This window comes from Oncorhynchus masou, chromosome 12, assembly GCF_036934945.1.
Source record: "Oncorhynchus masou masou isolate Uvic2021 chromosome 12, UVic_Omas_1.1, whole genome shotgun sequence".
Classification (NCBI taxonomy): Eukaryota; Metazoa; Chordata; class Actinopteri; order Salmoniformes; family Salmonidae; genus Oncorhynchus; species Oncorhynchus masou.
The window spans coordinates 42,992,583-43,136,761 of record NC_088223.1 but is presented as its reverse complement, the minus strand read 5'-3'; the positions used below and the strand labels follow the sequence as shown (position 1 = coordinate 43,136,761).

The window sequence follows — 144,179 nt, the reverse complement described above, 5'->3', positions numbered from 1 at the left end:
GATGACAGTGACTTTAATAAAAACTGAAAGGAATTTAAAAATGCCTTCATGGAAATTGAACAGAGCCTGGTTTCCCAAAAGCATCCTAAGGCTTCATTCATCGTTAGAAACTTAGTAGGAGCATCATTAGATCCCCGAGCCGTTTCCCATTACTGAAATTGCTCCTGAAAACGCTTGATATTTAAATGGAATTTTAACCTGGGGAAATCTGGGCTTGTTTTCATCATGGGGGGTGGGGGGACGAAATCTGTAAAGAAATGTAGACCTTCTTTGTGGCATGTTGGGAAGGCTCTGTGATACTGATCGTAAATATGGTTGTCCTTGTTCGATAGAGCCATTGGATGTCTTTCAGCGGATTCATTGCTAAATATTAGTGATGCACTGATGACATTTTTCTGATACCCAATATTTTCCTTGACCAAAAAAACGATACTAATACACTTTTTTGTGCCTTTTTAAGAATTCTAGTACAGTTAAATATTTCACACACACACATCCTACTCCCTCAGCTGTCAAAGGCACTGCATCTCCGTGCAAGCGGGATCACTACAGTCCCTGGTTTGAATCCAGGCTGTATCACATCCGGCCATAGGGCAGCACACAATTGGCCCAGCGTCATCCGGGTTTGGCCGGGGTAGGCTGCCATTGTAAATAAGAATTTGTTCTTTAACTGATTTGCCTAGTTAAATAAAGGTTACACACACACCACACTGACCAAAAGGTTTGTTGGCATTTACGCATGTCCGCATTACCAGTAAAACATAATCAAGACTTATTTCTTTCACTTACTTGTGATGTGTTGTTTCGTTATTCAGTCATTTCATTATCAACCAGGATTTCATCATTACATGTCAAGCAGTGAAGTTTCAGCTTTGTTTGTCCGTGGCCTCTCTTCCTTGGTGCCCACTGTCACTGTGTCCGTTTCCATCTTGTCCAGCTGTGTATGTAACATTTCACCTAAACCCTCTTTCTTGTCTGCATCGAGGTAGCGGTCCTTGTAAATGGCATCGAGCATGGTGGCGACACAGTATATGTCACTTTATACACTGAATAACTGGGTCCAAGATGTTTACCTGTTTCTGTGACCGTGACTACAAATACAAAGGAGCCCATTTCTTTGCATAGCAGGCGACGGATATGAAGATGCTTCAAATGAAAACTGAGATGACTGTATTAAAAGATAAATGCAGGTTACATAGACCCTATATAAATGAACTCAGCAAAAAAAGAAACATCCCTTTTTCAGGACCCTGTCTTTCAAAGATAATTCGTAAACATCCAAATAACTAAACCAATCTTCATTGTGAAGGGTTTAAACACAGTTTCCCATGCTTGTTCAAAGAAATATAAACAATTAATGAACATGCACCTGTGGACTGGTCGTTAAGACACTAACAGCTTCCAGATGGTAGGCAATTATGGTCACAGTTATGACAACTTAGGACACTAAAGAGGCCTTTCTACTGATTCTGAAAAACCCCAAAAGAAAGATGCCCAGGGTCCCTGCTCATCTGCATGAACGTGCCTTAGGCATGCTGCAAGGAGGCATGAGGACTGCAGATGTGGCCAGGGCAATAAATTGCAATGTCCGTACTGTGAGACCCATAAGACAGCGCTACAGGGAGACAGGACGGACAGCTAATCGTTCTTGCAGTGGCAGACCACGTGTAACAACACCTGCACAGGATCGGTACATCCAAACAACGCACCTGGGGGACAGGTACAGGATGGTAACAACTGCTCAAGTTACACCAGGAACGCACAATCCCTCCATCAGTGCTGAGACTATCCGCAATAGGCTGAGAGAGGCTTGACTGAGGGCTTGTAGGCCTGTTGCCTGGTGAGGACTTGCCTTACATCACCGGCAACAACGTCGCCTATGGGCACAAACCCACCATCGCTGAACCAGACAGGACTGGCAAAAAGTGCTCTTCACTGATGAGTCGCGGTTTTGTCTCACCAGGGGTGATGGTCGGATTTGCATTTATCATCAAAGGCATGAGCGTTACACAGAGGCCTGTACTGTGGAGCGGGATCGATTTGGAGGTGGAGGGTCCGTCATGGTCTGGGGCGGTGTGTCACAGCATCATCAGACTGAGCTTGTTGTCATTGCAGGCAATCTCAATGCTGTGCATTACAGGAAGAGATCCTCCTCCCTCACTCCCTCATGTGGTACCCTTCCTGCAGGCTCATCCTGTCACGACCCTCCAGCATGACAATGCCACCAGCCATACTGCTTGTTCTGTGTGTGATTTCCTGCAAGGAAGGAATGTCAGTGTTCTGCTATGGCCAGTGAAGAGCCAAGATCTCAATCCTATTGAGCACATCTGGGACCTGTTGGATCGGAGGGTGAGGACTAGGGCCGTTCCCCCCAGAAATGTCTGGGAACTTGCAGGTTCACAGCAAAAACAGGAAAATCTGGTGCAGTCCATGAGGAGGAGATGCATTGCAGTACTTAATGCAGCTGGTGGCCACACCAGATATTGACTGTTACTTTTGATTTTGACCCCCCCCCTACCCCTTTGTTCAGGGACACATTATTCAATTTCTGTTAGTTACATGTCTGCGGAACTTGTTCCGTTTACGTCTGTTGTTGAATTATATTATGTTCGTACAGATATTTACACATGTTTGTTGAAAATAAACACAGTTGAGTGGGAAGGGATGTTTTAGTTTTTTTGCTGAGTTTACATAAAACTAATCAGTTGGAGTCGGAAGTTTACATACACTTAGGTGGAGTCATTAACTCGTTTTTCAACCACTCAACAAATTTCTTGTTAACAAACTATAGTTTTGGCAAGTCAGTTAATGATGGGTTTGGTTGTGTGTGCCAAAGGTCAAAGATTAAAGCATGCAACTATCCCAAGACTCTTCCTACAAACAGACTTTTTCTGCAAAAATAATGAGATTACAAAGCCTGTTGCCAGCATTTATCAAAATGAACACTATCTTGTCATAAATCCTAAAGGTATAGGCCTAGTCAAGAAGAGTACTAAGAATCATGAATCAAAGATCTCACCAACCTTGGACTGATACATTCTCTTGTGTTCTTAGCTTGATTGACAGCTGTGCAAATTCTTTGATACCTTACTTTTATTTCAGCACAGTTCTTATGGAATTACATTTGTGCCTTTTTTATATCAAGCAACCCTTTTTGAATTAGAGAACAATGTTTTTATTATGGCAAATAAAAATGATGATATTGAAAGCCAAACATTAACTCATGTTTTGAGTGCAAAATAAATAATATTGCAAGGAAATCATTTTTAATTAATTAACAAGTTAATTGTAAATAAATGCAAATATTTTTTTTCCAGTGAAACATTTTAAATCATAACACGATTGCGATGAAACGGTTCCATCTTTGGCAGTGGTGTAAAGTACGTAAGTAAAAAAAATACTTGAAAGTACTACTTAAATAGTTTTGGGGTGGTATCTGTACTCTACTATTTATATTTTTTACAGCTTTTACTTTACTGTATTCCTAAAATGTATACATACATTTCCCCTGACACCCAAAATTACAAATTACATTTTGAATGCTTAGCAGGACAGGAAAATGGTCAAATCCAATTTTATTTGTCACATACACATGGTTAGCAGATGTTAATGTGAGTGTAGCGAAATGCTTGTGCTTCTAGTTCCGACAATGCAGTAATAACCAACAATTAATCTAGCTAACAATTCCAAAACTACTGTCTTATACACACAAGTGTAGGGGGATAAAGAATATGTACATAAAGATATATGAATGCGTGATGGTACAGAGCGGCATAGGCAAGATACAGTAGATGGTATCGAGTACAGTATATACATATGAGATGAGTATGTAAACAAAGTGGCATAGTTAAAGTGGCTAGTGATACATGTATTACATAAAGATGCAGTAGATGATATAGAGTACAGTATATACGGATACATATGAGATGAATAATGTAGGGTATGTAAACATTATATTAGGTAGCATTGTTTAAAGTGGCTCGTGATATATTTTACATCAATTCCCATTATTAAAGTGGCTGGAGTTGAGTCAGTGTGTTGGCAGCAGCCACTCAATGTTAGTGGTTGCTGTTTAACAGTCTGATGGCCTTGAAATAGAAGCTGTTTTTCAGTCTCTCAGTTTCAGCTTTGATGCACCTGTACTGACCTCGCCTTCTGGATGGTAGCGGGGTGAACAGGCAGTGGCTCGGGTGGTTGTTGTCCTTGATGATCTTTATGGCCTTCCTGTAACATCGGGTGGTGTAGGTGTCCTGGAGGGCGGGTAGTTTGCCCCCGGTGATGCGTTGTGCAGACCTCACTACCCTCTGGAGAGCCTTACGGTTGTGGGCGGAACAGTTGCCGTACCAGGCGGTGATTGTGCATCTGTAGAAGTTTGTGAGTGCTTTTGGTGACAAGCCGAATTTCTTCAGCCTCCTGAGGTTGAAGAGGCGCTGCTGCGCCTTCTTCACGATGCTGTCTGTGTGGGTGGACCAATTCAGTTTGTCTGTGATGTGTATGCCGTGGAACTTAAAACTTGCTACCCTCTCCACTACTGTTCCATCGATGTGGATAGGGGGGTGTTCCCTCTGCTGTTTCCTGAAGTCCACAATCATCTCCTTAGTTTTGTTGAGTGTGAGGTTATTTTCCTGACACCACACTCCGAGGGCCCTCACCTCCTCCCTGTCGGCCGTCTCGTTGTTGTTGGTAATCAAGCCTACCACTGTTGTGTCGTCCGCAAACTTGATGATTGAGTTGGAGGCGTGCGTGGGTGAACAGGGAGTACAGGAGAGGGCTCAGAACGCAACCTTGTGAGGCCCCAGTGTTGAGGATCAGCGGGGTGGAGATGTTGTTGCCTACCCTCACCACCTGGGGGGCGGCCCGTCAGGAAGTCCAGTACCCAGTTGCACAGGGCGGGGTCGAGACCCAGGGTCTCGAGCTTTGAGGGTACTGGAGGGTACTATCGTGTTAAATGCCGAGCTGTAGTCGATGAACAGCATTAGGAATACCAGCATAGGTATTCCTCTTGTCCAGATGGCTTAGGGCAGTGTGGTTGAGATCATCGTCTGTGGACCTATTTGGGCGGTAAGCAAATTGGAGTGGGTCTAGGGTGTCAGGTAGGGTGGAGGTGATATGGTCCTTGACTAGTCTCTCAAAGCACTTCATGATGACGGAAGTGAGTGCTACGGGGCAGTAGTCGTTTAGCTCAGTTACCTTAGCTTTCTTGGGAACAGGAACAATGGTGGCCCTCTTGAAGCATGTGGGAACAGCAGACTGGGATAGGGATTGATTGAATATGTCCGTAAACACACCAGCCAGCTGGTCTGCGCATGCTCTGAGGGCGCGGCTGGGGATGCCATCTGGGCCTTGCAGCCTTGCGCGAGGGTTAACACATTTAAATGTTTTTTAGTCACCTCGGCTGCAGTGAAGGAGAGGCCGCATGTTTTGGTTGCAGGCCGTGTCAGTGGCACTGTATTGTCCTCAAAGCGGGCAAAAAAGTTATTTAGTCTGCCTGGGAGCAAGACATCCTGGTCCGTGATGGGGCTTGTTTTCTTTTTGTAATCCGTGATTGACTGTAGACCCTGCCACATGCCTCTTGTGTCTGAGCCGTTGAATTGAGATTCTACTTTGTCTCTATACTGACGCTTAGTTTGTTTGATAGCCTTGCGGAGGGAATAGCTACACTGTTTGTATTCGGTCATGTTTCCGGTCACCTTGCCCTGATTAAAAGCAGTGGTTCGCGCTTTCAGTTTCACGCGAATGCTGCCATCAATCCACGGTTTCTGGTTAGGGAATGTTTTAATCGTTGCTATGGGAATGACATCTTCAACGAACGTTCTAATGAACTCGCACACCGAATCAGCGTATTAGTCAATGTTGTTGTCTGACGCAATACGAAACATATCCCAGTCCACGTGATGGAAGCATTCTTGGTGTGGAATCAGATTGGACAGACCTCAGCGTGGGAGCTTCTTGTTTTAGTTTCTGTCTGTAGGCAGGGATCAACAAAATGGAGTCGTGGTCAGCTTTCCCGAAAGGAGGGCGGGGCAGGGCCTTATATGCGTCGCAGAAGTTAGAATAGCAATGATCCAAGGTTTTGCCAGCCCTGGTTGCGCAATCGATATGCTGATACAATTTAGGGAGTCTTGTTTTCAGATTAGCCTTGTTAAAATCCCCAGCTACAATGAATGCAGCCTCAGGATGTATGGATTCCAGTTTGCAAAGAGTCAAATAAAGTTCGTTCAGAGCCATCGATGTGTCTGCTTGGGGGGGAATATATACGGCTGTGATTATAATCGAAGATAATTCCCTTGGTAGATAATGCGGTCGACATTTGATTGTGAGGAATTCTAAATCAGGTGAACAGAAGGACTTGAGTTCCTGTATGCTTTTGTGACCACACCACGTCTCGTTAGCCATAAGACATACGCCCCCGCCCCTCTTCTTACCAGAAAGATGTTTGTTTCTGTCGGCGCGATGCGTGGAGAAACCAGCTGGCTGCACTGACTTTGATAGCGTCTCTCCAGTGAGCCATGTTTCCGTGAAGCAAAGAACGTTAGTCTCTGATGTCCCTCTGGAATGCTACCCTTGCTCGGATTTCATCAACCTTGTTGTCAAGAGACTGGACATTGGCAAGAAGTATACTGGGGAGTGGTGCACGATGTGCCCGTCTCCGGAGTCTGACCAGAAGACCGCTTCGTTTCCCTCTTTTACGAAGTCGTTTTTTTGTGTCGCCGGCTGGGATCCATTCCGTTGTCCTGGGTGAAAGGCAGAACACAGGATCTGCTTCGAAAGTCATTTTCTTGGTCGTACTGATGGTGAGTTGACGCTGCTCTTATATTCAGTAGTTCTTCTAGACTGTATGTAATGAAACCTAAGATGACCTCGGGTACTAATGTAAGAAATAACACTTAAAAAAAACAAACTGCATAGTTTCCTAGGAACGCGAAGCGAGGCGGCCATCTCTGTCGGCGCCTGAAGTAGGGTAAAGTACATCCCTGGTCATCCCTACAGCCTCTGATCTGTGGAGTCACTAAACACGTGCTTCGTGTGTAAATGATGTCGGAGTGTGCCCCTGGCTATCCCTAAATAAAAGGTGGAAAAAAAGAAATTGATGCCGTTGCTTAATATAATATTTTTTAAATGATTTTTACTTTGAATACTTGAGTAATTTTACTCGTAGTATTTTACGAGGTGATTCACTTTTACTTTTACTTCATTTTCTATTTGTTTGCATGATTCCATATGTGTTATTTCATGGTTTTGATGTCTTCACTATTATTCTACAATGTAGAAAATGGTTAAAATAAAGAAAAACCCTGGAATGAGTAAGTGTGTCCAAACTTTTGACTGGTACTGTGTATGTTTTTGGGGGGTTGTATAAAAGCAAAATTCTCCTTTTCAATCTCCTGCATTTAATCTGTCAAAGCTAATATGATGTGGTTATCCAGAAATAAAAGATTTGGTTTATATGTATCTTCTCTCTCTTAGTTTTCAGGTATGGCCTGGAGAGCTGTGTTCACAGCCCTGGAGGCAGTGTGCGAGGAAAACATCACAGCTCTGTCTGGGCCTACCGACTTGCTGTGCGGTAACGCTTCCGGACGCTTGTTGACCTGCATGAGAAAGATTCAGGACCATGGCCGTGCACTCGAACCTGTGGTTGCTGGTTTTACTGCAGTCTACCACCACTATGACTTTGACGCAAATACCCCTGGGAATGGGTATCGCACACTGGTAAAGGTAAGCTATAATAACAACTTTTCTACTAACCTCACTGCTCAGAATGTCAGTAGTCTAGAAGAAGTATCACGCAGTGTGATTGTCAAGAGACTGAGACAATCACACAGTCAAAAGACTGCACAAGCTAGCAACAGAGGGACAATCTTGGATTATTAATATAATGCAAAACTAGAAATATATTCATTTTTATTCGCAATACCAGCTGACAACAAAGCATCCCATCTCATCTCTCAGGTGCTGCAGTCTTGCCTTTTGCACATTATCCACAAGGGCCGCTACATTGCCTCTAACTGCCACAGGGCCTTCTTTAGGGCCAACCACAATGCCTCAGAGATGGAAGCCTACTCCAGTGCCCTGTGTCAGCTGCGGGCCCTCCTCTACCTTGCTCAGCGTCTGCTCCACGACAACGGTCATGGGCAACTGTACTCCCTGCAGGATGGAGAGCTGAGCAGGAGGTTTATGAGGGAGTACACCTCCATGCACAAGGCCTGCTTCTATGGCCGCTGCCTGGGCTTTCAGGTCAGTCATCACCACTTGTTGACTTTGTGGGAGGAGTGGCACATTGATTTCAATATAATGTTGGTAAGATATAATTTAGCAATTGGTCATTGGGAATGCTAAGCTTTTCATGACTTGGGAATATACTGAGGGTGGATATACTGTAGCCTCGGCGAGAACTAGGCTTCACTGACGGCATTTTTGGAGGTATGGCTACGTGAGACCAATGATACTGAAATCCAAATTTTCCCTCCGTCTCCCCAGTTCTCGCCTACCCTTCGTCCATTCCTGCAGACAGTTGTCATAAGCATGGTCTCATTCGGAGAGAGCTACGGAAAACAACAGTCTGGGTTAGGTCAGTCTCTATAAATGTCTGAATTCTTTGGGCTGTAAGAACGTGTAAAAACAATATATATTAATTTAATGGAGTACAGGCTTAACTGAATAAACAACACAGACTGAATGCAATGACATTTTATTAAGTAGTTTGAGGAATGGTCTCGTCTCTGAGGGAAGGTCCTCGGAGCCAGATGATGTGATGGTAAGGTAGTCCTATGCACGACTGCTGGCATCAAACCCCTTTTTCTATAATACAGTAAGTAAGAGAGCGTGGCTACGTTTGTCACAAATGTAACCCAAGATTTACGCCTATTGGCTGAGAGAGAGAGGAAGGTGATAATTGCAAAAGTGAGCCCAGCCCATCGGTTAAACAGCAAGCGTGAGGCATATGCATTATTGTGCCGTGCTTATAAGCTACAAGGTAAATGGGTGAATGACCTTCCACACATGGGAAATAGGAAAAAGGAGGAGAAACCAGATGCTAATCTGATGATGATACGTTTGTATTCATTCCCACTATGCCTGTAGAATAGGAAACAAAAGTGAATTAATGTTATGGATGAAGTTAAACATTCAGACCAGCCTTCCTGATTTGAACTTTCATAATAGTACTTGCCGCAATAAACCTGAGTGACTATCTACTTCTTAGGGCCTCTTGTAAGATTTGTGGTTATCCTTTGACATTTTAAAAGTTAATTGCATAGTATGCACTGCCCTACAGACTTTGCATACACTCTCCATTTCCTTAAGGCATGGCAGCTTTCTCCTTCCTTACCTCTGCGAAGTATGTCATTGATCCAGAGCTGAGGGGAGCAGAGTTTGAGCGGATCACCCAGAATCTGGACATGAAGTTCTGGAAGTCTTTCTGGAACCTCACAGAATCAGAGCTTCTATCGGTGAGGGCAGAAGGGAGTCGACTAGTAATATGATATTGTATGCAAATAAAGATGTCTTGAATCTCGCAGTCTCTCTTAGGTCTCTGTTTCCCTTACTTACTCACTCTTTTCTTGCTCTTCCAAACCTTCTGTTGGTTTGATTGCTTTTAAGACCCTTTCTCCCACAGGGCTTGGCCAGTGTAGCCTCTAACCTAGTGCAGCTGAACCTCACTCTGACCATACCTCCTGAACCACTGCGCCTCCCCCTGGCCTCAGACCCCCGTCTCTTTGCCTCTGTGTCCCCTCCGGTGGCCCACTGGGGCCCTGGACCTGTTAATGTGCGGCTCATCTCCTATGAACTTCGAGAAGGGCAGGTGAGCTCTCAGCTGTAACCTCGGTGGTTACTATGTGATGTTTTTATCAAAGTTCTGCACAGTTTAATCATGTTAGTGTAAAAAGGGTTACGTTATGACACAAACATCTAGTTCTCTCTCTTCCTTCAGGACAGTAACGAGCTGCTGGCTTTCTCTCGTACAGAAGCTACCCCCATCTCTGTGTCTTTGGTACCGTTTGGTGCTCAGAAGCACCCTCACTCCCCCTGGTTGCTGATCCACTTCCATGGAGGAGGCTTCGTGGCCCAGACCTCGAAATCCCATGAGGTATGGTCGGCCAGGCATTGTGATGTGAAGCCTGCAATTACTTAATCTAATCAGTCACCTCAGTCTCTCAGTATTCAAGTTAAGTGGGGCTCAGCACTTACCTTGAAGTCTACTTTCCTCTCTTTTAACAGTTATGTCTAATTTTCCTGTCAATTCTCCCATTTTCTCATCACTCCATTTGTCCTCCATCCTCCTTTTATTTCCCAGAACTATCTGAAGAGCTGGTCCAAGGATCTAAATGTCCCCATTCTGTCTGTGGACTACTCCCTTGCCCCTGAGGCCCCATTTCCCAGAGCCCTGGAGGAGTGCTTCTATGCCTACTGTTGGGCCCTCAAGAACTGCCATCTTCTGGGTCTGTGTTGTTACTAATGTGTTAGAGTTTAGAACCAAAGAAATTATTGCAGAATTATAACAACCTCCTGTATCAGACCAGCTGGTACTGATTGCTCTGTCCCTCTGCCCCAGGCTCCACGGCTGAGCGTGTGTGTCTGGCTGGGGACAGTGCTGGGGGGAACCTCTGCATCACAGTGTCTATGAGGGCCATAGCCTGCGATGTGCGTGTCCCAGATGGTATAATGGCTGCCTATCCAGCTACCCTGCTCACCATTGACGCCTCGCCCTCCCGTCTGCTCACCCTCATTGACCCACTACTACCATTAGGAGTGCTCTCCAAGTGCCTCAATGCCTACGCAGGTAAGGAAGGAAGGAAGGATGTGAAATGAATGAGGGTATTAGTCAAAGCTTATGGAAATGAGTTAAAGAGGGGCAAAGAGTGTCTCAGCATTAATAGTGATGCTTTTGTGTGTAGGTATTAAATAACTGTATTGTTTTGCCCCCCCACAATTACCTCATCTTCCTATTTTCTTTTCTCTCCAGGTGTAGACTCTCAGGCAGTACAGCCCACAGAGGGGACCAGCACATTGAGTGCTTTAGGTAGAGACACAGCCTTGCTGATCAGTGACCTCACACACGGGGCATCCAATTGGATCCAGTCATTCCTTCCTGCAGAGGTCCTAGGGTCACTGTCATCGTCACACCAGCAGTCCCTCGACAACGAGGCCCACTACAGATCAACGTCACCCAGTTCCTCCTCATCCAACTCCTCCTCAGGTCCTAGGGATTACCCAGAAGGTTTTGAGCCCCTGCGCTCTGAGCGCCTCGCTGTGATCCAGATGCCTAGCTGTCCCATCGTCAAGAACCCGTTTGTGTCACCACTTCTATCCCCTGATGACCTACTGAGAGGACTACCACCTGTACACTTGGTGGTGAGAGGGGGGGGGATGTGAAGGGGTGGTTGTGGTGAAGTCAATGCATTTGGAAAAATTGGTGTGGAGGATGGAACAGCCAAGAAAGTAAAAGAGTAGCAGACCTGCCAACATGTACACATTTTGTGTACCATGCACGCAATTTGAGGTCAAAGTACGCTGGTATGAAAAACTAGCCTAAAATACGCAGAAATAGGCTTCTAGTTGTGGAACATTGTGGTTTCAACCGTCTGAAGTTGGAGCTGAGCCAATCAGAGGACTTGGGCGATGAGAGAGAATCTTTAGCTCTTCGCTCCAGCCTAGTCGTAATACTGTTTTCCTCCCTCGAGCTGGATGGCAGCTCTCCACGTCATCCTTTGATGACACTGATGTGTGTGGAAAAAGGATAAGAAAATGGAGAACAAACTGTTTGTCAAATACATTTTCCAAAATGTTATGTGTTAGTTAAGCACACAACCACTTATTTCGTAGTTAGCTCCTTGACGAATGTAGTTGGCTACTGCGTCTAGTGAACTAGATTTAAGCCAGAACACTTTCTTGCCCACACATGCTTTAGATCTCCAATGGTAGTAGGCGCGAGCACATTGACGGGCAAGGAAACGTGTGGTGTTGCAGTAGTTCAGAGCGCATAACTGTGTGAATGTAAACAGACACGGCAGAGAGAGCTGTTTCGCTAATACCCTCCTTCACAGAAACTGTTATAGATTAGTAGGCCTATGGTAGTTAATCAGTTCTTGATCCTACTTCTTGATATGTCAACAAACAGTAGGCTGCTAATGATAATAATAGTCAGTTCACCATTGACAAGGCACGTTGAATGAATGCTAGCCTAGTAGTCAGACCCAACTTGATGGATTAGGTCAGAGATGGAGATCTGAAACAAGTTCCTATAGGCCTAGTTCACTTGTTTCATATTCCAAATAGCCTACAGTAAGCTAGACTACTACATTGGATCCAGTAATTGAATTATTCAGCATTTTCTCCCCAAACAAAATTTGAAAAGTCAGTTTACATTTTCACGAGACTATTCACATCAAGACTAGAGGTGGACCTATTATGATTTTAATGCGATACGGATTATTGGAGGACCAAAAAGCCGATACCGATTAATCGGCCGATTTTAAAATTAAAATAAATTAAGAAAATGGGGGAGAAAAAAAAAGAAAATATATATAATTGACGACATGTTTTTTTATTTGTAATAATGACAATTACAACAATACTGAATTAACTTAATATAATACAGTTGATAGGCTTGAAGTCATAAACAGCGCAATGCTTGACGCACAGCGAAGAGCTTCTGGCAAAACGCACAACAGTGCTGTATAAATGAATGTTTATGCGCTTGCTTCTGCCTACCACCGCTCAGTCAGATACTTAGATACTTGTATGCTTGTATGCTCAGTCAGATTACATGCAACACAGAACACGCTAGATAATATCTAGTAATATCATCAACCATGTGTAGTTAAACTAGTGATTATGATTGAATGTTTTTTAGAAGATAAGTATAATGCTAGCTAGCAACTTACCTTGGCTTACTGCATTTGCATAACAGGCAGTCTCCTTGTGGAGTGCAACGAGAGAGAGGCAGGTCATTATTGCGTTGGACTAGTTAACTGTAAGCTTGCAAGATTAGATCCCCCGAGCTGACAAGGTAAAAATCTGTCTTTCTGCCCCTGAACGAGGCAGTTAACCCACCATTCCTAGGCTGTCATTGAAAATAAGAATGTGTTCTTAACTGGCTTGCCTAGTTAAATAAAGATTAAATAAAGGTGTAAAAAAAATACATTAAAAATAATAATAATACATTTAAAAATCGGCAAATCGGCATCCAAAAATACCGATTTCCGATTGTTATGAAAACTTGAAATTGGCCCTAATCGGTCGACCTCTAATCAAGGCACCTATGTATTAGAATAATAATTACCCCCTAAATGATTAGTGTCATTGAGACCATCTACATTTTTATTTAGGATCAAACACAAGACTTCAGTGTTGGCTTACTTGGCTACAGTGATGTAACATCACTAACACACAGAAAAAAAGAGTGACAGGACTTCATCTAGTCAAATCACTAAACACATACTCTTCCATAGAATAGAACCAATAGAGAAATAGAATAGAACCAGGAGAAAAAACAATATAAATGAGAAACCAACCGTTCAGAAAAATATAAGAAAAGCAAATTAAGAACGCGAGTTGCTTTAGGTTTCAGGAAATGGCAGTTACAGGTTGAAAAAAAGCAAAATGCCACCCACAATCAACACCACCTTATCAGAAAATCCGAGGAAGAGCCCTGGGCAATGTTCCCTCTAAGCTGCGCACAATAAACTTTCCCCGTTATTTTGCACTATCAACGTTTCCCTCTACTGTGGGAATTATGATCAAATCAGCATAATATTAGTCAAGTTCAATGTAACATACCGAAACAAATCTAACTAAACAAGATTTATCAGTAGTCTGATTTTGTTTTTGGCAGAGCGCATCGGAGGAGGACTCCTTTGCAATGACAGGCACGAGTGGTCAAGAGTAGATGTGTGTGCGCACATTTGTTCATATTCTTTGCTAGTTAGTGAGTTATCAGCCCAATTATAGCAAATGTCTGGTCAACAATTGGGCAGTGATTGCTTCCTACAAGAGCACAAAATGTGTAGGCCTACATTAGGGGCAGTGTTGTATTTTGAGACAGGTTTGATTAAGCTAAGAAGCCAATAGGCAGAGGGTAGCATACATTTGACTGATTCTCTAAATAATAATAGTATGGGGATGAAAATAATCATTTTGTATCAAACAACATAATACAACTGCATTGTCAGTCACCTCCTTGTCTGAAGGACAAGTGGCTAAAGGGGTTATATCAAGCCCTGCATAATGTTTTTAGAAGTCTACATTGAACTGTGGTGTTGGCTGCTTCTGTAGGCAGTATCATAGTATAGCTATTTTATTAGCTATTTCCATATTAAAATGTTATGGGATGTTTTTTAATGGTAGGCCATTAAAACTATAACTTAAAGCTGGTGTTCACAGTAAACAGTGTGCGCACTTAACGTGTGCTGGAAGTTGCACAGATTTTTCACAACTTTCAAGTTTGCACTTGGCAGACCTGAAATTTACTCAGTGATGAAAACAATTCGAGAACATTGGCCCTGGGGTGTATTTATTTTGCCGCTCTGTTGCAAAACATTTCTTAAACGGAACAAAATGGGAAGGGACTTACCTGAATTTGTCCAATAGAAACTCTGGTCTTTCCACTTTAAGGGCCAATCGGGAGTTCAAACAATAACAAAGTGAACACCCCGCCACTTGTTTTGGTAAAAATAGCTGAGGGATGGTGCTTGAGAAATATACGTATAACCACCGAGCTATAGATGCAAAGACTGACCATCTTGAGATCAAAATGATAGTTGTAACTATGTTTTGAAGCTATTCAGAGTTTGTTTCTAAGCATTGGCATAAAACAAGCTTGTATTATTGGTTCAGAGGGGTATACTACAAAAAACACATATCGAAGTTTATTTTTCTTAATTAACCAAAAAAAATCAAGTTATTTGTGGTTGTTTATCCAAGTTAACTGGCTAACTCATTGGTCCTGATTTGTAGCATACCCCTCTGATGTGGTATGATAGTTGAACTAAGCAGTTATAGGTTATATTCTTTAAGAATTAACGGCTATAAAGTACCACAGTATGAGGCATAATGCCCAAAAAAACCTAGCGATAAAATAGTAAAATGGTCCCAATCATTTTTCACATTTTAGAAACACTTAAAATAAAGGCTGTGTGTCATGTAGGCTTACTCTGGCGTGATGTTTTGATAATCCCCCCCCCCATGAAATGCTAATTAGTAGCTAATGTGAACATCATAAAGAACTACTATTTAAAAAATGTATATGCAAGTCGGTTAGGAACAAATTCTTATTGACAATGACAGGCAAACCTGGACGCTTGGCCAATTGTGCGCCGCCCTATGGGACTCCCAATCACAGCCGGTTGTGATAGAGCATGGAATCAAACCAGGGTCTGTAGTGACGCCTTTAGCACTGAGATGCAGTGCCTTAAACGGCTGCGCCACTTGGGAGCCCCAGATTCAAATCTGGACGACACTGCCAAATCGAGGCAGAGGTAAGAATGTCTGGAGTAACTATGTTAGCTAAATGTAGTACAATAAGTTTGCTACATTTCTTTAAATGGACAATTCTGTGAACTGTCTTGTGCAAATTTTAAATTGACACAATACCTGTTAGCAAAGGTGTCAGCTAGAGATGATGTGCAGGAGCTTGCAGGGTTTTGTAATTTTGCATGATGTCTACTTTGATGCTAATTAGCACTTTTGAATCTAAGAGTAAATAGAGGCAAATATATAAAAGCCACCTTGTCCGAGAGAGATTTACATGGTTATCAAAATTTTACACCAGGGTAAGTCTACATGAAACACAGATGTTATTTTCAGTGATTCTAAAATCCCCAATGGGAAAAATGAATGGTGGAAAAATGATTGGAACCATTTCCCTGTTTGACCGCTAGATTTTACGAGTATTATGACACTTCCACGGCAGGACTCAATACACCCCTTTCTGTTCTTGCGAACATTGCTGCAGGAGGACAATGCACGCCATATTGGTTACATAACACGGGGGAGTTCTCATTAACCGCCAGCAAAACAAGCCTCCATTTACATGTTGCTTATGAGTGCTTTTCACTCTACTTTTGGATTATCATTTGGATTTTAAGGATGTATGAATGTCCTGCTTAATATACTGGTTGTCATCTTTGCAAATCAACTCACTGCATTATACTTAAACACTTTTGGCTTCTATCAACTTCTATCAACTGCTGCATCCAAAATAAGTATTTAGCAAAGATCACAACCAAATATAATCTTAGCAACTGTTCAAGCAATGATCAAAACAACATTGTCAGCGTACCCCAAAAAGTGTTTTTGTTTAGAAGTAATAACAGAAATGCAACTATGTTGAATGGGCACAGATGGTGGTCAATCTGCCTCCTAAAATGGCTCGTGCATTCCGTGCCTGACGTCAGTGTGTCGTGTACTGAAAAGGGGCCTACATATTAATTAAACAGTCCAAAAATGGAGGAAGAATCTCCAGATTGGCCCTGTAATTCTTACTCCCCTGTCTGTCCCCACAGGCCTCTGCACTGGATGCCTTGTTGGATGACTCTGTGATGTTCGCCAAGAAACTGCGGGATATGGGCCAACCAGTGACCCTGAGAGTGGTGGAGGACCTCCCACATGGCTTCCTCAGCCTATTGGGGCTCGCTAAGGAGACACAGGTGGCCTCAGACATCTGCGTAGCGCGAATCAGAGAGGTCTTCCAGCAGCAAACCCCGCCTCCCTGTACTAACAAGCAACCAAAGTTGGAAAGGACCAATCATGGCCCATCAAATTGAGTGGCTGACCAGCTGCCTAATAAAATGGAGGGGAAAGTGTAGTTGTTAGAGTTTGTAGGGAACTGAGGAGTCATGCATGTACAATTTATAAAATGGTGAAGAGGGGGGGAAATAAACTATGGATGGAAGAAAAAGGGAGGACAGGCCCCTTGAGGGGCTTTCCAGATTATTTTACTCAATGGTAGTCTGGGGGGAAAGGCAGTCCTCAAATCGACTGACAGCACAATACAATCATCCAAAGCACACTGGGGGAAAAGTGTGAAATGTAGTGGCCTTTTTAACATTGCAGAAACATAACACAGGGTATATGAAGAAAACCAATGACCAGCGTTGAAAGAAATGCCTTTCCTGGTTGCTATTCTGTCCTTTTGCTTGAACCAACCCCTTTGTGATTGTTTTGGCTAAAGCAGAAACAAAATCGCAACCGGCTGCTTAGAAATATAAGTAATAATCTCTGAATAGACAGATTTGTGCCTTTAACTCCAAAACTGTACTGTACAAACGAATCTCATTATTTTACCTTGCCTGTATCATCGGGTTGAACAACTAATAGGACCTAATACATGCATACAGTGCCTTCAGAAAGTATTTAGACCCCTTGACTTTTTCAACATTTTATTAGGTTTCCCTCATCAATCTACAGACAATGCTCAATAAAGACAAAGAAAAACAGGTTTTTAGAAATGTTACCTAATTTATTTATTTTTAAATGATCTAATTTACATAAGTATTCAGACCTTTTACTGAGTACTTTGTTGAAGCACATTTGGCAGCGATTACAGCCTTGAGTCTTTTGGGGAATTACGCTACAAGCTTGGCACACCTGTATTTAGGGAATTTATCCCATTTGTTCTCTGTAGATCCTCAAGCTCTGTCAGGTTGGATGGGGAGCATTGCTGCACAGCTATTTTCAGGTCTCTCCAGAGATGTTCAAGTCCGGGCTCTGGCTGGGCCACTCAATGATATTCAGAGACTTGTCCCAAAGCCACTTGTTCGTTGTCTTGGCTGTTTGCTTAGGGTCGTTGTCCTGTTGGAAGGTGAACCTTTGCCCCCAGTCTGAGGTCCTGAGTGCTCTGGAGCAGGTTTTCATCAGGGATCTCTCTCTAATTTGCTCCGTTCATCTTTGCCTCGATCGTAACTAGTCGCCCAGTCCCTGCCACTGGAAAACATCCCCACAGCATGAAGCTGCCACCACCATGCTTCACCGTAGGGATGGTGCCAGGTTTCCTCCAGAATGTGATGCTTGGCATTCAGGCCAAATAGTTCAATCTTGGTTTCATCAGACCGGAGAATCTTGTTTCTCATCGTCTGAGAGTCTTTAGGTGCCTTTTGCCAAACTCCAAGCAGGCTGTAATGTGCCTTTTACTAAGGAGTGGCTTCTGTTTGGCCACTGTACCATAAAGGCCTGATTTGGTGGAGTGCTGCAGAGATGGTTGTCCTTCTGGAAGGTTCTCCCATCTCCACAGAGAGACTCTAGAGCTCTCTGTGACCATCGGATTCATGGTCACCTCCCTGATAAGGCCCTTCTACCCAGATTGCTCCATTTTGCTGGGCGGCCAGCTCTAGGAAGAGTCTTGGTGGTTCCAAACTTCTTCCATTTAAGAATGATGGAGGCTACTGTGTTCTTGGGGACCTTCAATGCTGCAGAAATGTTTTGGTACCCTTCCCCAGATCTGTGCCTGGACACAATCATGTCTCGGAGCTCTACGTACCATGGCTCATGGCTTGATTTTTGCTCTGACTTGCACTGTCATCTGTGTGACCTTATGTATACAGGTGTGTGCCTTTCCAAATCATGTCGTTTCAATTGTATTTACCCCAAGTGGACTCCAAGTTATTTACACATCAAGATGTTTCTACATGAAATATTCTTATTCATGTCACTGAGGGAGAGGTGAATGTAAAGCGTTTACATTCTGTCAGAATATATTGTTAGACATCAGGGATCCTATGGAAGGACAAGGTCCACAGTCTGGTACAAGTCAACAGGACAGCTGTGAGGTGGGGAGGAGTGAGGAATTTGGGCAGAGGTCAGATGAAGTGAGGAAGAACAGATATCACAAAAATTATGTCTTGCAAGGGCCTCCTGAGTGGCGCAGTGGTCTAAGGCAGGATCTCTAGCTGTGGCACTACAGATCCTAGTTCCAGGCTCTGTCGCAGCCGGCCGAGACTCTAGCGACTCCTGTGGCGGGCCGGGCGCAATGAACGCTGACACAATCGCCAGGTGTACGGTGTTTCCTCTGACACATTGGTGCGGCTGGCTTCTGGGTTAAGCGGGCGTTGTGTCAAGAAGCAGTGCAGCTTGGCTGGGTTGTGTTTTGGGGGACGCACGGCTCTCGACCTTCGCCTCTCCCGAGTCCATACAGGAGTTGCAGCGATGGAACAGGACTGTAACTATGTTAATGGGATTTATATGTTTAAATTAATTTGAATTTTCCACCCTGAACCATATGATTGTATGAAATTGATTAGAATCATGAGATTATTCTAATGATGTGAGGTTTTAGTCTGTAGAATTATATATCCGTGAGTGTAGTTTTTAGTCAGAATTAGGGTATAACAATATATCTGTACAATATGTCTATTATAGTATCTTAAAAAAAGACTGTCTGAGCACGATTCGGTGCAGACCTTGGCTGGGGGCCACAGAGTACTTCCCAGGATCTCCCTATCTTGAGGGAGGACGGGGAGTGATTCTCATGGACTCCCCTAATCATTGTCGGCTGGGTAGCAGGACCTAATGTAGGATACCTAATGTTTGTGTGTGAAAGTATGTGCGTAAGAAGCCAGTATAAAATGAATGGTTTTGTACAACAGGCCAGCACTCTCATGAATAAACCTTTTTGACTATTTTAGCTGGGCCTCCGTCTCTTTCATTTCAACCTGTACCTTACAAATTCTGGTTTGCAGACTGAGTAGTATAATTGAATTGGGTTATGAACCTTGAGAACATAATTCTCGTAACAAACTACCAATTGGATACCACAAAAAGGGAGGGAAAATAAAGCAACAGGTGTGTTGGCTGTTCATAGATGTAAGGAGGAGACACCAACATAGAAGGAAGGGTTAAATACTTGTGCTTGTGTGAATATGTCTTGGTCTTATGCAGCCGTGTGACCCAGTGGGTGAATAAACTTGGTTTGAGCTTTACTAATCGCCCGTGAGGTTGTATTCTTTATTTAGAACCTAACAATTGGCGCTGCGAACTTCAGAGTCCGAATCAGTGAAACAGGAGCCTGCACCAGAAATAAGGTAGTTCCTACACCTGTTACCAGTCATTATTTAGTACTTAACAATCTCAAGAATGATCAATGGAAACAGGATGCACCTGAGCTCAATTTCAAGTCTCGTAGCAAAGGGTCTGAATACTTATGTAAATAAGGTATTTCTGCTACGTATAAATTAGAAACATTTCTAAAAACCTGTTTTCGCTTTGTCATGGGGTATTGTGTGTAGATTGCTGAGGAACTTGTTTTATTTAATCCATTCTAGAATAAGGCTGTAATGTAACAATGTGTAAAAGGTCAATGGGTCTGAATACTTCCGAAGTCACTGTAGGTACTTTGTGTGTGTGTGGTGAAGCTTGTTTATGTATTTACAAGATAGAACTACATTATTGTACTGACAAGGTGATGTTGACCAGCAGCAGATGAGTGTGGAAATGACTTGGTTGAACATGGACATGTTTTTGTTAGGGTTACTGTCTTGAAAAAATATGTTGTATTTAAGGCTAGATGTCAAATGTACTTACTACTTACAGAACACAAAAATGATTATCTATTACCTTTCATGACTGACAAACTTTGGAACACCAGTCATCTTTTTTGGCTTGGGGATGACTAATACAGACAGAAGCATGTCTGTTCTATGAAATATATTCTCAAATAAATGTTTTCTAAAATATTTTATTTTCTCTGTTACTCTGTGTGCACTGAACTGACATGCATGAGTATTGATGACACTCTGATGTTCAGATTAAGGGAATGAAGTAGTCTATAATACGCACCACACAGTGCTCAAATCTGTGTGTAGCCTACTGTAGCTGCTGGGAAAATGTATTCAAAGCCTATATTTTATCACTCTGGATGTAACTTTTCAGTGCTACTATTTTTCTATTGTTATTGTTATATTAATGAAACAAAACCAAACAACCCCATAGTAGAATAGTTGACCGATTTACCTAGTCAGCTTGTGTGTTCATTCTCGAGGCTCATTGAAATTGCTAGAGCCATAGGAGGGACAGATGTATTCTGACAAGCAGTCAATGCACAACAATGTTTAATGCAATCGCAGGAAAACTTTTGAAAGCCGTTTTGGCCTTTGTTAAAAGAAAGAGGGGATCCCAGTTTTACATTACTACCACGTTCATAGTAGAGTCCAATGGGGTAAATGCAGATAGCCACTACGCTTCATCAGTTGGTCCACAGGTGATAATTCTTATTGCCGATAGCACATCTGATAATATAGAGTGTGCATAGGCTGGTACAATGTTAAAATATATTTTTTACCTAAATGTTATTAGACCCATTTCTGGAGGTTTTATCAAATGCAGACAGATAATTGGTTCGTTCAACATAGTTAATTTTACAGACAAAAAAAAAACGTGAATGGCAGTGAAAACATATGCGCAATTTAAAAAAATATAATAACCATCAAGTAAAGTAAACTTGAATCACGCGATGATATGGTATGTGGTGCTCCCACTGCGACTCGGGAAACCATACAGTTTATTAGGCTACAGATTAAATAAATTATGAACTTCACAGAGTGGTGAAAATGCACAGTGATCTTGATGCTCCTTTCCATTAAATATCGAGGGTCTTATTCTGGTGACATGATGATCAGTGCTTGACTGCCATTTAAGAAATACAAATATTCTTGCTTTTATCCATAATAATAATCTCATCATGTAGACTAGCCTACCTGCACAGTATCTGCCAGCTGTTGGCTAGTGCACACGTGCCAAGACCAGAGTAGGCACTGTCGTGTCTTTATGATTAACTGAAGACTTATAGTTTTTATCAAAGATTCTCTGTAATTAAGTATTACGCGATTAGACTGATTGATTAATCATGTAACCGTAATTACTAAAAAGTCGGGGCACCAAGGAAAAATATTCAGATTATAAAGTTATCATTTCCTTAAAATAACTTTTCAGATATTTTATCTGATCAATTAGTCTTCGAATGAATGAATTATTTACTTTACCTCACGTTAATCTCATTCCAAATGTCGTAAATTGTTGGTTATCTGCACGAACCCAGTCTTCACTATGATTCATCCATACATCAATTGTCTTAAATAATTTATTTATTCTAAGTAATTCACAGAAATGCATAAACAAACAAACAAACAAACAAGGTAAATGTGGTTACATGAAATGATAGAATGTTCCCTAGTGGGCTAAACCGGCATGGCGGTTTGTTAGACAAATGGGGAAGTGGGGGTCGACTAAGAAGTCACTACAAAGTGATAATTATAACAATTGAAATGCTAATCCTTTGCACATGAACACTTACTCATTCTGGAACAATTGCAATCAATATATATATTTACGCTCAGTGTGTCGTCTTGATCGCTGGTGAAAAGTTAATTTATTTTGTAGAATTGTCCGTCTCTCTATCTCGCTCTCTCTCTCTCTCGGTTGTGGTTAGATGGGATTCAGAATGACATTTGTTATAGAATGGGCGGTTGTTGTTCTTCGCGTTCAATGATACCAAATTCCTAGCTGCAGACTAGTAATTAATATCAAAGACTTGTTCTTATTCTGTCGGTATCAATAGTCTAAGAGTTTAACCACGTGGTATGGTTAAAATATTCAGCAATGGTCTACAACCTTTGTCCTCCTAATGGAGAAAAACATGGTCTGCAACCTTTAGCCATCTCGTAATTGAGGTAATGTCGGCCTGCTGATCGAAAACCCGAGTGGGGGTTTTATTCGGAAGGGCCGAAGAGGGCTGTCCCAGGATGTCTGACCCTAACTGGGCTCAGGGGCGTCCTCTGATTTAGTTAAAATCAAAAGGGAATTGTATTTTTCTTCATTAAACAGTCCAAAATCATATTATACAAACAGTATCATACTCACTCATTCATCTTATACAACAATTAGATGTAAACCTCATATCTGAGGCTATTATATAAACAGCATTATGGTAATGTGGCCACACCGTCTCCCATGAGTTCCGCAAGTTGTGACAAACGGACCAGTTCGTAGCTGGATTCTTCACCGATCTTTTATACTTTCTCCGGAACATGAAATTTGTTCGTACCTCAAGTTCTGGAATGAAGGTGGAAGGAATTCCTTTGTTCTCCATGAAAATCTACTCTCTCTATACTGTGTGTCCATGAGGAGATTCTCAGGAATTTACGATGTCTCTCTGACCACAGCAACCTAGTTGAAGGAGGAAAGGGTGAGGCAGGGAGAGGGGGATGGGCTTGCTATACCCAAAGAGGCCAAAGTCATGACAGCACATTTGCTATTTAACGCAACAGTGTTTGTGACAAGTGACAACTATCGGTAGAGTTAAATGCGATGGAAACACATTGAACTTTAGATTTTTATTTGGTACATGAAAACTTAAGCAAAAAAGTACATTTTGTGTGCGCTATGTCACCATGCACTGATTTTTATCCGAAACAAGTCTGTTTGTTGGAAATGCACCACTGGTGGACCACTGGTGCACCACTGTATATTTTCTTTATCTGGATGGAAGGAAACCTAGCTACTGTCAACATTGACACAAGCTAACCATTTATTGAAGTTATGTATTTTTATCTGGATTGTAATAATAATTAATTTAAAGACATGCTCTGTTACTTTGGTGACTAAAAGTATTTTTTAAACCTCCAGCTTTGTGCTGGATGTGTCAATGTGTAGTTCATATATGCATAATCTGAGCATAATTACTGTTTTACCTTGATTAGCCACAGAATCCCTTGTTTGAAAGTGACTTTTTCTTGAAGCTGTGCCTAGCCATTTTCCATACATTTCCCCCAACGTGGGCGAACTCCCTAGTAATTTGAGTTCTAACCAATGAGCTTCAGCCCCTCACATTTGAGTGACAGCTAGTGTCCTGCCCAGCATAGGTGGCTGGTGTCACCTTAATTAGGGAGGACGGGCTCACAGTAATGGCTGGAATGTAATCAATGGAATTGTATTGAACACAAACACGTTTTCCATGTATATTATACCATTCCATTCACTCCATTCCATCCTGTGAAGCCCAGCGTTATCCAATGAGGTCGCAGGGCGGGCCCAACGGCTCAGTGTGGACACAGCAGAGAGGGAGAGGGCGCGTTTGGGTGGTAAGGCTAAAGCAACCAAATAGACGAAAGTCTAGGAGTGAAGTCCGGGGAGGTGCAACTGTGACAGCCGGAAGTCGGGCAATAATGTGATTTTCCGACAGCAGGGCTCAGATCAACATGGCAGTGTTGCCATTGTTAATCAATTTATTTTTTTAGGGAGTAGATCCGCTTCAATATTGCGGATAGATTGTGGATTCCATCAATGTCATTATCTGCATCTATTCCAATCCCCAATATATTTTGGGGTAAATATACACGCAACATGTAAAGTGTTGGTCCCATGTTTCATGAGCTCAAATTTAAGATCCCTGAAATGTTCCAAATGCACAAAAAGCATATTGCTCTCAGATTTTGTGCACAAATTTATTTACATCCATCTTAGTGAGCATTTCTCATTTGCCAAGATAATCAATCCACCTGACAGGTGTGGCATCTCAATAAGCTGATTAAACAGCATGATAATTACACAGGTGCACCTTGTGCTGGGGACAATAAAAGGCCTCTCTAAAATGTGCAGATATCTCAGGTTTTGAGGGAGTGTGCAATTGGCATACTGACAGCAGGAATATTCACCAGAGCTGTTGCCGGATCATTTAATTTTAATTTCTCTAAGCTGCCTCCAACCTCGTTTTAGAAAATTTGGCAGTACGTCCAACCGGCCTCACAACCGCGGACCACTTGTATGGCGGGTCACAGTTCTGGTTAGCTTTTACGTTTTTAAATCGGAAATGGTCTTGATCTGTGATGCCCCAAGGCTATTCCGATTCTCTGGCAGTATTGCCAGCCGCTTTGGCACAAAATTTAGAGGGTTCCATACCCCCCCCAAAGGAAGTAAGTTAATTCAGTATGTAGACGACCTCTTACTGTGTTCTGAAACTCTAAAAGCATGCGAAGTCGACACCAGAGCTCTGTTAATGTTCTTAGCTGAGAATGGCCACAAAGTCTCAAAATAGGGACCTTGGACATGATGTCACTTCTAAAGGTGAGACAGTTGAATGCTGAAAGAATTCAATTTATTTTGGCTATACCGTTGCATGTTACTAAGCAGCATATGTACACCCTTACTGGGGGAGCAGGGTACTGCATGGGTACTGCATGGCATGGTACTGAATATGCTCAAGTAGTACAACCACTTGCTGATCTCATCTACGGCCACAAGATGGTGGCGGATGACCTCATTAAGTGGACTTAATGTTGTCTTCTGACTAGGTTGAAACAGATTCTTATCTCAAATCAAAACAGTTTATTTGTCACGTGCGCCAAATACAACAGGTATTACAGTGAAATGCTTACTTACCGGCTGTAACCAATAGTGCAAAAAAGGTGTTAGGGAGCAATAGGCAAGTAAAGAAATAAAACAACAGTAAAAAGACAGACTATATACAGTAGCGAGGCTACATACAGACACCGGCTAGTCAGGCTGATTGATGTAGTATGTACATGTAGATATGGTTAAAGTGACTATACATATATGATGAACAGAGAGAAGCAGTAGCGTAAAAGAGAGGGTGGCGGGACACAATGTAGATAGCCTGGTTAGCCAATGTGCGGGAGCACTGGTTGGTCGGCCCAATTGAGGTAGTATGTACATGAATGTATAGTTAAAGTGACTATGCATATATGATAAACAGAGAGTAGCAGCAGCATAAAAAGAGGGGTTGGGGGGGGGGGTACCCGTTCAGGATTCTTATGGCTTTGGGGGTAAAACTGTTGAGAAGCCTTTTTGTCCTCGACTTGGCACTCCGGTACCGCTTGCCATGCGGAAGTAGAGAGATCAGTCTATGACTGCGGTGGCTGGTGTCTTTGACAATCTTTAGGGCCTTCCTCTGACACCGCCTGGTGTTGAGGTCCTGGATGGCAGGCAGCTTAGTCCCAGTGATGTACTGGGCCGTATGTACTACCCTCTGTAGTGCCTTGCGGTTTGAGGCCGAGCAATTGCCGTACCAGCAGTGATGCAACCAGCCATGCTCTCGATGTTGCAGCTGTAGAACTTTTTGAGGATGTAGGGACCCATGACAAATCTTTTTAGTTTCCTGAGGGGGAATAGGCTTTGTCGTGCCCTCTTCACGACTGTCTTGGTGTGTTTGGACCATTCTAGTTTGTTGTTGATGTGGACACCAAGGAACTTGAAGCATGCACCCCTGTGGAGCTCCAGTGTTGAGGATCAGCGTGGCAGATGTGTTGCTTCCTACCTTCCAAAGAGCCTGTGGTTGTGGAGGTGGCGTATGATGGTGCTTTTTTAAATCTGGTGACCCCAAGACGCCACCAATGCCTGCAATTCTTTCACAGTGATTCTTGGGGATTTTGTTGCTTTTCTCACGATCCCCCTCCCTATCCTGGGGGGCAAAATGCATTTGCGTCTTCTACCCGTGAGGTTTTAACTGTTCCATATCTTTTGAATTTTTTAATAATTGCCCAGACAGTGCTCAGTGGTATATTCAATCGTTTGTGGATCTTCTTGTAGCCATTACCAGATTTATGAAGGTCTACAACAATCTGTCCCTTTTGAACTGACAGTTCTTTTATTTTTTTCATGGTGTTGGATGACAAAGGGATATTGCATGCGTGTTACCTTATTTTTATACCCTAGTACAAAAGGAAGTGAAGTAATGGCTCAATTTAGTTCCTGAACACTTAGATTCACTTAAATAAGTGGAATTTTAAAGTGTCCTTTTATTGTTGGTAGCACAAAGGTGCACCTGTGTAATGATCATGCTGTTTAGTCAGCTTCTTGATATGCCACAACTGTCAGGTGGATGGATTATCTTGGCAAAGGAGAAATGCTCAGTAACAAGGATGTAAACACATTTGTGCACTAAATTTGAGCGAAATAAGCTTTTTGTGCTTATGGAATATTTCTGGGATCTTTTATTTCAGTTTATGAAACATGGGACAAAAACATTACATGGTGTGTTTATATATATTTTTTCAGTGTTTATACACGATACTTCGAGCAATACTAACATTTTACCAACTGCTCAAAACAGTAGTAGTTCGGTGGAAGCAGAATGCTGTGAACCTTTTACCTGGAAATCCTTTTATGATGTTGTGCAGGTTTTTATTTTTAGTATTTTTTAATTTTTAATGTTATTATTAACAACAAATCCATACAGGAAGTACATGTGGGAACACAATTATATGTGAATAATATACAATGGACAATCGGGGCTAGGGGCGGGACTAGGGGTTACAATATCACATTACACAAGGACCTTAATTAAGGGTTATGCATTCATTATTCTAACAGCTTTTTTGTTAGTAGAGTATTTAATTGTCTTAAAATACAGTTCAATTTATTTTTGTAAGGTAAGAAAATGTGATTTTTTTGTTTGTAAATCTACATTTGTGAATATGAAATTTGGCAAAAATAATAATGAAATTAATTACATAAAAATGTTTCAGCTTATTTCTATCGTAGGTAAAGAATCCAAGCAGTACATCTCTCCACAATTGTGTAAGATCTTCATAAATTATAAATCTACTGATGTCTTGCCACAGTTTTCTTACATGAATACAATGACAAAAAAGATGCAACACTGTTTCTGGGTGGTCATTACAAAAGGAGCAATTTGAGTTGATGTTTTCCTTAAACTTCTTCATATAGTGAGTGGTTGGCAGGATAAAATGTATGAATAATGATAAGAAAACTTCCTTAATTTGTTATCAACGAGGTATGTGTGTGGCAACATCCACACTTTTTACCAACAGATATGATCAATAAATCCATTCCAATAAGGCATGACATAAGGTATAGATAGATACAACATCCCCCTGAAACAAGGTTCGTATTGCTCTGTTGTTGAATGGACCAAAAGAGAAACACATCTTTCCTACTGATGAGTCAACAGGGTCAACGGAAGGTAGGCGTATTCACATTCCTGAATTTTAAAAAAAGCAACACCTGAGGGAATGGCATCTAAAACAATTGCAAAATCTTTAGGTGTTACAGGGACCTTGTAAAGTGATAAGAATTCCTTATAACTGAGTAAAATACCCTCTGCATTTACCAGTTGGCTCACCAATAGGATATTATTTCGGAACCAATATTCTAAAAACAAAGAAGTATTTTTATACAATATATCCCGAATATTCCATATATAATATCTGTGTGGAGATGATGCTGTGTAGGTATCGTATTGCAATAGTAGATGGCAGCATCGTTTTGAAACGGCATGTGATTTCAATCGGAGAGGACGAAGAAGAATGCGACCATGTTGAATTAGCAAGAACTAACACAATAGAGACGGTTTATTTGGAGTGAATGTAATCTAACGATAAAGTGTTGATCTGCCGCAAAAAAATGTGATATATAACATCAGAGGGAGAGTAAGGTGAATGTTTCGGTCTTTCATGTACAATTTGCATTCGCTATAAATATTTCAAATGAGTCGACTTTCGCTAGGCAAGCTAGCTAATCCTGTCAGACATTGAAAACGACTGCCCGGTAGCCATCCAAATTGACGAAACTGGCTAGATAGCGAGCTAGCTGGCTAATGGCAATTAACTATAACGTTAACCTGGCATTATATAAATAAATCATATATAACCACTTTCATCTGTGATGTAATGCTGGCTAAATAAATGAGTATTTACAGTACTGTTATGTAGCTACGTTAGCCAACTTGCATGTTTTCGTCAAAGCTGACGTGGCTAACGTAACGTCAGTAGCTAGCTAACGCTAGCAAGATGGTAAAGTTAACTGGCTAACTAAATATCTTCCTCTAAAGTTGGCAATATGAGTGGCCTTTGTCGCACTAAATCAAATCGCGCCCGAAGCTAACTGTTACTGACTGGAACATTAGCTGACTTCCTATCTTTATTGGCCTAGAAGGGCACCCCTGTTGTTCGATCAGTTTTCTAGCTATAAAATTAGCTAACTTGCATTGAATGTCAGTGCTAGCATAGCTACTAACGTTATTTGGCTAGCTAGGTAGGTCGCATCTAACTATTCATTTTCGTAGCTAACGTTATGCCAGTTACTTGTTTTAAATTAAATTGTCCATACATTTGGACTTAACTTTCATTTAAATGCAGATGCTTCTAATATCTTCAAAGTAATTTCAAACTTTGCACGTTATAACGTTTCGATGGGTCCCACATTCTGTTGACGTTATAGCCTGAAGTTTCGCACGTCTATGATCTGGTCCCTAACTGTATGCGCTTGTTGTGTAGGCAACTCTTGTCATCTGTGGTCATGCCCTACACGAGTTGACTGGAATACACTACAGACTGATCCACCGAGCCAACACGCCTGCCAGCCAAATACTTGAACAAAATGTTTGGGCATCTATTCTACATTGTATTAAGTTTTAAAGCAAAGTCTAGGGCTTGGCCTATATAGTGTTCATCCTGACTACTAAATCAATTGTTCCTTCTTCCTGTCAGGTGACACAGGCTTGAGCTGAATACCGCCTGACTCGCACACAAAGCTACACACTTTGACAGAAGACCTGTGGTGTCAACAAGAGAGGAGGGAGACCCAGCTGAAACAAACAGGACAGACAGAGGGGATCATAAAGCTGTTTTGCGTTTTGGTCTACAATTACCCTTTATTTGATTTTCAACATCAGGAAACTACTTTCACATGTGGATGGACATGTATATACACACAGAGTGGAAAACAAATATTGAACAATAAGGACCATATCATTTTGGATAAATATTTGTACAAAGGTTTGAAAAACCATTTACAAGGACATCGATGTTGCGCAATTCAAAGGGACTCGACGCAAAGCAAGGAAATGTTTAATCAAAGAAAGAGATTTAACTTTTGAACAAAGATTATATTACTGATACTATTCTCTCGGTTCAAATTGTCTTAGCAGTTCTATTGCAGGACTTGTTTACATACCATTTTTAAAATATTGTGTGCAGGTATAAAATATTTATGCATTTGAATGCATATAGCTCTTCATTTGGAAGAGCTCTTGTGTTAAGACTTTTCATACGTCAGTAAACTCTGAAGGGGACTTATCTGCACGTGTGTGTATGAAAGAACTACAAATATACTTCTGTTGTAAAAGCTTTGGACTAAAAATAATGGAGAATATTGTTGAATGCTTTTTTTAGACATCTACTTTCGAAGAGGCTTTTTAAGAAAAGGAAGAAAAAGCTAAGGGAGGGTAAGACGTAAATCTTTGAGAGTAAAAACAAAGGAACGACATGGCATCCGCAAGAACGGAGAACCTTGGCCCTATCGGCATGGGACTGAACAAGCAGAACGGTCAGCTTAGGGGGGTGCCTAAACCGGCCTCTCCTCAATCAGGAGCCCTCGTCCTGGGCTCTCTGTTAAGCAAGGCTGTAGGTGTACCCCAGAAAGCAGGTGCTTCCCTGGAGGGAACTGGCATTAGGTACACATTTCTCTTACACACCTGTTTCACCCCAATTGTGTGCTGCACTTATAGTATATTTTACTTTCATACCAAGTGATTACCTAGTAGAGTTTTAGTTTTTTTTTACATCAGCAGTGAGTGTGTTCAGGTGTTTTCTTAATGTTCTCTTAGAAGACCTGCATGGTTCTGGTACCGGTTACGACCAACATTTTCACTTATAAATTGCTCTGTGGATACCATGGATCAAAATGGCTTGCGTTGAGCAATAGCCCTGGTTCCCACGGACACTGTTGTTTTCTGAGCCTGTTTGATGCAGGATGTGACATCTGAAACCACTTGAAGCTGGGATGTCTCTTCTACCATTTAATTCGCTCTTCTGACTGTCCATTAACTTCTGGTTGAACCCTACATCACACATGCCTGCAGTCATTACGTCGTAGTGCAGCAGGACTGAGTGGTTTCATCACGGTAGCACATTCAGAGATCGATTTGTAGCCATTCATCTACATTTCAGATTTTAGAGATCTGAGGTCTTCACAGCGATGGGGGCAGACATTCTGATCAAGAGGGACCTTTAGAAAATATACACATCTATATATTCCCCACTAAACATACAAATATGTATTTTAGTTAGTCAGGTCCATAAGCATTTGGACTGACACTGCATAATTTTGGCTCTGTACGCCGCCACAATGGTTTTGAAAGGAAACAATCAACATGTGCTTTAAGTGTAGACTTCGTTTTTAATTGAAGGGTTTTGTCAATTATTGTATGAACCGTGTAGAAATTACTTTTTTATATATATACATAGCCCCCCAATTTTAGGGGCTCAAAAGTAATTGGACAAACGAACAATCATAAATTAAATTGTGAGTTTTAATACTTGGTTGCAAATCCTTTGTATTCAATGATTGCCTGAAGTCTGGAACCCATAGACATTACTAGATTCTGGGTTTCTTCCCTGGTGATGCTCTGCCAGGCCTTTACTGCAGCTGTCTTCAGTTCCTGCTTGTTCTTGGGGCGTTTTGCCTTCAAGTGAAATGGATGCTAAATTGGATTCAGGTGATTGACTTGGCCATTACGGAACATACCACTTATTTTCCTTAAAGTATTGGGTTGCTTTCACAGAATGCCTCGGGTCATTGTCCATCTGCACTACCTCCACCACCGTCCAATGAGTTATGAAGCATTTGGCTGAATCTGAGCAGATACTTTAGCCCTAAACACTTCAGAATTCATCCTGCTGCTTTGTCAGCAGTCACGTCAATAAATACAAGGGAACCAATTCCATTGGCAGTCATACATGCCCACGCCATAACACTACCTCCACCGTGCGTCACAGATGAGATGGTATGCTTCGGATCATGGGCAGTACCTTCTCCTCTCCATACTCTTCCCATCATTCTGGTACAAATTGATCTTTGTCCATAGGATGATGTTCCAGAAATGTACATGTATTTATTTTATTTTTGAATGTTTTTTGGCAAACTCTAATCTGCTATTCTTTTTTTTTAGGCTTACCAATGGTTTACACCTTTTGGTAAACCTTCTGTATTTACTCTGGTGAAGTCTTCTCTTGATTGTTGACTGACACAGATACGCCTGAGGGTATTCTTGATCTGGCCAACTTTTGTGAAGGGTTTTTTCTTCACCAGGGAAATAATTATTCTGTCATCCACCACTGTTTTCTGTGATCTTCCAGACCTTTTGGTGTTCCTGAGCTCACCAGTGCGTTCTTTCTTTTTAAGAATGTACCAAATAGTTGACTTGGCCACGCTTAATGTTTTTGCTGTCTCTCTGATTGGTTTGTTTTGATTTCAGCCTAATGATGGCTTGCGTCACTGGCAGTGATGACTCTTTGGACTTCATATTGAGGGTAAACGGCAACAGATTGCAGATGCCATACTTGAAATCAACTCGAGACTTTTTTAAAAATCTGCTTACTTGTAAATTAACTAATGAGGGAATAACACACACCTGGCCATGGAACAGCTGAGCAGCCAATTGTCCAATTACTTTTGGTCCCTTAAAAAGGGGACAACCACGTATAAAAAGTGCTGTAATTCCAACACTGTTCACCCGATTTTGGATGTAAGTACCCTCAAATTAAATCTGAAAGTCTGCACTTTCAACTCATATTCATTATTTAATTTCAACTCCAATATGCTGTGGTAGACAGCTAAATAATAGTAACTTGGTCAATGTCCAAATATTTATGGACCCGACTGTATAAGGAAGATTAAATCTTATAGATGCTGGTTTTATAATTTGATAATACTATATTTAGAAACATGTCATTTCAAGCCTTATTAATACAGTTTTGAATAGGAAATACATCACATTTCATTTTTATCATATTTGTACTTTAGCTTGTGTCCTCAAGTGACAACTTTTTTGTTGTCACTTGAGGTCCCACATTTTTTGGGATTACATAGATGACATTTTCGGGTGCATTTAACTGGTTAATTGCACTCTTCTCATTGGTGCCCTTCATCAGATTTGGAGATGACTGGAAAAAGAGCCTACAGCTCCCTCCCAAAGACACTAGAGTCAGAACCTCTGTAAGTCATGGTACAATGCAGCATGCATTGTTTCACAAACTCACAGGATTTTCCCAGTGTAATTTTAATCAAATCTGGTACTTCTGATGTCTAACCTCTTCTTTGCTGTGTCCCAGGATGTAACATCCACTAAGGGAAATGAGTTTGAGGACTACTGTCTGAAACGGGAGCTCCTGATGGGCATTTTTGAGATGGGCTGGGAGAAGCCCTCCCCTATCCAGGTACGACACTCACTGGGAGCTTCTCTGCCCACCAATCACCTTTGAAACTGGGGGATTCCCTTGCTGTAAATTGGCTCCTGTTTCTGATGCCTATAACTTTTATATAGCTACTTTAATGTGATGCGCCTGAACTTTTGTATCATTTCAGCCAATAGTTTTGAGTGGTGCTCACGAGCCATAACAGGTCCCCGTTTTTGTGTACTACATCATCCATTTCATATGACATGTTAAGAATTTGTTGAACTTAAGATCCTGGACTTTAAAGTCTTTAAAGTTCTGCATAACTGAAGTCTTGACTTTTGGTAGTTTGTCATAGTGATAATGTTAAAAATTTTGACAATAGCCATGTTTTTTTTTTGTGCTACAATATGTTAAACCAGAGTTTGTCTCCTTTCAGGAGGAGAGCATTCCCATAGCCTTGTCAGGACGAGACATCCTGGCCCGAGCCAAGAATGGAACAGGGAAGAGTGGGGCCTACCTCATCCCCATGCTGGAGAGAATAGACCTGAAGAAGGATTATATACAGGGTGAGATGAGGCGCTTCACATTACTCTTTCCCTCTTTTTTTTTACTCTACTTATCTCTACTACTCACGGCTCCAGGCTAACATTTTCCCCTGGTACTTAGGGCTGTGGCGGTCATAAAGACAACCGGTCTCACAGTAATGGACTTTTAATTAACATAAACACATTTAGCATCTCCTGGCCTCCGCATACAAAAGCTGCCTTATGTTTTAAAAAGTAATACATCAATTTGATATACACCATCACAATACATCCATTATTTTAGGCGGGTCTAAAGAAACATGATATAAAGAAAATGTATTTCAGAAGAACAGAATGAGTTGGCCTACTGTATGTTATCTGGCTATGCACCATGCCATAGGCCAGGGATGGGCAACTTTTGTAGACCTGTGGACCAATTTCACAGAATAGCATGAATTTAGTTATAAATTATAGCTCATTTTTGGTCAGCAATGAAAGTCCAGGAAAAGTCATGGTATGTGCATCATCTGCGTGTGCCAGTAAGCTGTTGCGAGATAAATTACATTTGCTCAGCATGGGCAATTGATATGTTACAAACTAATAGTGTAGTTTGGCTGGTTCTTGCTAGTTAACTATTTAGCTATTAGCATGTATTAATATCATTGTCATGTCCTAAAATAACTTTCCACCGCCACTCGTGTATAATCACAAATGGCCGACATGCAGTTGGTAGGGGCGCACAGTTGATGAAACCAATGCTGCATACTCCAGTTATGAAAGTCTCTCAAGCGCTGAAATTGGCTAGGATTTTCCTCTATTCAATACTGGCTATGTAATTCTGACAAAGTTACAAAAATATTCCTAGAATAGCCTAATTGACAAGTAACTGTTATGCTTTCAAGATCTCCCCTGAACACTGAATATTTTAACCTTTACAAATAGATAAACAGCTTAGACAGCTACCTCGTCCACCTTAGCCATCTGATCCCTAGTTCATTGAGGGAATTATTTTTTATAAAGACATGGAAAGTATTTGGTTGTAATTAGTGATGCACCGATATGACATTTTTGGCCGATTCAGATATTTTCCTTGCCAAAAAAAAAACTGATACCGATATATAAAGTTTGTGGCATTTTTAAGCATTCTAGTACAGTGAAATTGTTCACACACACATGGATGCAGCGGTCTAAGGCACTGCATCTCAGTGCAAGAGGCGTCACTACAGTCCCTGGTTTGAATCTAGGCTGTATCACATGATTGGGAGTCCCATAGGACGGCTTCGCAATTGGCCCAGCGTCATCCAGGTTTGGCCGGGGTAGGCTGTCATTGTAAATAAGAATTTGTTCTTAACTGACTTGCCTAGTTAAATAAAGGTTACACACACACCACACTGACCAAAAAGTTATTTTGTTGGCATTTACGTATGTCCCCATTACCAGAAAACATAATCAAAACTTATTTCTTTCACTTGCTGTGCTGTTTTGTTGTTCAGTCATTTCATTCTCAAGCAGGATTTCATCATACATGTCAAGTGGTGAAGTTTCAGCTCTGTCTGTCCGTGGCGCCTCTTCCTCGGTGCGCATGGTTACTGTGTCCGTTTCCATCTTATCCAGCTGGGTCTGTAACATTTCACGTAAAGCCTGTTCCTTGTCTGCATCAAAGTAGCCATCCTTGTACATAGCATCGAGCATGGTGGTGGCACAGTAAAGAGAATGCCACTGAATTGCTTGTTCACAGTCTGTGACGGCAGTTTTGTTCAGCAGGCGTTTCAATGCCATGACAGAGGGTATCACATCTGCTGCAGGCGCAGTTGATGAGCTTATTTCTCTAGTCAGTTGTTCGAATGGAGCTAGATAGTGTGTTCATGTTTCAAACATGTTCTCAAATGCCATTGAAATGGCAGCAACGCTATGACAACCAGCACATTCATGGGCATGAAATACAACTTTCCTCAGTACAAAATCCTTGAAAACCCACTGTGCTGTCAGACTCGGAATGCTCATGGGGCTAATATCACTGGTCCAAATGTCAGTCGTGAAGTTAATAGCAGTGACACGATTACTGTTTAACTCCGGTAGGACAACATCTGAAAAATAGAGCACTTGGTATTGTGTACCAGTGCTCGACCAGTTGGCGAAAGCCAACATCACCCACGACAGAGAATAGTTGATTGTCAAGGGTAATGAATTCCATTACCTTGGCTTTAATGGATTAAGCCTTTGAGTTCTCTCGCTGAAAATTTCTTACTGTTTCAAATGGCTGCTCGACTTGTTGACTGCTCGATCTACACAGCATACATTGTGGGCTAGGTTGTGTTGCACGTGGAGCGCAAAATTTGTGGCGTCATTACGTCATGTACTTACGTTATATAGGTATGCACGGTTTGACATCGTTTTGCACATTGGGCAGTTAACTAGACATCGGGCCGATGTTGGCAGTTTTACCTATCCGATTACGATATCTTCAACGATATATTGTGCATCCCTAGTTGTAATGTTGCAGGGTGACCAACCATCCTCCAGGAGAGCTACTGGGTGTGCAGGCCTAGCCTTACTCAAGGCCACAATACCAGTGATAATAATGAATGTTATTTCCTGAAGAGGTTCCTTGCATCATACAACACAATTTTCAGTCACCTTTTTGGCCAATGGTGTTAGACCTTTTGTTGTGGGGGGGGTGTGACTTGAGCTTTCCGACAAGTTAAAAGCAAAAAGTTGCATGTCTTGCCCTGCATAGGCTATTGATTTGAGAAAGGTTGCAAACACTGTTCTCTCATCAAGTGATCATATTTTCACCCATCTGACTATTCTCAATTTAATCTTTACTAATATGTCAAATTGGTTTCGATTTAGAATGGCCCATTATCAAATTGGCAGGGGAAAAAAATAAGTAATCCATATGCACTCGAAAAGCGGTTGGAGGCCGCTTTCCCTCCGGTTTGTTTTTCAAGCCACCCGGGTAGGCTACTATAGTTATTTCATACCACGCACCTGGGTTAGAGGGACAATAGAGCCCTGACTACCAGGCCATTAGCGACGTGATGATCGTTAGCAAGTTGTTTTACCAATGCATGTCCAGTGTGCGTAAGAAGAGAGAACCATGACTCAGAGGTCACATGGAATTTTACTGCCGTCATGACTGCCAGTGTGGAAGTAATACGTCACCGCAGCAGCCCTACTGGTGCCATTAACTTTTTCATTTGGTGGCAGCGGGCCATGACTTGGTCGCACCAATCTTTCATCCCGCAATATCATTTTTGGGTTGTCTTTCGCAGTGCTTTATTGAAGTGTTAAATACCATCTCAGTAGTCTAAGTTATACGTTTTTATCATGTGTTCCTGTTTAAGCAGGAATGCATGATTCAAGATATTGATGTACAACCTAATCCAGTGATAGTCATGAATTCTTAGTTGACAATTAGGTTTTACTGTTAAAATAGTACTCCAGTTTTTTTGTTCAATAGATATTAATTTGCCTACATGTTTATGTGCACTAATATAGGCTGTTTGGGGCTAACATGCTGACCACACCGCTCGCATGTGTGAGCGACGCAAAATGACATTTACACATTATTTAATCATTGCACTGCTCGTGAGCGTCTGTGTAGCTCGGCACTAAACTCAAACTTGATATTATTTGTGACGCTTGATGCGCTGCAAGTCCTGCCTCTCCCATCTCCTCATTGGTTTTTAGGAGCATATACCCACGTAGTGATTGAAAGATGAACTGAGGTCCACACTCCAGTCCAGTTGGTGGTATGCACCTTTTAAAGTTGCTTGCTAACCGCCATAGAAAGTCCAAAGAAGAGCACTGAAGGAGGAGAGATTACTAGAAACTAACTAAATTTACCTTGTGCATTTCAGGTAAATTAACAACCCAATGTTTATATTCCAGGACAAATCATCTAGCAACCGCAAGCTAGGTAGCTAAATTGCCATACATGTTTACTTTTTGACCTGTCCCCAAATTTATGTCGTTGGTTCAGAGTTCATTTTGATATTTTAACCTGTGTTTCCTGATCGCATGCGAGCTGTCTTGTCAGCATGTAATTCACCACTTAAGTGGAAACTCAAAACACATTAGCTAGATTGCTAACTTAAATGTAATACCCACTGGTAATAGCCATATTAATCTGACTGTAAATGTAATGCCCTAAATAAACTTAGCTGTCGTAGCCATGCACTCGCAATGGCCAATGTGCTCTCCGTATCTCAAACCATATCAAATATTTTGCTATAGAGATCAAAATTCAGTTGAGAAATAAAACATCTACATACAGAAATCTGAGAACCTCTCCAGTTGTAACAACAAGTATTACAGAGGATAACAATTTTTCCCAAAATGTGGATTTTGACATTTATGCAATCCAGGATGCATTTATTTATTTATTTTCCCCTGGAGCAAAGTGGGAGAGACGACTAGGAGAGTGTCAGGGCAAACACTTTCATTACAAGAATCATGAGGATAATGCACTCTACAGTCCCGCTCCTTGAAAGCGGCAGCTCTACCCTTTAGCTCAGTGCGAATGTTGCCTGTATTCATGGCTTCTGGTTGGGGTGTGTACGTACAGTCACTGTGGGGACGACGTCATCGAGAACTGCCCAGTGACACAAGCCTACCAGATAAGCTAAATTACTTTTATGTTCGCTTCAAGGCAAGTAACACTGAAACATGCATGAGAGCATCAGCTGTCCCGGAGGACTATGTGATCACGCTCTCTGCAGACGATGTGAGTAAGACCTTCAAACAGGTCACAAAGGCTGTAGGGCCAGACGGCTTACCAGGATGTGTACTCCGAACATGCGCTGGCAAGTGTTTTCACTGACATTTTCAACCTCTCCCTGAGTCTGTAATACCAACATGTTTCAAGCAGACCACCATAGTCTCTGTGCCCAAGAACACTAAGGTAACATGCCTATATGACTACCTACCCATATCACTCACATCTGTAGCCATGAAATGTGTTGAAAGGCTGGTCATGCCTCACATAAACACCATTATCCCAGAAACCCTAGACCCGCTCAAATTTGCATACTGCCCCAACAGATTCACAGATGATGCAATCTCTATTGCACTCAACACTTCCCTTTCACACCTGGACAAAAGGAACACCTATGTGAGAATGCTATTCATTGACTACAGCACAGCATTCAACACCATAGTGCCCTCAAAGCTCATCACTAAGCTAAGGACCCTGGGACTAAATACATCCCTCTGCAACTGGATCCTGGACTAACAAGACATCTGCCACACTGATCCTCAACACGGGGGCCCCTCTGGTGCGTGCTCAGTCCCTCCCTGTACTCCGTGTTCAATCCCGATGAGATGGCCTATAGGGAGGAAGTCAGGTTGAGAGCTTCAAGTTCCTATGCGTCCATATCACCAACAGACTACCGTGGTCCAAGCACATCAAGATAATGGTGAAGGGGGCACGACAAAACCTATTCCCCCTCAGGAGACTGAAAAGATTTGGCATGGGTCCTCAGATCATCAAAAGGTTGTACAGCTGCCCAATTGAGAGCATCCTGATGGCAGTGATGCAACCCTAGTACGGCAACTGCTTGGCCTCCGACCGCAAGGCACTACAGAGGGTAGTGCGTACGGCCCAGTACATCACTGGGGCCAAGCTTTCTGCCATCCAGGACTTCTATACCAGGCAGTGTCAGAAGAAGGCCCTAAAAATTGTCAGACTCCAGCCACCCTAGTCTGTAAACTATATAAACCCTATAAACTGTTCTCTCTGCAACCGCATGGCAAGCGATACCAGAGCGCCAATTCTAGGTCCAAGAGGTTTCTAAACAGCTTCTTCCCACAAGCCGTAAGATTCCTGAACATCTATCAAATGGCTACCCAGACTATTTGCATTGCCCCCCCTTCTAAACTGCTGCTGCTCTGTTATTATCTAGTCACTTTAACGCATGCATAGTCACTTTAATAACTCTACCTACATGTACATATTACTTTGACACCGGCTCCCCCTACACGCGGACTCTGTATCGGTATCCCCTGTATATAGCCCCGCTATTGTTATTTACTGCTTCTCTTACTTTTTAAAGTTTTTTTCTTAAGGTCTGCACCTGTTGTATTCGGCGCATGTGACAAATAACATTTTATTTGAATTTGCCATTTCACCTTTTAGCAAAACACTTGGGTGAACCTTTGGAATCATGGAAATAGAAGATTCTTCTAATTCCGTTGTTAGAATATAATAGTGGGCACTTTGAATACAGTGTTTGACTTGACAATAAATGAAAATGCCAGGGAGCAGTTATTGTGACAGAGTAGAAACCAAAATGTCTGTTTCCTAGGGGATGCTATAATCTTTGGCTACACTGAATGTGAATGTTTTCTCTTAGCTACTTCATGTAGCTAACATATTCTTGCTTCATGTATTCCTCTCTGATTTATTCCTAAACTGGGGTACGCACAATGCCGTCGGGGGTACGTAAATTAAAATGTGATTCACATTTCATATTTATAAAAAAATAAAATAAATAAATACAAATTCTCTCACATTTTTAAACAGTCCATTTATTTCTTCCAACGGGGCTATACATTTGGGTGAGGATTTTCTTTTTCTCACCCGAGTATCCTCGTTTCACTGCCAGAAATAAAATTGAACCATCTAGTGTTCAACGAAATAACACCACAATGTCAAATACAGGTAGCTTAGTCAAATAATTTAACATCCAATCACATTAACCATTACTCTCTCGCGGGAATACCACTAATGGTCCGTATGGAGCCAAACGTAGCTCCTGCTTATGTTGGTATCTGTACTGATGGCGCGAAAGCCATGACAGGGAGACACAGTGGAGTGGTAACGAGCGTGCAAGCAGTTGCTCCCAATGCCACTTGGGTACACTGCAGCATCCACTGAGAGGCTCTTGCTGCCAAAGGAATGCCTGACAGCTTGAAAGACGTTTTAGACAATACAGTGAAAAATGGCTAACTTTGTAAAAGCAAGGCCCCTGAACTCGAGTGTATTTTCTGCACTATGCAATGATATGGGCAGCGACCATGTAACGCTTTTACAACATTTTATTTAACTAGGCAAGTCAGTTAACATTTTTATTTACAATGACAGCCACCCCGGCCAAACCCGGACGACGCTGGGCCAATTGTGCGTCGCCCTATGGGGCTCCCAATCAAGGCCGGTTGTGATACAGCCTGGAATCGAACCAGGGTGTCTGTAGTGACGCCTCTAACACTGAGATGCAGTGCTTTGGATGGCTGCGCCACTTGGGAGCCTAGAGAAGAGTGCTGGTTATCATGGGGCAAAGTATTGACACATTTTCTTTAATTGAGAGCTTAAAGTTCTTGACTGACCATAACTTTCACTTGTCTGAACACTTGCACGATGACGAGTTTCTCACACGACTGGCCTATCTGAGTGATCTGAATCTAGGATTACAGGGACCCTCCAGGGACTATATATTCAATGTGCGGGACCAAATTGAGACGCTGATTTAAGAAGTTGCAGCTCTTTTTTGTTGTTGTCTGCATTAACAAGGACAGCACACAGGTCTCATCTCTGTATGATATTTTGTGTGAAAATTAACTCAAGCTTACGGACTATGTCAAATGTGATATAGCGACGCACCTGAATGAGCTGGGTGTGCAGTTAAATAAAATCAAATTTTATTTGTCACACACACATGGTTAGCAGATGTTAATGCGAGTGTAGCGAAAAGCTTGTGCTTCTAGTTCCGACAATGCAGTAATAACCAACAAGTAATCTAGCTAACAATTACAAAACTACTACCTTATAGACACAAGTGTAAGGGGATAAAGAATATGTACATAAAGATATATGAATGAGTGATGGTACAGAGCGGCATAGGCAAGATACAGTAGATGGTATTGAGTACAGTATATACATATGAGATGAGTATGTAAACAAAGTGGCATAGTTAAAGTGGCTAGTGATACATGTATTACATAAGATGCAGTAGATATAGAGTACAGTATATACCCTACATTATTCATCTTATATGTATACGTATGTAAACATTATATTAGGTAGCATTGTTGGCTAGTGATATATTTTACATAATTTCCCATCAATTCCCATTATTAAAGTGCCTGGAGTTGAGTCAGTGTGTTGGCAGTAGCCACTCAATGTTAGTGGTTGCTGTTTAACAGTCTGATGGCCTTGAGATAGAAACTGTTTTTCAGTCTCTCGGTCCCAGCTTTGATGCACCTGTACTGACCTCGCCTTCTGGATGATAGCGGGGTGAACAGGCAGTGGCTCGGGTGGTTGTTGTCCTTGATGATCTTTATGGCCTTCCTGTAACATCAGGTGGTGTAGGTGTCCTGGAGGGCAGGTAGTTTGCCCCCGGTGATGCGTTGTGCAGACCTCACTACGCTCTGGAGAGCCTTACGGTTGTGGGCGGAGCAGTTGCCGTACCAGGCGGTGATACAGCCCGACAGGATGCTGTCGATTTTGCATCTGTAGAAGTTTGAGTGCTTTTGGTGACAAGCCGAATTTCTTCAGCCTCCTGAGGTTGAAGAGGCGCTGCTGCGCCTTCTTCACGATGCTGTCTGTGTGGGTGGACCAATTCAGTTTGTCTGTGATGTGTACGCCGAGGAACTTAAAACTTACTAGCCTCTCCAGTACTGTTCCATCGATGTGGATAGGGGGGGGGTGTTCCCTCTGCGCTTTCCTGAAGTCCAGAATCATCTCCTTAGTTTTGTTGACGTTGAGTGTGAGGTTATTTTCCTGACACCACACTCCGAGGGCCCTCACCTCCTCCCTGTAGGCCGGTCTCGTCGTTGTTGGTAATCCAGCCTACCACTGTTGTCGTCCGCAAACTTGATGATTGAGTTGGAGGCGTGCGTGGCCACACAGTCGTGGGTGAACAGGGAGTACAGGAGAGGGCTCAGAACGCACCCTTGTGGGGCCCCAGTGTTGAGGATCAGCAGGGGGTGGAGATGTTGTTGCCTACCCTCACCACCTGGGTTGCGGCCCGTCAGGTACTTTCCAGAAATGGACGACACAAACAACTGGATTCGTTATCCCTTTCATGTCCTGCCTCCAGTCCACTTGCCCTTATCTGAACAAGAGAGCCTCATTGAAATTGCAACAAGCGGTTCTGTGAAAATGTAATTTAATCAGAAGCCACTGACAGATTTCCAGATAGGGCTGCGCTCAGAGTATTCTGCCTTGGCAAATCATGCTGTTAAGACATTTATGCCATTTGCAACCACGTACCTTATGTGAGTGGATTCTCGGCCCTCACTAGCATGAAAACTAAATACAGGTGCAGACTGTGTGGAAAATGACTCTCTCTCACCAAATACAACCCAACATTGCAGAATTATGTGCATCCTTTCAGGCACACCCTTCATTACCCTGTGGTGAGTTATTCACACTTTTGTATAAACAAATAAGGTTTTATATCTAAGATGGTTAAAGAGCAAAATGATTGATTATTTGTGTCCTGGTCCTATAAGAGCTCTTTGTCACTTCCCATAAGCTGGGTTGTGACAAACTCACATTTATTAAAAATAAGAATATCGTATAGTGTGTGGGGCAGGCTTTCAATGATGTCAAAAATCAACATTTGAGAGTGCGCTGACCCTGGTGCTGGAGGGGGTACGCAGCTGGAGGTTGAATGTTTGAAGGGATACTGGACTATAAAAAGTTTGGGAACCACTGATTTTAGAAGATACTGTTGCACAAACAACATTCTGATTTTGGTCTAAACCATCACTGGCATTATCAGGCTGTATAGCTAATTAAATTTGCTCTGACACAGTTCATTTAATTAGCTAGCGATTCACATTAGCGGCTAACAATATTTGGCCCAACTTGCTAAGAAAATACAAACTAGCTGTTTGCAGATGTAAGAAACAAACTAATGGTGTAATTATAGACCGTTAGTGGATTTACATTAAGAAGCAAAGTGAAAACGGCATTGTTGTCATCAAAATTGTTGCATGTGGTGCATTGACCATGCAGACTGAAAGGAAGTTTATAGTGGTTAAGGATCAACGGTGCGCTCCTTGGGTGATGGGGCAGGGCTAGGTCTGTTTGGAAGGAGGAATGGAGGGAGAGAGCACAGAGAGGGGTGACTCAAGTAACGAAGTAAACTATAAAAATGGACATTGCGCACAGCATGTCATTTTAACAAACCAATTATGCAAATACCATTTATAGAAGGTAAAGTAAAAACCCAAACCGGGCCCTGCATCAATACCGGTATATCGTAAAATACAGTATACCGCCCAGCCTTACTGCGCCCCTCTTCCTACTTTTCCCTCCCTCTCTGTCAAACCTCATTGTCTTGCACATTTGCTATCTATACCTCTTATACTTACCCATATCCACTTCGTCCTCTCTCCCAAGCTATTGTGATGGTGCCCACTCGTGAGCTGGCCCTGCAGGTGAGCCAGATCAGTATCCAGATCAGCAAGCACCTTGGCGGAGTGAAAGTCATGGCCACCACGGGTGGTACCAACCTGCGAGATGACATCATGCGCCTGGACGAGACTGGTAAAGACCCAACAGCATCACATTGTCACTTCATACCAAGAGTAGTGTCTTGCGACGTACACAGTTGAAGTCGGATGTTTACATACACTTAGGTCATTAAAACTATTTTTTCAACCACTCCACACATTTTTTTGTTAACAAACTATAGTTGTGGCAAGTCGGTTAGGACATCTACTTCGTGCATGACACAATCTTTCCAACAATTGTTTACAGACAGATTATTTCACTTATAATTCACTGTATTACAATTCCAGTGGGTCAGAATTCAAACAACAGAAATCTCGTAATTAAAATTCCTCAAACATACAAGTATTATACACCATTTTAAAGATAAACTTGTTGTTAATCCCACCACAGTGTCTGATTTCAAAAAGGCTTTAAGACGAAAGCATACCATGCGACTATGTTAGGTCAGCACCTAGTCACAGAAAAAAACGCCATTTTTTCCAGCCAAAGAGAGGAGTCACAAAAAGCAGAAATAGAGAGAAAATGAATTACCTTATCTTCATCAGATGACACTCATAGGACTTCATGTTACACAATACATGTATGTTTTGTTTGAAAAAGTTCATATTTATATCCAAAAATCTGTTTACATTGGTGCGTTTTTTGCAGAGAGCCACATCAATTTACAGAAATACTCATCATAAATGTTGATAAAAATACAAGTGTTATACATGGAATTAAAGATATACTTCTCCTTAATGCAACCGCTGTGTCAGATTTCAAAAAAGCTTTATGGAAAAAGCACACCATGCAATAATCTGAGTACAGCGCTCAAAGACCAAACTATATATATATATATATATATATATATATATATATATACAGTGCCTTGCGAAAGTATTCGGCCCCCTTGAACTTTGCGACCTTTTGCCACATTTCAGGCTTCAAACATAAAGATATAAAACTGTATTTTTTTGTGAAGAATCAACAAGTGGGACACAATCGTGAAGTTGAACGACATTTATTGGATATTTCAAACTTTTTTAACAAATCAAAAACTGAAAAATTGGGCGTGCAAAATTATTCAGCCCCCTGAAGTTAATTTATTTTTGTAGCGCCACCTTTTGCTGCGATTACAGCTGTAAGTCGCTTGGGGTATGTCTCTATCAGTTTTGCACATCGAGAGACTGAAATTTCTTCCCATTCCTCCTTGCTAAACAGCTCGAGCTCAGTGAGGTTGGATGAAGAGCATTTGTGAACAGCAGTTTTCAGTTCTTTCCACAGATTCTCGATTGGATTCAGGTCTGGACTTTGACATGGCCATTCTAACACCTGGATATGTTTATTTTTGAACCATTCCATTGTAGATTTTGCTTTATGTTTTGGATCATTGTCTTGTTGGAAGACAAATCTCCGTCCCAGTCTCAGGTCTTTTGCAGACTCCATCAGGTTTTCTTCCAGAATGGTCCTGTATTTGGCTCCATCCATCTTCCCATCAATTTTAACCATCTTCCCTGTCCCTGCTGAAGAAAAGCAGGCCCAAACCATGATGCTGCCACCACCATGTTTGACAGTGGGGATGGTGTGTTCAGCGTGATGAGCTGTGTTGCTTTTACGCCAAACATAACGTTTTGCATTGTTGCCAAAAAGTTCAATTTTGGTTTCTTCTGACCAGAGCACCTTCTTCCACATGTTTGGTGTGTCTCCCAGGTGGCTTGTGGCAAACTTTAAACGACACTTTTTATGGATATCTTTAAGAAATAGCTTTCTTCTTGCCACTCTTCCATAAAGGCCAGATTTGTGCAATATACGACTGACTGTTGTCCTATGGACAGAGTCTCCCACCTCAGCTGTAGATCTCTGCAGTTCATCCAGAGTGATCATGGGCCTCTTGGCTGCATCTCTGATCAGTCTTCTCCTTGTATGAGCTGAAAGTTTAGAGGGACGGCCAGGTCTTGGTAGATTTGCAGTGGTCTGATACTCCTTCCATTTCAATATTATCGCTTGCACAGTGCTCCTTGGGATGTTTAAAGCTTGGGAAATCTTTTTGTATCCAAATCCGGCGTTAAACTTCTTCACAACAGTATCTCGGACCTGCCTGGTGTGTTCCTTGTTCTTCATGATGCTCTCTGCGCTTTTAACGGACCTCTGAAACTATCACAGTACAGGTGCATTTATACGGAGACTTGATTACACACAGGTGGATTGTATTTATCATCATTAGTCATTTAGGTCAACATTGGATCATTCAGAGATCCTCACTGAACTTCTGGAGAGAGTTTGCTGCACTGAAAGTAAAGGGGCTGAATAATTTTGCACGCCCAATTTTTCAGTTTTTGATTTGTTAAAAAAGTTTGAAATATCCAATAAATGTCGTTCCACGTCATGATTGTGTCCCACTTGTTGTTGATTCTTCACAAAAAAATACAGTTTTATATCTTTATGTTTGAAGCCTGAAATGTGGCAAAAGGTCGCAAAGTTCAAGGGGGCCGAATACTTTCGCAAGGCACTGTATATATATATATATATATTACCTTTATTTAACTAGGCAAGTCAGTTAAGAACAAATTCTTATTTTCAATGATGGCCTAGGAACAGTAGATTAACTGCCTGTTCAGGGGCAGAACGACAGATTTGTACCTTGTCAGCTTGGGGGTTTGAACTTGCAACCTTCCGGTTATTAGTCCAACACTCTAACCACTAGGCTACACCACTAAGCAACATCACGAGACATCAGTCAGGAAGTTAAAGCTTGGTTGCAAATGGGTCTTCCAAATGGACAATGACCCCAAGCATGATTCCAAAGTTTTGAAAAATGGCTTAAGGACCACAGTCAGGGTTTTGGAGTGGCCATCACAAATCCCTGACCTCATCCTGTAGAAAGTTTGTGGGCAGAAATGAAAAAGCGTGTGCGAGCAAGAAGGCCTTCAAACCTGACGAAATTACACCAGCTCTGTCAAAATTCACCCAATTTATTGTGGGAAGCTTGTGGAAGGCTACCCAAAATGTTTGACCCAAGTTAACCAATTTAAAGGCAATGATACTAAATACTAATTGAGCGTATGTAAACTTCTGACCCACTGGGAATGTGATGAAAGAAATAAAAGCTGAAATAAATAATTCTCTCAACTATTATTCTGACATTTCACATTCTTAAATAAAGTGATGATCCTAACTGACTTAAGACAGGGCATTTTTAATAGAATTAAATGTCAGGAATTGTGACACTGCGTTTAAATGTTTTTTGTCTATGTAAACTTCCGACTTCAACTGTATACATTGCCTTTAGAAAGTATTCAGATCCCTTTACTTTTTCAACATTCTGTTACGTTAGACTTATTCTAAAATCGATGAAATCAAACATTTTACTCAGCAATTTACACAATACCCCATAATGAGAGAACTAAAACAGGTTTTTAGGAATGTTTGCAAATGCATTACATATACACTGCTCAAAAAAATAAAGAGAACTTAAACAACACAATGTAACTCCAAGTCAATCACACTTCTGTGAAATCAAACTGTCCACTTAGGAAGCAACACTGATTGACAATAAATTTCACATGCTGTTGAGTAAATGGAATAGACAACAGGTGGAAATTATAGGCAATTATCAAGACACCCCCAATAAAGGAGTGGTTCTGCAGGTGATAACCACAGACCACTTCTCAGTTCCTATGCTTCCTGGCTGATGTTTTGGTCACTTTTGAATGCTGGCGGTGCTTTCACTCTAGTGGTAGCATGAGACGGAGTCTACAACCCACACAAGTGGCTCAGGTAGTGCAGCTCATCCAGGATGGGACATCAATGCGAGCTGTGGCAAGAAGCTTTGCTGTGTCTGTCAGCGTAGTGTCCAGAGCATGGAGGCGCTACCAGGAGACAGGCCAGTACACCAGGAGATGTGGAGGAGGCTGTAGGAGGGCAACAACCCAGCAGCAGGACCGCAACTTCTGCCTTTGTGCAAGGAGGAGCACTGTCAGAGCCCTGCAAAATCACCTCCAGCAGGCCACAAATGTGCATGTGTCTTCTCAAACGGTCAGAAACAGACTCCATGAGGGTGGTATGAGGGCCCGACCTCCACAGGTGGGGGTTGTGCTTACTACAGCCCAACACCGAGCAGGATGTTTGGCATTTGCCAGAGAACACCAAGATTGGCAAATTTGCCAATGGCGCCCTGTGCTCTTCACAGATGAAAGCAGGTTCACACTGAGCACATGTGACAGACGTGACAGTCTGGAGATGCCGTGGAGAATGTTCTGCTGCCTGCAACATCCTCCAGCATGACAGGTTTGGCGGTGGGTCAGTCATGGTGTGGGCTGGCATTTCTTTGGGGGGCCGCACAGCCCTCCATGTGCTCGCCAGAGGTAGCCTGACTGCCATTAGGTACCAAGATGAGATCCTCAGACCCCTCGTGAGACCATATGCTGGTGCGGTTGGCCCTGGGTTCCTCCTAATGCAAGACAATGCTAGACCTCATGTGGCTGGAGTGTGTCAGCAGTTCCTGCAAGAGGAAGGCATTGATGCTATGGACTGGCCCGCCCGTTTCCCAGACCTGAATCCAATTGTGCACATCTGGGACATCATGTCTCGCTCCATCCACCAACGCCACGTTGCACCACAGACTGTCCAGGAGTTGGCATCAGGAGCATGCCCAGGTGTTCTAGGGAGGTCCTACAGGCACGTGGAGGCCACACACACTACTGAGCCTCATTTTGACATGTTTTAAGGACATTGCATCAAAGTTGGATCAGCCTGTAGTGTGGTTTTCCATTTTAATTTTGAGTGTGACTCCAAATCCAGACCTCCATGGGTTGATACATTTGATTTCCATTGGTAATTTATGTGATTTTGTTGCCAGCACATTCAACTATGTAAAGAAAAAAGTATTTAAAAATAATATTTCATTCGTTCGGATCTAGGATGTGTTATTTTAGTGTTCCCGTTATTTTTTTGAGCAGTGTAAAAAAAATAAAAAATCTTTTTACTTAAGAATTCAGATCCTTTCCCATGAGACTCAAAATGTAAACTCAGGTGCATCCTGTTAACATGTATCTACCGTGATGTTTTTACAACTTGATTGGAGTCCACCTGTGGTAAATTCAATTGATAGTACATGATTTGGAAAGGCACACACCTGTCTATGTAAGGTCCCACAGATGAGGGTGCATGTCAGAGCAATAGCCAAGCCAAGAGGTCGAAGGAATTGTCCGTAGAGCTCCGAGACAGCATTGAAGGGGTCCCCAAATCCACAGTGGCCTCCATTCTTAAATGGAAGAAGTTTGTAACCACCAATACTCTTTCTAGAGCTGACCACCCAGGCAAAACTGAGCAAGCGGGGGAGAAGAGCCTTTGTCAGTGTGGTGACCAAGTACTCAAACTCACTCTGCCAGAGCTCTAGAGTTCCTCTGTGGAGATGGGAGAACCTTCCAGAAGGACAACCATCTCTGCAGCACTCCAACAATTAGGCCTTTGTGGTAGTGGCCAGATGGTAGCCACTCCTCAGTAGAAGGCACATGGCAGCCCACTTGGAGTTTGCCAAAGGGTACCCAAAGGACTCTGACCATGAGACACAAGATTCTCTGGTCTGATGAAACTAAGATTGAACTCTTTGGCCTGAATGCCAAGTGTCACGTCTGGAGGAAACCTGGCACCATCCCTATGATGAAGCATGGTGGTGGAAGCATGATACTGTGGGTATGTTTTTCATCGACAGGGACTGTGAGACTAGTCAGGATCAAGGGAAAGATGAACAGAGCAAAGTAAAAAGATCCTTGATGAAAACCAGCTCCCTCCAGAGCGCTCAGGACCCCAGACCGTGATGAAGGTTCACCTTCCAATAGGACAATGACCCTAAGCACACTGCCAAGACAATGCAGGAGTGGCTTCGGGACATGTCTCAATGTCCTTGAGTGGCCCAGCCAGAGCCCGGACTTGAACCTGATTGAACATCTCTGGAGAGACCTGAAAATAGCTGTGCAGCTAGGCTCCCCATCTAGCCTGACGGCTTGAGTGGATCTGCAGAGAAGAACTGGAGAAGCTCCAAATACAGTTGTACAATATACATTGGGGTTTGAAATAGACACCCTTGATAAACATGAGCAATAATGACTGGAAAATTGAATAATTGAATTACTGAGCCAATATTGTCTGCTCAATTTTTAAAAATGTATTTTAAAAAAATTCTCAAATGTTTTACGAGTTGGTTAACACCACTGGAAGGTATCTTAGACCATTTCTCCATACAGTATATTTTATCATTCATCTGCGCTTATGGACTGCCCTCCACAGGTTTTTAATGCGTTTAAAATCCAGAGACTGAAATGGCCTTTGCAAAATTTAGATTTTTGTGGCCAACTGGCCATTTCTTTGATGTGTGCTTGAGGTTATTGTCTTATTTGTTGTATGACATCAAAATAGAGCTCTTTGGCCACACCAGTGGTGGGTTTGGAATTGACATGAGTGCATGTGCAGAGAAGAATCCAATACGTACTGTAAATGATGGTGGGGTGATCTTTGATGTAATGTGGCTATTTTTCTTCCACTGGTCCTGGGGCCCTTAAGGTCAACCGCATCATCAACCTTATCCAGTACCCAGGACATTTATCAAAAACCTGGTTGCCTCTGCCCAGGAGGCTGACACTTGAACGCAATCTTCCAGCAAGACTTTAACCACAAGCACACATCAAAATTCACAAAGAATTTGTCAATTGGCCATAATCAACATTTTGCAATGGCCATTTCTCTCTCTGGACCTGAAACACATCTGTGGTTTGAATTTAAAAGGGCAAGTCTGTAAGCTCAGCCAAAGGATATCAACGATCTGGAAGGATTCTGTATGGAGGAATGGTCTAAGAACGCTTGTAGAACATTTTAGAAAAAGGCTCAGTGCCGTTATCCTTGCAAGGTATGGTATTGCAAACGTGTGTCAATCATTTTGACCCCCTACCTTTTTTGAGAATAAAGTTATTTGTTAATTACTACTAATTGTTAAACAAAATCTCCTGAGCAATTGTATAATATAATTTCCCGATTTTGTTTTGCGCATTAGATATAGTGCTGTATTTGAATTATTTGTCATTTTTGCTAGTCTTTATCAAGGATGTCAATTATGGACCCCACTGTACACTACAAGCAAGTCACACAATTTCAAAGCTGTACATTTTGCACATCTGTAATGGTAGTGTTTCTGATATTTATTTATTTTTCACTCTCAGTGCATGTGGTCATAGCCACACCTGGCAGGATCTTGGACTTGATAAAGAAGGGCGTGGCCAAAGTGGATAGAGTTCAGATGATGGTGATGGATGAGGTGAGTGTGTGAATACATGTGGCACTTGAGTCAATCAACCACTCACTATACTCAGCTACTGTAGATGACTCCAGAGAATCAGTCCATGAGCTATTTTGTTACAAGCCATTCAATATTCTTCATCAGGGCCCATCAAATCTGTTCTGATGCATCTATCTACCAAAGAGGTTCAAAGGGCTACATGTAATATTTTTCCCCTGCAACCAGCTCCGTATGTCAATTACATACTAGTAGTAGCAAATTAATTTATACTTTTTAGAACGCTGCTAATGCTCCTCATAATAATAATGTGATATCATCCTCACAGGCGGACAAGCTGCTGTCTCAGGACTTTGTTGTGCTCATTGAGGATATCATCAGCTTCCTGGGCAAGGGCCGTCAGATCCTGCTGTACTCTGCCACCTTCCCCATCAGCGTGCAGAAGTTCATGGTGAGTAGTGCCACATGGCACTGAGCCACAAGTTGGCAGCCATGTGGTCTCACCAACAGGCCAGTCTGTTTTGCTCTTCCATAATGATACGATATACAGTGCATTTGGAAAGTATTCAGACCCCTTGACCCTTGTCTTATTCCAAAATTGATGAAAAAATATACATCACTTATACACACACGACCCCATAATGACAAAGCAAAAACAGTTTTTTTTTGATATTTCTGCAAATTTATTACAAAAATAAGTATTCAAACCCTTTGTTGTGAGACTCGAAATTAAGCTCTGCATCCTGTTTCCATTGCTCATCCTTGAGATGTTTCTACCATTTGATTGGAGTCCACCGGTGCTAAATTCAATTGATTGGACATATATTGAAAAGTTGTGTGCCTTTCCAAGTTAAGGTCCCACAGTTGACAGTGCATATCAGAGCAAAAACCAAGGAATGAGGTGGAAGGAATTGTCCATAGACCTAGACAGGATTGTGTCGAGGCACAGATTTGGGGAAGGGTACCAAAAAATGTCTGCAGCATTGAAGGTCCCCAAGAGCACAGTGGCCTCCATCATTCTTAACCTCTTGAAACTAGGTGGCACTATTTTCATTTTTGGAAAAATAACATTCCCAAAGTAAACAGGCTATTTTTCAGGACAAGATAATAGAATATGCATATAATTGACAGCTTAGGATAGAAAACACTCTATAAAGTTTCCAAAACTGTAAAAATATTGTCTGTGAGTATAACAGAACAGATATTGCAGGTGAAAGCCTGAGAAAAATCCAATCAGGAAGTGACTCTTATTTAGAACCTCTGCGTCCCTATTGAGCAGTGAAAGGGATATCAAACCAGATTCCTTTTTCTATGGCTTCCCTAATGTGTCTTAGTGTCACAAGACATAGTTTCAGGCTTTTATTTTGAAAAATGAGCGTGAGTGACAACATTGCGTCAGTGGTCACCTGGTGGCTCTCAGAGTGATATGTGCGTAATAGATAAATGCAGCCATTGTTTCTCTCGCTCCTACTAAGAAGCCAACTGACCCGGTTGATATATTATTGAATAGATATTTGAAAAACACCTTGAGGATTGATTATAAAAAATGTTTCTGTCGATATTATGGATCTAATTTGGAATATTTTTGTCGTGACCTCAATTTCCGGTCGATTTCTCAGCCAAACGTGAAGAACAAACAGAGCTATTTCGGCTACAAAAATAATCTTTATGGAAAAAAGGAACATTTGCTATCTAACTGGGAGTCTCGTGAGTAAAAACATCCGAAGCTCATCAAAGGTAAACGATTTAATTTGATTGCTTTTCTGATTTTCGTGACCAAGCTGCCTGCTGCTAGCTAGGCATAATGCTATGCTAGGCTATCAATAAACTTACATAAATGCTTGTCTTGCTTTGGCTGTAAAGCATAATTTCAAAATCTGAGATGACAGGGTGATTAACAAAAGGCTAAGCTGTGTTTCAATATATTTCACTTGTAATTTCATGAATATGAATATTTTCTAGTAATATTTTTTGTCTGTTGCGTTATGCTAATTAGTGTCAGTTGATGACAATTCTCCCGGATCCGGGAATGGTAGTTCCAAGAGGTTGAATGGAAGATTTTTGGACTTCATAGAGCTGTCCACCCAGCCAAACTGAGCAATCTGGGGAGAAGTGCCTTGGTCAGGGAGGTGACCAAGAACACAATGCTCACTCTGACAGAGTTCTAGAGTTCCTCTGTGAAGATAGGAGAACCTTTCAGAAGGATAACCATCTCTGCTACACTCCAACAATAATGGCCTTTTATGGTAGAGTGCCCAGACAGAAGCTACTCCTCAGTAAAAGGCACATGACAGCCCGCTTGGAGTTTGCCAAAAGGCACTCTCAAACCATGAGAAACAAGATTCTCTGGTCTAATGAAACTAAGATTTAACTCTTTGGCCTGAATGCCAAGCGTCACATCTGGAAGAAACCTGGCATCCTCCCTATGGTGAAGCATGGTAGTGGCAGAGTCATGCTGTGGATGTTTTTCAGTGGCAGGGACTGTGAGACTAGCCAGGATCAAGGGAAAGATGAGCCGAGCAAAGTCCAGAGCAATCTTTGATGGAAACCTGCTCCAGAGCGCTCAGGACCTGTCTGTGGCAATGGTTCACCTTCCAACAGGACAACGACCCTAAGCACACAACCAAGACAACTCAGGAGTGGCTTCGGGACAAGTCTTTGAGTGGACCAGCCATAGCCCGGAATTGAACATGATCAAACACCTCTGGAGAGACTTGAAAATAGTTGTGCAGCGTCCCTCCCATCCCTCTGAATTTGAGAGGCTCTGCAGAGAAGAATGGGAGAAACTCCAAATACAGGTGTGCCAAGCTTGTAGCGTCAAAGCTAAGACAATTTGAGTCTGTAATTGCTTCCGAAGGTGCTTCAACAAAGCACTGAGGTAAAGGGTCTGAATACTGAAAATGTGATATTTCAGTTTTGTAAATTTGAATACATTTCAGAATACAGCTGTACCATAACAAAATGTGGAAAAAGTCCAATTGTCTGAATACTTTCCAAATGCACTGTACAGTCGTGGCCAACATTTTCACAAACTCTGCTGCCTCAGCAATTTGCATATACTCCATAATGTTATGAAGAGTGATCAGATGAATTGCAATTAATTCCAAAGTCCCTCTTTGCCATGCAAATGGTCTGAATCCCCCAAAAACATTTCCACTGCATTTCAGCCCTGCCACAGAAGGACCAGCTGACATCATGTCAGTGATTCTCTCTTTAACACAGGTGTGAGTTTTGACGAGGACTGGAAGGCTGGAGATCACTCTGTCAGGCTGATTGAGTTCGAACAACAGACTGGAAGCTTCAAAAGGAGGGTGGTGCTTGGAATCATTGTTCTTCCTCTGTCAACCATGGTTACCTGCAAGGAAACACGCGCTGTCATTGCTTTGCCCAAAACGGGCTTCACAGGCAAGGATATTGCTGCCAGTAAGATTGCACCTAAATCAACCATTTATCGGATCATCAAGAACTTCAAGGAGAGCGGGTCAATTGTTGTGAAGAAGGCTTCAGGGCACCCAAGGAAGTCCAGCAAGCGCCAGGACCGTCTCCTAAAGTTGATTCAGCTGCGGGATCGGGGCACCACCAGTATAGAGCTTGCTCAGGAATGGCAGCAGGCAGGTGTGGTGCATCTGCACGCACAGTGAGGGACGACTTTTGGAGGATGTCCTGGTGTCAAGAAGGGCAGCAAAGAAGCCACTTCTCTCCAGGAGAAACATCAGGGACAGACTGATATTCTGCTAAATGTACAGTAATTGGACTGCTTAGGTAAAATCATTTTCTGATGAATTCCATTTCCGATTTGTTTGGGGCATCCGGACGAAAGCTTGTCCGGAGAAGACAAGGTGCCCCCTGCACTGCAGCCCGCAGAGTTTGGACCACATGTTCAGTCTGACTGATCATAGCCTTATTATCCACTGACTGTCTACTAACAAGCCAGGAAGCAAAGTCTGCACACACTATATATGGCAGGCGTAGTTGGAGGGTATCCTGGTGTTGACAGTCAGTTGTCTGAGTCTGCACAGGAGGTACAGTTGTTGTTGGTGTTTTTATTTTTATTGATGTTCTGCCTTAAAAGTGTGTGCTGTCCATGTTTGTTCCCTTGTACTTAACTCAATCTCTACACCACCCAGGACTAGGTGGCTCATTGATTTCCAGAGGAAGGCAGACCCAATGTGCAGTTATTTTGTTTTGAGTCTGAGGTAGTTATTGCACTAGTCATGAACCATGTTTACTTCTGTTTGGAAATGCAGTGTGTCATCAGTGAGGTCGACACGCTGTCATCTTCATATTTCACTGCCAAGCAGTCCCCTTCTGAGCCTTTTAGATCATTGGTAGGGCTGTGGCAGTCACAATTCCGTCAGCCGGTGATTGTCAAGCAAATAACTGTCGGTCTCACAGTAATTGACAGTTCATTAACATAACATTTAGCATCTTCTGGCTTTCACATAGCCTACAAGCTACTAATGCAGACGTTTGGAACATCTACTTTAAAAAAATGTCTAAATCCATGTTATATAGCCTACACCTTAACAATATGCATTACCTTATATTACATTTTCAATACCTTGCTTATTTAGACAAGTCTAAAATAAATAAGATATGAAGAAAATGTAGTCTTTTTCAGAAGAACAGAATAGCATACTCTGAGTTGTCTTGGTGTGGCTATGGGCTACATTTAGCAGACAAGATTTGCTTAGAATTCCGGGGCATTATTTTATAGTATGAAGAATACAATTGAACAAAGCTGAATAAAATGTGAAAGATATTTTCTTCACAAACGATTTGAGGGAGCGCTTACGTGCGGCTATTCTGTGTTGAACGGTTAACAAAGAAATAGGTATTCCTATATGCTTAATTTAGAGTTATTAATGTAACTTTAGTAGTTCTACAAATGTTGGGCTCTGTTTGGATGTTTAATACATTGTAAGGCTGCATGATACGACGAATGATTTGAAAAAAAGTAGCTTGAAAGGCATGAACTCTGCATTGTTTTTTCACAATTTAACAAGTACTTGATAATGCCTAGAATTTCATGGCGGGATCCCCTTCATGTGGCTGTAATGCACCCTAAAAGAAACCATGCCGTCTACGGCCAGTGGCCATTGTGCCCTTCTCCCTGAGTGCTCCGAAGCACCTCTCACTCACATGGCTCTCCATGTGACTGGGTCTTTCTCACAGGCTACAAGTGAAGACGGACACAGCGGGGACGCAACTGCGCGCGTCCTTATCCATGTTCCGTTAGCGGAAAACACTATCAAAGGTGACCGCAAATTAAATAATGCATGTAATGATTTTATTATAAAGGGGCATTTTTATGGTGAAAATGAACTCCCCCAAACTTGAAACTCATGCACTGCTTATGTATACCAGTTAGGCTCTACAGCCCTTGTAAAGTGGATTAATGTGCTTAATTTTCATAAATTCATTAAAAATCCTACAATGTGATTTTCTGGATTTTTTTTTTTTTTGCCTGTCATAGCTGAAGTGTACCTATGATGAAAATTATAGGCCTCATCTTTTTAAGTGGGAGAACTTGCACAATTGGTGGCTGACTAAATATTTTTTTGCCCCACTGTAGCTTGGTAACCCCCCCAGATTTGACTCTTGAAGACCTGTCTCACACCTCAATGGTTTGCTCCATCTAAGGCGTAGAGGTTCAGTTGCTGCCTCTGGCTTTCTGTTACAGTGGAAAAGTCATCATTATAAAAGTGTTGTTTATTGACAAACTGGTCCTTGTCCTTTTTGTTTTTCCCTTGGGGTTTCTTCTTGGCTTGCCCCGGTAGGGTTTTGCAAGGCCCTGCCAGGCCTGCTTGAGGTTTACTGTGTGGAACATGGTTCCACTAGCTTTTTGTAGTTGTCCTTAGCTTGGGTTATATGTTTTTTTTCTGTCCTTTGCAGGGTTTTCAGTTCTTGGTTGCCAGCAGAAAAGGCTGTCTTTTTCGTCTAGCTACAAGGGTCTTAGCCATGTGTGTAGGCAGGCGCACATGTGTGTAGTTATTCCAGCATTGATTTACTCAGGCACTTCCATAACCCTCTCCTCTCCCTTTTTTTTATTTCCCTATCCCCACTCCCTGTCTTCCCTCTCTCCTCCAGGCCAAGCACCTGCATAAGCCCTATGAGATCAACCTGATGGAGGAGCTGACTCTGAAGGGCATCACCCAGTACTACGCCTACGTCACTGAGAGACAAAAGGTCCACTGTCTCAACACACTCTTCTCCAGGGTAAGCCTTGGCACTAATCACCACAAACGCATGTGAATGTACATGTAGTCTGGAATGTGGGCACAGATTAGTATACCATAGAGCCTTTACAGGCAACCTTTATTAACATTTGTCTAACTCGGTGGTTCCCAAACTTTTTATAGTTCCGTAAACCTTCAAACATCAAATCAAATTCATTTATATAGCCCTTCGTACATCAGCTGATATCTCAAAGTGCTGTACAGAAACCCAGCCTAAAACCCCAAACAGCAAGCAATGCAGGTGTAGAAGCACGTTGGCTAGGAAAAACTCCCTAGAAAGGCCAAAACCTAGGAAGAAACCTAGAGAGGATACCAGGCTATGTGGGGTGGCCAGTCCTCTTCTGGCTGTGCCGGGTGGAGATTATAACAGAACATGGCCAAGATGTTCAAATGTTCATAAATGACCAGCATGGTTGAATAATAATAAAAGCATAGTAATAAAACACATTTGATGTTTGAATAATAATAAGGAGCAGCAGCACGGCCAGGTGGACTGGGGACAGCAAGGAATCATCATGTCAGGTAGTCCTGGGGCATGGTCCTAGGGCTCAGGTCCTCTGAGAGAGAAAGAAAGAGAGAAGGAAAGAATTAGAGAAGGCACACTTAGATTCACACAGGACACTGAATAGGACAGGAGAAACATTAAACCTTCAGCTGTGTACCCCCTCTAGCACCAGGTTCAGTGCACTCAAATGTTGTTGTTTTTTGCCATAATTGTAAGCTTGCCACACACACACACACACACACACACACACATGCTATACAATAATACATTTCTTAACTTCTTATGGCTGAGATCCCGTTACCAGGAGCGATATAACAACATCCAGTGAAAGTACAGGGCGCCATATTCAAAAGAACAAATCTCATAATTACAATTCCTCAAACATACATGTATTTTATATTGTTTTCAAGGTAGTCTTGTTGTTAATCCCACCACAGTGTCCGATTTCAAATAGGATTTACGGGGAAAGCACCACAAACGATTATGTTAGGTCACCAACAACTCACTAAAATACACAGCCAATTTTACCAGCCAAAGAGAGAGAGAAAAAGCACAAATAGAGAAATTAATCCCTAACCTTTGATAATCTTCATCAGAGGACACTCATAGGACTACATGTTACACAATACATGCATGTTTTGTTGGATGAAGTTCATATTTATATCAGAAAATCTGAGTTTACATTGGCGTGTTACATTCACTAGTTCCAAAAACATCGAGTGATTTTGCATAGCCACATCATTCAACAGAAATACTCTTCATAAATGTAGATGATAATACAAGTTATACACATGGAATTATAGATATACCTCTCCTTAATGCAACCGCTGTGTCAGATTTAAAAAAAACTTTACAGAAAAAGAAACCCATGCAATAATCTGAGACGGCGCTCAGAAGTAAAAACACCACAGCCGCAAAGATGGCGTCAACATAAACAAGAAATTACATTATAAATATTCCCTTACATTTGATGATCTACATCAGCAAGCACTCCAGGAATCCCAGGTCCACAATAAATGTTTGTTTTGTTCGAAAATGTCCGTTATTTATGTCCAAATACCTTATTTTGTTAGCGCGTTTGGTATACATATCCAAACACTAATTCTGGTCAGCGTTATATTGGACAAAAACTTCAAAAAGTAATATTACCGGTCGAAGAAACATTTCAAACTAAGTACAGAATCAATAGGATGTTTTTACATATAGCTTCAATAAAGTTCCAACCGGAGTACTCCTTCTTGTCATCGTGAGCAATGGAACGCAAGTGACTACCACGAGGAATAAACATGATCAGAAAATGGCTGACTGCCAGACAGCTGACTGATTCTGCTATCATTCACTCCCACAACATCATAGAAGTCTCATTATAATTTCTATTGATGGTTGACATCTAGTGGAACCCCTAGGCAGTGCAACATCATTAATATCTCAAGGGGATTTCATTGGGGACTCTGGTGAATACATACAAAGCTCAGATTTCTGACTTCCTGTTTTGATTTCAACTCAGGATTTTGCCTGCCATATGAGTTCTGTTATACTCACAGACATCATTCAAACAGTTTTAGAAACTTTAGTGTTTTCTATCCAATACTAATAATAAAATGCATATATTAGAAACTGAGACTGAGGAGCAGGCCGTTTAATTTAGGCACCTTATTCATCCAAGCTACTCAATACTGCCCCCCAGCCATAAAAAGATAAACATAAGAGTGAGTGTGAGGTTTTTGTCCCAACCTTGCTTGTGGGAAGTGACAAAGAGCTCTTATAGGACCAGGACAGACACAAATAATAATAATCAACAATTAAAATTAAAAATTAAAATTACCCCCTTTTTCTCCCCAATGTCGTGGTATCCAGTTAGTAGTTACTGTCTTATCGCTTCAACTCCCACACGGACTCGGGAGAGGCGAAGGTCGAGAGCCACGCGTCCTCCGAAACACAACCCAACCAAGCCGCACTGCTTCTTAACACAGTGTGCATCCACCCCGGAAGCCAGCCGCACCAATGTGTCGGAGGAAACACCATACACCTAGTGACCTGGTCAGCGTGCACTGCGCCCGGCCCGCCACAGGAGTGAGCGAAGACACAAGGATATCCCTGCCGGCCAAACCCTCCCTAACCCGGACGATGCTAGGCCAATTGTGCGCTGCCCCATGGGCCTCCCGGTCGCGGCCGGATGCGAAAGGGCCTGGGCTTGAACCCAGAGTCTCTGGTGGCACAGCCCGCTGCGCCACACGGGAGGCCCCTAATAATCCATCATTTTGCTCTTTATTTATCCATCTTACATATAAAATCTTATTTGTTTATACAAAATTGTGAATAACTCACCACAGGACAATGAAGGGTGTGCTTGAAAGGATGCACATAATTCTGCAATGGGTAGAGAGTCTGTCTTGAATCATTTTCCACACAGTCTGCGCCTGTATTTAGTTTTCATGCTAGTGAGGGCCGAGAATCCACTCTCACATAAGGTACGTGGTTGCAAATGGCATAAATGTCTTAACAGCACGATTTGCCAAGGCAGAATACTCTGAGCGCAGCCCTATCCAGAAATCTGGCAGTGGCTTTTGATTACATTTTCACAGAACCGCTTGTTGCAATTTCGATGAGGCTCTCTTGTTCAGATATCGGCAAGTGGACTGGAGGCAGGGCATGAAAGGGATAACAAATCCAGTTGTTTGTGTCGTCCGTTTCTGGAAAGTAACTGCACACCAAGCTCACTCAGGTGCTTCGCTATATCACATTTGACATAGTCCGTAAGCTTGAGTTCATTTTCACACAAAATATCATACAGTGATGGGAAGACATGCGTGTTGTCCTTGTTAATGCAGACAGAGCTCCAACTTCTTAATCATCGCCACAGTTTGGTCCCGCACATTGAATATAGTTGCGGAGAGTCTCTGTAAATCCTAGATTCAGGTCATTCAGGTGAGGGAAAAAAAATCACCCAGATAGGCCGGTCGTGTGAGAAACTCATCATCAGTCAAGCTGTCAGACAAGTGAAAATTATAGTCAGTAAAGTACTTTAAGCTCATCTCTCAATAAAAAAAACATGTCAACACGTTGCCCCTTGATAACCAGCTCACTTCTGTATGTTGTAAAAGCGTTACATGGGCAGTGACCATATCATTGCATAGTGCAGAAAATACACAAGAGTTCGGGGACCTTGCTTTAACAAAGTTAACCATTTTCACTGTAGTGTCCAAAACATCTTTCAAGCAGTCAGGCAGCAAGAGCCTCTCAGTGGATGCTGCAGTGTACCCAAGTGAAGTCGGGAAAAACTGCTTTCACGCATGTTAACACTCCACGATGTCTCCCTGTTATGGCATTTGCATCTTCAGTACAGATACCAACACATCATTTAACAAAAATATTTTTTAACCCCGTTTTCACCCCAATTTCGTGGTTTCCAATTGTTAGTAGTTACTATCTTGTCTCATCGCTACAACTCCCGTACGGGCTCGGGAGAGATGAAGGTCAAAAGCCATCATGCGTCCTCCGAAACAACCCAACCAAGCCGCACTGCTTCTTAACACAGCGCGCATCCAACCCGGAAGCCAGCCGCACCAATGTGTCGGAGGAAACACCGTGCACCTGGCGACCTGGTTAGCACGCTCTGCGCCCGGCCCGCCACAGGAGTCGCTAGTGCGCGATGAGACAAGGATATCCCTACCACCTAAATCCTCCCTAACCCGGACAACACAAGGCCAATCGTTTGTCTATCACTCTGTTTGTAGCCAGTTGATGTGATAACTGTCTTTTGGGTTGACAGAAATACTTTCCCCCAAACCTTCTCAATTAAATGTTAATTGCAAAGTAAGCTTACCTGGCAGAAGTATACCATGAGTAAGTTTATCATTTGTATCTATTTGTTATTTTTACACTTTGCCATGAAATGAGCAGCAGCAGTACAGAAACATCGCCGGACCGGCACATTAGATGGCACATTCCTTATTTGCTAGATGCGCAATTAAAGGGGATTTACACTTCAATCAAAATGTGTTATTTCTCTTCCTGCCTTATAAATAAATTGTCCTCTGATGTAGTTTCACCATTGACATTGACTCAAAACATCCAATGTTTCTCTATCAACAATTGATATTGAGAGTGAAAAACTAAAATGAATTTAAACAAAATACAGCAGTATAGTTTGAGTAAATATCAAACATGTCTGATTTCTTTTTTTTTAGGGCCCCCCTTTATTTTATTTCCCATTATTTGACCGTGTATATTGGCAGAACAGTGCACTACTTTCTCTTGTACACTAAGGACCTGGGGAAGAATAATGTGCCTATTTAATGGCTAGGAAAAAAAGAGTAGCTGGAGATTTCTTTTTTTCTTCTATTTTTTTTCTAAAAGTAGCTCTCATGCTAGAAAAGGTTGCGGACTCCTGATTTAGATATCCTTGAGTTATACAGTGTTTCAAAGTAGTCGACAGGGGTTTGAATGGTGTACAGTGAGTGAATTTTAAAGCAAATAGTGTTAACAAACTAGCATAGCCTACCTATGTATTTTGCTTAGTGGCGCGCACTGTTGAGTTTTGGCCACATGAGCGATGCAGTGGTGTTTGTTTTACTGTAACCTTATTCTATGCTTTTATATTTGTTGCTTCTATGTAGGAATGCTATTGTGATCTTGCAGACATTTGATCTAACTTTAATTAACACGCACCATTTGCCTGAGGAGCCTGTTCTTTACTAGCCTGGGAACCAGTCTCTTTAGCTAATCCAGCCAAAGAGACTGGCCTTCCTGCCATCTTCAAATATGAATATTCTATAATGAGTTTGAGGAGAACAGAGGATTTGATTATGTAAATATTGGAACTTTTTTTGTTTGTCCAGACGAAAGTCTGTCGAAGTTTGCTAGCTCATGTCTAAATTCTCACACTAAATACAAAAACTTGCCTAGCTAAAAGCTACTTTTTTTACATTCAATTTTTGAGGGCCAAATGTTGTCTTGGAACATATTAATCTTATTTCCAATGAGCAACTCTGCCGTAAATGAACGTTGAGATTGCCGAAAGGCCAAATTCTTTGCAATGTCCGGGAAAAGTTGGAACCACAGCCACTGATCTTTTAAACCCACTTCAGATGTGTTTACATTCATGTTAAACCATTGCCTAAGACCTGCCAGAACCCTGTATTTGTTTTTGTTTAAGGCTTTGAGATTCTCATTATAATGAAAAGTGCTATATGAAGTACATCTCTTGATTGTTTTTTTGTTTTAACATTTCCTTTCTCAGTTGCAGATCAATCAGTCCATCATCTTCTGTAACTCCACCCAGAGAGTTGAGCTGCTGGCTAAGAAGATCACCCAGCTGGGCTACTCCTGCTTCTACATCCACGCCAAGATGATGCAGGTCATCGATTTAGATTCACGTTTATTGTCGTATAAGAGGAAAATCTGCAGCCACTTTAAAGGAGGGGAAACGTTATCAGGGGTTGGAACCAAAATTATTTTCCAATCTTTTTTTTTCACTGTTTCGACCAGCAAAATATGGTTCTGAACCCATTTAATCCCCAAAAGAGTAACGGCTTATCTTTCCTTTCTGTTCCTTTTTTAAACTTCTGAAATTGTATATATTTTTTTGCTCGACATTTGAAGTAATTTAATCAGTGTAGATAGATCAGCTTGCTATGAAGCAGGCAAGCTATTTACATGCATTGGACAGACGAGTGAAGGATGCGACTTAAATTTGCCAGGTCGAGCGAGGGTGGAGGAGGCTTTGCTTGAAGCGCCGGGCATCTTATGACATGCATCTGAATTAGGCCCATAGAATTATACCTACGAAGGAGTGGCTTCTATGAAGGAACTTTGAATGTTATTTGAAGTAACAAGCTTATGTGTGCAGAGCGGCAACAGAATTAAAATAAAAACGTCTTACCTTACTGTAGTTAATAAATCCAATGTGAAACATGGTCACTGCATTATTCTTAACTAGCATTGAAAAGGTTAATTCAATCTTTAATTAAAAATATATCTTCCTAACTTCTGAATCACGCTTTTAACGTCAGTAGGCTACTAGACTATGCTTCTGAGGGGCAGGTTGCCTGCACACACTGGCAAAGATTTTCTGGCAGGCAGACACTGGAATACGTTTGAGTGACAGAGTGGGCTTTGTTTTATTGTGGGACTTGCCCTGAATGTGTAAAATGTTATTAACCGGTTCCCATGCTTTTAAAATAAAACTGTATAGATCACTTTCATTTGTGATTCTGTTCCCTGAACCAGTTCCAACTCCTTATTTTTATTATTATGGTCTACAAACCATACCAGATTTAATGGTGAACAGATTTGTTTTTATTGTCATACAAGAGAAAAATCTGACCAACGAGGAAACTACCTTTGGACAGAAATATGAGGAATATATGAGTTTGTGCTAGTCAATGTATGGGAGCCATGAGAAAATATGCAATTCTGAGGTTGTGTTCAGTGCTCTCATGCAGTGTTCTTTTAATCCTCACAGGAGTACAGAAATCGTGTGTTCCACGACTTCAGAAATGGACTCTGCAGAAATCTTGTCTGCACTGGTACGTGTCCACGGGGCTCTAAAGTGCGACCATTTTGGCATATGCTCCTAAATATTTAGCTGTGCGACCTGGAATATTACTTTGGGAGCACCATTGTGTCCAGAAAAACTAGTCTGACTTGTGAATCATATCATCACTTGTAAATGATGCCCAGCATAAGAAATGGTGCCGTTTCTAGCAACTTTTTATAATCAGTCGCATACCTCAAGTAGCCTAGGCATGTATATTATTTTGTGTCTTAACTAAAGTGGCCAAAAAAACATCTTAGGGATCTGACCCTTTTTTTTCATAAAAAAAATATATATATTTTTTTAAATTTCACCTAAAATTACATACCCAAATCGAACTGCCTGTAGCTTGGGACCTGAAGCAAGGATATGCATATTCTTGATACCATTTGAAAGGAAACGCTTGGAAGTTTGTGGAAATGTGCAATTAATGTAGGAGAATATAACACATTAGATCTGGTAAAAGATAATACAAATAAAAAAATATGCTTTTTCTATTTTTTGTTCCATCTTTGAAATGCAAGAGTCCATAATATAGTGCAGTTTTGGCAAAATTTTGATTTTTGGCCACTAGATGGCAGCAGTATGTGCAAAGTTTCAGATTGATCCAATGAAGAATTGCAATACCGGACAATATTTTGTATCAAGTCTGCCAAAATGTGCTGAATTGGTCAATTGATACATTTTCAAGTACATAACTATAGAGAACAGACAAAAATGATATGGTAATACAAAATATAATTTTACACACTCCCAGGAATGTCATAAAGCTTTCATGCCTTTCAAGCTACTTTTTAGTCGCATCATGCAGCCTTACAATGTATTAAAAATCCAAACATATATATATATATATATATAGCTCAACATTTGTAGAACTGAACTTACATGAATAACTCTAAATTTAAGCATATAGGAATACCTATATGTTAACCGCTCAACACAGAATAGCCGCATGTGCACGCACACTCCCTCAAATCGTTTGTGGAGAGAATATCCTTTTTATTGTAATAATAATTCTAAGCAAATCTTGTCTGCTAAATGTAGCCCATAGGTCCTGATGTGGCTAACATAAGGACAACTCAAAGTATGCTATTCTGTTCTTCAGAAATAGACTAAATTTTTTTCATATGCTTCTTTTAGACCTGTCTAAAATAATGTATTTATTGTGAAGGTGTAGGCGATATAACATGGATTTAGGAAGCCAGGAGATGCTAAATGTGTGTGTGTTAATTCACGGTCAATTACCGTGAGACCAACAGTTTTATTTGTGTGACAATCACTGGCTGACAAAATTTGGTGACCGCCACATCCCTCGCAGCAACCTATCCTCTATTTATTTTCTAAAACTGACTTGAAGGGGAAGCACTAATCATATTTATGCAACCTAATAATCACCCTTTAGAATACTTCCGGAACTAACTTCATTTTTTATAATAAATTGAGAATCAACAATAGAAATTGGCCCACGCTAGTCTGGTCTACATGTGCTATTTCTATGCTTCCCGTAAAGTTTTTTTTAAATATAACTTTAGTTTTTGTGCACCAGCTGAAAATACAATATTTATTTTGTTATCGGAAAGATATTTCACCGCGGTTTAGATGGTACAATGATTCTCAGCCCGTGACAGAATTAGGTGAACTTGGCGGTATACTGTATTTCGATTTTTACATTCTGTAACGATATTTGAATGTTTGGTTAAGTGATACGCCGTGTCACTTTTTTTATTGTTTTCTCCACTACTTGAGTCCTTTCTCTATCTCTCTATCCCCGCCCAGTCACTCAAGGAGCGCATTTGTTGTTTCTTGACCACGAGACACTTACATTCAGTTTGCATGGTCAGTGCAGCACATGCAACATTGTTGATCCCAACGATGCTGTTCTCATTTAGCTTCTTAATGTAAATCCACTAGTATTCTATAATTACACTTAGTTTGTTTCTTACATCTGCAAATGGCTAGTTTGTCTTTCTTAGCAAGTTGGGCCTCAATCGTGTGAGGCGCTAATCGCTAGTTAGCTGGTTGTACTGAGTCAGAGTAAACGTAACTAGCTATACAGCCTGATAATACCAGTGACGGTGTAGATCTAAATCAGTATGTTTGTGCATCAGTGCCTGCTAAATCAGAGGAATATGCAAAGCGTGAATAGGTTAGCTACATGAAGTAGTTAAGAGAACATTTGATGTAGCTAAAGATTATAGGGTCCCCTAGGAAACACTTCGCTTCCTACCCTGTCACAATAATTCCACCTGATATTTTAATTAGTTGTCATGTCAATCAATAGTGTTCGAAGTTCCCGCTATATTATAATTATTTTACATTTTAGTCATTTAGCAGAAGCTCTTAATTCTAATTCAAAGCGAGGTAGGGTCACGGGCTACTCAAACAAATTTAGAACTTTTGTCATTCAAAAACACAATGCCATCACTTATTTTATATATATATATATATATACAGTGATATATTTTGGCTATGTCTCACCAGCCCTGGGCAAACTATTTTATACTTTTTGAAACCAGGAAATGGCTGAGCAAATTCTGCATATGAATTTGACTGAATATTTTGTTTGGTTATATCAGATTTTACATGGGTATGTAGTACAGTTGATTAAACTGTTTTATGGTTTACTGTTTGAAACAGATCTCTTCACCAGAGGTATTGACATCCAGGCCGTCAATGTCGTCATCAACTTCGACTTCCCCAAGAATGCTGAGACATACCTGCATCGCATCGGACGATCAGGTATGGAAACCTTTTTATGTGCTTCTTTTGGTATTATGTCAATGCTTTCTATCTTGTAATTTCTGAATGCTTTGTTTTGAGAACATGGCCACATGCTCATTCCATCCCTCTGTGATATTGTCTCTTAGGGAGGTTTGGCCACCTGGGCCTGGCCATCAACCTGATCACCTCTGAAGACCGCTTCAATCTGAAGTCCATCGAGGACCAGTTGGTCACCGACATCAAGCCTATCCCTGGCAGCATCGACAAGAGCCTGTACGTGGCAGAATTCCACGCCACCAACCCCAATTGCGAGGAGGGGCTGAAGGAGACTGGCCGCCAACAGGTGGAGCCCTAGAACTCCTCAACTGGTGAGTCATTCCTCAGAAGACTAGTTGGATCCAGTACTTAATTGTTTAAAAAGCAGTATTTTATTTGTATATACACTGCTCAAAAAAATAAAGGGAACACTTAAACAACACAATGTAACTCCAAGTCAATCACACTTCTGTGAAATCAAACTGTCCACTTAGGAAGCAACACTGATTGACAATAAATTTCACATGCTGTTGTGCAAATGGAATAGACAACAGGTGGAAATTATAGGCAATTAGCAAGACACCCCCATTAAAGGAGTGGTTCTGCAGGTGATAACCACAGACCACTTCTCAGTTCCTATGCTCCCTGGCTGATGTTTTGGTCACTTTTGAATGCTGGCGGTGCTTTCACTCTAGTGGTAGCATGAGACGGAGTCTACAACCCACACAAGTGGCTCAGGTAGTGAAGCTCATCCAGGATGGGACATCAATGCGATCTGTGGCAAGAAGGTTTGCTGTGTCTGTCAGCGTAGTGTCCAGAGCATGGAGGCGCTACCAGGAGACAGGCCAGTACATCAGGAGACGTGGAGGAGGCCGTAGGAGGGCAACAACCCAGCAGCAGGACCGCTACCTCCGCCTTTGTGCAAGGAAGAGCACTGTCAGAGCCCTGCAAAATGCTTACAGCCCAACACCGTGCAGGACGTTTGGCATTTGCCAGAGAACACCAAGATTGGCAAATTCGCCACTGGCGCCCTGTGCTCTTCACAGATGAAAGTAGGTTCACACTGACCACGTGACAGATGTGACAGTCTGGAGACGCCGTGGAGAACGTTCTGCTGCATGGAATATCCTCCATCATGACCGGTTTGGCGGTGGGTCAGTCATGGTGTGGGGTGGTATTTCTTTGGGGTGCCGCACAGCTCTCCATGTGCTCACCAGAGGTAGCCTGACCGCCATTAGGTACCGAGATGAGATCCTCAGACCCCTTGTGAGACCATATGCTGGTGCGGTTGGCCCTGGGTTCCTCCTAATGCAAGACAATGCAAGACAATGCTAGACCTCATGTGGCTGGAGTGTGTCAGCAGTTCCTACAAGGGGAAGGCATTGATGCTATGGACTGGCCCGCCCGTTCCCCAGACCTGAATCCAATTGAGCACATCTGGGACATCATGTCTCGCTCCATCCACCAACGCCACGTTGCACCACAGACTGTCCAGGAGTTGGCGGATGCTTTAGTCCAGGTCATGGAGGAGATCCCTCAGGAGACCATCCGCCACCTCATCAGGAGCATGCCCAGGCGTTGTAGGGAGGTCATACAGGCACGTGGAGGCCACACACACTACCGAGCCTCATTTTTACTTGTTTTAAGGACATTACATCAATGTTGGATCAGCCTGTAGTGTGGTTTTCCACTTTAATTTTGAGTGTGACTCCAAATCCAGACCTCCATGGGTTGATAAATTTGATTTCCATTGATAGTTTTTGTGTGATTTTGTTGTCAGCAAAAGGGAAGCAATATGTAAAGAAAAAAAATATTTACTAAGAATATTTCATTCATTCAGATCTAGTATGTGTTAGTGTTCCCTTTATTTTTTTGAGTGTTTTTGTATTTATATATAGTACCAGTCCAAAGTTTGGACACACCTTCTCATTCAAGGGTTTTCTTTATTTTTACTATTTTCTACATTGTAGAATAATAGTGAAGACATCCAAACTTTGAAATAACACATGGAATCATGTGTTAAGCAAAACAAAGTATATTTTCTTTTCTTTAAAGTAGCCACCCTTTGCCTTCATGACAACTTTGCACACTCTTGGCATTCTCAACCAGCTTCATGAGGAATGTTTTCCCAATAGTCTTGAAGGTGTTCCCATATATGCTGAGCACTTGTTGGCTGCTTTTCCTTCACTCTGTGGTCCAACTCATTCCAATCCATCTCAATTTAGTTGAGGTCAGGTGATTGTGGAGGCCAGGTCATCTGATGCAGCACTCCATCACTCTCCTTGGTCAAATAGCCCTTACACAGCCTGGGGGTGTGTTGTCATTGTCCTGTTGAAAAACAAATGATAGTCACACTTAGCACAAACCAGATGGGATGGTGTATCGCTGCAGAATCCTGTGACAGCCATGCTGGTTCAGTGTGCTTTGAATTTAAGAAAAATCACTGACAGTGTCACCAGCAAAGCACCATCACACCACCACTTCCATGCTTCACGGTGGGAACCACACATGCGAAGATCATCCGTTCATCTACTCTGCTTCTCTCAAAGACACAAAGGTTCAAACCAAAAATCTCAAATTTGAACTCCAGACCAAAAGACAAATTTCCACTGGTCTAACGTCCATTGCTCTTGTTTCTTGGCCCAAGCAAGTCTCTTCTCCTTATTGGTGTCTTTTAGCGGTCGTTTCTTTGCAGCAATTAAACCATGAAGGCCTGATTCAGGCAGTCTCCTCTGAACAGTTGATGTTGAGTTGTTAGTTACTTGAACTCTGACGTGTTTATTTGGGCTGCATTTTCTGAGGCTGTTAACTCTAATGAACTTATCCTCTGCAAATCAAATCCAATTTTATTGGCAACATACGTGTATAGCAGATGTTACTGCATTTGTAGTGAAATGCTTGTGTTTCTAGCTCCAACAGTACAGTAATATCTAACAAAACACACAAATCTAAAGGAATGGAATTAAGAAACCTTTAGATGAGCAGTGTCAGAGCAGCATAGACTAAGATACAGCAGAATAGAATACAGTATATACATGAAATGAGTAATACAAAATATGTAAAACTTATTAGTGTTCTACTATTAAAGTGGCCAGTGATTTCAAGTCTGTGTATGGGGCAGCAGCTCCTCTGGACTGGTGATGGCTGTTTAAAAGTCTGATGGCCTTGAGATAAATGCTGTTTTTCAGTCTCTATGACCCAGATTTGATGCACTTGTACTGACTTTTCCTTCTAGATGATAGCGGGGTGAACAGGCAGTGGCTCGGGTGGTTGTTGTCCTTGATAATCTTTTTGGCTTTCCTGTGACATCGGGGGCTTTAGGTGTCCTGGAGGGCAGGTAGTTTGCCCCAGTGAAGCGTTGGTGATACAGCCCGACAGGATGCTCTCAATTGTGCATCAGTAAAAGTTTGAGGGTTTTAGGTGTCAAGCCAAATTTCAAGCCTCCTGAGGTTGAAGAGGAGCTGTTGCGCCTTCTTCACCGTGCTGTCTGTGTGGGTGGAGCATTTCAGTTTGTCGGTGATGTATACACCGGAAAGTAGAAGCTTTCCACCTTATCCACTGCGCTCCTGTCAATGTGGATAGGAGGGTGCTCCCTCTGCTGTTTCCTGAAGTCCACAATCAGCTTCTTTTGTTGATGTTGAGTGAGAGGTTATTTTTCTGGCACCACACTCCTAGGGCCCTCACTTCCTTCCTGTAGGCTGTCTTGTAATTGTTGGAAATCAAGCCTACTATTGTTTTCGGAGGTAACTCTGGCAGTTCCTTTCCTGTGGCGGTCCTCATGAGCCAGTTCCATCATAGCGCTTGATGGTTTTTGCAACTGCACTATCAAAGTTCTTTGCATGTTCTGTATTGACTGACCTTCATGTCTTAACGTTATGTTGGACTGTCATTTCTCTTTGCTCATTTGAGCTGTTCTTGCCAAAGTAAGGACTTTGGTCTTACTAAATAGGGCTGTCTTCTGTACACCAACCCTACCTTGTCACAACACAATTGACTTGCTCAAACACATTAAGTATGAAATAAATTCCACTATTTAACTTAATAAGGCACACCTGTTAATTGAAATGCATTCCAGGTGACTACCTCATGAAGTTGGTTGAGAGAATGCAAAGCTGTCATCAAGACAAAGGGTGACTACTTTGAGTCTCAAATAAAATGTATTTTGATTTAACACTTAGTTTTGTTATTAAGTGTTATTTCATATTATCCTTATATTATTATATTATCCTTGAGATGATTATTTCATATCTCAAGGATGAGATGCATCCTGTTCCATTGATCATCTGAGCTCAATTTTGTGTCTCATAGCAAAATTGTCTGAATACTCGTGTAAATAAGATTTTATTTTTAAATTTTTTTTGCAAAAATGTCATCTGTTTTTGCTTTGTCAGTGTGTGTGTGTGTGTGTGTGTGTGGATTGAGGATGTTTTATTTAATCCATTTTTAGAAAATAAGAATAACGTAACAATATTTGGAAAAAGTAAAGGAGTCTGAATACTTTCTGAATGCACTGTACGTCTGACATGCCAGTGAAAATGGCTAATATTTTAGGTCACCCCTAACTTGGATCTGAAATGGTCAGATGGGTGTAAGGAATATGGTAAATTCCTCAGATGGCAAGCTGACTCGATTACCATCTTCCTTATGTCTATCAAATAACTGTGGCTATAAAAGGGATACGGGATATATTGAATTGGGCGTGTGTGTGGGAGAGAGAGAGAGACATATATTTTTAATCCTTGCCACCTTATCTTCCATCCAGGACAACATGATGTACCCGGCTTTTGCACAACATTCAGCTCTTGCAGCTCAGGCACCTCTTCAACTTATCTTTTCTCAATCTTCAGAACCTGGCACATGGATGTATTTGTTTTTGCTGATTTGTATGTCCTGTTCTTGTTCCCCTTTTATTTAATTTAAGAGATGCCTGCATTTTTTGGCTAAAATAGTCTTAACCATGTTGTTTTGCACCAAAGGTAACTTGCCAAATGCACACTGAGTTATCAGTCCTTTTTTGGCTTAAGACACAGGCTTATGTTTTTTGGATTGTATCCTGGTATTGCAAGGTAATAATCAGCTGAAAAACTCGAGATAGTTGAGGAACATTACCTTAAAAAGAAACGTAAGAACCATGCAAAATATTGATCCAAGTTGTATTGTTTCCTGCTGAATACATCATCCACTTTTATGGCTAGTAGGTTTGGGCGATATACTGTACACTGGGGTATTTCGAAATACTGACTGATTTTCAAAACTGTTGAAACTATGTTTTTGGGGGGGATTGGGGGCACCTGGGGGCTGCAGGGTTGTGTGCTTATAACTATACGAAATCTATGATGTCATTATAATTTAGATCCACCTCCGGTCTCCAGCTTTGCATTTGGTTTGCTAACTTGCTAGGTACCTAAGTGGCTAGATGTCAAGATCAAGCTTCTTGGTTACAGCAGACATTCTAACCTGGGTGCCAGTCTTTTTAGCTAACATTCCACTCCTTGCCACTCCTTGTCATTGCCAAAGACGGGCTTTTCTGCCATCTTCAAATATGAACATTCTATCATTAATGAGCTCGAGGAGAACATGGGAGTTGTTCCTAATTCGATAACCCCCACCTCTCTCCTCCAATCACAAAGGTTATCCTAATATTGGAACTCAACTTTTTTTTTCTTCTCCTCCACAGAACATAAACTCAGCAAAAAAATTAACATCCTCTCACTATCAAATGCGTTTATTTTCAGTAAACTTGTTGAATCTTATGTTCATACAAATATTTACACAACTGAGACATAAACTGAACAAGTTCCACAGACATGTGACTAACAGAAATGGAATAATGTGTCCCTGAACAAAAGGGAGGTCAAAATCAAAAGTAACAGTCACTATCTGGTGTGGCCACCAGCTGCATTAAGTACTACAGTGCATCTCCTCCTCATGGACTGCACCAGATTTGCCCGTTCTTGCTGTGAGATGTTACCCCACTCTTCCACCAAGGCACCTGCGAAGTCCCGGACATTTCTGGGGGGAATGGCCCTAGCCCTCAATCCACAGGTCCACCCTCGATCCACAGGTCCCAGACGTGCTCGATGGAGTTGAGATCCGGGCTCTTCGCTGGCCATAGCAGAACACCGACATTCCTTCCTTGCAGGAAATCACACACAGAACAAGCAGTATGGCTGGTGGCATTGTCATGCTGGAGGGTCATGTCAGGATGAGCCTGCAGGAAGGGTACCAAATGAGGGATGTGGATGTCTTCCCTGTAACGCAGAGCATTGAGATTGCCTGCTATGACAACAAGCTCAGTCCGATGATGCTGTGACTCACCACCCCAGACCATGACGGACCCTCCACCTCCAAATCGATCCCACTCCAGAGTACAGGTCTCGGTGTAACGCTCATTCCTTCGATATATGCAAATCTGACCATCACCCCTGGTGAGACAAAACTGTGACTCATCAGTGAAGAGCACTTTTTGCCAGTCCTGTCTGGTTCAGCGACTGTGGGTTTGTGCCTATAGGTGACATTTTTGCCAGTGATGTCTGGTGAGGACCTGCCTTACAACAGCCCTACAATCCCAGCCTATTGTGCACAGTCTGAGCACTGATGGAGGGATTGTGCGTTCGGTGTAACACGGGCAGTTGTTGCAATCCTGTACCTGTCCCGCAGGTGTGATGTTCGGATGTACCGAACCTATGCAGGTGTTGCACATGGTCTGCCACTGCCAGGACGATCAGCTGTCCGTCCTGTCTCCCTGTAGCGTTGTCTTAGGTGTCTCACTGTACAGACATGCCAATTTATTGCCCACATTTGCAGTCCTCATGCCTCCTTGCAGCATGCCTAAGGCACGTTCACGCAGATGAGCAGGGACCCTGGGCATCTTTCTTTTGGTGTTTTTCAGAGTCAGTAGAAAGGCCTCTTTAGTGTCCTAAGTTTTCATAACTGTGACCTTAAAACCCGCTACCTACGACAACAGCCGGTGAAATTGCAGATGTTCAAAATACAAAAATTGTAATATTAAACATTCATGAAAATACATAATTTAAAAGCTTAACTTCTTGTTAATCCAACCGCGTTGTCAGATTTCAAAGGCTTTACGGCAAAAGCATACCATGCGATCTATCTGAGGACAGCGCCCCACACCAAAATACTTTTTCAACCAGCACATGCATCACAAAATCACAAATAGCGATTCAATTAATCACTTACCTTTGAAGATCTTCCTCTGTTTGCAATCCCAAGGGTCCCAGCTACACAATGAATGGTAATTTTGTTCGATAAAGTCCTTCTTTATATCCAGAAAAGTCAGTTTAGTTGGCACCAATGATCTCAGTAATCCACTCTTTCAACATGCATACAAACAAATCCAAAAAGTTACCAGTAAAGTTCGTCTAAACAAGTCAAACAATGTTTCTAATTAGTCCTCAGGTACTCTAATATCTAAAACTATAATATTTAAGATTGAGTGTAGTATGTTGAATAGGGAAGATGAATAACAAAGTGCGCACACCTCATTCACATGCCAACAAGACCACTTTTCTAATGAGAGAGTACTTGGAGTTCTTCAAACTACAATTTTTTTCACAAAACAACCCTGAAACCCTTTCTAAAGACTGACATCTAGTGGAAGCCATAGGAACTGCAATCGGAGTCCTATCTATTTGTATATCCCATAGGCAACCATATGAAATAACCTGTGACCTCAAAACAATATATATATTTCGGATGGATTTTCCTCAGGTTTTTGCCTGCGATATCAGTTCTGTTATACTCACAGACATTATTTTAACAGTTTTAGAAACTTCAGTGTTTTCTATACAATGCTGCCAAGTATATGCATATCCTAGCTTCTGGACCTGAGTAACAGGCAGTTTACTTTGGGCACGTCAGTCATCCGAAATTCCGAACAATAACCAGCCTCCAAAACAGGTTAATTGCCTACCGTCTGCAAGCAGTTCGTGTCTTAACGACCGTTCCACAGGTCCCTGTTCATTAATTGTTTATGGTTCATTGACCAAGCATGGGAAACAGTGTTCAAACCCTTTACAATGAAGGTCTGTGAAGTTAATTCGTAAAAAATCTAAATATCTTTGGAAGACAGTGTCCTGAAAAGGGGATGTTTCTCTTTTTGCTAGTTTTTTTGTATCTGGTTGCTGAGCAACTTACATTTTTTTGTCCAAACGAAATCAGTCTGTCAAGTTGCTAGTTCACGTCAAAATTTTCTAAGTAAACCAAAACTTATTTTAGATGCATTCAAGATCCTTGTTGCCTAAATTGTTTTGTGCGACTCAAAAAAATCTATTGTATTTTTCAAATAGTGCCCCTTGTGTGCACTTCCGGTAATACAGTATACCCCAGTATGGTACAAAAAAGGTATGAAAATCTGGATAGCACCGAACCCTAAAGGGGTGGGTTCTAAGCTACATATTTAATTGTTTTAAGATGGTCCAAGAAAGGCAGTGAATAACATAGTCCCCACAAAAATGTAAAGGAAGTTTGTTCAGAAGTTTCAATCCTTTATCTAAGAGATGTAATAAAGATCAGGGAATGTTTTAGTTTTTTTATTACATGTACTTATTCTCTTATTTTAGGCACTAAACCTCAGTATCTCCATATACTTCCATTCCTTTAAAAAAATATATATTTACTGATACCGGGGATCTTCAGACGAGTCGTGAGGCTTGTGGGCATCCTAAAACTGAACACCATCGTGAGAGTCTCAGCTTTCCACAGAGGAGACATTAGTGTGCATCCAAAACCAATGTTTTTGTGAGAAGACTGGTTTTACGGGATGTGTAATGGTCTGTCAAACACCGCTCTTACTCTGCCACCTTGCACCTCAGATGCCGAAGTGTGATATCGGCGGATGCTTAAACAGACTGCTTTTGATGGGGATTTTTGTATTGTTAATTAGATTTCCGCAAGGATGCAGAAATTGTATTCCAAGGGGTAACCTTAACAACCACAAAGGGTAAAGAAAGCATCACTGCGGTGCACAGCTTCATGGTCTTGTAGCGGATGCGAGCTTCACAGCTCCGTGAGAGAACTTGGGAAGGTTGCAGACCTGGATGAGTTGTAGGGTTTAATGCTTGGATCAGGGTCGTGGAAGCCATGTGGAGAGCGGAGGATCACGCATGTTGGCTAGCCCATTCATTTACATGTGTTTTTGTTTGATATTAAGATTATATGTTTTTAAGATTAAATGTATTCACAAACTGTTGGATAATAGATCCTTTGCTACAGCACTACTAACATCCAACTTCGACTTAAATAATGTCTCATCTGTACTAGAAATATCTAGCTGGTTGCGTGCAGTGGACAGGCAGGCAGATTGGAAACTGGACATCTTGCTTGCATTATAGATTAAAAATAAATTTAAAAACCAAAACATTTTATGCAGGCAGCGTTTATAGCTAGCTAGCTTCCTTAGCTGGGTAATCAAACAAATGCCTGTATTAGAAATTAGCTACATAGCCGATGGCTTTGGGTTGCTTGAAAGTTGTAATTTTCTAAATGATCAACAGCTAGCTAGTTCAGCAGCTTGACTCACATACACTTTCAGCGGCCCAGTCTGTCCAAACCGTAAAACATGTTTAGGTTATTCAAACCTGATCTGTTATCGATGACAACCAGCTGGCTCAGGTCTTTGAATTACACACAGTGATGTCGTTTTCTCAGCAATATTTCTGAATTCTGCTGATTTTAAAAGTAACACTGCTTCTGCCTTGCCTCAAGCTAGCTAGGTTTACATGACATGCATGTCACTAGACACAGCTCCTATTTTTTTGTCTTATATAAATTACTCAGACGTAAACGCCTGTGGTAATGTTCCCACTCTCACTAGATACAAACCCACCAAACGTATGTTTTTAGTGGCACACAACACCTTTCGTGCATTGAATTACTGGTATTTCACCACCTTTGCTTCATAGCTTGAAATAAGTGGTGAATCTTTTTCTTTCCCCCCCACATGGTGGCTCACACACACATACATTAGACATCAACTCAGTTATAGATCGGAAGTCAGGATTTATATGACTATTTTTTTTTGGCAATTTAACACGTAACCTCTAGGGTATGTGGGACGCTAGCGTCCCATCTGGCCAACATCCAGTGAGGTTGCAGAGCGCCAAATTCAATTACAGAAATGCTCATTATAAAAATTCAGAAAACAAAACATATTTTACATAGGTTTAAAGATTAACTTCTTGTTAAACAAACCAGAGTCATATTTATAAAATGCTTTTCGGCAAAAGCATACCTAGCCCAGAACATACCTAGCCCAGAACATAGCCCAGTTGACAAATTATTACAAACAGTAACCAGCCAAGCAGAAGTGTTACAAAACGCAGAAAGAGATCAAATTAATCCCTTACCTTTGATGTTCTTGGTGGTAATCAGAAGACATTAATTTACTCAAATGTTCCTTTTGTTCAATGAAGTCTCTTTATATCAAAAACGCGCTAACAAAACGGAGGTTTTCTTCAGTAATCCACAGGCTCAAACTCAGTCAAAACAATCAGACAAAAAATCAAAATTGTATCCGTAAAGTTCATAGAAACATGTCAAACGATGTTTATATTCAACCCTCAGGTTGTTTTTTAGCCTAAATGATCTATAATATTTCCACCGGACAATAACGTCACCAATATAAAAGGTAAACAAGAAATGCACATGCGCCTGAAAAAACTCTGCATCACGTTAAGGTCCACTCGTTCAGACTGGTCTTACTCCCTCATTTATAAGAATACAAGCCTGAAACGATTTCTAAAGACTGTTGACATCTAGTGGAAGGCATAGAAACTGAAAATGGAGTCCTAAGTCAATGGATACTGTAATGGAATTGAATAGAAATCTAAAAAACAAAACAAAAAAACTACTATTTTTCTCAGGTTTTTGCCTGCTAAATCAGTTCTGTTATACTCAAAGACACTATTTTAACAATTTTGCAAACTTTAGTGTTTTCTATCCAAATCTACCAGTTATATGCATATCATATCTTCTGGGCCCGAGTAGCAGGCCATTTTAATTTCGTCATGCTTTTCATCCAAAATTCCGAATGCTGCCCCCTACCCTAGAGAGGTTAAATAAATGCCTTTCAATGAGATTCCTTTTTCTTTCCCCCTTTGTGCGCTGGACTGAAGCAGTTGGCAGGGACACATGGCCCCATTCAAACATTTAAACTTGTCTTTCTCCCAAGATACGGTGCCTTCGGAAAGTATTCAGACCCCTTGACTTTTTCCACATTGTTACGTTAAAGCCTCATTCTGAAATGGATTAAATACATTTTTTTCCTGAATCCACACAGTACTCCATAATGTTTGCACATACAGAAGTATATTTGAAATTGAGCTCAGGTGCTTCCTGTTTCCATTGAGCATCCTTGATGTTTCTACAACTTGATTGGAGTCCACCTGTGGTAAATTCAATTGATTGGACATGATTTGGAAAGGCACACATCTGTCTATATAAGGTCCCACAGTTGACAGTGCATTTCAGGGCAAAAACCAAGCCATGAGGTCGAAGGAATTGTCCGTAGGGCTCCGAGACAGGATTGTCAAAGAATTCTGCAGCATTGGCTGTCCCCTGTGGCCTCCATCATTCTTAAATGAAAGATGTGTGCAACCACCAAGACTCTTCCTAGAGCTGGCTGCCCGGCCAAACTAAGCAATCGGGGGAGAAGGGCCTTGGTCAGGGACGTGACCAAGAACCTGACAGAGCTCCAGAGTTCCTCTGTGGAGATGGTTGCCCTTCTGGAAGGTTCTCCCATCTTTGCCACACTCCACCAATCAGGTATTTATGGTAGAGTAGCCAGACAGAAGCCACTCATCAGTAAAATGCACATGACTGCACACTTGGAGTTTGTCAAAAGGCACCTAAAGGACTCTTGACAATGAGAAACAAGATTCTCTGGTTTGATGAAACCAATATTGAACTCTTTGGCCTGAAATGCCAAGTGTTTCGTCTGGAGGAAACATTGGCACCATCCCCAGGGTAAAGCATGGTGGTGGTGCCAGCATTGTGCTGTGTGGATGTTTTTCAGCGGCAGGAACTGGGGGACTAGTCAGGATCGTGGGAAAGACCACGCAGGAGTGGCTTTGGAACAAGTCTCAATGGACTTGAGTGGCCCAGCCAGAGCCCGGACTTGAACCCGATCGAAGATCTCTGGCGAGACCTGAAAGTAGCTGTGCAGTGACGCTCCCCATCCAACCTGACCGTGCTTGAGAGGATCGGCAGAGAAGAATGGGAGAAACTCCCCAAATACAGGTGTGCCAAGCTTGTAGCGTCATACCCAATAAGAATCGGCTGTAATAGCTGCCAAAGGTGTTCAACAAAGTACTGTGTAAATGCTCTGAATACTTATTTTAATGTGATCTTTCAGTTTATTTTTAATACATTTGCAAAAATGTCAACCTGTTTTTGTTTTGTCGTTTTTACGGGTTGTGTGTGTGTGTGTGTGTGTGTGTGTGTGTGTGTGTGTGTGTGTGTGTGTGTGTGTGTGTGTGTGTGTGTGTGTGTGTGTGTGTGTGTGTGTGTGTGTGTGTGTGTGTGTGTGTACAGTTGAAGTCAGAAGTTTACATACACTTAGGTTGGAGTCATTAAAACTAGTTTTTCAACCACTCCACCCATTTCTTGTTAACAAACTATAGTTTTGGCAAGTCGGTTAGGACATCTAATTTGTGCATGACACAATTTTTCCAACAACTGTTTACAGACAGATTATTTCACTTAGAATTCACGGTCTCACAATTTCAGTGGGTCAGAAGTTTACATACATTAAGTTGACAGTGCCTTTAGACAGCTTGGAAAATTCCAGAAAATTATTGCATGGCTTTAGAAGCTTCTGATAGGCTAATTGACGCCATTTGAGTCAATTGGAGGTGTACCTGTGGATGTATTTCAACGCCTATCTTAAAACTCAGTGCCTCTTTTTTTGACATCATGGGAAAATCAAAGGAAATCAGCCAAGACCTCAGAAAAAAATTGTGGACCTCCACAAGTGTGGTTCATCCTTGGCAGCAATTTCCAAACGCTTGAAGGTACCACGTTCATCTGAACAAACAGTAGTTTGCAAGTATAAACACCATGGGACCATGGGACAAAGCCATCATACCGCTCAGGAAGGAGACACATTCTGTCTCCTAGAGATGAATGTACTTTGGTGCGAAAAGTGCAAATCAATCCCAGAACAGCAGCAAAGGACCTTGTGAAGATGCAGGTGGAAACGGGTACCAAAGTATCTATATCCACAGTAAAACAAGTCCTATATCGAACTAACCTGAAAGGCCGCTCAGCAAGGAAGAAGCCACTGCTCCAGAACCGCCGTAAAAAAAGTTTGCAACTGCACATGGGGACATGGGGACAAAGATCATACTTTTTGGAGAAATGTCTTCTGGTCTGATGAAACAAAAATAGATATGTTTCTAGGGAAGGCTTACAAGCCAAAGAGAACCATCCAGCACAGGGGTGGCAGCATCATGTTGTGGGGGTGCTTTGCTGCAGGAGGGACTGGTGCAATTCACAAAATAGATGGCAACATGATTAGGGAAAATTATGTGGATATATTGAAGCAAAATCTCAAGACATCAGTCAGGAAGTTTGGTCGCAAATGGGTCTTCCAAATGGACAATGTCCCCAAGCATACATTCAAAGGTGTCAAAATGGCTTAAGGAGAACAAAGTCAAGGTATTGGAGTGGCCATCACAAAGCCCTGACCTCAATCCCGTAGAAAATGTGTGGGCAGAACTGAAAAGGGGGGTGTGTGTGTGTGTGTGTGTGTGTGTGTGTGTGTGTGTGTGTGTGTGAGAGAGAGCAAGGAGGCCTACAAACCTGACTTCGTTACACCAGCTCTGTCAGGAGGAATTGGCCAAAATTCACCCAACTTATTGTGGGAAGCTTGTGGAGGGCTACCTGAAACGTTTGACCCCAGTTAAACAATTTGAAGGCAATGCTACCAAATACTAATTTAGTGTATGTTAACTTTTGACCCACTGGGAATGTGATGAAAGAAATAAAAGCTGAAAAAATAATTCTCTACTATTATTCTGACATTTCACATTCTTAAAGTGGTGATCCTAACTGACCTAAGACAGGTTATTTTTACTAGGATTAAAATGTCAGGAATTGTGAAACTGAGTTTAAATAATTGGCTACGGTGTAAGTAAACTTCCGACTTCAACTGTATGTATGCATGCATGCATGTATGGGGGGATTTAATCAATTTTAGAATTGGGCTGCAACATAAGATGTGGATAAAGTCAAAGGGTATGAATACTTTCTGAATTCACTGTAGATTCTTGTAATGGCTCACTCACACCAGCCATCCATTCCCGCTTACATTCACATGCCTTTTGTCACTCAAGTGCCTTGATTACGCTCCCATATGCACTCATTTCATCTGTCTTTCTCACACCACAAACAGAATAAAATCACAATTTAAGCTAGATTGAAACAATGGTTTATTCAGAGATCATTATGCAAGTAGAAAGTTCGGTGTGCACTCCTAGGGAATCTTGTTCCTGTTCGAGATGTTGTTCAATAACCAAGGCTCAATCTCTGACTGACATCTAGAATGTGAGTACTTTTAATATAAACATCGCAATAAAAAAGTGCAGCTTTTACTTTGATGCAATGTGATTGTTTTCCTGTCATAGTAATCAATTGTGTGGAGAAAATAAGATATAAATCCGATGTAAGACCGCATAGGTAACTAGACTAGGCCCATTGTAAAAACTGTGGATGGTAGCCTACAATTAGGTTGCTATAGCACAGGACAAGAATTTCCCTATGTATAAACAATCTTAGACCAGTACAGGAGCAGTTCATGAAAAAGAAAGTTACAGTAGTGTCCAGTTACTGAGCTTGTGCTGCATTTGACTAGTAAAACAATCTTCTGGGCTTTCATACTTTGGGGGTGCATGATCTAGCCCCATTATGTTGTTATTATGACGCTAGGTACAAATGGCAGCCTATTCCCTATAAAGTGCACTTCTTTTGACCAGGGCCCATAAAGTAGTGAACTATATGGAATAGACACATGTCTGCAGCTATGGAAAGAACTGGTGGAATTTACAATCTGATCAGTCGTATGCACCCAATTTCTGAAAGATGCACAGGGTATTGTTGGCGATAACGATGAGTTTTTTTTATTTTTTACCTTTTTATTTAAGCAAGGAGTCATGCTGAAACCATGGTCTCTTTCCTAGATGAGCCCTGCATGCACACATCAGTAAACACTACATATCTACTGAACAAAAATATAAACGTAACAATTTCAAAGATTTTTCTGCATTAGTTCATGTAAGGAAATCAGTCAATTGAAATACATTTATTAGGCCCTAATCTATGGCTACAGAAACTTATCTGTTGGTCACAGATACCTTAAAAAATGTAGAGTCATGGATCAGAAAACCAGTCTGTCGTGCTGCATGAGGCAAATGGTAGTCCCATCTCCTTTTCATAGTTGATCAGGCTGTTGATTGTGGCCTGTGGAATGTTATCCCACTCCTCTTCAATGGCTGTGTGAAATTGCTGGATATTGGCGGGAACTGGAACACGCTGTCATACACATTGATCCAGAGCATCCCAAACATGTTAAACGGGTGTCTGGTGAGTATGCAGTCCATGGAAGAATTGGGACATTTTCAGCTTCAAAGAATTGTGTACAGATTCTTGTGACATGGGGCTGTGCATTATAATGCTGAAACATGAGTTGGCGGTTGTGGATGAGTGGCACGACAATGGGCCTCAGGATCTAGTAACGTTATCTTTGATAAAATGATAAAATGCAAATGTGTTCGTTGTCTATAGCTTATGCATGCGCATACCATAACCCCCACCACCATGGGGCACTCTGTTCACAACGTTGTCATCAGCAAACTGCTCGCTCACACGACGCCATACACGTGGTCTGCGGTTGGACGTACTGGCAAATTCTCTAAAACTACATTTGAGGCAAATTATGGTAGTGAAATTAACATTGAATTCTCTGTTGGACATTCCTGCAGTCAGCATGCCAATTGCGCGCTCCCTCAAATTGACAGCTGTGGCGTTGTGACACATCTGCACATTTTAGTGGCCTTTTGTCCCCACCACAAGGTGTGTAATGATCATGCTATTTAATCAGCTTCTTGATATGTCACACCTGTCAGGTGGTTAGATTATTTTGTCAAAGGAGAAATGCTCACTAATGGATGTAAACAGATTTGTGTATAAAAAAAAGACAAATAAGCTTTTTGTGCGTATGGAACATTTCTGGGATCTTTATTTCAGCTCATGAAACATGGGACCAACACTTAACATGTTGCATTTCATATTTTCAGTATACATATCAATTACACTACACTTTAAAAGCAAACACAAAATAATACAAAAATAAATATCAAATGAAACAAACTCGATCTTCTGCCTGAATTGCCCTAGAGGCAATCTTGCAGTTTACTTTGTGCAAAACAACATGGTTTAACATATTTTTAAGACCTGCTTTTTCTTTCTCAAGGGTCCCTTAAGTCATCTTTTTTGTTTTTTTAGGTAGACGTTTCATGTTGGTAAGACTGGCCTAGTTTTGTGGGTATGTCTTTAGGGTAAGAGTCTAATTAGAATCGATCTCCTAAGTGTGTTTCTTTTTCATCTCCATAATGGCAATTTTAAAGTTTAAATGTATTAATTGTTGGTATTTACTGTGCAGCCCAATGGTGCATGCCAAGCCCAAAATGTATTTTGACTAAAAACGAGGTAACACACCATGCTTTTATTTAAAAATCTTCAGAGCTCTTGAGTGTGCTGTTCCTCACTCTGGCTCTGATACATATGAGCTGAGAACTTGGCAGACCTCTCATTTGTTATCTCTGCTATTCATTAGGTGGGAGGACCCTGGTGTTTTTTTATTTTATTTTATTACATTTCAGACAGTTTTGTTATTGTGCAAGGCTGAGGGACTAATCTCATGTGGCGTGGGTTTGCTCACATCAGAATTATATATGAAAGCGAATTGTAGCATCTTCAAACTGGCAGCTGTGATATTTTCTTTGTCCCGCAAAAATGTTCGGTGCGGATAAAAGCAGATGCATTATTTTTTTTGCTTTTAAATTATTTTTGGAAATGTTTGCTGACCCGGGAGGGGGCAGTGCTTTGGGGCACTAGGTTTGTGTGGGTTTGCGAGCCACATTGTCTTCAATATGAGGCGCTGAGGCATCTTGAATATTTTCTTTACTCTGGTACTTAAATTGGAACTGAGATTTTCAGCAACATGAAACCTTATTAATCTGTTCATATACACCCCCAGGAAGAATATTTAATATTTTCGGACGATCGAGCACTTAGATATGGACATTTTCATAAATTCATAGAATGTTTGGGAATGACGTATATAGTAAGGCATTTGTCAAAATTCTATAGCAGTTTAGAGTGGGAAAGTGGCCAAGCGTTGGCTAGCCTTTCAGTGAAAAAAACAATACCCGCCTGTCAACTTTTCATTGCGTACTGCCAGTAGACTTAAATGGTTCTTCACCAACATCTTCAGTGTTTTAACCAAATCATGTCTCATTTGATTTACAGACAAATCTTATGTTTTTGAGAAAGTAAAAAAGTTTAATACTAACATATGAATAATTTAGGTAAAAAGTTGGATATTAAATGTGTGGTGTCACACAGTCTAATTTTACAATATACAGTGTGTCCCACAATTTTTTTTTTTATAAATATAGAAATACACAATCGTGGACAAAAGTTGAATGACACAAATATAAATTTTCACAAAGTCTGCTGCCTCAGTTTCTATGATGGCAATTTGCATATACTCCAGAATGTTATGAAGAGTGATCAGATGAATTGCAATTAATTGCTAAGTCCCTGTTTGCCATGCAAATGAACTGAATCCCCCCAAAAACATTTCCGCTGTATTTCAGCCTGCCACAAAAGGATCAGCTGACATGTCAAATAACCAACAACTGAAAGCAAAATGTATAGAATTGTAAACAAAAATAAGACATCAAAAGCAAAACCCATACAGCAAATCATTTTAAAGCGCAAGCAAAACTCTTGACAAAATATTTGAATTCCCTCTGTCGTTCTGCCACTGAACCCACTGTTCCTAGGCTGTCATTGAAAATAAGAATTTGTTCTTAACTGACTTACCTCGTTAAATAAAGGTCAATTACTGACTTGTGATCATTGCCCCTGCAAGTTTTATTGTATTCTCATTCTTAGTTACAGTCGTCCGTTTTTGTTCAAAATATTGAGTCATTGAAACTGAAACGGTGCATCCTGAGTGGGTTGTGGCAGCCAGCAATGTACCAGGCCAGCTGTGATTGACAACCTAAAAGGAATCTTTTTTTTATTGGGGAATTATATTAATCATGCATGGAACTGCATTCATCTATTCTTTCAACAACCAATAATGCCTTATTGTAAGTCATGGAATTAAGTCAAATAGTACCTCTTATAAAGTTGGTTTTGAAGCATAAACAGGGATTTTGTTTTATTTTATATTTTATTTTATTTATATGAATGTTTGTTTCATGTCTGCAAAGTAGTTAAAACGCTGCCAGTTCCACTTTAAGAACTCCAGCACGACAGTGGACCAACCAATAAGGTTTGCAACAGATCTGAAACTCAACACATTTGTAATTTCTCCCAAATTACAAAGAAAGAATCATATTTCGATCATGTTTTTTTTACTGGGAAGTGCTACCCCAGCTCAGTCATACTGGTTAGCTAGGTCAATCTTTTTACGAGGTGGTTGGTATCATTTTGAGGAAATTAGTTTGTAAATGATTCATAGTTCACACAAGTCGTTTACAAAAACATGAATTTGCTTCATTGGTAGAGTTTAAATATATCCTTTTTTTATATACTGACTTACAGGATTTATATTGAACCTAAACCAAAAATATAATAATTGTATGTTTTTGTGTGCTTTGCGTGAGTGACTGTCAGTAAGGGTTTTATATGTGCGTGTGTGTTGTAGAGAGAAGGGTGGTGTGTGAGAGACGAGGTTGGTTGGTGTGTTTGAGAATAAGTTAGTGTCCCGTCACGTTTGTTTGTTGGTGTGGATGTGATTGCATGTGTGTCTGAATATGAATGACTGTGCTGTAAGATTGTTTGGGTGGGTGTACAATTGGCTGAATGTGAATGTCTGTATGCAACTGTGTTTCTGTCTGCTTGTTTGTCAGTTATTGTGAGAGTGACATACAAGGTCTGAATACCCTTATTTCTGTTTTCCTGGCCTGTTTTCTGACAGAATAGGTCAACACTCGCTTATATAGTGTAAACCCCAAACTTGCCCAAGGCAGAGTTTGCTTCAGATTCCCCTAACCTAATGTTCTTTCCAATCAGTTGGCACAAAGGGGGCTAGAAAATGGGCAATGTTAGGTGTTGAGACCGAGTATTTGGTCTGTCAGTGGGTAAATGTCTTTGTATGTCACCGTCTAGTCCTGTGTATGCTCTTGACCATTGAGTCAAGTTGTGACCGTGTGAATGAGTACAAATGGGGGAGGGAGGGTTCAATTGTTTAAATTCAAGATGTTTGGAAAGGGTAATCATGTTCACTCTTTAAGAACACAAGTAAGAACTAGACAATAAGGCCTATGGCGGGGAATGGTAGAAGGGGTTTTGGGTACAATGCAATTAAGGCAACAAATGATGGTATTGCAGCATTGGTTTTGGAGAAAATAAACAAACTAGTAGAGAATTCTGAAACCACAATATCCCTGATCCCCAAATTGCAATACAGCTAATTGACAGTGACGCCTCAAATGTATCTCCAGTTGCACCAATTCTGAATTGGATGTATAGCTGTGTTGTGCTTTTCTAATGCTGACTCATGTTACATGCCGAGACTGCATTCAAACTGTGAGACTCTGAATTCTGCGAAAGCTGGAGAGAATGATTTGTATTCTCTTCCTGGAACCTGGATAGGAACGACTGGTCTTGAAATTCTAATTTGCTTGCTAAAATTCACACCCTTAAATTACCCATTTTTAACTGCAAAATTACTTGTTTGGTGAAAATGTTCACAACACCTTGAATGACGAGTAAAACATTTTCTGTAGACATTTTCAGGGGGAGAAGCCATTTTGGAATTCAGTTGTCCTGTTTTTTTCTGTAGTTATTGTATGTGGGAATGTACACCTTGGTGGCTATAACCTTTTCTTTCTCATTTGTTCTTTTCAAACCTGTTCAGCCCCAGGAGTGAGAATTACAGAATCAGTTTTAACACTGACACTTTGACCAGGTAGTTCTCTGATGTCTTACAAATCAGACGAGTAGTCAGCCACGATATTGGAACATGTACGGTTGATCTCCTGATGATAAAGTCAATGGGTACAGTGGCATCATTGATTCACTTACAATACCCCCCCCCCAGTCTCCCTAGAATCACAAGCAATACAAGAAGCGTATTTTAAATGTTTATACTTCTATCACTCTGTCCTAAACTGTAGTTTGATGACATTGGAATTAATGCAGGGGGTTATAAAACATAATAAAAGTGAATTTGAATTCAAAGTGTGTGTTTTTCATTGTTGCTGTCTTGAAGGCTTGTGTACATACCAGGCTGTGTGTTTGGATTTGACAGCTGTGTGTGAAAATACCACAATCACATTTTGTCACATGCTTCATAAACAACAGGTGTAGACTAACAGTGAATGGCTAGAAAAAATACTTTAGTCTGTCTGCACTTTCAGCTGTGTAGGCCTACATTTTTACATTCAGCAAATGTTCTTAACCAGAGCAATGTAAAGTTAGTGACTGCTCAGGTTATTAGTGTAAGTGAAAGGTAAAGCTTCTATTAGATATTGACAGGATTGTGTCAACACAGCACATATTACACAACACTTATGTTTGTTAGTGGTTGAGAATTTCTGCAAGTTATAAGTCCACTCAGCAGAGAACTTTACCAGATGGTAGGGCTGGGCGGTATTCTTTATTGCACTATACGCAGGTAATGCTGTACGGAACGGTTTGAGTTTTTACTTTACCCTTTATAACCGTCTTTCATTGTTTTGCTAAATGTGATATGCAACTCTGCCACGTATAATGTCAGTTTTTATAGTTTACTCCATTTGCTACTTGAGTCGTCTCTCCCTCTCCTGCTGCTGCATGCCGCTAACCACACCAAGCCCCGTTTTACACAAGGAGAGCAGTTCTTCAAACAGAAGTTCACTGCATGGTCAGATTGATGCAACAAAGTTGGTGACATGCCGCTTTGCACAAGCATGCTATACACTTCGTTTGTGTATCTACTGTCCGCAAACTACTCTGCTAGTTTGTCTTTTGTTAGCAAGTTGTTGCTAAAATAATTTTGTTTAGAGGCTAATGATCAATAGTCAGCTGGCTCGCTAGCTTGCTAAATGTACTAAGAGTCTGAGCAAATGTAGCTAGCTAGCTAATACTGCCTGGTACCAAGCATGTGTGTGCAACGGTATCATATCAGAGTGGAATAGGGTCCAGCTGCAACATATCTCAGGGCAGTCTGTCATGTGAACATTTTCCCAGCGTGAAATAGCCACCCACTTTGGTGTGATGATTTCCACCTTTTAATCACACCATTCATATGGTGAATGTGGTACCCCACGTGTAGTACGCGTTACCTTTTTGAATAGTGATTCCGAACTAGAAGGCTAAAGTTCAACTGGCATTACTAGGCTTCCATTTGCAGTCTTGGCTACATGGAGTAAGATTATCTAGATCCACGTACAGGTAAGTCTTTTGTTTTCGCTAGGTTTTTGTTCTTCGGTGGGGTTTTAATGGTGGACTACAACCCAAAGAGGTGTGTTTCTGCCACCTACTGGATGTGGTGATTCTAAGTGAATACACCCTAAATCAAGCTTATCCAACTGGCCGAATTTGGCCACCGTGGGTGGTTTTATTTGGCCCAGCAAGTTTTCTCTGGAAAATAAATAAATAAGAACTGCAAGTTTCATTCCAGATGCCTAACAATAGACATATTCAGACCAAATACACGGCCGGACAGTAGGTTGTACATACTTTGAATATGTTAAAATGTAAATGTGTGACTTGTGTAATAACTTTTCAGTTTTTTGTACTGTATGTAATATATTGTTTTTGTATACTGACGTTTGCAGATGAATTTCCATGTAAATTGACCAAGTACCATGTAAATTGTAAAAAGTACCTTGTAAAATTGATTAAATTAATTTGTTTCCTCATCAATCTACACACAATACCCCATAATGACAAGCGAAAAGTTTTTATTTCTTGAAAATTAAAAAAACTTATTTACATAAATATTCAGACCCTTTGCCAAGAGTCTCGAATTTGAGTTCAGGTGCATCCTGTTTCCGTTGATCATCCTAGATGAAGACTATCTGTGTCCTGAAAGGCACACACCGGTCTACAGTATATAAGGTTCTGCAAAAACAACACAAGCCATGAGGTTGAAGGAATTGTTCGTAGAGCGCCGAGACAGGATTGTGTCGAGGAACAGCTCTGTGGAAGGGTACCAAAACAATTCTGCAGCATTGAAGGTTCCTAAGAACGTTGTGGCCTCCATCATTCTTAAATGGAAGAAGACTCTTCCTAGTGCTGGCCGCCAAGCTAAACTGAGCAATCGGGAGAAGGGCCTTGGTCAAGGAGGTGACCAAGAATCCGATGGTCACTCTGACAGAGCTCCAAAGTTCCTCTATGGAGTGTGGAGAACCGTCCAGAAGGACAACCATATCTGCAGCCAGAGCCGGGAGGCCCTATACGCTCACTACCCAAATTGTGTAGGGCCCCGCCAATTGCGCAAGGGCCCGGCCTCCCCCTTATGTCAAGGCGGGAGTCAATGTTTACAACTTCGATGAGAGGATGAAGCGGAACTATCCTTCTGGTCACGAAAAGAAAACGGGGGAAAAAACACCATGAGAGTGAATTGCGGGACAGCAACAATAAGTGCCATGAGATTTTCAATGACCACAGGAAAAGGCGGGCCGAACAGGCCTCCATTAACATTGATGGGGCTGTAGTGGAGCGGGTCAAAAGTTTCAAGTTCTTTGGTGTCCACATCACCAATGAACGATCATGGTCCAAACACAATAAGACACTTGTGAAGAGGGCACGACAACAACTTTTCCCCCTCAGGAGACACAAAAGATTTGTCATGGGTCCCCAGATCCTCAAAAACTTCCACAGCGGCACCATCGACAGCATCTTCACCGGTTATATCACCGCCTGGTATGGCACGGCTCTACAGAGGATGGTGTGGTGTGCCCAATGCATCACCGGCGGCAAACTACCTGCCCTCCAGGACAGCTACAGCACCCGATGTCACAGTAAGGTCAGAAATATAATCAAGGACATCAACCACCCGAGCCACGGCCTGTTTTCCCCGCTATCAACCAGAAGGTGAGGTCAGCAAAGGTGCATCAAAGCAGGGACAGAGAAGCTGTTTTTCAGTCTCTATCTCAAGACCAATCGGACTGTGAAATAGCAATCACTAGCCGGGTTCCAACCGGTTACGCAACCATGCCCCTTAGAGGCTGCTGCCCTACAGTGCCTTGCAAAAGTATTCGGCCCCCTTGAACTTTGCGACCTTTTGCCACATTTCAGGTTTCAAACATAAAGATATAAAACTGTATTTTTTGGTGAAGAAACAACAACAAGTGGGACACAATCATGAAGTGGAACGACATTTATTGGATATTTCAAACTTTTTTAACAAATCAAAAACTGAAAAATTGGGCGTGCAAAATTATTCAGCCCCCTTAAGTTAATACTTTGTAGCGCCACCTTTTGCTGCGATTACAGCTGTAAGTCACTTGGGGTATGTCTATCAGTGTTGCATATCGAGAGACTGAAATCTTTTCCCATTCCTCCTTGCAAAACAGCTCGAGCTCAGTGAGGTTGGATGGAGAACATTTGTGAACAGCAGTTTTCAGTTCTTTCCACAGATTCTCGATTGGATTCAGGTCTGAACTTTGACTTGGCCATTCTAACACCTGGATATGTTTATTTTTGAACCATTCCATTGTAGATTTTGCTTTATGTTTTGGATAATTGTCTTGTTGGAAGACAAATCTCTATCCCAGTCTCAGGTCTTTTGCAGACTCCATCATGTTTTCTTCCAGAATTGTCCTGTATTTGGCTCCATCCATCTTCCCATCAATTTTAACCATCTTCCCTGTCCCTGCTGAAGAAAAGCAGGCCCAAACCATGATGCTGCCACCACCATGTTCGACAGTGGGGATGGTGTGTTCATTGTGATGAGCTGTGTTGCTTTTACGCCAAACATAACGTTTTGCATTGTTGCCAAAAAGTTCAATTTTGGTTTCATCTGACCAGAGCACCTTCTTCCACATGTTTGGTGTGGCTTGTGGCAAACTTTAAACAACACTTTTTATGGATATCTTTAAGAAATGGCTTTCTTCTTGCCACTCTTCCATAAAGCCAGATTTGTGCAATATACGACTGATTGTTGTCCTATGGACAGAGTCTCCCACCTCAGCTGTAGATCTCTGCTGTTCATCCAGAGTGATCAAGGGCCTCTTGGCTGCATCTCTGATCAGTCTTCTCCTTGTATGAGCTGAAAGTTTAGAGGGACGGCCAGGTCTTGGTAGATTTGCAGTGGTCTGATACTCCTACCATTTCAATATTATCGCTTGCACAGTGCTCCTTGGGATGTTTAAAGCTTGGGAAATCTCTTTGTATCCAAATCCGGCTTTAAACTTCTTCACAACAGTATCTCGGACCTGCCTGGTGTGTTCCTTGTTCTTCATGATGCTCTCTGCGCTTTTAACGGACATCTGAGACTCACAGTGCAGGTGCATTTATACGGAGACTTGATTACACACAGGTGGATTGTATTTATCATCATTAGTCATTTAGGTCAACATTGGATCATTCAGAGATCCTCACTGAACTTCTGGAGAGAGTTTGCTGCACTGAAAGTAAAGGGGCTGAATAATTTTGCACGCCCAATTTTTCTGTTTTTGATTTGTTAAAGTTTGAAATATCCAATAAATGTCGTTCCACTTCATGATTGTGTCCCACTTGTTGTTGATTCTTCACAAAAAAAAATACAGTTTTATATTTTTATGTTTGAAGCCTGAAATGTGGCAAAAGATCGCAAAGTTCAAGGGGGCCGAATACTTTCGCAAGGCACTGTATATTCATAGACTTGGAATCAATGGCCAATTTAATAATGTTTACATACAGCTTTACTCATCTCATATGTATATACTGTATTTCATTCGACTGTATTTTAGTCAATGACACTCCAACATTGCTCAGTCTAATATGTATATATTTCTTAATTCCATTATTTTACTTTTAGATTTGTGTGTATTGTTAGATACTACTGCACTATTGGAGCTAGGAACACAAGCATTTCGCTACACCCACGATAACATCTGCTAAATATGTGTTTGTGACCAATACAATTTGATTTGATTCATGACAACTGGGAACATGGAAAAAAACAAGGTTGAATCATGACGTCAGTGATTTTCAGGTTGGAGCTTTAGAAAGAGGCCCGAGTTACCAACTTGGAATTCCGAGTTGGATGACCGTTCAAAACGTACTTTACCAGTCGGAGCTTGTTTTTTTTTTCTTCTGAGTTCCTAGTCTTGAACTCACTGAAGTCTAAGATTTTCCAGTTGTTTTGAGAGCGGCAGAAGTCATGCTAGATTGACAGCATGGCCAATGTTTTCAACCTTTTCTAGCCCATGGTGTGGTCGCAAGTGAATGTTTAGCTTGGAAAAGAGACCCTTAAACCCAGAATTGGACCATACACCTACACTGAATAGGAGGCTAGTGATTGCTTTGCAACGCTTGCACTTAGCCACTGATTCCATTCAAACCACTCATTGTTGAATTTTTAATTTCCAACTATACATTCACGTGCACATGCATCTATCTATTCAATGTTATCATGATTTGTTATAAGACATATTATACTTTAGTAGTCCACATGACCTGGTGATGTAAAAGTTTAAATTACATTATCTTCCATATTCCTAGAAATACCTTTAAAAATGGATATTCCTTCAAAAATATTGCCTACAGTTACCGTGTAGGGCACTGCAGGGTTGGGTGACCAGGGTCATCTGGGACTGCCTCCTGGGGGAAATCAGGCATGTGAAGACTATCTGTGTCCTGTGTCACTTAATGAGGATAGACATGAGGACCAGCAGTGGCTCTGAACCTCGCCACCGTGTGCCAGAAGTGAGGTCTGCTGCTCTGCAGGATGTTTCAAGGATGGAGGCAATCTGTGTGCAAGAGATCTTCACCTCCTACTTCTTTGAAGAGGGTGCTGTTCCCTGGCAACACCATAGACTACACTATGCACAACCTAAGGCTCTTTTAAGAGCCATCCACATTGCAATAAGTTTTCTTCCATTCCTTCTGGAAATAATTCAGTATTTTTCCACATTTTGTTACGTTACTGCCTTATACTTAAATAGATTAAGTTATTTAATTTCCTAATCAATCTACACACAATACCCGATAATGACAAAGCGAAAACTATTTTTTATAAACATTTGCAAATGTATAAAAATAAATACAAGAAAGATAACTTATTTACATAAGTATTTAGACCATTTGCTATGAGACTCGAAATTGAGCTCATGAGCATCCTGTTTCCATTGATCATCCTTGAGATGTTTCTACAACTTGACTGGAGTCCACCTGTGGTTAATTTAAATTGATTGGACATGATTTGGAAAGGCAAAATCCTGTCTATATAAGGTTCCACAGTTGACAGTGCATGTCAGAGCAAAAACCGAGCCATGAGGTTGAAGGAATGGTCCGTAGAGCTCCGAGACAGGATTGTGTCGAGGAACAGATCTGTGGAAGGGTACCAAAAATGTCTGCTGCATTGATGGTCCCCAAGAACACAGTGGACTCCATCATTCTTAAATGGTGATCACTCCATAGTTCCTCTGTGGAGATGGGAGAACCTTCCAGAAGGACAACCATCTCTGCAGCACTCCACCAATCAGGCTTTTATGGTAGAGTGGCAAGATGGAAGTCACTCCTCAGTAAAAGGCACATGACAGCCCGCTTGGAGTTGGCCAAAAAGCACCTAAAGGACTCTGACCATGAGAGTCTGATGAAACCAAGACTGAACTCTTTGGCCTGAATGCCAAGGGTCACTTCTGGAGGAAACCTGGCACCATCCCTAAGGTGAAGCATGGTGATGGCGGCATCATGCTATGGGAATGTGTTTCAGCGACAGGGACTGGGAGACTAGTCAGGATCGAGGGAAAGATGAACGGCGCAAAGTACAGAGATCCTTGATGAAAACCTGCTCCAGAGCGCTCAGGACCTCAGACTGGGGCAAAGGTTCACTTTCCAACAGGACAACAACCCTAAGCACACAGCCAAGACAACTCAGGAGTGGCTTCGGGACAAGTCTCTGAATGTCCTTGAGTGGTCCAGCCAGAGCCCAGACTTGAACCCGAACTAACATCTCTGGTAGCCTGAAAATAGTTGTGCAGTGACACTCCCCATCCAACCTGACAGATCATAAGAGGATCTGCAGAGAAGAATGAGAGAAACTCCACAAATACAGTTGTGCCAAGCTTGTAGTGTCATACCCAAGAAGACTCAAGGCTGTAATTGCTGCCTGAGGTGCTTCAAGAAAGGGTCTGAATATTTATGTAAATGTGATATTTCAACAATATTTTTGTTGAAATTGTTTATAATTTCTAAAACCAGTTTTTGAATTGTCATTATGGGGTGTTGTGTGTAGATTAATGAGGGGAAAAAAACAATTTGATCAATTTTAGAATAAGGCTTTAACCTAATAAAATGTGGAGAAGGTCAAGGGGTCTGAACACTTCCCGAATGCACTGTACACCACATGACCATAAGTATGTGGACATCTACTCGTCAAACATCTCATTCCAAACTCATGGGCATTAATATGGAGTTGGACCCCCTTTGCTGCTACAACAGTCTCCCCTCTTCTGGGAAGGCTTTCCACTAGATGTTGGAACATTTCTGCGGGGACTGGCTTCCATTCAGCCACAAAAGCATTAGTGAGGTCAGGCACTAATGTTGGGCAATTAGACCTGGCTCGCAGTCGGCGGTCCAATCCCAAAGGTGTTCGATGGGGTTGAGGTCAGGGTTAAGATTTCCCTTCACTGGAACTAAGGGCCCTAGCCTGAACCATGAAAAACAGCCCCAGACCATTATTCCTCCTCCACCAAACTTTACAGTTGGCACTATGCATTGGGGCACGTAGTGTTCTCCTGGCATCTGCCAAATCCAGATTTGGCTGTCGGACTGCCAGATGGTGAAGCATGATTCATCACTCCAGAGAATGCGTTTCGAATGGAGGCTTTCCACCACTCCAGCCGACGCTTGGCATTGCGCATGGTGACCTTACACTTGTGTGTGGCTGCTCGGCCAGCTTCTGACAAAACAGTTCTTGTGCTGACGTTGCTTTCAGAAGCAGCTTGGAACTTGGTAGTGAGTGTTGCAACCGAGGACAGACCGGTTCTGTGAACTTGTGTGGCCTACCACTTCGCGGCTGAGGCGTTGTTAATCCTAGACGTTTCCGCTTCACAACAACAGCACTTACAGTTAACCGTGGCAGCTCTATCAGGTCAGAAAGGTGGCATCCTATGACGTTGGAAAGTCGAAAGTAACCGAGCTCGTCAGTAAGGCCATTCTACTGCCAATGTTTGTCTATGGAGATTAAATGGCTGTGTGCTCGATCTTATAGACCTGTCAGCATCGGGTGTGGCTGAAATAGCCAAATCCACTCATTTTAAGGGGTGTCCACATAATTGGTGATGTAGTGTTTGATATACACTGTGTACAAAATATTCAGAACACCTTCCTAACGCTGAAGCTCTGCTTTATAGTGCGATTGACAATTAAAGGCATTATATTCCTGTGGTCGGGAGAATTCATTCATGGTAAACGCTATATGTCGACTCAATCAGAAATTACTTTTAAATTCTAAAGCGGATCTTCTGCGATACAGATTGAATCCAGGCCTTTAAGGCAATGTTCCCACATTAGCAGAGACTGCATTCATGGTAAATTCTGCATATATCGGTTCTGTCTGAAATTACCTTCACATTTCTATTGCGCACTCTGTAACGATTCAGTGAAACAGATAGAATATATCCCCAAGTATTGTATCAAAGGACACTTCTCTGCACTAAACATTTTATAGACCGAGGCTGGATGTAGATATTTCTGTATTTAATTTTCAATACATTTGCTAACATTTCTAAAAACATGTTTTCACTATGGGGTATTATTGTGTGTAGATGGGTGAGAAGAAAATCTATTTAATCCATTTTGAATTCAGGCTGTAACACAACAAAATGTGGATTTAATTTGTATTATTTAACCTTTATTTAACTAGGCAAGTCAGTTAAGAACAAATTCTTATTTACAATGATGGCCTACCAAAAGGAAAAAGGCATCTTGCATGGACAGGGGCAGGAATTAAAAATAAATTAAATTAAAATATAGGACAAAACACACATCACCACAAGAGAGACAACACAACACTACATAAAGAGAGACCTAAGACAACAACATAGCATGGCAGCAGCACATGACAACAACATGGTAGCAGCACATGGCAGCAGCTCAACATGTTACACACATTATTGGGCACAGACAACAGCACAAAGGGCAGGAAGGTAGAGACAACAATACATCACACAAAGCAGCCACAGCTGTCAGTAAGAGTGTCCATGATTGAGTCTTTGGATGAAGAGATTGAGTTAAAACTGTCCAGTTTGAGTGTTTGTTGCAACTCGTTCCAGATGCTAGCTGCAGCAAACTGAAAAGACAAGAGACCCAGGGATGTGTGTGCTTTGGGGACCTTTAACAGAATGTGACTGGCAGAACGGGTGTTGTATGTGGAGGATGAGGGCTGTAGTAGATATCTCAGATAGGGGGGAGAGAGGCCTAAGAGGGTTTTATAAATAAGCATCGACCAGTGGGTCTTGCGACAGGTATACAGAGATGACCAGTTTACAGAAGACCATAGAGTGCAGTGATGTGTCCTATAAGGAGCATTGGTGGCAAATCTGATGGCAGAATGGTTGATGTAAATTGAGAAGAGCGTGGAAATAATGGTAGTGGTAATAACACTGCAATAACTTCTCACTCACTGTTCATTACTCCAACTAATTCCTATCCATGTGCTAGTGTCTGAAACACTCACAATGACTTCAAAGGTCAAAAGTATTCCAGGTTATAGACAGGATCAAGAAACATTGACCAATGTATTGGACACCAATATAAACCATGACAGCATAAGACTTGCTGGCCAAAGGCCGCTAAACAACATTACATATCAGTGTGATCTGAGCGTTCTGATTGATATCAGGCATGCTCTCTGCCATTCTTGTCATTAAACATAAACCTTTGGAATAGTACATTGATAGGACACTTTCCAATTGGCTAAACACTATGAATACTGACAATTGGCTTTCTTTACTCGTCTCCTTACCTCGATCTGAAAAGATAGGGTCGGTTAAACCGGTGACCAAGGGATTTGGTTTCACCTTTTAAGTCTCGTATTAGGGGCTTTTTTTCTAATATGCAACCTTTTAAGTCGCATATTAGGGGCTTTAGTGGATGCTTTTACTGGACCGTATTAAGCTGTGAATCACCTGTATGTATCATGTCTGTTCTTTTGAGGGTGCTTTATAGCGTTTGACAGTGATAACAGCTTGATGGTGCGACGTGGAACAAAATTATAATCCAGCAATAAAAAATGACAATGCACTTTGTGTTGGGAACTTTGGACAAAGGTTGGCTTTTCACTGTGCTTTTATGGGATCCTTCAGAGCAATCAAAGTTGTATAAATACTCAGTGAGCGTCTGTCAGTGTTGACTTACCGTAACATCACCAGAGGATCTCTAAGGTCAGTTATTTACTTAATGTATATTGTGTTTTAATCACCCGATCATTGTTGTTTACCTTTCAAGATAGACAAAATTATACTATTCGTACCTCCGTAAACAAGAAAAGTGTGAATACTACTAATATTCATTGATTCCATGTTGTGTAAGTAGTGCTCGGTTTGTTTTTGTAAACTAAGAAGGTTCCAGTGCATAAGGACATTTATAAAGTCCTGTATATCATTGTCATAAATCAGTGATCCTGTATATAACACAAATCAGTGATCCTGTATATAATATTGCTATAAAATCACTGAATCAGAGTGGTATATTACTGTTGTATAAACAGATATTCTCCATTGTGTTCACAGGTGTATTGTCAGCAGATCACCATGAAGGTTGTCGCAGTAATCCTGGCTCTAGCAGTCCTCTCAGGTGACCTTTTACTTCTACTGAGTTTGTGTCCAAAATACCACCCTATTCCCTATACAGCCTGGTCAAAAGTAGTACACTAAATACGGAATAGGTTGCCATTTGGGATGCCGCTTACCTAAGATAATCAATCATCAGCTCTAGAAAAACAAATGTTTTCTGAAACATTACCCAACAGGATAATTGACAGGGGCAATACAAATGACAACTGGTTTTAATCAATCGATTGCTCCATTCTCTTAACTATAGGCTGTCATGCATGGGTGCTACCCATGCAGGATGAGCCCCAAACTCCCTGGGAAAAGACAATTGACCAGTTTAAGGACTACATGACAGATCTGAACACCAAGGCTGATGAGAAGGTGAAGAACATCAGGGCCTCCCATCTCAGCAGAGAACTGGAGTGAGTTTATTTCTGTGCCAATTTACCTTTACTTTCCTACAGTTGGCCATTAATCCTGGCAAAAACATTTTTAAAAATATGATGAAATATCTCCCTGATGTGCATTTAGCTTCAAGCCTTTTTGCAGATGTCTTCAATACTAATGTGGATAATCATGCTCCCTTCAAAAAGTTAAGGGTTAAAGGTAGATCAAATGCCTGGTACACTCCGGAATTATCATTCAAGTCATTCATAAGAGATGATGCTTGGGTCAAGGTCAGGCACACAGGTTTAGGCCTGGACTGGCAAGCTTTTAAGCAACTGAGGAATCATTGTGTAAGTCAAATCAGAAAGGCTAAATGATTATGTAACCGCTCTTTCGGATTTTCATGGGAACCTGGCTAAATTCTGGAAAACTGTCAATCCCTGAAGAGTTCTACTTCCTCCTCTGCAACAACAAATTTAATTCAGGAACTGGCCTTATTACAGGACAAAAGGGATGCATATTATCACCACTTTATTTCAGGAGGCTCTTAGAAGTTATTTCAAAGCCTATTCACAATGATGCTGATAGAGGAAACTTGCTGAATGATCAGAGAAATTATAGTCAAAGCTTTTTTTTAGCCTATTTACAGAAAAAGAGGTCCTGGATGCTTTGCTAGCAAGAGACAACAAGAAATCCACCGGGGCCGAAAAATTGGATCCTGGTCTGCTTAAGTGTGCAGTGCCCATTATTGTTGGTTCAATAACACACATTTTCTATTTAACATTATCAGGAAATATTACAAAATTATGGAAATCAGCTCTTGTGCTGGGCGGGAATAGTAGTGTTCCTTGTCTAGCTATGATTCTTGAATCCTTGGTAAATGTAGAACTTGTTGTTGTTCTTGTTTTTGAATGTAAATCAATCAGGGTTTATGCCTGAGCATAACACTATTACAGCAACCAATTTAGTTGTTAATGATCTTTGATGCAAAATAAAATGTGCTGCTTTGTTTTTGGACCCGTTGAAAGATTTTGATACTGTTGATCATGATTATTGAATAAGTTGTCCTCAATAGGCCTAAGCTCTGACACCTGTTCATGGTTATCTTAGTGACAGAACTCAGGCCATCGTGATTGATGGGTTTAAGTCTGAATTTCTTGTACATGAAGGTGTACCACAGGAGACGATTTTGGGACCTGTTCTCCACTATTTATACAAACACCATTGGTCAATCTGTTAAAAATGTTAAACTTCATCTATATGCAGATGATACTATTATGTATGCTATTGCCCCGGCTGTTGACTTGGCTGTGTCAAAACCTAAGTCAGATTTTACAACTATGCAGGAATCCCTTACTGATTTAAAACTTGTGCTAATTACAGACAAAACTAAATACATGTTGTTTTCAGACTTTCGTAAGGATGCTTCAGATGAACTACATTAGATGGTTCTCCAATCGGACGTGTTCCCGCATATCAATACTTAGGCATTTGGATTGATATGGATTTGACGTTTAAAAAACATATAGATGAGTTAAAATTTAGAGTTGTCTTTTTCTACAGAAACAGATATTGCCTTTCTCTAAGCAGTAGGACGTAGATTATTCAGTCAACCTTTTTATCTGTTCTTGATTAAGGTGATATTATCAGCTGCTACTACTTTTAAACCTTTGGATGCCATCTTCCATAGTGACCTTTGTTTTGTTACAAGTGACAGTTTTGATACTAATCACTGCATCCTGTATCAAAAAGTTGGCTGGACTTCGCTAAAGACCTGTAGATCTCTACATTACTCCCTTTTTGTTTACAAGGCCCTACTTCATAAATGTCTGTCTTATATAACTTTGCTATTGAAGTATAGTCACCTGAGTTGTCTGATGGTTAACTGGTTAACTCTTGAGGTTCCTAGGGTCTCCACCGAGCTAGGTGAATCTGCTTTTAGTTTTAATGCACCGTATTGCTAGAACAAAATTCTAAATACATTTCATCTTGATGTTCTGGTGTCGTTCGTGCAATTTAAAGTATTGATTGGGGACTGACTTGTGGAGGAATGTATCTGTTTTTCTGGGTGATTTGCAATGTTTTATTTGTTCTTCCCATTACTGTGTTATTGTATTTTAATGTGTATACATATACAGTGCATTCAGAAAGTATTGAGACCCCTTGACATTTCCCACATTTTGTTGTAAATGGATTAAAATGTAACATTTACATAAGTATTCAGACCCATTACTCAGTGCTTTGTTGAAGCACATTTGGCAGCGATTGCAGCATCGAATCTTCTTGTGTATGATACTACAAGCTTGGCACACCTGTATTTGAGGAGTTTCTCCCATTCTTCTCTGCAGATCCTCTCAGCCTGGGGAGCGTTGCTGCACAGCTATTCTCAGGTCTCTCCTGAGATGTTCGATCGGGTTCAAATCCGGGCTCTGGCTGGGCCACTCAAGGACATTCAGAAACCCGGCCCGAAGCCACTCAGGCGTTGTCTTGGCTGTGTGCTTAGGGTTATTGTCCTGTTGGAAGGTGAACCTTCACCCAAGTCTGAGGTCCTGAGCACTCTGGAGCAGGTTTTCATCAAAGGATTTCTCTGCACTTTGCTCCGTTCATCTTTCCCCTCGATTCTGACTAGTCTCCCAGTCCCTGCTGCGGAAAAACATCCCCACAGCATGATGCTGCCACAACCATGCTTCACCTTAGGGATGGTGCCAGGTTTCCTCCAGAAGTAATGCTTGGCATTCAGGCCAAAGAGTTTAATCTTGGTTTCATCAGACCAGAGAATCTTGTTTCTCATGGTCTGAGAGTCCTTTAGGTGCCTGCCAAACTCCAAGCAGGCTGTCATGTGCCTTTTACTGAGGAGTGGCTTCCGTCTGGCCACTACCATAAAGGCCTGATTGGTGGAGTACTGCAGAGATGGTTGTCCTTCTGGAAGGTTGTCCCATCTCCACAGAGGAACTCTAGAGCTCTTTCAGAGTGACCATCAGGTTCTTGGTTTTATATTTTTTCAAATTTTGAGAAACCTGCGTTTGCTTTGTCATTATGGGGTATAGTGTGTAGATTTATGAGGAAAACATTTAATTTCATAAATAAATAAAGGCTATAACGTAACAGAATGTGGAAAAAGTCAAATACTTTCAGAATGCACTGTATTGTTTGGGTATCATGTGTTGTATATACAGGGCGCTTTTGTAAAAGAGACGTACATCTCAATATGTCTTCCCTGTTAAAATTTTAAAAAAACATTTAAAAATGTATATTTTCACCCAGTCCAAAGAATAACACTCACCTATTATGATGTATTTGATAAATGTCCACTGAGTGTACAAAACATTAAGAACACTTTCCTAATATTGAGTTTAGTCAGATTCACCTGGTCAGTATGTCATGGAAAGAGCTAGTGTTTACATTGTTACATTACAAATTAAATAGTAATTTAATAGGATCTATGTGTTAATAAACCTGTCTGTTTTCCCTCCCAGTACCCTGATCACAGACACCATGTCTGAGCTGAATATGTACAGTGATGATATGAAGACCAAACTGGGACCTCTCGCTAAGGACGCCGCTGAACGTCTGGGCAAGGAAGTGCAGCTCCTTGTTAACAAGTTGCAGGCTCACATGACTGAAGCTAAAGACCGTACCACAGTGTACACCCTGGAACTCCAGACCATGTTGGAGCAGAATGCCAATGACGTCAGTCACAGGGTCAACACCTATAGCCGCAAGCTGAACAAGCGCCTGAGCAAAGACACCCAGGAGATTTGCAGGTATGACAGAGAGAAGGCAGGAGCCGTTTGCCAGACTAAATCAATTAAAGTATTCAAGTCTTTAGATTGAAGTTTGATTGAAGATTGAAGGCTTTAGATTTAAAGCATTGTCTTAATGTGTCTAAATGTTGGCTGTTATGTCATAATTCATCATGTATTGTTCACCGATTTAAAAAAAAAAACATTCAATAATATTTGTCTGTCACATAAGTAGTCGTGCACATAGAGGGAGTCATTTAACTGCAAACAAGTTCTAATGAAATGGAATGCTTTACCTTACTTTGACCAGTACCTGTCTTTGACATCTCCTTCCTCTTCACTCTTTTTAGCAAAGTGACCACCTATTTCGAGGAGTTGCAGTCTCGAACCACCTCTGGCGTGGAATCCGTGATGGATCGTGTTGAGCCTTACTATGTCCAGATCCGTGAGCGCGCTGAGGATAAGATGGCTACCATCAGCAAGCTGCTGGCGACCCAGGCTGAAAAGGTGAGCACTGTCTGTCTCAGTAAGTAGAGCAAGGTGCTAGCATTGCCAATAATTGTGGGTTTGATTCCCGCTGGGGCTACCCATACAAATTAATGTATGCATGATTGCAAGCGCTTTGGATAAAAGTGTCTGCTACATGGAATATACAGTGGCAAGAAGAAGTATGTGAACCCTTTGGAATTACCCAGATTTCTGCATACATTTGTCATAACAATAGACAATAGACAAACACAGTGTGCTTAAACTAATAACAAACAAATTATTGTATTTTTCTTGTCTATATTGAATACATCATTTAAACATTCACAGTGTAGGTTGGAAAAAGTATGTGAACCCCTAGGCTAATGACTTTTCCAAAAGCTAATTGGCGTCAGGAGTCAGCTAACCTGGAGTCCAATCAATGAGACGAGATTGGAGGTGTTGGTTAGAGCTTCCCTGCCCTGTAAAAAATACTCACAAAATTTGAGTTTGCTATTCACAAGAAGCATTGCCTGATGTGAACCAAGCCTCTAATGAAAGAGATCTCAGAAGATCTAAGATTAAGAATTGTTGACTTGAAAGGGTCACAAAAGTATCTCGAAAAGCCTTGATGTTCATCAGTCCACGGTAAGACAAATTGACTATAAATGGAGAAAGTTCAGCACTGTTGCTACTCTCCCTAGGAGTGGCCGTCCTGCAAAGATGACTGCAAGAGCACAGTGCAGAATGCTCAATAAGGTTAAGAAGAATCCTAGAGTGTCAGCTAAAAACATATACAAATCTCTGGAACATGCTAACATCTCTGTTGATGAGTCTACGATAAGTTAAACACTAAACAAGAATGGTGTTGATGGGAGAACACCACGGGAGAAGCCACTGCTGTCAAAAAAAACATTGCTGCACATCTGAAGTTTGCAAAAGAACACATGGATGTTCCACAGCTCCTCTGGCAAAATATTCTGTGGACAGATTAAACTAAAGTTGACTTGTTTGGAAGGAACAAACACAACACTATGTGTGGAGAAAAAAAGCACACCAACATCAAAACCTCATCCCAACTGTAAAGTATGGTGGAGGGAGCATCACGGTTTGGGGCTGCTTTTCTGCCTCAAGGCCTGGACAGGTTGCTATCATCGATGGAAAAATCAATTCCCAAGTTTAGCAAGACAATTTGCAGGAGAATGTAAGGCTATCTGTCCACCAATTGAAGCTCCACAGAAGTTGGGTGACGCAACACGACAACGACCCAAAACACAGTAAATCAACAACAGAATGGCTTCAACAGAAGAAAATACGCCTTCTAGAGTGGCCCAGTCAGAGTCCTGACCTCAACCCGAATGAGATGCTGTGGCATGACCTCGAGAGCGGTTCACACCAGACATCCTAAGAATATTGCTGAACTGAAACCGTTTAAAGATGAATGGTCCAAAATTCCTCCTGACCGTTGTGCAGGTCTGAAAACGTTTGGTTGAGGTTATTGCTGCCAAAGGAGGGTCTACCAGTTATTAAATCCAAGGGTCCACATACTTATTCCACCCTACACTGTGAATGTTTACACGGTGTGTTCAATAAAGACATGAAAATGTATAATTGTTTGTGTGTCATTAGTTTAAGCTGTCTATTTTTGTGACTAAGATGATCAGATCACATGTGATGACCAATTTATGCAGAAATCCAGGTAATTCCAAAGGGTTCACATACTTTTTCTTGACACTGTATTATATTACAACTAGCTGCACCTAAATGGCATTTATTATATCAGGTGAAGGACAAGCTTGAGTCCCGGGCTGAGGAGGTCCGCAAGCAGCTGGAGAAGACCACCGAGAACCTCCGCAGCAGCCTCAAGGACAAGACGGAGGAACTGCGCACCTGGTTCAACCCTTACGGCCTCATAATCCGTGATAAGGCTAAGGCCATCATGGAGACCATGTAAATCAACATACCACCATACAGGCTTAGGGTGGCGGTCTAGTTCACGCACTATGTCACATATTTCACCCAAGTTAAAAAATATTTTAAAAAAGGGAAGGGAAGTTGCCTTTCAGAAACCATTTAGTTTGTCACTCCATTCATAAACAAGACATAATGCATATTTGGCTGAGCACAGAGCTTTTCAGACTTGTAACAGGTTTCCAAGATCAACCAAACAAATCTACTTGTGTTAATATCCTCTCTCCCTCATTGTCATCCACCTCTACAAAAGGCAGCTTTTCCAAGGCCTAGCTGATAAAGTTCACTGAAATGCATACTCTAGCCATTACTGCTTAACATCAAAATGTATATTAGCGGTACAGAACAGTTGTGGTAGGGGAATTGTATAAAGGGCTTTGTGAGTAAGTAATAATAAAAAAACATACATTGGTGAAAGTCTGTCAATCCAATAAAAACATCTATACTAATCTGTGAATTGTTATTGTTATTTTAATTTTGTTTCTGGTGTCCTTTGACAGCTCTTTGGTCTTGGCCATAGTGGAGTTTGGAGTGTGACTGTTTGAGGTTGTGGACAGGTGTATTTTTATACTGATAACAAGTTCAAACAGGTGTCATTAATACAGGTAACGAGTGGAGGACAGAGGAGCCTCTTAAAGAAGTTACAGGTCTGTGAGAGCCAGAAATCTTGCTTGTTTGTTGGTGACCAAATACTTATTTTCCACCATAATTTTAAAATAAATTCATTAAAAATCCTACAATGTGATTTTCTGGATTTTTTTTCTCTCATTTTGTCTGTCATAGTTGAAGTGTACCTATGATGAAAATTACAGGAACCTCATCTTTTTAAGTGGGAGAACTTGCACAATTGGTGGCTGACTAAATACTTTTTTGCCCCACTGTATGACATGATAATCATCATAAGCTACGTTTCCATCAAATTGGCAACAGATTTATGTGAATATTCTCAAATCTGCATTAAAAAACATGCACATTTTCCCACCAAAGGTGTTTCAATTACAGATATGGAGGACTCGGGGCCCAAAAGCCCTTTTTAGCATGGGCAGCGCCATCGAGGACATTCACCATCTTGAAGTAGTCAACTGGGTGGGACTTCCTATGGGTTAAGGAAGGATCACATAATTTGTATTAAGGCCGTTTACTCAGTACTCAGTACTTTACACCTGTGTAATGACCATACTGTTTAATCAGCTCCTTGATATGGAACACTTGTCAGGTGGATGGATTCTCTTGGCAAAGGAGAAATGCTCACTTACAGGGATGCAAACAAATTTGTGCACAACATTTGACAGAAATAAGCTTTTTGTGAGTACTTGCATAAAAACTGTGGATGGAAACGCAGTTACTGTGGAGAAACTTCAGCGGAAACAACACACAAGTCAAAGTCAAGATACTTTTATTGTAAGACAACTGTATATAAAAACTTGTTTTAAACTTTTGCATTGATAACGAGACATCTAAAGAATGAAAATTATCAGCACATAATCAATATAACAAATCCTTTCCATCACATCTTTGTGTTGACAAAAGCGTTGCTGTACAGTGCTTAAAGATGCAATGAGTAATGTTTACTGAATGTCCAGTGACATCTTTGACATTTGAAAATGACTAATTACAATAGTGTCACAAACCACACTTCACATTTCCAGAAAACAAAGATGGTAAGTAATCACCATTTACCAAACAAATGACTGTTTGGAAAGCAGATCTAACCGTTACCCCAAAAGGACACAACATAGTGTGTTTTCACATTGGTTCCCTTTCAGCCAATATTTGTGAACTCTGTGCAGTTCGCTTAATTTATTGTACATTGTTAACACTCCTGAGAACCTCAAACCCCTCAAAAGAGCCCCCCGAAGCGAACCAAACAGATCATCTCGAGAGGTGGTCTGAGTTGGGTTTGCTTGAATTCTGTGGTCCGGTTCCCATTTTTAGTCCCCAAGTTCGCTTGTAACTATTCCCACACAACACACTAGACTACAGCAACACCGTTTCCCCTGCCATAAACCCTTACATTGGTGCCACGAGAGATGATGGCAGAAAACAAATGTGAGCTGTTTTTGGATATTGACTAGCAATTGTCAAGGATGCACAGAAATTCCAAAATGTGTGGAGTTTTTAGTTCAGATTATTGGTTTGCAATATATGCTAAGAGAGTTTTATAAGCTGTTTATTGATCGTGGGGTTTGAATAGTGTGAGAAGACAACATATTTGGTGAGAATCACAACCAATAAAATCTATTCTAGCTCTTAAAGGGGAAGTAGCCTACATTGGGTGTAAAATGTTCAATTACAGCATTATTTAATCTGCAGTTACTCAATTGCTATTTGTTCTGTTACCAATAATATTTACAAGTTAATCGTATCTTCTGATTACAGTTATGTCTCATATTTGAACTAAAAGTAATCTATTAGCTTCCAAACTGTAAGTATGTATATCTAGCTGTCCCATAACACATTGTGATTGAATGGCTTGTCCTGCATTGAGTGAATGTTGGAAAAAGATGTTGGTTCTTTTCAAAACATAGCAATGTGAATGCAAAAAAAGAGTCCACCAAATAGGTGAAGTGAACTGGTAAAAGAGTTGAGTCCTCATGCAAAGGCAAGGGCAAGGGCAGTGTAACTACAAAGATAACACCATTTTGTTACCCTCCAGTTGACTTTAAAGAGGACTGATATCGGTTATTTTAAAAGAGGTGTGTTACAACATCTACAACGTTAAACATAAAAAAAACATGTACAGTGCATTCTGAAAGTATTCAGACCCCTTGACATTTGAGACGTTGTAACGTTACAGCCTTATTCTAAAACAAATTGTTTTTTCCCCCTCATCAATCTACACAATACCTGATAATGACAAAGCAAAAACAGGTTTAGAAATGTTTGCAAATGTATATAAAAAAGGAATATACCTTATTTACATAAATATTAAAATCCTTTGCTCTGAGCCTTGAAATTGAGCTGTTTCCATTGACCATCCTTGAGATGTTTCCACAACTTGATTGGAGTCCACTTGTGGTAAAAGCAATTGATTGGATATGATGTGCACACACCTGTTTATATAAGGTCCTACGGTTGACAGTGCATGTCAGAACAAAAACCAAGCCATGAGGTTGAAGGAATTGTCCGTAGAGCTCAGAGACAGGATTATGTCGAGGCACAGATCTGGGGAAGGGTAGCAAAACAAAATTCTCCAGCACTCCCGAAGAAGTTTGGAACCACCAAGACTCTTCCTAGAGCTGGCCACCTGGCCAAATTGAGCAATCGGGGGAAAAGGGCCTTGGTCAGGGAGGTGACCAAGAACCCAATGATCACTGACAGAGCTCTAGATTTCCTCTGTGGAAATGGGAGAATCTTCCAGAAGGATAACCATCTCTGCAGCACTCAACCAATCAGGCATTTATGGGTGTGGCCAGACAGAAGCCACTCTACAGTGAAAGGCACATGACAGGACGTATGGAGTTTGCCAAAAGGCACCTAAGAATCTCAGACCATGAGAAACAAGATTCTCTGGTATGATGAAACCGAGATTGAACTATTTGGCCTGAATGCCAAGCGTCACGTCTGGTGGAAACCTGGCACCATCCCTATGGTGAAGCATGGTGGTGGCAGCAACATGCTGTGGGGATGTTTTTTTTAGCAGCAGGAACTGGGAGACTAGTCAGGATCGAGGGAAAGATGAACGGAGTAAAGTACAGAGATCATTGATGAAAACCTGCTCCAGAGCTCTCAGGAGAACTTGTACTTGAGAGGCCTAACCAGAGCCTGGACTTGAACCCTATCGGACTTCTCTGGAGAGACCCGAAAATAGCTGTGCAGCGACGCTCCCCATCCAACTTGACAGAGCTTGAGTGGATCTCTAGAGAAGAATGGGAGAAATTCCCCAAATACAGGTGTGTCAAGCTTGTAGCGTGATACCCAAGAAGACTCAAGGCTGTAATTGCTGCCAAAGGTGCTTCAACAAAACACTGAAAAGGGTCTGAATACTTATGTAAATGTAACATCATTTATTCATTTTTTTTGCTTCAAATTTCTAAAAACCTGCTTTTGCTTTGTCATGATGGTGTTTTGTGTGTAGATTGTTTGAGGGGGAAAAAACAAAATGTCAAGGGGTCTAAAAGGGGTACTTTCCAAATGCTCTTCCAAAAAGAGAACAAATAAAACAGGACAGATTGGAGTAACTGTTTAAAAGTACGACAAGTTCGTAATCTATTCAAAAGGCACATTTTTGTAGTACTGTACATTTTGGGGGTGGGGGGGAGAAAAACGTATTCCCCGGATATATTCAAATGATATAAATAATATTTTTTTTAAAGGAAAAAAAGTTAATGTCCACGTTAAACAAATAATCCACTGAAGGAATGAAACACCTCTCAAATTGGTGATAGTCTGTTCTATGATTATTTTCACCATGGCATGATTTAATTTCTGGTCCGAAATTGTGTTGTGCCGCATCATCACGATAAAGTTTTTGTCTTTGGAGATAGGCAATAACAAACTAGCATATTTCATAATGCTTTTAAAACAATTACCTGCACTCCAGATTGCCAAATCAGACAATAGATGACATTGACATACTAGTCTAGAACACATCCAACAGTCTATATTGTCATGACAAAGTACAGTGCCTTGCGAAAGTATTCGGCCCCCTTGAACTTTGCGACCTTTTGCCACATTTCAGGCTTCAAACATAAATATATAAAACTGTATTTTTTTGTGAAGAATCAACAACAAGTGGGACACAATCATGAAGCGGAACGACATTTATTGGATATTTCAAACTTTTTTAACAAATCAAAAACTGAAAAATTGGGCGTGCAAAATTATTCAGCCCCTTTACTTTTAGTGCAGCAAACTCTCTCCAGAAGTTCAGTGAGGATCTCTGAATGATCCAATGTTGATCTAAATGACTAATGATGATAAATACAATCCACCTGTGTGTAATCAAGTCTCCGTATAGATAGTCTCAGAGGTCCGTTAAAAGCGCAGAGAGCATCATGAAGAACAAGGAACACACCAGGCAGGTCCGAGATACCGTTGTGAAGAAGTTTAAAGCCGGATTTGGATACAAAAAGATTTCCCAAGCTTTAAACATCCCAAGGAGCACTGTGCAAGCGATAATATTGAAATGGAAGGAGTATCAGACCACTGCAAATCTACCAAGACCTGGCCGTCCCTCTAAACTTTCAGCTCATACAAGGAGAAGACTGATCAGAGATGCAGCCAAGAGGCCCATGATCACTCTGGATGAACTGCAGAGATCTACAGCTGAGGTGGGAGACTCTGTCCATAGGACAACAATCAGTCGTATATTGCACAAATCTGGCCTTTATGGAAGAGTGGCAAGAAGAAAGCCATTTCTTAAAGATATCCATAAAAAGTGTTGTTTAAAGTCACCTGGGAGACACACCAAACATGTGGAAGAAGGTGCTCTGGTCAGAAGAAACCAAAATTGAACTTTTTGGCAACAATGCAAAACGTTATGTTTGGCGTAAAAGCAACACAGCTCATCACCCTGAACACACCATACCCACTGTCAAACATGGTGGTGGCAGCATCATGGTTTGGGCCTGCTTTTCTTCAGCAGGGACAGGGAAGATGGTTAAAATTGATGGGAAGATGGATGGAGCCAAATACAGGACCATTCTGGAAGAAAAGCTGATGGAGTCTGCAAAAGACCTGAGACTGGGACGGAGATTTGTCTTCCAACAAGACAATGATCCAAAACAAAAAGCAAAATCTACAATGGAATGGTTCAAAAATAAACATATCCAGGTGTTAGAATGGCCAAGTCAAAGTCCAGACCTGAATCCAATCGAGAATCTGTGGAAAGAACTGAAAACTGCTGTTCACAAATGCTCTCCATCCAACCTCACTGAGCTCGAGCTGTTTTGCAAGGAGGAATGGGAAAAAATTTCAGTCTCTCGATGTGCAAAACTGATAGAGACATGCCCCAAGCGACTTACAGCTGTAATCGCAGCAAAAGGTGGCGCTACAAGGTATTAACTTAAGGGGGCTGAATAATTTTGCACGCCCAATTTTTTAGTTTTGGATTTGTTAAAAAAGTTTGAAATATCCAATAAATGTCGTTCCACTTCATGATTGTGTCCCACTTGTTGTTGATTCTTCACAAAGAAACAGTTTTATATCTTTATGTTTGAAGCCTGAAATGTGGCAAAAGGTCGCAAAGTTCAAGGGGGCCGAATACTTTCGCAAGGCACTGTATATATTTCATTCAAACTCAAAGTGCACTGTCAGATCAATGTCCTTTAACTACCATCACGCAAAGCAAAGCGACCTTCGCAGTGCAGGCAGGGTCATTGCGTTGCCATAGCAACCCCACTCACAATTTTGAGCAAGATAATCTCAACCAGGTTGAACATGGTGAGATTGTAACTCCTAAAATGAATAGCACAGTGTGTTTCAGGGATTTTACAGCTGACTAGCTACTTCATATGCTGATATTGATTTTGATATTATCGTGTGTAGCTATGTTTTGTAGCTAGCCAGCAATCCTGTCCAGAGAGAGCTCCAACAGATTCCTACAACAATTATCATATGTTGCTTCCTGCCTTATAACGACAAAATGCAAAAGGCGTTATTTAACAATGTAAATCATAGTAATTAGGGGTTTTGTGTGGATTATTCCTTTAACCATTGCTATAGCTATTAAGACAATTATGGTTAACTCAGAAACAGATATCGTACTCTTCAGATGTAAATGACCAATATCATCAAAAGCAATTATATACAATAGTGGAATTGTGAAAATATGTATTGACATTCACTTCACCCCCCTGGCATGATGTATGTAATGCTCATGTAGCTCTGAGATGTCACTAAATGTTACCCAACAATCCGCACACTCAAAGGCATCATACCCCCACTTTTTGCCACTTGGTATCACAAATGTTGAGGCTCTAAAGAAAGCATCATGATCACCCTTAGACTTGTCTCGTATTTGGGCTGGTGCATTCTGAGGACCTTTATCCAGGGGACAGGGTGAGGGTGGTTCATGTGTCGGCATGTGTGTGGTGTCTGTTTGGGGCTTTGGTGTACATTGAGTCGGTTCATCAGTAAGAACACATGAGGAGGGATATGAGGGCTGAGGTAAATCGGAGTTGCTTGCCTCACAACAATCATTGCTAGGGATGATTTGCCCTTCATGTTCAAGAGACACAGTGTTACAGGGTGTGTCATAGACTGAGGATAAGCTAATGTTTAGAAGCTCTTGAGGCTCTTCTTCTGTGTCTGAAATAATGACTGATGGCTGTGAGGATATTTTAGGTACGACATAAAGACGATCAGGGTTAGGATACCTATACATGTTCCTTTTCTTTAACGGAGGAATTGGTATTGTCTGAGGGGATAGCAGCGTGACTCTCTGTCTTGGCTTGTTTGAAAGCTTGGAGGTAAGGGATGCAGAAACATAATTAGCTGAACTGCTGCTATATGCTTTTTTCCCCCCAATAAGATGGCAAACCTGATGGGCTTGGAGCAAGTCTGTGGTTGTAAATCTGGCATTACATTTTCCACAGCGATATGGAAATAGAAGTGGTTCCAATGGCCCTTCAGGGAGAGGGATAACAGGGCGGGCTTCGTGAGCCTTCAAGTGATTCTGTAAGGCTTGGTTACTAGGAAATGGGAGCATGCAAGGGAGACAGTAGTGAGAGCTAGCGCCTCTGTGTAAAAGACGATGTTTCTCCAAGTTTCTGAAACCGGTGAACTCCTTTCCACACGTGTCACATTTCAGGCTTTCACGCGGCTGGTGATTTTCACACAGATGGGTATTTAGGTCTTCTTCAATGACATAGGTTTTGGGACATAATGGACAACCATAGGGTCTCTGTGCTGCATGTTCCTGCATGTGCTCCCTATAGGAGCCAAAGAAGCGAAACTCTAAATTGCACTGATTGCATGAGAAGCTACAGCGTTTTTCTCTGTGTAGTCCCTGATGCAACCAGAGCTTGTTCCACTGGTTAAAGGATTTTCCACATTGTCCACATGAATACCTGTCAAAGGGGGCATGGGTCTGTAAACAAGAGCGAACACCTGTAGGCTGTTGAACCACACGTACGGAATTACAGCTCATTACAGAAGGGGAAGATAGAGCAGGACTTACACACATGGAGTTTGAGGGAGAAGGATGGGGTCTGGGGTCTGGGGTCTGGCAAGCAGGTTTGGGGTTTTGTGGAAGCACATCTGAGGAATACTCCTCCATAGTTTCCGGAGGTGACAGAGGCTCAGGCTCCTTACATTGGGGATGCTGGTCATCCAAAGATAACATTTCCTGACTATCATTGTACAGAGAATCAATTTCAGGCTCAGGCGTCTGATTCTGCAGAGATTGGGGTTCATACCAGACCTGTGACAAGGACGAAATGCATGCCCTCTCCTCTCCACTTGATTTGCAACAAACTTTACAATGAACACATAATTCCGTGACCTGGTCATACCGTTGTCCACAGACGTCACAAAGGTTTTGCCTGTTATTAGTGTGCGTTTGTAGATGAAGAATGTACTGACACCAGTGACGATTAAGTTGTTTGCAAATCTGACATTTAAAGTACATCGGGGTATTAATCTGCCCATCAGTCCTTTGCTCCACCAGGAACCCCTCAATGTCAACCTTGTTTCCATCTCCTTCATATCTAGCCTCAAAACACACTTTGGAGACTTGATGTGTGCGCAAGGATGAGAAGACGCTAAAGGCCTGACCACAGTGGTTACAGAAGAAAGGCATCTCTCCTGAGTGCATATGAGAGTGGGTTTTAAGCTCCCTAAGCAGAACAAAGCCTTTTCCACACACAGAGCAGGCATACGGTTTAACAGGCCAGTGTGTTTTTTCATGTGCATTGAAACTTAAGAACTTGCTAAACATCTTGCCACAGACTTTGCAGGTGAAACGACTCACTCCACTGTGTGTTTGCAGGTGCATCTTCAATGTGGCCTTGCTGAAAAAATATTTGAAACAAGTGGAGCATCTAAGGGTTTTCCTGCCATTAAGAGAGACTGGGGAATCTATATAATCAGCGCAAGATTGAATCTGAATTTCTCTGGCTCTTCTCGTTTTATTAATTAAACTGAACCGCTTGGTGCCCTTCATGTGGATCTTTAAATGATCAATCAAGTCATCTTTGTTTGGAGACTGAGTGACGCAACATGGGCATTGCATGAGTCCATGTTGTTTGTGGATGTTTGAGTGCGAGTTGAGCTTGGAGAGCTGAGCAAAGCTCTTGCCGCACTTCTGGCACCTGTAAGGCTTCTCCCCTGTGTGAATGCGCTTGTGAATTGTGTATGCTGATATGTGACGAAATGAGCGACCACAGAAGTGGCATGACATTGGTTTCCTTGTCTTAAAATGTTGTTGAAGTACACTTGAATGCTGTAATTTAGCACGAGCTGTTAGGAGTTGATCTCCACAGTTGATATCCCTAACATTAACTACATTGTAATCGTTTGCTACTGCTTTCACTTCTTGTGCTCTACATTCTTCTTGTTCAACACTTTCCAATGTGTATTTTTCCATTAACGAATTACAGAGGCTAGTGTTGAGTCCAGTGTTGTCAATGGTAGACTGAATCAAAACGTCAAGCCTATCCCCGGAGTTCACTTTGGAGAGTGGTTGTTTGGATTTAACTTTTGTAGCCCATCCAGTTTTATTTCGCCTGCGTCTCTTCTTCACGCGATTCACTTTATGAGGTAATTTTGTGAGATGGGGTGTTAATTGGGTAGATTCAATTTGCTGGATTCCTTGTTTCGGCCCTGCATCAACAGAGAACATTGTTTCTGAAGATATGGAGGTTTCAAATTCTTGCCCTGAAATACTGGGGGAAATAGTCACAGTTTGTGAGGAGAAAATGTTGCTGGATACATCAATGATCTCCCATATGTCATCTTGCTCTTGTTTAAGAGCAATGTCTTCAATCTTCATTGCCTTGGATGCTTTAGTGCGCCTTATTAAGGTTGACGATGCCGGGTTCAAATTGCGCTTTTTCCCTCCCTTAGAAGTTCCCTTTGATTTACAGCTCAGTGTCTTATTCACAGAAAGTTCCCCGCTAGTGTTTGACTTCTGCTCTCCACATGACAGCCGTTTTGCCATTCTCAAAGTTCTTTTCTTGAATGGCCGACCTTGTTTATTTTTCAGTGCTGTTATGGTGGTCTGAAAATCTTGCCCCACCATCTCTTTTACAACTGATGTGGCCACTGTCGGTTCTTCCGTAATTGTCTTGGATTTTTTCTTACCCTTGTCCTTCATTCTCTGATTCTCCAGTAAGGACGAGTCCACTAATACAGAGCTATCACTAAGATCATCTTTAGGATTTAGGACTTCTATATCTGCATTAACAAAATCAGTGCTTCTGGTGTCAACTTTTCGCTTTCTTTGTATTTCTGATATATTGCTGACACACAGAGATGTTTTTTCAGGGGACATATTAATCCATTGCTGTTCACTGGGAACGTTGGTGGTAGATGACATTTTTTGCAATCTCTTGGAAAAACGACCACCTTTTTTACGTTTTGGAATCACAGTACTGATTGTGTCTATTGCAATAGACATAGAGCACCCTGCTTCATCTATAGGGACTTGTAAAATTAATTTGTCATCTGTTAATGCATTGCCATCCTTCACCTGAGATTGGCTGTGTTTACTTTGTGGATTCACATCATCTATTTTGAGAATTTTGCCTTTCTTCCCTTTGCCGTCTTCTTTCCCCCTATTTTCTGGGCTTTTTTCTTCCTCAATGAGTTCCTCTTTTACAAATGTTGACAAGAATTTGAGAGACATGTTGTCATCTGTGATATTCTTATCAAGACCTGTGCCTTTTGGTCTCTGAGGTGTTATCGTCTTAGGAGTCCTCATTTTATGTGACCGTTTCTCTGTACAGTCAGCACTCAGTAATTCAGTAATCTGTCCTTGCACTGCAATTGAGGACACTGTTATTGATACAGGACTGGTAGGGTTATTGGTGAGATCTGATGCAACCGATAGAATTACTTGATCTTGCATCGACTCAGTTGTGATATGTGAATTAGATGTGTAGGGCAGTCTGGAATTTCTTCGATTGGATATTGGACGGCTTGATCCAGTGATTTTTTTTCTCACTTTGGAGATTTTATAAGTATCAAGAATATTCTGAACCTGGTCCACATGTGTGAAATTGGTAGCCATTTCAGAGTATCCATATTCCATTCCAAGAGAAAGTTTTGAACTTGGTGGGGTTGGAGTCATCTTCCTTTTCTTGTATGCCTTTGAAATATACTTTTTTTGTGTGGGTGTGACACATCCACTGTTAGATTCTGACTTGATCTCTGATGCCAGTGAAGAAACTTGGTTGGGATGTTTATCTGAGGTAAGCGTTGCTGCTTGTTCTGATATGGAAACATTGCTGTCCTCTTCTTTCAGATTCTTTTTTGACCCCATACGTGGTTTGCGCTCTGTTTCCATATGTTTTTCCATCACTGATGTCACTGTTTCTTTTTTATGTTTAACTACATTGTTATTGCTTTTCCCATCACACTTTCCTCCTTGCTTTGCATGGATAAGGTGGGGAGGCATTTCAAGACATCCAACTTCTGCACCAAGAGAAGGATTTGAAGTTAGCATAGCTGCTCTTTTAGCGTTTGCTGGGGGTGCTTTTATAGGGAGGTCTCTTTTCCTGGATGATTTTGACTTATTTGTTGTTGCCATTTCAGGTATGATATGTTCCATTCCTGATTCTGTCTTTGTCTCTGATGCTAGCAAAGAAACATGCTCTAATGCATTGTGGTCATGCTGTTTTAGCTGGCTGTCTGAGATAGTGGATTCTACTTGATCTGGTTTGGAAACACTACAGTCTTCTTTTTTTAGCTTCTTTCTTGGCCCTTTACGCTGATGTGGTTTGTGGGCTGCTGTTTCCAAATGGTCATCTGTCATTGATATTTCATGCTTTACTACATCATTATTGTTCTTTCCATCACTCTTTCCTCCTTTCTCTGCTTGATTAAGGTGGGGAGGCATTTCAAGATATCCATCTTCACCTCCAATAGAAGGATCGGAAGTTAGTACAGCTGCTTTCTTATCAGTTTCAGAGAGTTTCCCTTTAAAGCATGCTTTTGACTTATTCTTTGTTGCCGTTTTGGGAACGGCATGTTTCAAGCCTGATTTTCTCTTTCTTGATGACAGAAAATAAGATTGAGGTAATTTACTATGGTTATGCTGTTCCAACAGGTTATCCAAGGCAGGAAAGGTTGTTGGTTCTAATGGAGCAACATTATCAGTCTCTTCTTTTAACTTTTTTTGTTGATCCTTAGGTTTGAGTGGTTTGTGGAGATCCTCAATCACTGCATCTATAAATGCTTCCACATGTCTCATTTCATCCATTTGTGGGATTTCAGGACTTCTATGTTTCTCTCCAGAGTAGTTTATATCCAGAGTTGACACCTGTGCTTTCTCAACTTTCTGTGAAGATCTTTTTCTTTCTTGACAAGTAGTGGAATTCTTCTTAACTCTTTTGGATGGCGCATGCACTGTGTCAGATGAAGGACCTGAAGTTGGCATAGATGCTTTCTTATGATTTTTCAATAGGCCTTTTGACGTATGTTTCTCTTTCATGCATATTTTCGACTTTTTGGGTAGGGCATTCTTGATTCTACCCGATTCTGTCTTTATTTCTAATGTCAGCAAAGGCGATTGAGATAATGTACTATGGTCATGTTGTTCAAACAGGTTATCTGAGGAAGGAAAGGTTGAGTATGCTGATGCAGAAACATCACTGACCTCTTTTTTGTGTAGATCCTCGGTCACTGACTCCATCACTGCTTCCATTTGTCTTGTATGATCCACTTCTGGCACATCAGGACGCATATGTTCCATTCCAAGTGAAGAATCCAGAGTTGATGCAGAAACATTGCTGGCTTCTTCTTTATTTTTGTTTCTTTGATCCACATGTTCCAGTGGTTGGTGAACATCTTTAATTACTGACTCTATCACTGCTTCCACTTGTCTCATTTGATCCACTTCTGGCACATCGGGACGCATATGTTCGACTACAAGGGAAGGATCCAGAGTTGGCAACTGTGCTTTCTCAACTTTCAGTAAAGGTTTGTTTCTTGCCTTACACATCTTTGGAATATTCTTTGTAACCGTTCTCGGTGTCGGGTATACAGTGTCAGATTCTGTCTCAATCTTTGATGGCAGTAAAGGCGTTTCCTGAGATGCACTGTGATTTTGCACCTGCAACTGGCAATCTGAAACAGGAAGGGCAGTTTGATCAGATAATAGGACAAGTGCCTTTTCTGTACCTTTTTTATGTTGAACCCCACGTTTCCGTGATTTCTGGGAGTGTGGCACTGTAGGTGCTGAAGTCTTGGAATACACCTCATCCCTATTAGTCTGGGTATGTATATCTCCCTGAGGAATTCCATTTGTACACGGTAATTCTGATACACCACGAGTTCTAGGCACCCGTTTGCATTTACTTTTGGATCCAATGTCTTTCTTTGTTTCTTTGTCATTCCCTGTAGAGGCAATCTCAGCAAGCGCCTTGGAATCTAGTGCAAATATTGGAGGATGTGGGACTGCAGTGGTCATGTTTTTGTAAAATGGTGTGTTTTTCTTCAGGGGTTTTCCACCTCTGTGACTTTCCTGTTGAGGGGAAATATCTGCACTACATAGAGGAATGACAGACAACGGTGAGATAAGAGTTGTGTCCTCCAATTTGAGAATGGGTTCAATAAGATAGGATGAAACTGGTAACACTGGTTGGGTGGGCGTGTGTGTGAGGATTTGCATTTTTTGAACAGTTTTTGGGGTCGCTTTACACGTTCTGCTGGATTTTCTTGAGGTGCTTGTAGGTGAATTTGATGCCTCGGTTCTTGTATCCATCTTCTTTACTTTTGACTTGGGGGAGTGATAGGCAGGGACCTGCTGGAATTTTGGAACACACTCTTCAATCATGCCACAGTTCTCCGTATCATTAGATCCACCTTCCTGTGCTATCGCTAGCAGTTTAGCCATTTTAAACAATGTCTTTTTCTTGAATGGTCGACCAGCTTTCCGCTTCAATTTCAGCACATCCTCAATACTCTTCAGTCCTGAGAGAGCTTGAGTTCTCGGAGTCATTTCCCCCTGGTTTCCTACAGCTGATGTGTTAGCAGTGACATATTTGATTTCCCTCCTTATGTCACTTGGTGCCCCCTGGTCTTTTTGAGTGATAGACAAGTCAAAGCATCTAGACATCACACCAGGACTTTTACCATTCCCTTCTGTAAAGTTTTTGGAGGGTTCTCTTTTTCGGTGTTCCTTCAAATTGTTCTTGACATCCAAGACACCAGTGGGCTCTGTTTTTATATACAAGTATTTAGGCTCCATTTTTATGTCAGATGATTGTAGTGGAGTTGCATCTTGAGAGACTCCCAAATTACAATTTTCTTGGGGTGTAGCGCTGCTACTCTGTGACTGAGTGGTCAAGAGGCTGCTCGGAGTCATTCTGTTTCTTTTGAACGCCTGAGTCCTTCTATTTCCTGCTTTGGACGTTATTGCTGTATTTTTTCCAGGTATCTTTTGTACTTTCAATGCATCCTCTGTGTTATCATCAAATGAGCAGACAGTTTCAGACAGCACCAATGTGTTTTGTGCCAGAGCTTGTACTATAGGAGAATCTTTCCCCTCTGCGGCAGTGGTCAATTTCAGCGCCGGGACTTCTTCTTCTGCTTTTTGTGTAGTCTTTGAAGTTCTCTGTCCTCTGGGCGGTTGGATAAATTCCTTAGAAATGCTTTGTCCAGTTATTTGAGATTTAGATATTATGTCATCTGAATGTGAAATAGTAAGGTAGTTTGAAGAATCAGATGTTGAATTGCATCCAAAGCATGTGGCACTTGAGGTAGTTGGGGGAAATTCTAACATTTCATCCTTTTTCTTCTCATCTGTTTGTTTGCATGAGGGTGTTCGATTATCCTTATTGCGAGTCACCCTGGATATTTCTGTGGCATCTGAATCCCATTCTTGGGCAATTGCTGAAAGTTTAGCCATTTTCACTAGAGTTTTCTTATATGGCTGACCAACTTTTCGCTTTTGTTGCTTTTCCATCACAGGCAAAAGTGAATGAAAGGATATTTTCTCTTTTCCTTTTTTGGTTTCCGAAAGTGGTAACATTTGATGGGATACATCAGCATAGGCTTTCTCATCCACTACCGCTCTTGAATATTGTCCGGGGTCACTTAGAGAAGAGTCTGATAAAGAAGATTGCTGTAACTCAAGGTCTATGGTTGACTGTGTGACAGTTCCCTTTATATTTTTTGACAGATTGCTTGAAAAGGGGGAGAAAGAAACTATAGTACCGATCCCCACTGCAGCAGAATCTCTACCGGTCTTCTTTTTTACATCAAATTCAGAAGTCAAAATACAACTTTCCTGAACATTGGTTAGGCCCACAGGGCATAATCCTTCTAAGAAAGGGGAACACTTATCTTGGATGACTTCTGTTGCCCCTCGTTGAAGATCTTGAGCCATGATCTTTGAATGACTGTGGATGTCCGAAAAAGGACTAGAGTCATCTTCATTCTTCACCTTAAATTCGGCCATATTCTTCTTATATGTTTTGTAAGTCAGGACCTCTTCTCCCCCTTCTGCTCCCTTTTGACAAAAAATGAGAATGGAGTACAAATAAGTTATTATTATTGAGGTTGGAATAAGGTCTATAAAACATTTACATTTCTGCTTTGTAATGTTGTTTAAGGATGTCCTACCTTGTGTTCAGTGATTTTCTGACATGAATGGCTTGGTATATTTCTAGTTTCATCTGTTGAGTAGTCTCCTGCTTCATCTATGCTGTCCCAACTCTTCTCCATGTTGTCAACTTCCAGGAGAGCTTGGACAAGAAGTTCATCTGCAACCTTCATATGAGAAACAAACATAAAATACATTGTCCACTATGTTCCAAATAGAGCAATCTACGCAACAACAATTATATAAGTAGCACTTATATCAGTGCTATTGTATGCAAAAAAATGTATGTTGGCAATGGCATCATTATGATTCAAATAGCCTTCTAGGATATATAATTTTGAAAAATATGAAATGTACTTACTGCAGATCATATCCAGACGCCTTCAGTTATCTGGGAAAAGACAGGTGCTCCTTGGTTGGCTATGGCTAAAATATAAGAATTAATACATTATATGACATTTGTAAACACACTAACTTTGGTTGTTGAATTTGTGATACGAGTGTATAGCATGCTGCATAGATTCCCTTTGGACGGTAAGAAGGAACGACTCAATATCGCCATCTGCCGGCCTTTTGGGCTAGGCTAAGTATAATGAAGCAAACAGTGAGATTTACTATGAACCAAATCCACCCTGCACCATCCTAATTGGTACAGTCCATGAAACACATGCATTCTTGTGACCACAACAAATAGTCCATATTATTGTACACATTGATTTTGTGAGTGCACTGTTTTCAGATTAATATTGTGTAGCTAATTAATTTAGCCTGATGCATAGCCTAGTCGGTGGACTGGAGAACATAGCTAGCCGACAGGGTTTGTTTATTCAACTAGCTAGGGTGGGGGTGAAAAAGACTAAACTGCCATCACACCAGATGGTTTATCATTTTAATTTATGTAGTTTAAATGATACAAGCACGTGTCACTCGGCACAGAATCATAACCTCTCTAGCTACTAATGTAACGTGTAGCCTACTAACTGTAGCTAACGCAGGGCTACCATCACCGTACATTCCCACTCCCCCCGTTTCATATGCATGCACGTACCATTAGCTAGAACGTAAACTCGTGAAGTCTCTGATCTGCAAAACTACGGAATCTAGATACATTTAGGAAACAACGTCAAAGACGCCCATTTCGAAAGTAATCTCATTCGATTTTGTTTTTCCTGAGAACCATCTGAGGACCGGAAGTTGGTGTCTAACCATGCGCGACATAAGCACCGAGTGGGTCCAATAAATGGAGTAAACGTTCCACCAAACTTTTTATTCCTGACCAGCCACGAAGATATGTTTCTATTAAATTTGACTTTTATTCACCACATTCTGCTTTTCAAACAATTAAGCTTCACAATCCTATAAAAATAAAGCCGAAATAAATCATATTTTGGTTTTTATTGGAGATTTTTTAAAAACATCAACAAATAAAACAAATCTTGACATTTCACTTTATTACAGCAAACTTTCAAAATATTTTCTCTGGAACAAAACTCAAATTCACATTATCCTCAAATTAATGTTTGGTGGCTTCACATACCTATTTCTAATTACAGAGATAGATGCAGTATGTTTTACAATATGTATGTTTTTATCTGTATAGTTCAACTGCATTGTCAAAAACATTATTACAAGACAAGAACATTGAATTAATCGAAGCAACATATAATAAAAGCCATACCAAGTTGAAAACATGAAATTGTAAGAAACTTGTTACAGGAACGTGAAATCATACAAATTATAGATTTTGCTGTGCACCTCAATTACGATTTCTATATTACAGAAACTACAAAGTTGCAATGCAGTATGAACTGATATTGTCATGCACACAATTCATTAAAGAAATGAATAGCAGGCTAGAAGACATGTTTAACACACATGCAATCCTGAACAACATTTACATACAACTTTGCCCAGTCTGTGAAACCAAGCCATCCACTTCAGTTGAAAGCCAAATAATAAAAAACAAGTAAAAGAGTTGACAGCTAACAGATAACAAAGTCTTAAAAATAACTATGAGTAGTGATGTTTAGTGAATTACAAGGATGATACTAGCTAACAAAAAAACCTCACAGCAGACAATAACTATAACTTTCTTCTGGGAGAAATCTTAGTGATGATTGGATTGGAAGTTCACAGTTACCGTCTTGACACCACAAGGTGAAGAATGCAATTACCCAAGTGAAAGAAAGTGCAACTATGTTTAATGGTGCCGTCCCAAATGGCACCTTATTCCCTTTATAGTGCTCTACTTTTGACAAGGGTCCGTAGGCTCTGGTCAAAGTAGTGCATTTTATAGGGAAGAGGGTGCCATGACAGTGACACTAACAAAATCTGTATTGAAACAAAGATGGCTGGGAAGGAGAAGTTGTTACATTCAAAGCTTTGGCAATTAAAGGAAATAAAAGTACAAGACATTAGCATTTAGAAAATTGCAGACCCTCAGGAGAGATAAGGCAACAATTAAAAGTATGTTATTAATTATTTATTAATTACAGCAAACAAAACACTGATTTAACCCATTTTAGCTTCTTATTTACCTATATGAGTAAATAGACAATTGATTCATACATTCCTAATCTTTCCCACATTGTAACATTTCGGATAGAGATGAAGAAACATCTCAGTTAAAGCTCAATGAGAATATCATGACTTAAAGGATGAGCATGGAATTAGAAACAGTATGCAAATGGGATAAGTCTGTCAATGAAATTGTCTTCACATCATTCGAGCTATGAAAAAAAAAAAAAAAAAAAAGATTCACATGGTTTCCACAAACCATCAAAAATAATAGCAACAGCAAATAGGTTAATTGAGAAAACTAAAGAGTTAGGTAAAAGCTATCCCATTAATAAAATGTTAAAAACATGTCCATTCATCCTACAAGATGCTACTGATATTTTGTGTTTCCCGGCAACAAGGTATGTTGTCTTGTTCAGTCTGCTCCACCTAGGTTCCTTTTACTTTAGAACCTTTTTGGTTGAGCCAGGCTTCCTGCCCCTCCTTTTAGAAACAACCCCCACCTTCTTTAGGGCTGCCGCCACCTTACCAGGTTTGCTAGCCTTGTGATGATCACAGTGTGGATTTATTTCCTCTTCAACTGGAGACAAGTCTTCGTCCTCATTTTTCTCTGCATCTTCCTCCTCCTCCTCTGAATCATAAGTTGTATAATCAACTTTCACAGTCTTTCTCCTGCCTCTTCGCCTCTGGGCTTGGATGGCAGCTTCATCTAACACATTTGCTTTACCATTGGTGCAGCGGTAAAGCTTTACTATTGGAGAAACAGTGCACTCTCGTTTGGCTGGGGGTGCACTATAGGAACTATCCTTCTCTGCTGCTCTCTTGGCATTGTTTGCTAGTACGGAGCCTAAGGGGCGGCCCCTCTTTCGCGGGGAACCATCTTTAACGGGTGGCTTGGAAACTTTAGAGGTTGGAGGTGGGTTCTTCCGTAAGTGGGCACCTTTACCTATTATTGCCTTGCGTGGACGGCCTCTTCCCCGTGGCTCGGCAGAGGTGGCTGGGGGATCCATGCAGGGATGGATGCGCGGCCTTCCGAGAGGCTTCGACACTCTTGATCCCTTAGGTTGGCTTTTCGGTTTCTTTCTCTTTTCTTCCTCCTCAGTTGATAGCGGGTTCTTCCTCGGCCTACCCCTTTTTTTTGGTTGTTTAACTTTTTGGGGCCGGCCATGCTTCAGAGGTGCAGTTGGCTCTGCTGAAACAGCATTAGGGTCAACCACTTTACGTGGCCTGCCTCGTGGCTGCTTGTCTAGTACCCCCAGTATCTTGGGTGTCTTAGAGCCTGATCCTTTGGGCCTTCCCTTTCCCCTCTTAGGTGGTATGGGGTTGCCATTAGACAATGCTTCACCTAACTCCTCATCACTACCAGTATCAGAGGCAATTATCTGTCCTTTTTCCGACACTGTTGCCCCTTCTTCCGACATTGTTGCCCCTTCTTCCGACATTGTTGCCCCTTCTTCCGACATTGTTGCCCCTTCTTCCGACATTGTTGCCCCTTCTTCAGACATTGTTGCCCCTTCTTCAGACATTGTTGCCCCTTCTCTCATCTGTTTTCTTGCAACCTGTCTCCTTTGTTCTGTCCTTCCAGCTCACTTTCTTGGAGGGCTAGTGAACTACCTAGGGCTTCCCACTGTAAAACACACATCTCGAGAAAGTTACAAAACAAACAAATGTTGTTTGTGCACCCCCTCATTGCTTCATAAAACTGACCTACATGGGCACGAGAAAGTATAGCTAACATGTATTGCAACATGCACAGCCTAAACACTGATTTTGTGTTTACTGATTTTTAATTTATGTATATGGTAAGGTGCACAATACTAACAAAATCTGATATGAACGTCTCCAGCTAGTATCCTGAATCAGTGATTGTTTTGGTTAGTAGTAGTTAGCCAACTTCACCAGCTGTTCGAAGAAAAATAATATGAATATTTTAGGACAGGGTTTCCCACACTCGGTCCTGCCCACCCCTGGGTGCACATTTAGTTTTTTCCTAAGCACTAAATAGCTGATTAAAATAATCAAAGTTTGATGATGAATTGGATATTTTAATCAAATGGGTAGTGCTTGCGAAAAAACGTGCACACAGGGGGGAGGGGCCCAGGACCGAGTTTGGGAAACCCTGTTCGAGAAGTAACGTTAACTAGTTAACTAAATGGACTTGAAAATAAACTAGCTAATTGGCTCTACGTAGCATAGCCAGCTATTTCGCTAGGTAGCTACCTAACTAGTTATCTTGACAAAGCCAACTAACTAGCTAGCTAGTTAAATAAAGGTTAAATAAAAAATCTAATAAATAAAAGCTAACATGCAGTAGCACGAACGCTTGCGACAGCCATGGATAACAAGCTAGCTAGCCGTTAGCTTGCTAGCGAAGCTAGTTTAATGAAAATACCACACTGCGCAGCATACGCCTCACCTTGGTAAAATCCTTGGTTAGATAGTTGACAGATGGTTAATTTGTCCTTGTTGTTGTTTTTTTAGCTAGCTAGCGATGTAAATTTCAAACGGAAGTTGTGGGGGCTGATTTGTAAACCCCTACCACTAAGGGCAAGTAGGACCACTTTTTTCAGTTCCGATCCTTGAAATCAAAAATCTGTTGTCTATGACCTCTTCCTTCACAGGACACTGATGACACTTGTGGTTAGTGCTACACCTAGAGAGTTCGCCATAGTCTTAGATGCTATTCCATCTGGAACTCTCATGTCGTTTAGAGTTGTATAACCAGACCTAATTTTCTTGACCTACTCTCGCTTAATCCAGTTGAGTCTCCAATAGGGGCGGCAGGGTAGCCTAGTGGTTAGAGCGTTGGACTAGTAACCGAAAGGTTGAATCCCCGAGCTGACAAGGTACAAATCTGTCGTTCTGCCCCTGAACAGGCAGTTAAACCACTGTTCCTAGGCCGTCATTGAAAATAAGAATTTGTTCTTAACTGACTTGCCTAGTAAAATAAAGTTTTTAAAAAAAGGAAAAATATGTTTATCCTTGCTCCCTCAAAGGGATATTGTATCCATTCCTTATGTAATATATGTTGGGAAAAAGTCTGGTTATTATCACACAAATACCTGCTTGTTAACAAGGTCAATTAACAAGGTGAAAGAGGTCTCTTTCAGAATGATCCATAAGTATTACCCTGCAAATCATTACCTGAAGAAACTCAAAAAAGACATTAACTGTACAGTTTTTCATTTATTATGGCATTGTCTACATGCAAAGAAATTATGGAAAAATATTCATAGTTTTATAATTGTTCATATTCTTGATGACTTTTTTTTTATGGGAGAATGTGCTGCTCGGTTTCCTTAACTATAAAAAGGATACAGAAAAAGAATGTAAATTCACAAGTGAAAAAACACTCTTCTGTGTTTTTTATAAGGAATTCGAGCAGTACATTAAGACCATTCTACATTCTTCCAATAAGAAAGCTGTTAAAACAATCAATATGTGTGCATCTTTTAAGGTCTTTGTATAGTCTCTAATTTGCTGTACCCCCTAGCATATGTTACCATTGTCTGTTTGTATACTTCTTGTATGCATACTGGTTTTTCTGTAATATATAAAACAATATATAAAAAATAACTTGTGGTTACTCCTTCTATTTAGTTTTGTTTTTTTATGTTCATAATAGCATCATGACCTCAAATTGAGTTCCCTTGGGGGACCAGTATGAAAATGTATACACTCACTACTGTAAATTGCTGCTAAATTACAATAAAATATTTTAAAAATGAAACCAATTGAAAGCTGAAGAAAATGCATGCATGCGGTTGCAGTGTCCGCTTGTGGCTACTCTGGAGAATCTGTGATCTGTCCATCATGGCGAGTGAATATTTTATCCAGTGCCAACAGCAGCCAACCCTGCTAGATCTTGTACAGTACCAACAGCAGCCAACCCTGCTAGATTTACTCGTCTTTGGATAATGAAAATTAATAGCTCATCAATTAATTTGTTATTCATTGCTAGATTTACCTTTTTTTCTTGAGACTTATCTTGAAATTCCAAACTTTTAGATATAAATATATATATATAAAAAGTAGTTTATAGTATTGTAGCAAACAGAGGGACAGGGACATAAACCTGTGTCACTGGTGTGTAAGGTAAAAATTGCGCCAATAGGGTAACCCACTTGGAAATTGTAGCGAGGATTGCTACACTGCCCCCTCGGAATGGGAAGGCTCATGCTCATACTACTTCTGACACCAATGTAGCGAACGGAGGGACTGGGCCGTGAACGGCAAACACCCTACGGCTCATGCCAATAGGATTAGCCCACTTGTTGGGAATTGCAGGTGGCTCATTAGGGACCTACAGCATGGTTGAGAACTTTTAAAGCAACTGGATAAAGTAATGGCATAGGTCTATAACTTTAGAGATAATGAAAATATACAGTATACCAGACACTACTATTGTTAAACTTTTTAGAAGGCTTGATTTTTGCACGACTTGATACCCTACACCTTTTTTTGGCCAGAATAGAAAGACAGGAACAAGACTGACGGATGGAGGGAGAGAGGATTTATGAGGAGGGAAGGAGATTAAGGGAAAGAAGCGTTATTAGGTAATGGGTGAGTGATGGAAGCAGCCTGAATAAGAAAAAGATAGGCAAATTGTGTGTGTGTGCATGCGGGTAACCCTGTACGTGCCTCTGTGTGGGGTAGGGAGAGAAGCAGGACTGGCTGTTTAGTGTGGTGCCAGGACAACAACCTCTCCCTCCATGTGAGCAAGACAAAGGAGCTGATCGTGGACTACAGGAAAAGTTGAGCCGAACAGGCGCCCATTAACATTGACGGGGCTGTAGTGGAGCGGGTCGAGAGTTTCAAGTTCCTTGGTGTCCACATCACCAACAAACTATCATTGTCCAAACACACCAAGACAATCGTGAAGAGGGCACTACAACACCTTTTCCCCCTCAGGAGACGGTACCCAGCTCCTTAAATAGTTCTACAGCTGCACCATCGAGAGCATTGCATTACTGCCTGGTATGGCAATTGCTTGGCATCTGACCGTAAGGCGCTACAGAGGGTAATGTGTACGGCCCAATACATCCCTGGGGCCACCCAGACTATTTACATTAACACTGCTGCTACTCGCTGTTTATTATCTATGCATAGTCACTTTACCTACATGTACAAATTATCTCGAAAAACCTGTACCCCTGCACATTGACCCAATACCAACCGGTACCCCCTGTATATAGCCTCGTTATTGTTATTTTATTGTGTTACTTTTTTATTTATTTTAATTTTATTTTATTTGGTAAATACTTTCTTAACTCTTTCTTGTACTGCATTGTTGGTTAAAGTAAGCATTTCCCTGTAAGGTCTACATCTGTTGTATTTGGCGCATGTGACAATTAAAGTTTGATTTGAAACAACCCCAGAGAGACTGTATGTTGAACCCTCTTCCCACTAATACCCCCACCACCTCCCTGCGTTCTTTGCCATGGTTACGAGACAGGTCTGCTGATGTAGGCAGTTAATAAAGTTTTTCAGCAGCAGGGGCAAGCAACAGTGGCAAGCTGGGTGCTAATGTGTCTCAGTCTGTATCCCCAGCAAATGGCACAATCAATATCAACTGTCCCAGGATGCACAACCACTACCAGAGGGCCAGAGAAACAACCAAACTGCCAGCCAGGGTTGGATAATGTAAAGGTGATTGAAATATTCTGCTTTTATAAAATATTATGCTGTTTTCAAAAGCTTGCTTCTAGAATTCATTTGTTTCTGGGTTAGTGAAAATAAGAGTAATTAGAGAGTAATTTTCATTTATTTTTGTACAATATATTAGTACAATTTATTGTACAAGAGCTTCCTTTTCATGTCACCTATTTTTGTTTTCAGTAAATTATTTTGATACCTACAGTCAGGAATAAAATGATTGGCACCCTTGATAGAGATGAGAGATAAAATATATAATACAAATACTGAGCAATATTGTATGTATGTATGCAATATTGTATGTATGTATGTATGTATGTATTGTATGTTCAAAAAAATTGGGAAATTATTTTATTTTATTGCTCAGAGAAAGATGTTGTTTATCCAAATGATTGGCACCCCTGTTTTCAATACCTCACCTTGCAAGGATAACGGCACAGAGCCTTTTTCTAAAATGTTTCATGAGATTGGAGAACACATTGGGAGGGATCTTAGACCATTCCTCCATACAGAATCGTTCCATATTCTCGATATCCTTTGTCTGCTCTTATGGACTGCCCTCTTTAATTCAAACTACATGTTTTCAATGGGGTTCTCAAGTCCGGAGACTGAGATGGCCATTTCAAAATATAGATTTTGTGGACAATTAACAATTTCTTTGGTGGATAATGATGTGTGCTTAGAGTTATTGTCTTGCTGGAAGATCTACTTGCGGCCAGGTTTGAGCCTCCTTGCAGAGGCAACCAGGTTGTTTGCTAAAATGTCCTGGTACTGGGTAAAGTTCATGATGCCGTTGATCTTAACAAGGGCCCCAGGACCAGTGGAAGCCAAATAACCCCATAACATCAAAGATCCACCACCATATTTCACCATATAGCTCAGTATATGTACAATTTACATACAGTCTTTTTGCTAATCTTTATCAAGGGTGCCAATCATTTTTGAACTGACTGTATATCTATTCAGTTATTGTACAACAGTTACGTGCATAGGTCCCCCATCAGTAAAATATATGCATAATGTATATCATGTACATTGTTGATATACATGATTAAGTGACAGTGAATATTACAGTTCCCAATACCAGTAAAATAATTGGAATAACCAAATTAATCACATTTTATGTTACTTTATTGAAATGAAACATGTTTGTCAGGATTTGGCCAGGGTTGTTCCGGGTTTTGGTCACTAGATGCCCCCATTGTGCTTTTTGACCTTATGTTTTTTCCCTTGATTCCCATTATTATTTGCACCTGTGCCTCGTTTCCCCTGATTGTATTTAAACCCTTAGTTTCCCTCAGTTCTGTGCTCTGTGTTTGTATGTTAGCACCCAGCCCTAGTGTTCTGTGTATTCTTGTCGATTCCGGTGGACGCTCTTGTGGAATTCTGTTTTTGTTTTTTGAGTATCTCTTGAGGCTTTTTTGTGCTATACCTACCACCTTTTGGATTTGCCATTTTGTATTGAAGGACTTCTCCTTTTTACTTTATTAAATACACCGTCTTAAGTACTGCTGTGTCTGCCTCATCTTCTGGGTTCTGCTGACTATTCGTGGCTCAGTTGGTTAACCTCTTGGAACTCTAGGGGCGCAATTTCATTTTTGGATGAAAAACGTTCCCGTTTTAAACAAGATATTTTGTCACAAAAAGATGCTCGACTATGCATATAATTGCTACTGTTCGAAAGAAAACACTCTGACGTGTCCAGAAATACAAAGATCTTCTCTGTGCGTGCCCTTTAACGTGAGCTTCAGGCAAAACCAAGATGAGATGGCATCCAGGAAATGACAAGGATTTTTGAGGCTCTGTTTGTCATGATCTCCTTATATGGCTGTGAACGCAAGAGGAATGAGTCTGCCCTTTCTGTCGTTTCCCCAAGGTGTCTGCAGCATTGTGACGTATTTGTAGGCAGATCATTGGAAGATTGACCATAAGAGACCACATTTACCACGTGTCCGCCCGGTGTCCTGCGCCGAAATTGGTGCGCAAAAGTCACCTGCCAGTATTTTTCCAAACAATACAGAGAGTAAAGCAAGCTTCCACGAACTGCATGTCAATGAAGAGATATGTGAAAAAACACCTTGAGGACTGATTCCAAACAACGTTTGCCATGTTTCGGTCGATATTATGTAGTTAATCCGGAAAAGTTTTACGTTGTAGGTGACTGCATTTTCGGTTCGTTTCAGTAGCCAGGCGCAATGTAGAAAACGGAACGATTTCTCCTACACACAGACGCTTTCAGGAAACACTGCGCATTTGGTGTGTAACTGAGAGTCTCCTCATTGAAAACATCAGAAGCTCTTCAAAGGTAAATGATTTTATTTATTTGGTTATCTGGTTTTTGTGAAAATGTTGCGTGCTACATGTTATTCAAAATGCATTGCTAGCTTTGCATACTCTTACACAAATTAGTCAATTTCTATGGTTCAAAAGCATATTTTGAAAATCTGAGATGACAGTGTTGTTAAGAAAAGGCTAAGCTTGAGAGCAGATGCATTATTTTCATTTTATTTGCGATTTTCAGAAATCGTTAACGTTACATTATGCTAATGAGCTTCAGGCTATAACTGTATACAGGGTTTTTTCATAGCCAAACGTGAACAAAACGGAGCGATTTGTCCTACACAAATAATATTTTTTGAAAAACTGCACATTTGCTATGTAACTGAGAGTCTCCTCATTGAAAACATCCGAAGCTCTTCAAAGTTAATGATTTTATTTATTTGGTTATCTGGCTTTTGTGAAAATGTTGCGTGCTACATGCTACACAAAATGCTATGCTAGCTTTGCATACTCTTACACAAATTAGTCAATTTCTATGGTTCAAAATCATATTTTGAAAATCTGAGATGACAGTGTTGTTAAGAAAAGGCTAAGCTTGAGAGCAAAAGCATTATTTTAATTTTATTTGCGATTTTCAGAAATCGTTAACGTTGCGTTATGCTAATGAGCCTGAGGCTTTAGTCACAATCCCGGATCCGGGATGGGGAGTTTCTAGAGGTTAAGTGACTGTTTCTCACTCCGGAGATCCAGGTTCGTAACCGGGTCCTGACAGAAACACAGAGCCAAAAATGAACCCAGAGGCAGCCAGTTCCCAGGACCTTTTTGCCATGCTGTCCCACCACCAGGAGACTGTCCAACGCCACGAAGCCGCCCTGGTTCAGCAAGAGGCCTTAATGGCTAGACATTCTCATCTTCTGTCGGAGATGCTGACTTCCATTAAGCAAATATCTGATCGTCTTACCCCGGCAACAGTTCCCGTCCCAGTACCTCAGATTCACGTACCCATGGCAGTTAACCCCCTGGCTGAACCTCATCTTCCACCTCCCCAACGGTTCTCAGGTGATCCAAGTGCTTGTAAAGGGTTTCTCACCCAATGTTCTCTCTCCTTTGAGCTACAACCCTCGTCATTTCCCACCGACCGGTCTAATATCGCTTATATCATCACCCTGCTGTCGGAAAAAGCCCTGGCCTGGGCTACTGCTGTGTGGGATGCCCATAGTTCCTGCTGTGCCAGCTACTCTGCCTTTGCTGAGGAATTCAAACGAGTGTTTCAAGGCCCAAGCAGTGGTTCTGACTCAGCCAAACAGCTCCTGACTCTCCACCAAGGTTGGCGCAGCGTGACGGACTATGCCATCCAGTTCCGCACGGTGGCAGCAGCGAGTGGTTGGAACAACGAGGCACTCACGGTGTGCTTTCTGAAAGGCCTTTCCGACACTATCCAAGATGAACTGGCCACTCGGGAACCACCGGACAATCTCGAGTCCCTGATCAAGTTGGCCTCACGCATTGACCAGCGTCTGAGAGAGAGAACTCAACCGTAGACCTCTAGCCCCTATCAGTCCCAGCTCCGAGTCCCCACCTTTATCCTCGCTGGCTCCACCGGAACCCATGCAGATTGGACGCATCTCTCAGGCTGAGAGAGACCGCTGGATGAGGGAGCGACGCTGTCTATATTGCGGCAAACCGGGCCATTTCCGTTCCACGTGTCCCGGGCTCCAGGGAAACGCTCTGTCCCGTACAGACCGGGGGGAACTGTAACGGGAAACATAACCTCCTCCCATCCGTCCAACTCCCGTCTGCTCATTCCAGTCACCCTCTCCTGGGACAACCACAAGCTTCACCTTCAAGCCTTGGTAGACTCTGGAGCCGCAGGTAACTTCATGGATGGTGTCTGGGCGAAGGAGAATGGCGATCCCTCTGAACCTCTAAGTGACCCCATGAGGGTTACTACATTGGATGGAAGCCCTTTGGGATCTGGACGTGTCACTCATGTCACTACCTCCTTGCGACTTTCAGTTTCACAACACCAGGAATTGATGAACTTTCATTTGATCTCCTGTTCCGAGTTCCCTCTCGTCCTTGGATACCCCTGGCTTCACAGCCATAACCCTCACATCGACTGGTCTATGGGCACTATCAAGCAGTGGGGTCCTACGTGCCAAGCTACTTGTATTTTCCAGAATTCTCCGAGTTCTACTCCCGAGTCTTTAGAATCCATCGACCTGACCCGAGTTCCCGAGTGTTACCATGACCTCAAACTGGTGTTTAGCAAACAGAGGGCCACCATGCTACCACCCCATAGACCTTACGATTGCCCCATCGACCTGTTTCCGGGCACTTGCCCCCCAGGGGTCGGATCTTTTCCCTATCTCCACCCGAACGAGCTGCTATGGATACCTACATCAAGGACGCTCTGGAAGCAGGCCTCATGCGTCCATCCACCTCCCGGCGGGAGCAGGGTTTTTCTTTGTGGCCAAGAAAGACGGTGGATTACGTCCTTGCATCGACTACCGGGGACTCAATGCCATAACCGTCCGTAACCGTTACCCGCTACCCCTTATGGCCACAGCCTTCGAGCTGCTCCAGGAAGCAGTTGTTTTCACTAAGCTTGACCTGCGGAACGCATACCATCTTGTGCGGATCAGACCTGGTGACGAGTGGAAGACCGCTTTCAACACGCCTACTGGTCACTATGAATACTTGGTGATGCCCTTCGGCCTGACCAACGCCCCAGCGGTGTTCCAAGCGCTCATAAACGATGTGCTTAGGGATATGCTTAACATATTTGTGTTCGTTTACCTGGATGACATCCTCATCTTTTCGAGCTCCCTTCAAGAACACACTAAGCATGTCAGACAAGTACTCAAACGCCTCCTAGACAGCCATCTGTACGTTAAGCCGGAAAAATGTGAATTCCATTCATCCCGAGTACAATTCCTGGGATTTGTAGTGGAACCCGGTCGAGTCCAAATGGACCCCAGGAAGGTAGGGGCGGTAGCGGATTGGCCCACCCCCAAATCCGTTAAGGAAGTTCAGCGTTTCCTGGGCTTCACAAACTTTTACCGCAAGTTCATCAAGAACTTCAGCTTGGTGGCAGCCTCTCTCTCAGCTTTAACCAAGGGTGGCAATGCAAGGTTTTTGTGGGGAAGAGAAGCTGAGACGGCCTTCCAAGGACTCAAGCAGCGCGTTCTCTCTGCTCCCATCCTGATACTACCGACTACGGATGAACCATTTGTGGTGGAGGTAGACGCATCAGAGGTTGGTGTTGGAGCTGTCCTGTCTCAGAGGGGTGAAGACAAGAAGCTTCATCCGTGCGCTTTCTTCTCACACCGGCTTACCCCGACTGAGAGGAACTACGATGTGGGGGATCGTGAACTCCTAGCGGTTAAGATGGCATTGAAGGAATGGAGACACTGGCTCGAGGGGGCTTCTCACCCGTTTCAAGTGCTTACGGACCACAAAAATCTGGAGTATATCCAGCAGGCGAAGCGGTTGAACTCTAGACAAGCTAGATGGTCTCTTTTCTTCAATCGATTCCAGTTTATCCTCACCTATCGGCCCGGGTCGAAGAATCTCAAACCGGATGCCCTGTCCCGAGTCTACGTTCCTGCCATTCGAGATGACACGGACATGCCTGTCCTTCCTGCTGCTAAGATTGTGGCTCCGATCTCGTGGCAAGTTGAGGATACCGTGAGACGTGCTCAAGCTAGCGAACCGGACCCGAAAGGAGGTCCTGCCAATCGGTTGTTTGTCCCCAAGGCAGTGAGGACTCAGGTCCTTCTGTGGGGGCACTCTTCTCGCCTCACCTGTCATCCGGGCGTAGGTCGCACCTTGGAGTTCATCCAGCGTAAGTTCTGGTGGCCTACCATAAGAGAAGACGTTGCCACTTTCGTCAATGCCTGCCCCGTGTGCTGCCAGGGCAAATCTTCTCACCTCCGTCCTCAAGGACTCCTTCACCCTTTACCTGTTCCCCACAGACCCTGGTCCCATATCTCATTGGACTTTATTACTGGACTTCCTCCATCCCATGGCAATACTACTATCCTAGTCATAATCGACAGGTTTTCAAAGGCGGCCAGGTTCGTCCCTCTGACTAAGTTACCTACTGCCAAGGAAACGGCTGAGTTGGTAATTAATCATGTGTTCCGAGTCTTCGGCATTCCTCAAGATATGGTTTCTGACAGAGGTCCCCAGTTCGCCTCAAGGTTTTGGAAGGCCTTCTGCCAACTCATGGGGGCTTCTGCCAGTCTATCTTCAGGGTACCATCCGGAGTCCAACGGCCAAACAGAGGATGAATCAAGAGCTGGAAACCACCCTCCGATGTATGACTCGTGACAACCCATCCACATGGTCATCCTTTATTGTTTGGGCCGAATACGCGCACAACACCTTGCGCTCCTCCTCCACTGGTATGTCCCCGCACGAGTGTCAGTTTGGCTATGCTCCTCCATTGTTCCCGGACCAGGAGGCAGAAGTCAGAGTGCCTTCAGCCTTGAAGTTCGTCAGACGCTGTCGGCTTATGTGGAGGAAGACCCGTCTTAATCTTATGCGTTCCTCACAGAGGTACCAACAACAAGCCAACAGACGTCGCCGTCCCGGGCCTACCCTGCGCCCGGCCAGAGAGTCTGGCTCTCCACAAGAGACTTACCACTACGGGTGGAGTCTCGCAAGCTGTCCCAGAAATACATCGGTCCCTTCAAGGTTGCCAGGAGAGTTAACCCAGTTTCTTATCGCCTACACTTACCCAGATCCCTTAAGATTAATCCCACATTTCACATTTCATTGTTAAAACCTGTTGTTTTTTCTCCCCTTGTCCCGGCAGACAGACCTCCCCCTCCGCCTCGTGTCATTGGAGGCCAGCCGGCTTATACCGTCCATCGGATACTGGATTCCCGCCGGGTGCAGCGGTCCTGGCAGTATCTGGTGGACTGGGAAGGCTACGGTCCCGAGGAGCGCTCCTGGGTTCCTGCCAGAGACATCCTGGACCCTGACCACATTCGTCAGTTCAGGGCCCTCCACCCTGAGAGAGCTGGTAGGAACGTCAGGAGCCGTTCCTAGGGGGGGGATTCTGTCAGGATTTGGCCAGGGTTGTTCCGGGTTTTGGTCACTAGGTGCCCCCATTGTGCTTTTTGACCTTGTGTTTTTTCCCTTGATTCCCATTATTATTTGCACCTGTGCCTCGTTTTCCCCTGATTGTATTTAAACCCTTAGTTTCCCTCAGTTCTGTGCTCTGTGTTTGTATGTTAGCACCCAGCCCTAGTGTTCTGTGTATTCTTGTCGATTCCGGTGGACGCTCTTGTGGAATTCTGTTTTTGTTTTTTGAGTATCTCTTGAGGCTTTTTTGTGCTATACCTACCACCTTTTGGATTTGCCATTTTGTATTGAAGGACTTCTCCTTTTTACTTTATTTGTCATGTCTTGTTATGTCTGTTCCTGTCCTTTCTCTTCACTCTGTCTCTCTCTGCTGGTCTTTTAGGTTACCTTCTCTGTCTCTCATTCTTCAGCTGTTCTACATCTCCCCTAACTAGCTCATTCACTCTTTCCCACCTGTTCTCTCTTCCCCCTCTGATTAGGTCTCTATTTCTCTCTCTGTTCCTGCTACTTTCAGTGTCTGATTCTTGTTTGTGTTTTTCATGCCAGAAGCAAGCTGTCATCTCGTTTGCTTCCACCTTGTCCTATCCTGTCGGAGTCTGCCTGGCAGGTGCATCCTGCATTATACTAACGTTCTTTTTGTTCCATTGACAACGTTGGAAGAGGATTTATGCCATTCCTGTTTTTTCATTAAAGAACTCTGTTTTCTGTTAAAACCGCTTTTGGGTCTTCACTCAAGTACATAACAGAAGAATCAGACCAAGAATGGACCCAGCGGCTCCGGACCCTTTTCACTCCGCCGTCGAGATCCAGGGAGCGATGCTAGGCAGTCTGCTGCTCGACATGCCGTTGAGACCCTGGCCGTCCAAGTCTCCGACCTCACAAGACGGGTTCACCAACTCCACCTCGATCCACCGCCCACTTCCAGGGTTTCCGAGTCTCCGGAGCCCAGGATCAACAACCCGCCGTGTTACTCTGGGGAGCCCACTGAGTGCCGCTCATTCCTCACTCAGTGTGACGTGGTGTTCTCTCTCCAGCCCAACACTTACTCCAGGAGCGCAGCCCGCATCGCCTACGTCATTTCTCTCCTTACCGGACGGGCGCGTGAGTGGGGCACGGCAATCTGGGAGGCGAGGGCTGAGTGTATTAACCAGTATCAGGACTTTAAGGAGGAGATGATACGGGTTTTTGACCGTTCTGTTTTTGGGGAGGAGGCTTCCAGGGCCCTGTCTTCCCTATGTCAGGGGAATCGATCCATAACGGATTATTCTATTGAGTTTCGCACTCTCGCTGCCTCTAGTGACTGGAACGAGCCGGCTTTGCTCGCTCGTTTTCTGGAGGGTCTCCTCGTCGAGGTTAAGGATGAGATCCTCTCCCGGGAGGTTCCTTCCAGTCTGGACTCCTTAATAGCTCTCGCTATTCGCATAGAGCGACGGTTTGATCTTCGTCGCCGAGCACGTGGAAAGGAGTTCGCGTTCTCCGTTGCTCCCCTCTCCACATCACTGCCACCTGCCGCATCACTGCCACCCTCCTCCGCCGGCTCGGATGCTGAGCCTATGCAGCTGGGGGGTATCCGCATCTCGGCCAAGGAGAAGGAACGGAGAATCACCAATCGCCTCTGTCTCTACTGCGGCTCCGCTGGTCATTTTGTCACCTCATGTCCAGTAAAAGCCAGAGCTCATCAGTAAGAGGAGGGCTACTGGTGAGCGCAACTACTCAGGCCTCTCCTTCTGGATCACGCACTACCTTTCCGGTCCATCTCCGCTGGCCCGGTTCATCTGCTTCCTGCAGTGCCTTGATAGACTCTGGGGCGGAGGGCTGTTTTATGGACGAGACCTGGGCTCGGGAACATGACATTCCTCTCAGACAGTTAGGGAGCCCACGGCCTTGTTCGCTTTAGATGGTAGTTCTCTCCCCAAGATTCAGCGTGAGACGCTGCCTTTAACCCTCACTGTCTCTGGTAATCATAGCGAAACCATTTCTTTTTTAATTTTTCGTTCACCTTTTACACCTGTTGTTTTGGGTCATCCCTGGCTAGTGCGCCATAACCCTTCTATTAATTGGTCTAGTAATACTATCCTATCCTGGAATGTTTCTTGTCATGTGACCTGTTTAATGTCTGCTATCCCTCCTGTTTCCTCTGTCCCTTCTTCACAGGAGGAGCCTGGCGATTTGACAGGGGTGCCGGAGGAGTATCACGATCTGCGCACGGTGTTCAGTCTTTCCAAGGCCACTTCTCTCCCTCCACACCGGTCGTATGACTGTAGTATTGATCTCCTTCCGGGAACTACTCCCCCGGGGTAGATTATACTCTCTGTCGGCTCCCGAACGTAAGGCTCTCGAGGATTATTTGTCTGTTTCGCTCGACGCCGGTACCATAGTCTCCTCCTCCTCTCCCGCCGGAGCGGGGTTTTTTTTTGTTCAGAAGAAGGACGGGTCCCTGCGCCCATGCGTGGATTATCGAGGGCTGAATGACATAACAGTTAAGAATCGTTATCCGCTTCCTCTTATGTCTTCAGCCTTCGAGATCCTGCAGGGAGCCAGGTTTTTCACCAAATTGGACCTTCGTAACGCCTACCATCTCGTGCGCATCAGGGAGGGGGACGAGTGGAAGACGGCGTTTAACACTCCGTTAGGGCACTTTGAATACCGGGTTCTTCCTTTCGGCCTCGTTAACGCTCCAGCTGTCTTTCAGGCACTAGTTAACGACGTCCTGAGAGACATGCTGAACATTTTTGTTTTCGTTTACATGGACGATATCCTGATTTTTTCACCGTCTCTCCCGATTCATGTTCAGCACGTGCGACGCGTCCTCCAGCGCCTTTTGGAGAACTGTCTTTATGTGAAGGCTGAGAAGTGCACTTTTCATGCCGCCTCTGTCCCTTTTCTCGGTTCCGTTATTTCCGCTGAGGGCATTAAGATGGATCCCGCTAAGGTCCAGGCTGTCATTGATTGGCCCGTTCCTAAGTCACGCGTCGAGCTGCAGCGCTTTCTGGGCTTCGCTAATTTCTATCGTCGTTTCATCCGTAATTTCGGTCAGGTGGCAGCTCCCCTCACAGCCCTTACTTCTGTTAAGACGTGCTTTAAGTGGTCCGTTTCCGCCCAGGGAGCTTTTGATCTTCTTAAGAATCGTTTTACATCCGCACCTATTCTTGTTACACCTGACATCTCTAGACAGTTTGTTGTTGAGGTTGACGCGTCAGAGGTGGGCGTGGGAGCCATTCTTTCTCAGCGCTCTCTCTCTGACGGCAAGGTCCATCCTTGCGCGTTTTTCTCTCATCGCTTATCGCCGTCAGAACGTAACTATGATGTTGGTAATCGCGAACTGCTCGCCATCCGCTTAGCCCTAGGCGAATGGCGACAGTGGTTGGAGGGGGCGACCGTTCCTTTTGTCGTTTGGACTGACCATAGGAACCTTGAGTACATCCGTTCAGCCAAACGACTTAATGCGCGTCAGGCTCGTTGGGCTCTGTTTTTCGCTCGTTTCGAGTTTGTTATTTCTTATCGTCCGGGCTCAAAAGCACCAAGCCTGATGCTTTATCTCGTCTCTTCAGTTCTTCTGAGGTCTCCACCGACCCCGAGGGGATTCTCCCTGGGGGCGTGTTGTCGGGTTGACTGTCTGGGGAATTGAGAGGCAGGTAAAGCAAGCACTCGCTCACACTCCGTCGCCGCGAGCTTGTCCTAGGAACCTTCTGTTCGTTCCCGTTCCTACTCGTCCGGCCGTTCTTCAGTGGGCCCACTCTGCCAAGTTAGCCGGCCACCCCGGCGTTCGGGGTACGCTCGCTTCCATTCGCCAGCGTTTCTGGTGGCCCACTCGGGAACGTGACGCGCGTCGATTTGTCGCCGCTTGTTCGGTCTGCGCGCAGACTAAATCTGGGAACTCTCCTCCTGCCGGCCGTCTCAGACCGCTTCCCATTCCCTCTCGACCGTGGTCTCACATCGCTTTAGATTTTATCACCGGACTGCCTTCATCAGCGGGGAAGACAGTTATTCTTACGGTTGTCGATAGATTCTCTAAGGCGGCTCATTTCATTCCTCTCGCTAAGCTCCCTTCTGCTAAGGAGACGGCTCAGATCATTATCGAGAATGTTTTCCGAATTCATGGCCTTCCGTCTGACGTCGTTTCCGACAGAGGTCCGCAGTTCACGTCTCAATTTTGGAGGGAGTTTTGCCGTTTGATTGGGGCTTCCGTCAGTCTCTCGTCCGGCTTTCATCCCCAGTCTAACGGTCAAGCCGAACGGGTCAATCAGACTGTTGGTCGCATTTTACGCAGTCTTTCTTTTCGTAACCCTGCGTCTTGGTCAGAACAGCTCCCCTGGGCAGAGTACGCCCACAACTCGCTTCCTTCGTCTGCTACCGGTCTATCTCCTTTTCAGAGTAGCCTCGGGTACCAGCCTCCGCTGTTCTCATCTCAGCTCGCCGAGTCCTGCGTCCCCTCCGCTCAGGCTTTTGTCCAGCGTTGCGAGCGCACCTGGAAGGGGGTCAGGTCGGCACTTTGCCGTAATAGGGCGCAGACTGTGAGGGCCGCTAATAAGCGTAGGACCAAGAGTTCTAGATATTGTTGCGGTCAGAGAGTATGGCTCTCCACTCAGAACCTTCCCCTTAAGACAGCTTTCTCGCAAGTTGGCCCCGCGGTTCATTGGTCCGTTCCGTATTTCTCAGGTCATTAATCCTGTCGCAGTGCGACTTCTTCTCCGCGCTATCTTCGTCGCGTTCACCCGGTCTTCCATGTCTCCCGTGTTAAGCCCGTTCTTCGCGCCCCCGCTCGTCCCCCCCCCATCCTTGTCGAGGGCGCACCCATCTACAGGGTTCGTAAGATTTTGGACATGCGCCCTCGGGGCCGTGGTCATCAGTACCTAGTGGATTGGGAGGGGTACGGTCCTGAGGAGAGGAGTTGGGTTCCCTCTCGGGACGTGCTGGACCGTTCGCTGATCGATGATTTCCTCCGTTGCCGCCAGGTTTCCTCCTCGAGTGCGCCAGGAGGCGCTCGGTGAGTGGGGGGGGTACTGTCATGTCTTGTTATGTCTGTTCCTGTCCTTTCTCTTCACTCTGTCTCTCTCTGCTGGTCTTTTTAGGTTACCTTCTCTGTCTCTCATTCTTCAGCTGTTCTACATCTACCCTAACTAGCTCATTCACTCTTTCCCACCTGTTCTCTCTTCCCCCTCTGATTAGGTCTCTATTTCTCTCTCTGTTCCTGCTACTTTCAGTGTCTGATTCTTGTTTGTGTTTTTCATGCCAGAAGCAAGCTGTCGTCTCGTTTGCTTCCACCTTGTCCTATCCTGTCGGAGTCTGCCTGGCAGGTGCATCCTGCATTATACTAACGTTCTTTTTGTTCCATTGACAACGTTGGAAGAGGATTTATGCCATTCCTATTTTTCATTAAAGAACACTGTTTTCTGTTAAAACCGCTTTTGGGTCTTCACTCAAGTACATAACATTATTAAATACACCGTCTTAAGTACTGCTGTGTCTGCCTCATCTTCTGGGTTCTGCTGACTATTCGTGGCTCAGTTGGTTAAGTGACTGTTTCTCACTCCGGAGACCCAGGTTCGTAACCGGGTCCTGACAATGTTTATAGCAACCCATCAAAGTGTTCTGTTTTTATTGATTTGCAACACAAACTCAACAAGATGGACACAAGATGACTATAAAGTTCTATCTGTATCTGAAAGGACTTTCATTGTCATGTATGTATTCAGCAGCTGGGCAGAAGTCTTGAAAGTCTCAGGTAAAACATACAGTATACAGTGGGGCAAAAAAGTATTTATTTCGCCACCAACCAGCCTTCCGGTGGCAGCTCCCCGCACCAGGCTTCCTGTGCGTGTCCTCGGCCCAGTACCACCAGTGCCAGCACCACGCACCAGGCCTCCTGTGCAACTCCCTAGCCTTGCACGTCCTGTGCCAGCCCTGCTCTCAAGATCTCCAGTATGCCTTCACGGTCCAGCCCATCCTGTGCCACCACACACCAGCCCTCCGGTGGCAGCTCCCCGCACCAGGCTTCCTGTGCGTGTCCTCGGCCCAGGACCACCAGTGCCAGCACCACGCACCAGGCCTTCAGTGCGCTTCGCCTGTCCAGCGCTGCCAGAGCTTTTCTCCAATACAGCGCTGCCGGAGTCTCCCACCTGTTCAGCGCTGCCAGAGCCTTCCTCCTCTCCAGCGCTGTGGGAGTCTCCTGCCTGTTTAGCGCTGCCAGAGCCTTCCTCCCCTCCAGCGCTGCCGGAGTCTCCCTCCTGTTTAGCGCTGCCAGAGCCTTCCTCCTCTACAGCGCTGCTGGAGTCTCCTGCCTGTTCAGTGCAGCCAGAGCTGCCAGTCTGCATGGAGCAGCCAGAGCTGCCAGTCTGCATGGAGCAGCCAGAGCTGCGAGTCTGCAAGGAGCTGCCAGTCTGCAAGGAGCTGCCAGTCTGCAAGGAGCTGCCAGTCTGCATGGAGCAGCCAGAGCTGCCAGTCTGCAAGAAGCCGCCAGAGCTGCCAGTCTGCAAGAAGCCGCCAGAGCTGCCAGTCTGCAAGAAGCCGCCAGAGCCGTCAGTCAGCATGGAGCAGCCAGAGCCGTCAGTCAGCATGCAGCAGCCAGAGCCGTCAGTCAGCATGGAGCAGCCAGAGCCGTCAGTCTGCCAGGATCCGCCAGTCAGCCAGACTCTTCCAGATCCGCCAGTCAGCCAGGATCTTCCAGATCCGCCAGTCAGCCAGGATCCGCCAGTCAGCCAGACTCTTCCAGATCCGCCAGTCAGCCAGGATCTTCCAGATGCGCCAGTCAGCCAGGATCTGCCAGTCAGCCAGACTCTTCCAGATCCGCCAGTCAGCCAGGATCTTCCAGATCCGCCAGTCAGCCAGACTCTTCCAGATCCGCCAGCCAGCCAGGATCTGCCAGAGCCAACTACCTGCCTGAGCTTCCTCTCAGTGCCGAGCTTCCTCTCAGTGCCGAGCTTCCTCTCAGTGCCGAGCAACGCTTCAGTCCCGAGCTGCCCCTCAGTCCCGAGCTGCCCCTCAGTCCCGAGCTGCCCCTCAGTCCAGTTTAGGCTGTTTCGGTTTTCATGTTACGTTTCTTGTTTTGTTCGGCGGAGAGGGTCGCCTAAGACTTTGTTAGAGTGGGGTCCACGTCCCGCGCCGGAGCTGCCACCGTGGACGAACGCCCACCCGGACCCTCCCCTATTGGTATTGGTGTGCAGCCGGGAGTCCGCACCTTGGGGGGGGGAGAGGTTCTTTCATGCCCTGGTCTTAGTATTTTGTGTTTTCTTTATCTATTTGGTCAGGCCAGGGTGTGACATGGGTTTTTGTATTGTGGTGTGTTTTGTCTTGTTTTTTTGTTTTTTTACACGTATTGGGATTGTAGCTTAGTGGGGTTTTCTAGGTTCGTCTATGGCTGTCTCAATCAGAGGCAGGTGTTTATCGTTGTCTCTGATTGGGAACCATATTTAGGCAGCCATATTCTTTGAGTGTTTGGTGGGTGATTGTCCTTGTTCCTGTTCTGTGTTACTTTGCACCACGAGAGGCTGTTTTCGGTTTTCACTTTACGTTTGTTGTTTTTGTATTTGATTTGTGTTTACTTTGTTTCATTAAACATGAATCTAAATAGCCACGCTGCATTTTGGTCCGACTCTCCTTCGCATATAGAAAACCGTTATATAGTTGAAGTGTACCTATGATGAAAATTACAGGCCTCTCTCATCTTTTTAAGTGGGAGAACTTGTACAATTGGT

At 42.2% G+C, this 144,179-nt stretch overlaps 4 protein-coding genes and 1 long non-coding RNA gene across 10 annotated transcripts in view; 3 read left to right on the top strand and 2 right to left on the bottom strand.

The window, feature by feature from the left end:
• The window catches only part of lipea (lipase, hormone-sensitive a), a 20,178-nt gene extending 560 nt beyond the window's left edge, over positions 1 to 19,618 (top strand). Inside the window, exons 2-11 of one of the 3 annotated variants that reach the window (XM_064980655.1) lie at positions 7,468 to 7,716; positions 7,951 to 8,235; positions 8,479 to 8,569; positions 9,304 to 9,449; positions 9,617 to 9,802; positions 9,932 to 10,087; positions 10,295 to 10,439; positions 10,553 to 10,780; positions 10,964 to 11,352; positions 16,503 to 19,618. In XM_064980655.1, the coding sequence (XP_064836727.1) occupies positions 7,477 to 7,716; positions 7,951 to 8,235; positions 8,479 to 8,569; positions 9,304 to 9,449; positions 9,617 to 9,802; positions 9,932 to 10,087; positions 10,295 to 10,439; positions 10,553 to 10,780; positions 10,964 to 11,352; positions 16,503 to 16,763 (2,127 nt within the window). In that variant the 5' untranslated portion in view covers positions 7,468 to 7,476 and the 3' untranslated portion in view covers positions 16,764 to 19,618. Of the gene's footprint in view, positions 1 to 7,467; positions 7,717 to 7,950; positions 8,236 to 8,478; positions 8,570 to 9,303; positions 9,450 to 9,616; positions 9,803 to 9,931; positions 10,088 to 10,294; positions 10,440 to 10,552; positions 10,781 to 10,963; positions 11,353 to 16,502 lie in introns of those variants that run through there. The other 2 variants (XM_064980658.1, XM_064980656.1) reach the window with 2 other exon arrangements.
• An 8,608-nt stretch (positions 19,619 to 28,226) lies between these two features.
• Positions 28,227 to 87,934, top strand: LOC135550136 (probable ATP-dependent RNA helicase ddx6). Of its 4 annotated transcripts, none has more exons than XM_064980653.1 (14): positions 28,227 to 28,394; positions 29,454 to 30,418; positions 32,898 to 32,961; positions 33,078 to 33,182; positions 33,580 to 33,709; positions 44,019 to 44,165; positions 51,326 to 51,420; positions 51,728 to 51,850; positions 57,490 to 57,618; positions 63,386 to 63,502; positions 64,610 to 64,673; positions 67,319 to 67,420; positions 67,549 to 67,770; positions 72,201 to 76,412. In XM_064980653.1, exons 2-13 carry the CDS (start codon positions 30,231 to 30,233, stop codon positions 67,755 to 67,757), a joined length of 1,473 nt encoding a protein of 490 aa, XP_064836725.1. In that variant the 5' UTR covers positions 28,227 to 28,394; positions 29,454 to 30,230; the 3' UTR covers positions 67,758 to 67,770; positions 72,201 to 76,412. The 4 variants fall into 4 exon arrangements, with proteins under 4 accessions (XP_064836725.1, XP_064836724.1, XP_064836723.1 ...); XM_064980652.1 differs by lacking the exon at positions 72,201 to 76,412 and adding an exon at positions 79,473 to 87,934 and having other exon boundaries at positions 28,228 to 28,399; XM_064980651.1 differs by having other exon boundaries at positions 28,228 to 28,399.
• A 10,252-nt stretch (positions 87,935 to 98,186) lies between these two features.
• Positions 98,187 to 105,975, top strand: LOC135550135 (apolipoprotein Eb-like). The gene is made up of 6 exons (XM_064980650.1): positions 98,187 to 98,274; positions 98,623 to 98,686; positions 98,933 to 99,086; positions 102,528 to 102,815; positions 103,145 to 103,301; positions 105,043 to 105,975. Exons 2-6 carry the CDS (start codon positions 98,644 to 98,646, stop codon positions 105,211 to 105,213), a joined length of 813 nt encoding a protein of 270 aa, XP_064836722.1. The 5' UTR covers positions 98,187 to 98,274; positions 98,623 to 98,643; the 3' UTR covers positions 105,214 to 105,975.
• A 5,425-nt stretch (positions 105,976 to 111,400) lies between these two features.
• Positions 111,401 to 122,136, bottom strand: LOC135550134 (uncharacterized). Its single transcript, XR_010457075.1, has 4 exons — positions 121,988 to 122,136; positions 121,301 to 121,365; positions 120,960 to 121,106; positions 111,401 to 120,846 (listed from the first exon to the last, which is right to left on the bottom strand). It is a non-coding gene; the product is annotated as an uncharacterized LOC135550134 (long non-coding RNA).
• A 183-nt stretch (positions 122,137 to 122,319) lies between these two features.
• Positions 122,320 to 126,251, bottom strand: LOC135550133 (uncharacterized). Its single transcript, XM_064980649.1, has 2 exons — positions 125,873 to 126,251; positions 122,320 to 125,083 (listed from the first exon to the last, which is right to left on the bottom strand). The coding sequence occupies exon 2, from the start codon at positions 124,998 to 125,000 to the stop codon at positions 123,897 to 123,899; it is 1,104 nt and encodes a 367-aa protein (XP_064836721.1). The 5' UTR covers positions 125,001 to 125,083; positions 125,873 to 126,251; the 3' UTR covers positions 122,320 to 123,896.
• Positions 126,252 to 144,179: the final 17,928 nt, after the last annotated feature.

What these genes read in the sequence shown, in the direction of transcription:
- LOC135550136 (XM_064980652.1), top strand. Translation starts at nt 30,231, where the DNA reads ATGGCATCCGCAAGAACGGAGAACCTTGGCCCTATCGGCATGGGACTG. An exon ending in AGAAGCCCTCCCCTATCCAG is followed by an intron (nt 33,183 to 33,579) that starts GTACGACACTCA and finishes GTCTCCTTTCAG; the next exon opens with GAGGAGAGCATTCCCATAGC. An exon ending in GAAGAAGGATTATATACAGG is followed by an intron (nt 33,710 to 44,018) that starts GTGAGATGAGGC and finishes CTCTCTCCCAAG; the next exon opens with CTATTGTGATGGTGCCCACT.
- LOC135550135 (XM_064980650.1), top strand. Translation starts at nt 98,644, where the DNA reads ATGAAGGTTGTCGCAGTAATCCTGGCTCTAGCAGTCCTCTCAG. An exon ending in GGCTCTAGCAGTCCTCTCAG is followed by an intron (nt 98,687 to 98,932) that starts GTGACCTTTTAC and finishes TCTTAACTATAG; the next exon opens with GCTGTCATGCATGGGTGCTA. An exon ending in GACACCCAGGAGATTTGCAG is followed by an intron (nt 102,816 to 103,144) that starts GTATGACAGAGA and finishes CACTCTTTTTAG; the next exon opens with CAAAGTGACCACCTATTTCG.
- LOC135550133 (XM_064980649.1), bottom strand. Translation starts at nt 125,000, where the DNA reads ATGAGAGAAGGGGCAACAATGTCTGAAGAAGGGGCAACAATGTCTGAA.